The sequence below is a fragment of the Pinus tabuliformis genome, chromosome 9 (assembly GCF_031772625.1).
Source record: "Pinus tabuliformis cultivar Carrire ecotype Pingquan chromosome 9, CPIR1, whole genome shotgun sequence".
NCBI lineage: Eukaryota > Viridiplantae > Streptophyta > Pinopsida > Pinales > Pinaceae > Pinus > Pinus tabuliformis.
The window spans coordinates 1,610,495,491-1,610,639,669 of NC_142307.1; the positions used below are offsets into that span (position 1 = coordinate 1,610,495,491).

Genomic DNA, 144,179 nt, shown 5'->3' on the forward strand with positions numbered 1-144,179 from the left:
ATTTAGCGAGGGATTTGTCAAGAAGCTGGGAGCATTTATTGTGAAGCTTCACACAAAAAGGGTTGATTACAACAAGCAAATGAAGAAGCAATCTGTCCCATAGGATATCTTTAGCCTAGCAGACGTTAAAATAATTTCTTTTTTTCTTTTTAACTAAATTCAACATAAAAAACCGGGGCACTTGAATTCTACAAATTAAACTTAATTTTTTAAAATTCTCTACTATTTTGATTAAAATTATAAAAAAATTGCAAAAAAACCATTTAGTATAGTTAAACTATACCATTAATATAATAAGTGCCAAATAATTTTGTAGTGATTTATGTAGAATTCCAAAAATAAACAATATTAACACTCTTAATACCAACCATTCAAACTACTCGTAGTAAATAAAATATTTTTTTATTATTATTTTAATAAATTAAGAATATCAATAATGAACCGACTATCTTTTTGTTTTAAATTTTCAATTAAATTTAACTCATAAATAAATTGATATATTGATAAATATTTTAAGATAATTCAAATCATTTAAAAGTCCCAAAAAATAACCAAACTATCTACTAACAGTTTAATAAATATTAATGTGAGATGTGCAAATCAAAACAATAATACCGGATCTCACGGGAGGATTTCTTTCAGATTTGTTTTGACAACTCATTCTAGGTGGGTGGACCCATGTAACAACCCTCAAAATTCAAAATTCAAATCTCAAAAAAATAATTCAATGAAAATCCCCCAGAAATTCAAATCTAAAAAAATAAAAAAATTTCCATGAAAATCAACAAATAAATGCAGTAAACCCCGCCTCCATTAATAGCGGATGAGTTCTTAATAAAGGGAGGATTATTGTCCACAATCCATAAACTGTATAAATGACCTTGCACGCTTCCCACAACCAGCATCTGAATTGTTGTAAATAACCCCACTACTTTTGCTGGCATTCTCCAATGACATCCAGCGATCACGCTTTTTTTGTTTGTTGATCTCGAACCTTTGCTAGCTAGGGTTTTACCTCAATTGCTAGGGTTTTGGTTGATTTATTTCTATATATAGCCACCCGCTAGGGGTATCTTGTGCATGCATACCATGCAGGGCTGAATTGGATAGGCGATTCGCACTAGGTAAAGCCCATTTCTCCTCTGCTCTTGTACTGTCCTGTGATTTTGTTTTTATAGCTACATTTCTTTTTGGCCGTTAGTGCGAAAGACTTTGTAGGCTTTAAAATTCTGTGTCGTTAAATTGTTTATATGCTTATTTTCGCTGTTTTTTACTGTTGCGATCACGGGATTGTGGTTGTTTTGTTGCTTTTGCATGGATAATGGGACTGCAGTATTGTCATTTGGTTGTTTTGTTCGCTTTGCATGCCGCGAATTTGTGAGGACATATTTTGGGTAGGCTAAATTTTGCATGCCAATGCATGCTCCTCATTTTTCATGGGAACGATGGGAGCGTATGCTGAGTTCAGAGCATTTTAGTTTCCAGTTAATCGGCGTAGAAATTGTGTTAATGTAATATTTCAGGTCGAATATTAGTGCAAGTTAAATAAAATGAGAGGAGAGCAGGGCTTTTGGCTATGCATTAGGTAATTCACGATATAACCGTTGGATTTACGGGAGTTTAATTTTATAGGATACGCCTGATTGATTCCGGTCAGAGCTAGCATCCGTCTATTTTAAGCCCATCTCCATCAAACACCCAGAGACATATCCTCCTCTGTGTGCATAAAAGATCATTTTAAGCCCATCTCCATCAAACACCCAGAAACACATCCTCCTCTGGGTGCATAAAAGATCTAGGGTGAGATGGATCTATGCCACTTGGTGCGAGTTGGATTGTAGGGTGCACCTTCACCTCTAGGTATCAACTACAGGATTATAATGTAATTTTTGTAGTTTTACATAAGGCCCTCAATTTGTAATGGAGCACAATGTAATTTTCGTTGGACTTCTAAGCGAGCATAGTGTAGTTTTTGTAGTTTTACATATTGGGTTTCAACCTTTTTTCATAGTTTTTTTTGTTGATTTTCTTGTTAAACCTAAGGATTATGGATAAAGTATGGTTTTAGGATACATAGCTTTTTTTTCTTGTAACTTTTAACTTATATTTGCAGCCCTTAAATTGTAGTAGCTAATGATGTGTAGGCCTCAAGCTTAGAGGTTTTAGTTATCTGATTTAGGTTTACAATTAGTTTTATCCAACATATGTTTTGAGAAGCATGCCTTTGAGAGATTTTCAGTAACATCATTGTGTTAACATGAGTGTTTTTTTTTGTTAAATCTGTTTTCTTTATTAATTTTTAGTTTACCATTTAGAGAGACTATAAATGTCAAGCAACTTAGTTGTATTCTCAATGAAATTTTAGAGGAGCTTGCTTTAAAGTTGAGTGGCTTTTATTTGGGGTGAAATATGGTGGTGTTCTAGGGATGTCTACATGCATGTTGTTCACCTTTATTTCAAATTATGGGGTAATATAGGGTAATTATTGTTAAGTGCCTTGATGTTTTGTCTTGTTTGTGCTAGTAGGTTCTTATGCTTGTTTGAGTAGGCATCACGATGATTGCCAATGGAGAAAGTCATGAAAGTTTCTTTTCAATGAAGAAGTTTAATTAGTGATGTAAAATGAGTTTGGTCATGAAAATTGTGATTAGGTGGTTGTCAATGCAATTATTGCTTAGGTGTTAACTTGATGTCAACTTGGTTCTTATTGGGATAGGATTGAGGGGGCATCTTCTTATGAAAGTAGATGTATTTGGAAGTGAGGGATGAGATTTGCAACTTGGAAGGGAGCATGTGACAAAGATGAGAAGTAAAGATGTTAGGGTCACCTTCATCACAAAAAAAAGGTTGTTTGAGTTGGGTTGGAAGCAGGGGGTTGTGAGGGGACAAAGGGTTAGCTTGGAGTAAAAAAGATAAAAGAACATGGTTGGTTGAGAACTTGAGAGGAGAGGTGGGTAAAGGGAAAAAGAGCTTTAATAGACAAGACATAATCTATTGCTTTTGCATCTATGTTGGGAGGTTCACAAGTGAAGGATTGAGACTTTGTGGAGTAGGTAAGGCCATTTAGGATGAGTAACTCATGGAATTCACAAAGTTCTGGATGTGCCTATTGTAACTTGTAAGAGGGCCAATGCCATCATTAGATAATGGAATTCACAAAGTTTAGGAGGTGCTTATTGTAACTTGTAAGAGGCCCAATGACATCATTAGATAATTGTTGGAGGCCTATTAAAGGTGGATTTATTTCCTAAATGCAAAACATGTCATATGAGCATTTATGTGGAGGAATTTGAAAAAAAATTGTGCAAGTAGTGAACTTACCGAGTAGAATATCACTGCCTCTGCCTGTGGGCAAGCATGCTCGGTTGTGGGTGTGCCCACCCACAGCACAGTGGGCGTGCAACGCTTGTGGGCAGGCACGCTCGTGGCCGCTCACAAACACAATTGCTTGTGCTTGTGGGCGGGTGCGCCAAGTTGTGGGCATGCCCACTCGCAGCACAGGAAGTGTGTTGTGCTGTGGGTGGGTACACATACAGCTCAACCCCCCTACGGCTCGACCGACCTAAGGCACAGTGGCCCTCTATCAAGTAGGGGGTTGATTCTGGGAATCAACGCCTTGGCCTGCGAGGTGCTGATTCTGGTAGGCTAGGGGGCGATTTCGGGAATCAACCCCCAACAGGTTTGGGAGGTAGGAATTGCGCACCGCATAGATTTAAGGGCCAAGGTCACTGTTAGAGGATTGGGACTGTGCAATGTACAGTGCAGACAAGCCAGGTTAAGTCAAGCTGAAGGGTCGGGGAGCCTCTTTGGAAATGACTAAGTGTTTGACTAGGGACTTGTGACTAATCTTATAGCACTCAGAGAGATCTTTCCAACAAGGTATTATACGTGCCAAACATAGATAATATGACCAGAGTTGTGAGATCTTGACATAACCATCAACGAAAGTTGAAGTGCCTTGATTTCGTGAAATGTCCTAGAACTTTCAAAGATTGTAAAATCACATTTCGAAGATTGAACCATATCATGCATGGTGTGAGGATATGACTATTAATCGGGGTTTGGGGCAGTGCCATGGGATTTTTTGTTTATGCAGACTAAATAATTTCGGTTTTGTAGCGAATAAGAAGCTATAAGGACTTTAAAAATTCCATTGCCAGGGCACCAAAGGTATTGATTGGCGCATGTGGTAGATCAATGTACCATTGCATCCATGGAGTATTTAGGAGGAGGAAGTTGATCCACCAAAATAACAAAAAATTTAAGAAGATTTGAGACCCATGCAAATCAACATTTGATGTGACAATGAGGGCGACATAGGGCAGTGAACTCTGATGAGCAATAGGCTAGGTATGGATATCGACTTTGACTTTTTGCTAAATTGGTGAAACTTTGAATGTGGTGCAAAAGTGAAACCAAGCGAAAAACATTCTTGAGTCGAAAGGGAGTGAGCATCAAGCTTTGCATGGATGATCTATTGTAGCACTTTGCATTAGATAATTTGTTGAAGGAGAAGGGTTTTTACTCTCTTAAAGGAAGTTTAATGTGCCTCTAATATTAGAACATAGAGGATTGTGGGTTAAGAAATGGAATCCACAAGAGACATTTTGGTTGGAATGTTGAGAAAACAACGATAGAAACACTCTCAAGAGCAGTTAGGAATCTATACTCTTTGTTACATGAGGTTTCTAAGCATTTTGAAGATTGAAGCAAGGCTTGAAAAATTGTACCCCCTAATAAGTGTTGGTGACTTTAGTCTCCTCTTCCTTGAAGAAGAAAATGGTCTAATAGTCTTCCTTGATGGATTGAAGATCATCACCTTGGTTTTACTTAGGTTGGTTGTCAAATGTAGAATATCACAAAATTGCCAAAGTATCTAAGCTATCTTTATAGCTTGTCCAAGGATGATGCCAATAGTAACCCATGAATGAGAGGAATAGATCAAAGTTGGTTGTGCCATTATTAAGGTATGAGTGGAGTCAGGAGACTTAAAATATGAAAACTTTTGTTATAATTAGCATGAGAAATTAGAAAAAGGGTAATGCTTATTGGAGTTGTTGACATGTAAATCTACATAGGTTGAAGATGGATTCGTTGTAGGATATAGCGATGTGAGAATTTGAGTTGCTAGTGTGAAGAGGTGTAGTTGTCAAGGCAAGGTCTTTGTCAAGTAAAGGGAGAAAACATGAATTGAAGAATATAAACACAATGAAAATATGGTTTTTGCTTGAGATGATGTTAGTATGAGGTATTGATAGATAAGATAAAAGATGTATGTTGATGCCCAATAAATGACCATAAAGTAAGTTAGTGGGGTTGTTGGCTATAATAAAGTTGATACAAAGTAGGAGTACTAAAAGTAAGAAATTAAACAAAAGCTTGAAATGCTAAAGCATGGAAAATGCTTGACTTTGAGAGCTATATAGTTAATGTGGGACTTATGAAGAGTTGCCAAGATTTAGGAAACAACCAACATACTCATGCATAGAGGAGAGCTAGTTGGGAAGAGATAACACCTTGCATGTGAAAATATTAGAAATTTTAGAACCATTTGAGTATACCCTTGACATTGCTTCATAAGTCATTGATTGGAACTACTACATGCATGAGGAATTGTTTGTAGTGTGAAAACAACCATATTACACACTATTGCATGATTTTTGCCAAGGGACAAAACAGATAGCGTGTGAGACAAATGAAGAGGAAATTTGAAAGGTATGTATTGTTAAAATATATATATATATATATATATATTTTTTGGAATATTTGAAGTTTATGTTTTTCTAGAATGGATTTTAGTTTTGGGAGATAGAAATATTGTCTAGGTGCTAGTGTTTGTTGGCATCATTATTGTAGTGATTTATGAATATAAGGTATAAGGGTGATAGATAGTGTTAGAGTAAATTCAAAGAGATATTGGAGGGTTTGATGCCATTGTACTGTGTCATTGAAGATACAGACATTTGTGTTCTCCATATCCTTTCCATCTAAGAAGGTTTGAGATGGTTGATGGCTTGCTTGATATGGGAAAGACAAAAGGGAGATGTAAGTCGTGCTTAGATGGAAAAGAAAACATAGAAGCTATTGATATTGGAAAAATGAAAGAGTTGGAGTTGGTTCATGTTGAAGTTCACACTATGTCAAGAATACCGTTGTTATTTGGTGCAGGGTATTTTATGCTTCTTGTTGATGATTTTTTGCAAAATCATGAGCCTTCTTTATTTATAAGGAGATAAATACAATAAATGTTGTTATGGAGTATAAGGTAAAGGTGATTTATGAATATAAGGGTGATAGATAGTGTTAGAGTAAATTCAAAGAGATATTGGAGGGTTTGATGCCATTGTACTGTGTCATTGAAGATACAGACATTTGTGTTCTCCATATCCTTTCCATCTAAGAAGGTTTGAGATAGTTGATGGCTTGCTTGATATGGGAAAGACAAAAGGGAGATGTAAGTCGTGCTTAGATGGAAAAGAAAACATAGAAGCTATTGATATTGGAAAAATGAAAGAGTTGGAGTTGGTTCATGTTGAAGTTCACACTATGTCAAGAATACTGTTGTTATTTGGTGCAGGGTATTTTATGCTTCTTATTGATGATTTTTTGCAAAATCATGAGCCTTCTTTATTTATAAGGAGATAAATACAATAAATGTTGTTATGGAGTATAAGGTAAAGGTAGAGGGAGAATATGGCAAGAAAATGTGTTTTCCAATTCTATTGTGGAAATTAGTTTGTTATGTTAGCTAATAAATGTGAGAAGGAATTTAGAGGTAGAGAGGTGATGGCGTAAGGTGGAGTTATAGAATTAGACATGATAAGGAAAATATTGTGAGATGGTTTTAGATGGATATTTTGTTGAAGTGATAAAAATGACAATATATTTGGTGAATATGAGTCCCAACAAATTGTTGATAGAAGTCACACTTGAGGAGCTTGAGGAGGCTTGGACTAGTGTGAACATGTAGAAAATTGCTCTTTGTTGGGTATGCTGATGAAAGGAAAGATTTACATGCTTGTTGTGTATTCTTGTAAAGATGAGGTTGTTGTGAGTAGGGATGCCAAAATCTTTGAGAATTTTGATCTAAATTAGGTTGATAATGACCAATTTAAGATTGACAAATCAACAAACTTTTAATGAAATGAAGTGTAGAAGTTTTAGTTGTCATTCAATGTCGTAGATAGCACTAGTGGTAATGCAATGTCGTAGATAGCACTAGTGGTAATGCAATTCCTATAATCTAGTGATGAGGGAGGTTGAAGTCTTTAAGATGCAATGAAGGTAGAGTTCCCACATTGTAGTGATATAGGAAAAGTTGCAAGGCTTGAAGATGTAAACAATGAAAAGTTGTTGCAACTCAGTCATGGGAGAGGTGAAAAACTTAAAGGCATGAAGGAAAGCAAAATGCTAGATAGAGAAGTGGAAGTAAAGGTGCTATATGCATCACAGTAAATTCCAATGGGAGCAATACAATATGTTTGGTGGATGGATGTAAAGAGACCACATGATCAAACATAGGTAGTTGTAGATGGGCCACAATAAGTGGTGTTTGTAGGTGTGGATGGGGCTTATTTACAGATTATTGTATGCTTTAGAGGGTAAGTTTGTGAGGCCTTAGCGGTTGTTGTAAGACTTTGTAACAATTTGTTCTTGAAGTTGATTTTACCTTTTCATTTGTTCTATATTGGTTGGAATACTCAACCAACATTGTTTGTTATTTCTTTGAAGAGTTGGTTCTTGATGAATTGGTTGGTGTGGTGCTTTATGATTTATCAAGCATGTGTTATACATCATATAATTAATGTTTTTGTTCATTTGGAGACAACTCAAACGTTGCCTTTTTGAGTTGTGGTTGACATCTTTGACATGCTTGCTCCAAAGACGTGTAGTGTTGTGAAAGATGTTTGCTTTGTGCTTTTATAGTTTATGTTGTATTTTTCTCGAGAGTGGGCTTAACCTTTTCTTAACAAGTTATGGTGCACCATGGTGATTGGTTTTCAGATGACTAAAAGGAAACTATAATGGGATCTCTTCTTGACACCCTTCTTTTGGGGAGTGTTTAGGTAATATGGGATAAGTCTTTCCTCGTCCCCATGCACATGTTTTTGGAAAGAAAAACATTCATAACTCCCTAGAGATAGGGAAGTGCACTAGATATAGAAGCAAGGGTGTGGATGGGTTTTTATGCTATGTTGATACAAATATTTTGTTCAAGAGACAATTCAAGTAAGTTTTGTATTATGGCTAACTATTGACCTTAATTGTACTTGTGAGTAATGTTTAGGTTGGATTATACTTTGATTTATCTTTATTTTCTTGATATGTTTGTTTGCAAGGATATTATACCCTAAACCTAAGTCGAGATAGTTTGAAGTATATATTTGCATCTTTGAACTAGGAGAACAGTATTAGCTACATTGATTATTGTTGCATGTTATTTTTGAGAAAAATGTGACCTTAGAGCTTGTTTTGTAATTATAATTGTTATTGATGGTGTGAATCACTAAAAGAGGAAATTAAGTTCATTATTTTACACATGCTAACTTTGTTGTCTAAGTTCCTCATTTTTTTGTTTTGTTTATAATGATTATAGCTAAATTAATTAAATGCCATCAGTCGACATACGATATTTGATTCATACTATGGGTATAAATTAATATCATTGTGCTTACAAATTTCAGGTTTGCTTAATCAAGGATAAGAATGGTGTTGATGGATTTGAATAAGGTCCCCGAAGAAGGTAGGTGTGTTATATATGCATTAGTTGTATGATTTTAAGGCAAATAACATGTAGAATACTAATTGCGTTATTCATTTTTAAACTTGTAATCTTCCTCATATGGTATGGAAACTATATAAATATATAAATATAAAAAAGAGGGCCATTAGTTGAGTTTTCCATTATATTTTATGTAAGTTGGATGATTTTAAAATGTTTGACATTGGCATGTGTTGCTAGAAGCAGATGAGTCAACTGCCTTTATTATGTTGTACAAAGATGGAAAGCCAATCAGCCAAGTTTCATGCTCCAATTCTCCAGTGAAGATGTAAGATCTTATTGACCAATTTTGCTTTTAAGAGATCTATATAAAATATTTAGATGTTTAATTTTGTTATTCTTTGTATTTTATGGTGACTATGTTTAAATCATACTTGTATCAAATGTATATTTGTTCAATGAAAATTATATGGAATTATTTTCCCAAGAAAAAGTTAGGCAAAAATATATTTGAAAGAAATATTGTAGACATGATCAAATGTTTTTGCAAGTTTGAGAGTGTTTTTGGTTCTCAATGTCAAGTTGTGGTGATTTGTAATTGTAACACTTGATTTGAGTTTGCTTGGTTAATCTTTTACAAGGGTTAAGTTGGTCATTAAAAATTCTATAAATATGATGTATTCGAGTTTTATGTAGGTAAGATGTTTAGTAGGTAAGAAAGATTTTCATTTGCCTTTTGATAAGGAATAATCTTACTTGCCCAATTATAATTAAAGAATGTCATTATGAAAATGTGACATATGGGAAGGTTTTTATTGAATACTATTGTTTAGCCCCTACATCCTTTTTTCAAAAAAAGAATCGGGTAGCATTTTCATTATAAAAACTGGAAAAGGGCCAGGTCCCGTACAATCTTAAAGAGCATGCTGTCAAAAATATTCATTGTTTTAAACTGAAGAAGGACCTTCTTGCTACCAGCTTTATTTACATATAAGCTTTGTACATAGCTAATACTATAAACTCTCCAAAAAACTCCACTGTATTCTATAATTCGACATTGCATAAATATAACATTAAAATGAACTATCCGTTGCTACCAGGGTCAATTTCTTCTCCTGAAGGTTCATTCGCTATCGTTATCAATTCTTCAGCACCATCCGCTCTAGTTTCCGAGTCCCAATCAACATCATCATTCGTAGCACCAATAGTGTTGGGAACCATACCTTCCCCAAATCCGAAGACTTCCTTTAGCATGTCGATCGTTGCCGTTTCCATTTTAATTTCAATGTTTTCCACCTTTTGTTGCACACTCATCATGTCAATGCACAAACTCTCCATATTATTTTGCATAAGCTCCATATCTTTGCCAAGTCTTGATAATTGGACATAAAGAACTACCATGTTTTCATTTATCTCCTTCACTATTTCCTTAACCACCTGCTTACACGAACTGTCAACCAAATCCTCGATGTTCCCAGAGCATCTCGAACCTGTTTCACCACCATTGCCATTGCTTGTAGAGGCCATCTTTGTGGCAATTCTGCTTTGAATTATCACAATCCTTTGGTTTATCGTTTGCAGTCAATTGCAATATATAATGGTCTGGTTAAACCCAACATTCTTCCCTGTCTTGTCCTTCATAAATGCTAAGCGATTCAGAATCATGTCAAAGCAGCTACCCTCCATTTCCTCCACTGCCAAAATTAACTAGCAACGAATTGCGATGGTACCAACCTCCCCTGCGATTGTAACTATATTGCAATTCCTGGTGAATAACCAAGACTGCGACGCCCACCTGTCCTCGTGCATGAACTTCATACTAACGCTGCCACACTTGTGCCATAACTCCTTACCAACCACTCCAGCTCCCAACGCGCTGCAAGGAGGCATTGGGGAAATAAGTTAATAACCTTATTAATTTCCAACTTGATATTATGAAGACTCGTACCCCAAAAATATAGCGTTGATCTGGAGCAATTAATACAATTCAAGGAATGTGACATATCTTAATGGTTTGGTTGATACTTAATACGCCTTGCTCCAGGGCCACCTTGATGTTGGCTTGACCATCCGCTAGCTGGTTGTTGGCCGGCAACACTTGGTACATATCCACCTTTTTGAATTTTTTTAATAAATAAATGATCCTGATCATGATTGAGGAGGTTTCATCTTCGAGGAGGTTCTCGTTCTCCGAGAGCTTCAAACATTTTTGAATAACAACATGGAGTCACCAACTATAATCAAGTTTTTGATACTGTTAGTCACACTAATATTCAGACCTTGCTAAAGAGAGAGGGCTTCGGCTTGGTTATTTGTCATGGTGCTTAATCCCCATGCAAACTTTATTTTTGTTTTTCCTTTGAGGTTAACTATTACCCCTCCCACTCCAGCCTCCCCGTGTTTAGCCCCTCCATCTTAATGATCATTTTTATAATCCATTTCACCTTGAAACATGACATTTGGGCATTTACTTGCTATAATTTATCAGGATGCAAATTTATACATACAATAATAGTTAATGTATATAGTTAAGAATTGAATAAAGTGGCACACTAATCGTGACTATATTAGTTGACATAAGGATGTGGAAAGAGATTAGAAATCCATTGTAAATTGCGTGTTAAAATTCTTATGTAAAGAACTCATGTGAGCAACAATTTGTTCAAAACAACACTCAATTAATATGCAATCTTAAATTTTTGGTATATGTCCCAAACCTTTTTTGATGAACATCAACTAGAATGCCTCTCTCACTACAAGAAGCTACGTTGCAATTCATGTTTATGACTTATCTTGTAGTGTTTATATTATGCCATAAGGTTTGGTAGATAAAAAGATGTCATGTATATAATTTTTAAGGGGCATTACACTAAGGTACAAAATTCTAATAATAATAATAATAATAGGCAACTAGTTTTAGGACATGCCCTAGTTAGACGCTAAATGTGATATATGAGGTCCCCTTTGTGGGATAAAGTGCCCCCTTTGCACAATGATCTAACTGCATGTTTTAGGGAGGTGTATATACCCTCCTTGCCAATGGTCTTGAACATGTGAACTTTAAGAACTATGGTCTTGAACTTAGGACCTCCAAGGAAGAAAAACATAAAATTAAGTGTCTATCCATCCCAGGTCTGTTTTATTTGAAAAATATTTGTTGACAAGTTTTTTTAGTTATACCTATTAAAACTCCAAAGTATACATCACTATACCTATTATGTTATATGGGTATAATATAACTTATATATTCATATGATATAACTTTTAAGCTTTGTGGGCAAGCTTGATGGTTGAGTGCTTTGAATTTCATGGATGAGGTGTTAAGGTGTTGTATTAACATTGGCTGCTATCTATAAATGTGGGAGAGTGCCCGAAAATCCTCCTTGAAATGTCTCTTGGAAAAAATAACTTAGTCAACATGCACATGTACAAGTTGAAATAACTCGAGGGACATAAAACTTGAAAAACCGTTGTTGCATCATCCTAACATTTTTGAAGGATGAGGTTGGTACTAAGTTAGAGCAAATTACACGTTAAATTATCGAAGGGAACAACAATGATTGGGAGAAAGCTCAAAGAAGGCACTAATTTGACTACATCTACTATAACACAAGCTTGAAAAGGAGGCCTAGTCAAAAGTGACAATTGATAGAACCCATGTAGGGTAGGAGCTAGCTTGTTAGGATTTGAACTTGCCATATTCACAACAATCACTCCAAGTTGTAGCTAGATCACATCTTGATAGCTCAAACACACACACATATCAGATGTATGTTTCTTTTTTGTATGTGTATATTATTTGGAATTGTAAAGTATTATTAATCCTCCCTTGATGTCTCTTCATATATATATATATATGTATGTATATATGTCTATTTCTGCGTATGTATGTATTTTTGTACATGTATATATTTGTTTGTGTATAATTTATATGTAAATTATTATTACAATTATTTTATATTATTTGGAATTGTAAAGTATTATAAGTTCTCCCTTTATGTTTCTTTATAAGCATTGTTTTTATGGAAGGAGGCAACTTTTTTAAGTTAGAGTGATTAATCAATGTGATTTTATACTTGTTAAAACTCCTTCCTATCTAATAATGTCATTGTCAAATATATAATTTTACAATGTTGCAAGGAGTTGTACTTTGGCAGTGATATTCTTTTGTAAGTGGTTTTGAGTAGTGGCAGTTGCTCTTCAAGATTCATGATGACTTTGTTGATGAGTAAATGCTCTTGGTGGGGTGAAAAATAATGATGGGAAGCAATTGCTTACACTTAATGTTGAAAATTGTAGCTGCTGAAAGTCTTGTAGCTTGGTGTCTTAGCTTGGTAGATCTTGATTTGCCTCTTTAGGAGCTTGCATGTGACATGTGAGGTATGCATGAAGGATGTAATGTTGCATGCGACATGCAAGGCATGCATGAGGGTTGCATGAGACGCGTATAACATGGTAGCTATTTATAGCTTCTTTCTTATGTTTAGAAAAAGAAAGCCTAAGAAAAGTAAGTTAATTTTGGCGACTTTAGTAATTTGACGATTGAATCTTAGCTATCAAGGTAGGCCTTAATGAAGTTATAAATTGGGCCTAAGGGAAGAGGCTAAACACACAATCATTGATGAGTGCTTGAGCAAGTAACTTGTTGAGTGATAAGGCTTGACTTGATCAAGGAGATTCAGGAGGAAATATAGAGGCCGAATTTCTCAAGCAATGATGGGTTTTCTCATGTTGAATTTTGTTGTTGTACCTGTCATTGATTTCTCACTTATTTCTGTTACAAATTTACCTGTTAATTATCAACGTATTTAGTTTTCAGTAGTTTTGAAATTTAATTGGTAAAATATTTTTTTGAGTGTTGTTAGATTGTTGGATGAAATTAAATCCGGGTTGATATGAGTTTAAATTAACATGTTATTAGAGCTCTAAAACTTTGACTGGAGAGAGATCATAGATTTGACATAAGAGTTTTTGGACAATAACTTTAAAATTATTCACTGTTTTTTGTGGCTAAGTCGATTTGTTATAGTATCGCATCATCGGGTTTGAGGTATGGAGACAGGTTGGAGTGGGCTAGTAATTTCAGTCCATGGAAGGAACAAATCTCCATTGTATTAAAGGTGAATGGCTTTTGGGAATTTGCAAGCACATAGATCCAGGTTCCTACAGACCTTGTGCAAGTAGCTAAGCACAACTTGAGGGATGTGCAAGGCGAGGGGAATTATTTTGGATGTTGTGAAGGATCACGTGATCCCTCACATAATAGGGAAGGACACAATACACAAGATGTGGATGGCCTTGATCAATTAATACTAGACTACTAATAAGAATAGGAAGATGGTGCCGTGAGATAAGTTAAACAACATTCGCAAGAACAGAGATCTAAGATTGTGACCTCATGTCGCACTAGGATTCAACAGGCTCATGATGAGTTATCATCTACGAATGCTTATGAGCTTGTAAAAGTAGCGTTGAAGGGTTGAGATAAGCAGTGGGCCACCTTTTAGAGGGGATCCTTGCTAGACAATAACTTCCAGATTGGAGCTAGTTGTGGGACGACATTACCCAAAAGGAGATTTGAGAAAGTTCTATCATTGGTGGATAGGACAAGGGTGGAGATGTGGGGGACCTTACTCTTGTTGGGCACGTAAAAAAGGGCAAGGGAAAAGTAGGGTAAGAAGGAGAAGTACATGAGTAAAGTCAAGTGCTTTGCATGTCACAAGTTTGGTCACTATGCTGGACAATGTCCAAACAAGAAGGCAAAGGGAAAACTTCTACAACAATAATGCAGATGGTTGAGCTTTTTGAGAAGTTTGATAAGGATTTGCCTGGTTTTTTGCTTTTATGGTACCATATCTCGTGGTGTGTGGTTTGTGGACAATGGAGCTTCTCATCATATGACAAGATCTCGAGACCTCTTGGCGAAGAATCATCGAGATCCATGTAGAGCTTGGAGATAATGCGAGATATGCAGTGGAGGGTGTTGGTAGTATACAGTTCTAGCTAGACTTAGGGAGTTCTATGGAGGTTAAGGAGGTGTTATATGTAATGGGGTTGACGAAGAACTTGCTCTTCGTTTTAGCCATGGTGGATAGGGGACTTGAGGTCAACTTCATGGGAGATGAAGTTTTTATGAGGTTGAGAGCAACAAATCTCAACTTGAGGTGTGTGATAGGGATTAGGGAGAACAACCAATATTTGTTGAGAGGATAGCTTATGAAGGCTAGAGTGAACTTTGGCACAAGAGGATGGGACGTCTATAGTACAGGGCTTTAACATTGTTGCGGGTGATGATCAACGGTTTTTCAGAGATTAGTGTGGAGCAAGAAGGTTTGTGTAAAGGATGTATGCTTGGCAAGCATGCCAAGGCAACCTTTCTTCACAATGAGACCAAGTCCAAGGGAGTGTTGGATTTGATGCATTCAAATGTATGTGGTCCTATGTCAAGTGGAGTCGATCATGGGGTTTAACTATTTTATGACCTTCATAGACTGTTCTAAGAGGGATTGGATCTACTTCTTGAATACAAAGAATGAGGTCTTCAATGGGTTCCAAGAGTTCAAAGCTCTTGTGGAGAAGTAGATTGAGGAGAAGATCAAGGTGTTGAGATTAGATAATGAGGGTGAGTATACCCTGAATGAGTCAAGGATTTTTGTAGCGAGGCAAGAATAAAGAGAGAACTCATAGTGCCATACAACCCTTAGTAGACTGGGGTTGCAGAAAGGAAGAATAGGACCATAGTTGGAGCAACAAAGGCAATGATCCATGATTAGGATATGCCTATGTTCTTGTGAGCAGAGGCTTGCAATACAACTATTTACTTGTAGAATAGGAGTCCTCACAGGGTAGTGGAGGACAAGTCTTTTGAGGAGGCTTTTGTAGGAGTGAGATCGGAGGTGAGCCACTTTCATATATTTGGTAGTCTAGTTTTTGTCCATATTTCTTTAGAGAAGAGGACTAAATTGGTGCCCTCTTTTGCTGAGAGGGATGTTTATGTGCTACAAGGTCTACATTGTTAGGATATTCCGACACATAGGATATAGTTAAGTTCAACTTGGTCTAGTATAGAGTTAGGTAAAGTGTGTTTCTTTACCGTTGTACATTTTGTAACTTACAATCCGACGGTCACGATATGTAGTGATCCGACGGTTCACTCTCACCTCGGTATTACCGACACTTGATCCGTGGCTTGACACCCGATTGGTCCATGAGTTCTATTTAAAGCGCATGGAGGGTCATTGTTCGGGTAATCCATGCATGAGAGAAGCTTATGTAAATTTTCATTCTTTGATTAATAAATTGCCTGTAGTACCCATGTTGGGACAGGCCGTGGACTGTTTCCCTCCTTGCACTCTGAGGGTTTTAACCACGTCAAAAATACTGGTGTATTGATTTGAGATCTGGTTGTGAGCGGTGTCCTTTTGGTATTCTTTCTGTGGAACTTACCCTGTAAATTCCTACATGGTATCAGAGCTATTTGAGGGCCGCGTCCGTTGGTGATCCAAATCTGAAGCCGGTAGAACTGCATGCGGCTGTCGTTTCCTAGATCTGCTGTTTCTGACTGCTTTCGGGCCGAGAGGACTGCTCTGTTGCGTTCGGAGCATCTGTTCCAGTGAGGAACCCCTTTCGTTTCACGCGAAAAGGTTTCCGGTAGCCCTAGCTGCGTCATTTTTCAGATCGGGAGGTATATAGAGTTTTTTTTGCAGTTTACTGTTATTTTCTCTCTGCTTATTTCGGTCTCAGTTTATTTAGTCTTTTTTTTAACCGGATCTATACCTTTCATTTCTGCGTATGCTCTTTGCCCTGCGACTCTGTGCGATCTGGGCAAATCAGAAACAGAAAGGAAGGATTTTTCTCATGCGTATGCTCTTTTCCCTGCACCTTAGTGTGATCTTGGAAAATCAGAAACATTGAGAAAAATATTTAGTTTTTCGGCTAAAACTAACTTTGAGAATTTTTTTTAAAATTTCTAGTTTTTTGGCTAAAGCTAACTTCGAGCCGCAAGGTTCGTTTTTCTTTGCATATTCGTGTTGGGTTTTGTGTTTTGTGTTTTGTAGGGAAAAAGAGCTTTCTCAAGGCAAGCACGCAAACCAAGGCCCCCCCCCCCCCCCCCCCTCTCTCTCTCTCTCTCTCTTTCAAATTTTTTGTATAGATCAATTGGTTCAAAGCTATTTTAAGAGAGTAGAGGTCTTGGGTTCAAGTCTCCATTTTGTGGGGGCGGATTTTTTCATTCCCGCACATTCGCGCACTTTGCCGGCAACGTCAACAATTTTTTTTCAAAAAGCCATAACTTCTTCATCCGGAAGCCTTTTTCAGAGCCGTTTTTTTTTAAACCGCCTATTTTTTCGAGATCTATCCATTGGAACACTTACTTTCAGCATCTTCAGCTTCAGTTTTTTAAAAAAAATGGAAAGTCCATGCCAAGTCATTCTTGACAGCACTAACTACTTCCAATGGGTAGACTACATGGAAGATTTACTTAGAAGTAAAGGTCTCTTCAGAATAGCCACAGACCAAGAGAAGAAACCAAAAGATGAAGACAAGGCGGCAAAATGGGAAAATAGACAAGATCAAGCACGTGGTTTGATAGGGATGTCTATTTCTCCTGATCTTAGATTCCACATTGCAGGACTTGAGACTCCTCATGAAGCATTAGAAAAACTTGCTAAAGTTTTTGGGATTAAAAATGAAATTAGAGCCCATCAACTTGAAAATGAGCTGCTTACTTTGGATCCTAATAATTTTTCTTGCATTGAAGATTTCTTGTCCAAATTCAAGACCCTTAGATATCTCTTGGAAGGTGTTAAAGTTAAGAAAGAAGATGGTAACCTTATTTATTCCATCCTTACTAAGTTGGGACCAGCCTACTCTGTATTTGTTTCCACTTTCCATTCTACAAGGGAAGCTTTCATTTGTCAAGGACAAGACTACAAGGCCCCTTCCTTTGACTCCTTTTGTGATTCCTTAATAAGAGAACAAGAAAAACTCTTACACCTTGGTCTTCTTAATCTTGGAAACTCTTCCACGAAAGCGTTAGCCGCCCAGCAGCAACCAAATTCAAAGAATCCTAAGAAGTCATATCCTCAAAAGAATGGTCCTAAACCATCTCAGCCTCAAAATGAAAGATCATTTCAGCAAAATGATAAGACCAATAAAAACAAATGGAAGAAGACTGATAGACATTGTAACTTTTGTAATCGAGATGGCCACTTAGAATCTAAATGCTTTAAGAAGATGGAAGCCTTGGAAGCCGCAATGAAGAAACATAACATCCATGTGGAGCCTACTTCAACTTCAACTTCCGGAATGGCACTTTCTGCATGTCATTGTCAATCATCTCAGTCTGGTTATGCATTAAATGTATCTTCTTCTTCTTCTCATTCTCATGAGTGGCTCATTGATTCTGGAGCCTCTTGTCACATGGCCAAAAACCAAGCCATGTTTTCTTCTTTAAATGATTGTAACACCAAAAATATATATATTGGTGATGATAGATCTCTTAATGTTGTAGGGACTGGAACTGTTCATCTAGACAATGGTCAGTTTAATGATGTATTATGTGTTCCAACCTTATCCTGCAACCTTCTATCTGTCTATCAGATAACTCATTCAGGTGAAGGTAAAATTGTTGAATTTTCACCTCATGATGTTGTAATCAAGGATCTAAAAGATCCTAAACAGATTCTAGCTACTGGTCTTGCTGATGATTCCAAAAGGTTGTATAAGTTTCACAACTTTGGGTCATCCAATCTTCCCTCAGTATTTGTTGCTCATAATGATGAAGTGAGCAAACTTTGGCATGAGCGATTTGGTCACTTAAACTATCGCTCCCTTCAGCATCTATGTAAAGAAAATATGGTGACAGGTCTTCCTATGGTATCTTGCAGAGATGGTGTTTGTTCCGGATGTGTACTCGGAAAACATCATCGGGACAGTTTTGACAAACGTGCCTCTTGGCACGCCTCAGCCCCTTTACAGCTTGTGCACAGTGATTTATGTGGTCCTCTTCCTGTTGCTTCATTCTCTGGCTGCAAGTACTTCTTAACTTTCATTGATGATTTCTCCAGACGCACTTGGGTATACTTCTTAAAACTCAAGAGCGAAGTATTTAACACTTTTTTGGCCTTCAAAGCCTTTGTTGAAAAACAATCTGGACATCAAATTCTTAAGCTAAGAACTGATAATGGTGGAGAATATGTTAAAAACACATTCATCAACTTTTGCACCGAAAATGGAATTCAAATGCAACATACTGTTCCATACACTCCACAACAAAATGGTGTAGCTGAAAGGAAAAATCGCACCTTAAAGGAAATGGCTAATTGTATGCTGCAATCTAAAGGACTCAGTCTTAGTTTTTGGGCCGAAGCAATTAATTGTGCAAATTATATAATCAATCGCACTCCTACTAAGGTTCTAGAGAATATCACTCCAGAAGAAGCTTGGAGTTCCATTAAACCAGATGTAAGTCACTTTCGTGTGTTTGGAAGTGAAGCATGGGCCCATATTCCAGATGAAAAGCATAAAGCTTTAGAACCTAAGAGTGAGAAATGTACTTTTGTTGGATATTCTGAAGATGTAAAAGGTTATAGACTTATTCCATTTAAGTCCAAAAATGTTATCATTAGAAGAGATGTAAAATTTGATGAAAATAAATCGGCCTGCGAGCCTAGTCCGGCGGATGTGCCACCTCTTCCTATCTCTTCTATTTTTGAAAACATTTCTTCTTCAGATGATGAAAGCGAGGATGATAATCCTCCCCCACCTTCTCAGGATCCTCAACTTCCAAGATGGGTCCGTGCTACTCGGGATGCAGCAGGTGATCTTGCCGGTGATCCTACAGATCAGCGACGTACACGTTCTCAGTTTGAAAGAGCCTCTTCTTTACTGGCTCAAGCTCCAGTAAATCATGATCCTGACACTTTTGCAGAAGCTTCAGGCCATCCACATTGGGAAGCAGCTATGAATGAAGAATATCATTCATTGATGACAAATGATACATGGGATCTTGTTCCTCTACCAAAGGGACGCAAACTTGTTAGATGTAAATGGGTTTACAGAACCAAGTATGGACCAGATGGGAAAGTTGATAAACATAAAGCTCGTCTCGTTGCTAAGGGCTTTTCACAGGTTGAAGGCATTGACTACACTGAAACCTTCTCCCCTGTTGCCAAAATGAACTCTATCCGCCTTGTTCTTTCCCTTGCTGCCTCTTTAAAATGGGAAGTCCATCAAATGGATGTTAAATCTGCCTTCTTGCATGGGGACTTGCAGGAAGAAATCTATATGGAACAACCCATTGGCTTCATACAAACAGACTCCAGCCTTGTTTGTCGACTTAAGAAATCCCTTTATGGCCTCAAGCAAGCTCCTCGGGCTTGGTATGCCAAAATGGATAGCTTTCTTTTAGAATCTGGCTTTTCTAGGTGTCATTCTGACAATACTGTCTACACCAAGAAAGTGGGCAACTCTCTTATCATCCTTGTTCTTTATGTTGATGATCTTATTCTTACTGGTAGTGATCCCAACCTTATAAACCATGTGAAGTCCAGCCTTAAAAAGAAATTTGAAATGACAGACTTAGGACACTTACACTATTTTCTCGGTCTTCAAGTCTTGCAATCCCAAGAGGGTATTTTCCTTTCCCAGTCCAAGTATGCTTGTGATATTCTTCGTCATTTTCACATGGAAGACTGTAAGCCAGCCCCTTCTCCCTTTCAGTCTGGAGTCAAACTTTCAGTCTCTTGTACTTCTCCTGAAGTTGATGCTACCTTATACCGTCAACTTGTCGGAAAACTCTTGTATTTAACCCATACTCGTCCTGATCTTTCCTTTGCTGTTGGCCTTGTTGCTCGTTTTATGCAAAACCCCCGTGAAAGTCATTGGAAAGCAGCTAAAAGAATACTTCGTTATGTTCGAGGTACAGTACAGTTTGGGATTCATTACAGTGCCAAAGCAGCTCCTCTGTTAGTTGGTTTCACTGATTCTGATTGGGCTGGTGACCCTGATGATCGGAAGTCTACTGCCGGTTATGTCTTCACTCTTGGTTCAGGACCTATTACATGGGCTTGTAAGAAACAGGCTGCCATTTCTCTTTCGTCAGCAGAAGCAGAGTATCGTGGTGCCGTGGAAGCTAGTAAGGAAGCCTTGTGGCTTCGTCAGATCCTATCAGAGTTTGGCTTTGAGCAGCAGCATCCAACCACACTTTGGTGTGATAATCAAAGTGCCATTCAGCTATGCAAAGATCCAGTCCAGCATCAGCGCAGCAAACACATTGAACTACACATGCACTTCATCAGAAAGCTCATTCATGACCATGTTCTTGAAGTGCAATATTGTCCAACAGATGATCAGGTTGCAGACATCTTCACAAAGGCTCTCACAGAGGCGAAGTTCACTAAACTTCGATATATGCTTGGAGTTCAGGAAGTTGTCACTAAGGGGGGATAGGCTCTAGTGCCTCCTTCCTTCTCCTATTGTGTCATATTTGTAAATCCTTCAATCCTATCCCAAGTTGTTCTTAAGGGGGGATGTTAGGATATTCCGACACATAGGATATAGTTAAGTTCAACTTGGTCTAGTATAGAGTTAGGTTAGAGTTAGGTAAAGTGTGTTTCTTTACCGTTGTACATTTTGTAACTTACAATCCGACGGTCACGATATGTAGTGATCCGACGGTTCACTCTCACCTCGGTATTACCGACACTTGATCCGTGGCTTGACACCCGATTGGTCCATGAGTTCTATTTAAAGCGCATGGAGGGTCATTGTTCGGGTAATCCGTGCATGAGAGAAGCTTATGTAAATTTTCATTCTTTGATTAATAAATTGCCTGTAGTACCCACGTTGGGACAGGCCGTGGACTGTTTCCCTCCTTGCACTCTGAGGGTTTTAACCACGTCAAAAATACTGGTGTATTGATTTGAGATCTGGTTGTGAGCAGTGTCCTTTTGGTATTCTTTCTGTGGAACTTACCCTGTAAATTCCTACATACATTCTATGATATAGGAGAGTCATTGTTAGTCAGGATGTTAGATTCAAGGGGGGCAAGACCTTTTGGAGGTCTCATGACATAGAGCTAGTGGTGGTAAAGGAGAGGGAGCGAGAGGTTTCAAAGGTGGAGGAGGATCCAATAACATCAACAATAGGGACACAACCTTTAGTTCGGGAGGGAGATGTTCTGTCTAGCTCTACTAAGCGGAGGTTGAGATGGGTTGAGCAGACATTTAGAGACATAGAGGAGTGGTGGAGGCTCTTGTTGAAATTTCTAAGTCTAACACGTTAGAAATTCTTCCTGCATTATCTGGTTTTTTTCACCTACTTGTTTATTCCTTAACAAGTTATTTAACCATGTAAATACTGAAAATAAACACAAATGCAGTCTCAACTCATCTACAGATCATCAATTGAAATAATAGACAAACACACAAGGGACATTGTTATTTTTGGACAATCATCCCTGGAAAAACCCAACTTGGGAAATCGGTGCAGCAGTTCTGAGGGTTTTATTATTAAGCAACTTTCTTGAGTACAACTAGGGTGCCAAACTGGCTCACCCAATAGAGATTTCTATCTGGCAGTAATACCTCTCCTCGGAAGTAGATATTCAACAAGTCTACCCCACGAAAATCCTTCCAGTGCTTCTCCAAGGCTTTGCATCAGCCCTGCTAGCCTTTGCTTAGCTCTGGAACCCCCTGCCTCTCTGCGTCAGCTCTCTGGCCTTTTGCGTCACCCACGCAGGCCCCTCAGCCTCTGCGCAATCACTAGATGCCTTTGTGTGGCTCTTGCTGCCTCTGCGTAGCCTCCTCAATCACCGCGTTGGCCCTCTGGCACTATCTCTGCCTCTTTGCTATGTACTCATTGCCCCTCGTTGCAATTCAAATCACTTGTTCGAATTTTCTCAGCAAACCCCGCTCTGGAAAATCGAATTGACTGATCAATCTTAGTGTGTCTCGAACTGACCCTCAAGCCTCCTCTTATACTTTTTCTGTTGAGTCTTCAACGGTTGAGATTAACTCTCTAATCAACGACTAAGATTATATTTGGCTTGATCCATGTCATTTAGAACATTCTCTCCCAGTTTTATATTAATACCCATTAATATTTTAATTTTTCTAAGTTTAGACATAGGAACTCCATTAAAAATATTAATTATTTTAATATCTCTCTAACAGGGTGGAATTTCCCCAAACCATTTCCAGATCTTGGAGATCTTATGTGCTTTAGCGTCTCCACCAATTTTCATGGCTAGAGCACATCCGATGCTACCCCAAATCAACAACTCTTAATAAAGATGTTTAGTTAGAGTAGATCATGTGAAAATTTCACTATTGAAATTTTTATTGTAACAATTGGAATAAATACTTCTAACTGTAAATTAATTAACAGTTTATTTGCTACGCCAAATATCAAATAAATCACACTGTAATCTTCACAAATAAAATATTGCAGAAGATAAATTGGAAACTGAGAAAATACTGGCACACAATAACTTTTGACAATTATTTTTGGACAAAAGTCCTTGGAAAAACCCAACTTTGGAAAACCGGTGTAGCAGCTGAGTGTTTTAATTATGAAGCAACAACGAAATAATTTGAGTACAATATATGGATGCCCAAATGACTATCCAATCAAGAAGTATCTCACAAAAGTAATTAGAGAGAAAATTCTCACTCCACTAGCAATCTTGACACTAGCTCCTCTAGAAAATTTCGCTGTCCAAACTCTTGTGCAGTCCTTATGTTGCCTCTCGCATGTGTGGCTCTGTTTAGTCTCTGATCAAGCTGTCTTGCTTGTCTTTGTTGCTGGAAGTAACTCTCTGGGCCTTTCGAAGACTTTCCCAGTCTCTGAACGCTGAATCGACTTCCTCTCCAGCAAATCGAACTGCTCTGCTGAAGCTTTTGTGCAGCCCTTACATAGCTTTTGCGTGGAATACTTTTGCCACTTGTTGTTGCCTCTTTGGATTTGAATAACTTCCAACGGTTCATTGCCTCTGCCCCTCTTTGTCTCTGCTTCCCTTCTCTGGCTCCGACTCTTTCGACAATTGCCGTTGCTCTTTGGAAAATCGAACTGCCCAAGGAAAATCGTTCTCAAGTCGGTGTTCTCTATCTGCCCATTGACTCCTCTTATAATTTCCAGTTGGGACTACAACTACCAAGATTAAAACATAATTGATGGTTGAGATCATTTCTGGATCGATTCGTGTGAGTTTCTAGTTGATTCAGACCTTTCACAATCATTACTGATTAATTAACCCCTATTCCTAAGTTTAGGCTTAGGAAATATTTAAAAATAGGCTAATAATCTATTTGAGACATTTCTAGGTGAAATTTCCAGAAATGATTTCTGGGTTATGGAGAACTCGTATGTTTTAGCCTGTCCACAGAGTTTCGAGACTAGAAAGCCTTCGATGCTACAAAAACTAACACTCTCTCTTAGTGAGGAAGGTGTTCTAGTGCTGCACCACTACTACAACACCACTCCTGCTACAACACCCTGTTTTTGTATCACCCTCTATCATGCTGTTGATGTCTGGCTACTGTCACTGCCTGCCAACCATTGTGCAACTTTGATGCTACATTTGTGTTGCTGTTGACACTGTTGTACTACTGCCAACTCTACATCTGCACTGCAACTCCCTCTCATTTGTTGTTGCTGCAACTGCAACTCTACTGCAATTGAGAAGCATCCAAAATACTGAATCAACTATGTCTCTACATCTGTCTCTTGAGCATCTGACTGTTACAAGCACCTGCACTGCCCACTGAAGAATCTGCGCTGCTGCCAACTTTGCATTTGTGCTCCCTAGCACTTGAATGCAACTGGTCTGCAACTGTCACTCAGGAATTTTGACTACATCATTGACATTGTTCCATCATGCTATTGAATACTGTGGGCCCCTATAGCAAGGTAATGATCCATGAGGACAACTCAATGGGCCCTGCCCAACCTTTGCACAACATATGGGACTATAGCTCCATATTGCCCCACCTCACTCCTGGAGTTATAGTTGCAAACATGACAGTCTTCCTCCAACCTGGAGGACAACTTGTCTATTTTTGTGGACGCTGCCTCCTGGTGTTGCTTCTCTTGTTTGTCCTTCTTCTTGAGAGGACACTAAGTCTTTTAGTGGCCAAACTTGCCACACTTGAAGCACTTGACCTTAGATAGGTCCTTCTTCTTCTTCTTCTTCCCCTGTCCTTGACTGAGACCCTTTGATGCTAGGGCCTCATTCTCCTCTCCTTTCTCACCCTTTGTGCCTTGTTGCTTTCGCTGATGGTGCTCTTTAAAAGAGCTCGCTTCATCTCCTCCTGCTGTAGGTCTGACCACATCCTGGCCCATCTAGGCAATGTGTCTCGGCTCAAGATACTTTGGACAAAGATTTGCCACTCCTTTGAGACACTGCTCAGTGACAACCGTACAAGCTTTGTCGGTTGAGGCGCCTCCCCAACAGTTGCAAGCTGTTCGCGGACTTGCTGAATCCCGGTGAGGAAGGGATCTATGCCTTCACCCTTTTACATCTTGATGCTACTCAACTTCTCTTGTAGGGACATCTTCTGCTGCTTGGAAGTATTTTGATATCACTGGTTGATAGCATCCCACATCTCCTTAGCAGTTGTCTTGCCAGATATATGTGAGACTATATGGTCTCAGACTCCATCCAAGATCAACTGCTTCGCCTTTGCCATCTTTTTCTTGTACTCCTTTAGTTGATTTGCTTCTTGAGGTACTGCCACTACATTATGTACATAGGTTTTCAGGCCATATTCATCCAGAAGGAAGGACGTCCTAGCCTTATAGATGACAAAGTTGGAGGCTCCCTCCAACCTATCCTGATCTCTAAGCCCAGTTGTGGCCATCTCTGAATGTGATTGAAAATCTGCCTCTTCTTATACTTGGTTGCTGAATTTGCTATTCACACTCCCTTTTGGAGTGAGAAAAACTGCATGCAACAACTGTCGATTGCAATCGGGAAAATTAGATTTCTAGGCTAGAAACTCTCTGAGAGAAATTCTCTTTGTGTGCCTTTCTCTTCCACCTGGTGCTTATTTTGCTGCTGTAAACCTACTGCAAAACCCTTTTGTGCCCAAACAAGGAATTTGCTTTGCGAAATTCTTAGCGAAATTTTGACCTACAATTGCCCCTCTACTTGCTGGAATCACTCGAATTGGAAAGCCGAATTTTTCTGCTAACTTGCACTAAAAAATCGAACTGCCCAACAATTTGCACTGCCTGGCTTAGGCTTTGGACAACTCCCAAAAATTCGTCCTGTTGCTCCCTCTAAACAACAAATTTTTGTTGATTTGGGGTAGCATTGGATGTTCGCTAAGCCTCAAATTTTGCAGGGAGGCTTGGGCATAGGTAATCCAAAGAACCCAGAAAGTGTTAAGGGAAATTCCACCCAGAGACTATTTTATTAAAATAATTAATATTTTTAATGGAGTTCCTAAGTCTAAACTTAGGAAAATTAAAATATTAATGGGTATTAGTCTAATTGTGGGTGTAACTTCTAGAAGAAGACAAAGATCAGGCCAAAACGATCTGAGCCTTTGATTAGGAGTTAATCTAGGTTGTTGGTTGTCCAACAGAAAGATATAAGAAGGGGTTTGAGGGTCATTTGGAAAACACACAGAGAGATTTTGAAAATCAATTTTCTGAAGTGAAAAGTTCTCAGAAGGAAAATCAGTTGAGGAGATCTTGTAGCCGAGCGGTAGTGAGAATTTGGGAGAAGGAATTTTCAGAGAGTACTAGGCAGAGTGAGAACAAAAAGACGTCTAGAGGAAGGTTGATGCTGGCCCATGTAGAGGCATCGCAGTCCTTGAGGGGAAGTCGAGTTCCTGTTAAGGGAAGTCAAAATTCAGTTGTTGGAAGCCAGGGTGTGAGTTTGGGAGGCAGAAAGTCGATTTCTTAGCTAGCAGAGGATCCAGAGGAGAGCCAACATAATGCCTAGGAGGGGTGATGCAGAAACTGCTCAGGTTGACGCAATTTTGCACAGAGGCCATGCAGAGGGTGATGTAGAGCCCCCAGAGCAGCAGGATCAGTCACTGATTCTCTAGTGATAGGGTGAGATCATTTCACCAGTCTTTTTGTTTAGTATTCTCTTTGTATCGGATTGCTAGTTGAGCATCCTAGAATTGTACTCATAATTTTTCGTGCATAATAAAACCCTCATAGCTGCTGCACCGGTATTCCCGCATTGGGTTTTTCTGGGGACTATTCGTCCAAAAATAATTGTGTCCTATGTGTTGTATTTTTCTTTCTTGCTTAGTATTTTGTTTCTGCATATATTTTAATTAAGTGAAGGTTGTAGATGTATTTGCTTCGATATTTACTGTAGAACACAGTAAATAACTTGCATGAATTAACAAGTAGGAGAAGTAAATCAGTTTGCTGCAGTAGGAATTTCGACTTAGGATTTTTCACAATTTCTGCGTTCGCTTTTGAGCTTCCCTTCCTGATCAAAATCGCTTTGATACCATGTGAAAGCTTCACTATTGAAATTTTTATTGCAGCAACTAGAATAAATTCTTCTAATTGTAAATTAATTAACAATTTATTTTCTACAACAAATATCTAATAAATCACTGTGCAATCTTCACAAATAAAATATTGCGGAAGATAAATTGGAAGCTGAGAAAATACTGGCACACACACAATAAATTTGACACAGTTATTTTTGGGCAAAAGCCCGGGGAAAACCCCAACTTGGGAAAACCGATGCAACAATTGAGGTTTTTAGTAATTAAGCAGTAGTGAAATAATTTGAGTACAATCTATGGATGCCGAACTGGCTATCTAGTCAACAAGTATCCAACAAAAGTAATTAGAGAGAAAATTCTCACTCCACTAGCAATCCCGACACTAGCTCCTCCAGAAAATTTAGCCATCCAAACCCTTGTGTAGGCCCTTTGCGTAGTACTTGCGTTGCCTCTCACACGTGTGGCTCTATTTAGCCTCTGAGTAAGTCATCCTGCCTGCCTCTGCTATTGGAAGTGACTCTCTGGGCCTCTAGAAGACTTTACTGGTAGCCTCCGATCAAGCCATCCTGCTTGTCTTTGTTGCTGGAAGTGACTCTTCGGGCCTCTAGAAGACTTTCGTGGCCTCTGGAAGCTGAATCGACTTCCTCTCTAGCAAATCAAACTACTTCGTTGAAGCTTCTGCGCAACCCTTGCACAACTTTTGCGTGGAATACTTTTGCCACTTGTTACTGCCTCTCTCGATCTGGAAAACTTCCTCTAGTTCATTGTCCCTGCCCCTCTTTGTCTCTACTTGCCTTCTTTAGCTCAAACTCTTTCGGCAACTGTTGCTTCTGTCTCGAAAATCGAATTGCCCAAGGAAAATCGATCTCAAGTGTGTGTTCTCCATCTACCCTTCAACTTCCTCTATAATCTCTGGTTGGGACTCCAACGACCAAGATTAAAACATAATTGATGGATGGAATCATTTTTGGATCGATCCATGTGAGTTTCGAGATGATTCACACCTTTCTCAATTAATAATGATTAATTAACCCCTTTTTTTTAGTTTAGGCTTAGGAAATATTTAAAAATAGGCTAATAATCTAATTGAGACATTTCTAGGTGGAATTTACATAAATGATTTTTGGGTTATGGAGAACTCCTGTGTTTTAGCCCACAAAGTTCCGAGACTAGAACACCTTCGATGCTACAAAAACTAATAGACCACTAGCTAGATTTTCCATCTATATGGCCTTTATGAGCAACATAAATGATTTTTACCCTTCCTACTTTTGAGGAGGCAACAAATTAGTAGGTCTGGAGGGATGCCATGGTGGAAGAGTATCGTTCCATCATGAGGAACAAAGTGTGGGACATAGTGTTGAGGTAAGTGGGAAAAACTTTGGTCAACTTCTCAATGCATTTAGAAGATCAAACATGCAATTGATGGCAACATCTAGAAGTACAAGGCAAGGTTTGCGATGAGAGGGTTCTCTCTGAAGGAGGGAGTGGACTATGAGGAGATCTCTATTCCTGTTACTAGATATACAATTATAAGGGCGGCTGTATCTATTACTTGAGAGATAGGGTGGAGTATACATCAGATGTATGTGAAGATTGCCTTACTTAATGGCATGATTGAGGAGGATGTGTATGTTGAGCAACCTTAGTGATTTGAGGTGCATGGGAGAGGCTCCTATGTATGTAGATTGAAGAAGGCCCTTTATGGGTTGAAGCAAGCTTTGAAGGCATGGTACCCCAGGATTGATGGGTACCTTCTTGGTTTAGGCTTCACCAAGAGTCAGGCGAACTCCAACATGTACTATGTATGTGTTGAGGACAAGCTAGTGTTACTTGGGAGCAGGAGCGACATTTTCAGAAGCTCTCGATTTGGGAGCGAATCCCGGAGCGTTTTTTATATAATATATATATTTTTTTATATTTTGATACATATATGTCAACAAAAAAATGTAGAATAATGAATTAGATATAAAAAACATAAAAAAACATAGATTGAACCATATAACAACAATCACCTAGAAGTTATAATCTTTATCAACCATGTCCACAAGTTAGTAGCATAGTAACATACAACATATTGAGTCTCGTGATTTATCAATCTTAAAGTTTGAAGCTTTCAAAATTCAATATATAACATTTATCGTCATTGATCACCAAAGTTGTGCTTGTAATCTAAGTGTAACCATTACAACAAATAATATCTAACATGAAATGAAATGTTATAAAATGAAATGAAATGAAACAACTTTCAACTTTCATGAAGCATCATATTCATAATTCATTACTAACAAGTTATAATTGCCAACTTCAAACTTAAATTGTCATATATTGTTTAAAAAAAATATCATAATAAATATGAAAGAGTCAATAGTTATAAAAGCTACTAGAAACTAGAAAAGAGAAGTAAATCTATTATCTATTTCTTATGCTTGGGCCTCTTGCCACCATGAGAAATGTCTAATTTTTTAGTCTTGTTGGAAAATTAGGATCTTTGTCATTAATATCACCCTCGAAGCATTAATATCCAGAGGTATCTTTGTCATTAATATCACCCTCGAAGCATTAATATCCAGAGGTATCTTTGTCATTACCTCTGTATTTGTATAGGGATCTTTGTCATTAATATCACCCTCTAAGCATTAACATAAGATAGAACAAGCATAGCATGTCAAGTCAAGAATTTGTTTAAGTGATGTGTACATTTTTAGGAGGGTCATGATAGAGGAGTTCGACAACCAATGTCACTAACATCAAGGTACATAGAGGGATTGGTGCTCTTGATTAAATACGAGTTCCAAACCCTAATACATGACAAAATTCAATGGAAACATTGCAATCCCCCAATCCTGAAATCCTGAAAAACTGAGAAGTTTGCTAGATTTTGAATGAAATCTAAAATTCTACTTTCTCCATATGAAATCCAATGAGGTTGGAACCACTCTCAAACTTCCTGAGTCATTTCATGGTAATGTTAAAAAATTTAAGTAAAAGTGACATTCTCCTTAATCTTCATTTTCATCCTTTTACTTTAAGAATTTAACATTACCATGAATAGCATATCAATACTATGGTCTAGACTTGATCATTAAGCTGCCCCACTCAAAAATTATTTGTTTCTTTCAAAAAAAATTGCGTTTCGAACATTACTACAAAAAAAATTTGCAAAAAAGGCAAAATGCTCCCGAAAAGGTAGGGAGCGAATTTTTTTTAGGGAGCGCGCTCCCGAAATCGCTCCCTTTTTGGGAGCGATTTTGGGAGTGATTTTGGGAGCGTGCTCCTGACCTGCTCCCGAGTCGCTCTCACCCGGAGCGTGGATTGGGAGCGAGATCGAAGGGGGGGGGGGGACGCTCCCCCGCAACGCTGGGACAAGCTGCTTATCTTGGTGTTGTATGTGAATGACCTATTATTGACAAGTTCAAAGAGACTCATTGGGATGTGCAAGGAGGACCTTGCTTCCTAGTATGAGATGAAGGACATTAGGTTTGTGCATTAGTTTTTGGGATTGGAGGTGTGGCCGCGGCCAAGAGAGATCTTCCTTGGGCAAGGCAAGTATGCAATTGAGATTTTGAGGAGATTTAGGATGGAGGATTGTAGACCTATTTCTACACCTATGATCACCAACACGAGGAAGATTGATGCTTTTGAGAGTGAGTTTGTGGCTCCCACTTCGTATGAACAAATTATTGGGTCCTTGATGTATGTGGTCAACACTAAGTTAGATATTAGTTTGCATTGAACGCATTCAACTAGTTTATGGTGGAGTCAAGGCAGGTTCATTGCGTGGTAGCGAAGCATGTGTTGAGGTACCTTCGTGGTATAGTTGATTTTGGATTGAGGTATGTTAGAGTTGGTGGAGTACAATTGCAAGGTTACACTGATTTTGATTTGGCAGGGAGCGCGGTGCATAGAAAATCCACTTTTGGATGTTATTTCAGCTTGGGGTCAGTGATGATCTCATGGTTCAGCAAGAAGCAAAACTTGATGGCAGCTTAGCAGAGACAGAGTACATGGGAGCAAGTCTGGCGAGTTGTGAGGCCATTTGGCTTTGCAAGATGCTTTTAGGTTTAGGTTTATTTGATCTTGAGATGGGACTGACTGTGATACATTGTGATAACCAAAGTCGCATTAAGCTTTCGGAGAATCTAATGTTTCATGATAAGTCCAAGCACATAGAGATCTGGTACCACTTCATCAGAGACATGGTCTAGAGAGGTGCTGTGAGATTGCAGTACATAACCACAAGGGAGCAGGTTGAAGAATTTCTTACCAAGTCTCTAGTGAAGGGGAGGTCTGTGTTTTACAGGGACAAGTTGGGGGTGGTGGAGAATCCCTTCTTGGGAAGGAGGGAGTGTTGAAGGTCTTCTAGCTTGGTGTCTTAGATAGGAAGATCTTGTTTTTCCTTTTTAAGAGTTTGCATGTGACATGTGAGGTAAGCATGAGGGTTGCATTGCGACATGCATTAGGGTTGCATGAGGCATGCATGACATGCAAGCTATTTACTTTATTATGTTTAGGAAAAGAATGTTTAAGAAAAGTAAGTTAGAGCCTAAGGGAAGAGGCTAAGGCGCAAAATCATTGTTAAGTGCTTGAGCAAGTGCTTTTGTTATGAAACCAGCTCAAGAAAAGATAGAAAAGAAAGATCAACGCCTTAGAATTCAGCCTCTTCGAGGGGGCAACCTCCTTTACATTACATAAATGAACAATTCTTGGATGATACAAATGACAAAACCTCCTTTCTATATATAGGAGTCTAAGGAGTCACAATATAATCCAGCCGACCTAACAATAATAATATAAAGCCACAAAAATAACAATAGAGGGATTCTATGGGGCACAGAAATAACAATATGGGGTAATAGGGGCACAACAATATAAATAAGGGGTATAACTACAATAGTAATGGGGTAATCACTAGTATTATAGGGACCCAACATGCCCCTCTCCTTCAAAAAAGTGTTGTCCTCAACGCTTGAGTAGTTCTGGATACTTCTGCATAAAATTCTCATCCTCCCATGTGGAATCTTCAGCGGATAAGTTCTTCCACTTGATAAGATACTCTGAAATTGATCGATTTCGTAGCTGTCGAGTTCTTGTTTCTGTGACTGCTTCCGGTTCCAATATAATTTTTCCTTCCTCGTCAAGTTCTGGCAATATTGTTTGAACTGGGAGCTTGTCGCCTATAACCTTCTTTAAACATGAAACATGGAAAACTGGGTGCAATCGAGAAGCTGCAGGAAGCTCCAATTTGTATGCCATAGTACCAATCTTTTGCAACACCTTGTACGGACCATAATACTTTGGTGATAATTTATTATCCTTCTTAGCTTGCTTTAGGGACATTTGCTTATATGGTTGTAGCCGTAGGAATACCCAATCACCTACATCAAAACTTCTTTCACTGCGATGTTGATCTGCCTGTTGTTTCATTCTATTTTGTGCCAACACGAGGTTATCCTTTAAGAGTTGGAGGACTTGTTGTTGATGTTCGATGTGATGTTCCACTGCCTGAACCTTAGAATTTTCTCTTAAATATGATGTGATGGATGGTGGTTGATACCCATAAAGTGCCATAAATGGGGTCATTTTTGTTGCTGTATGGAAGGAAGTGTTATACCACCATTCAGCCAGAGGCAACCATTTGACCCATTGTGTCTGTTTATCAGATACAAAGCAACGAAGATATCCTTCCAAACATTTGTTTACTATCTCAGTTTGCCCATCAGATTGAGGATGATAAGATGAGCTATGAGCTAACTGAGTACCAAGACAAGAAAATAATTCTGTCCAAAAATTTCCAGTGAAAATGGGATCTCTGTCACTTACAATAATCTTTGGGTTTCCATGTAGCTTTTGAACTGTTTCCATAAATGCAGTAGAAACTGTACTGGCTTTAAATGGATGTGATAATGCACAAAAGTGTGCATACTTGGTAAGTCTGTCAACTACCACCATGATGACACTCTTTCCCTCAGACTTGGGTAAACCTGTGATAAAATCCATTGAAACCTCCTCCCAACGTTGGCTTGGAATGGATAAAGGTTGTAATAGACCCGGTGTCTTAATTGTTTCAACTTTATTTTGTTGGCAAACCAAACATTCCGCCACAAACTTTTGAATATCTGATTTAAGGCCATCCCAAAAAAATTCCTTCTTAACCCTGTGGTAAGTTTTTAAAAATCCTGAGTGCCCTCCTAAGGGAGAAGTGTGCAATTCCATAAGAATCTTTTGTTTTAGCTGGGAATTCTTACAGAGGTATAAGCGATCTTTGTACCATAACGAATCATTTTTCCAGCTAAATGTATCAGAAGTACTGGAATCTTGTTGTAGCTTTCGAATAAGTGCCCACACTTCTTCGTCATTCTTCCATTCCTCCCTTGCTTCGTTTATCCAATCTGGTTGGATAATAGAAATGGCACACAACAATGCTTCCACATCCTCATCCTTTCTTGAGAGTGCATCTGCCACCACATTTTGCTTCCCTTTTTTGTAGATGATTTCAAAGTCATAACCCAACATCTTTGTGACCCACTTTTGTTGCTCTTCAGAGGATAATCTTTGTTCTAAAAAGTATTTAAGGCTATCATGATCCGTTTTTACCTTGAAGTGTCTTCCCATTAGGTAGGGTCGCCATTTCTTAAGTGCATGGAGTATTGCCAACATTTCCTTCTCATAAATAGCTTTGCTTAAAAACTTTCCCTTGATTGGACGACTTTCAAAAGCAATGGGTCTTTCATCTTGCATTAGAACAGCACCAATTCCATTTCCTGAAGCATCACATTCCACAATAAAGGTTTTTGTGAAGTCCGGTGTAGCTAAGACCGGTGCTTGGCACATTGCCTCTTTAAGATGTTCAAAGGCCTTTGTTGCTTCCGGAGTCCATGAAAATGAATCTTTCTTCAATAATGTTGTTAGAGGTGCTGCTATTCTCCCATAATTCTTAACAAACTTGCGATAATACCCTGTCAACCCAAGAAATCCTCGCAGATGCTTTATGGATGTGGGGATTTTCCATTCCTTAATGGCTTTAATTTTGCTAGGGTCTACCTTAACTCCTTCATGAGATACAATATGACCCAAATATTCCACCTCCTGGACTCCAAAGAAACATTTGGATCTTTTTGCATATAATTGTTTCTCCTCCAATAGTTGTAGCACCCTGTCAACATGTTCAACATGATCCTTCCAAGACTTGCTGTAGATTAGTATATCATCAAAAAATACTAACACAAATTTTCTAAGGAATGGTTTGAAAATTGAATTCATCAAACCTTGAAATGTTGAAGGTGCATTGGTAAGGCCAAAAGGCATGACCAAAAATTCATAATGACCCTCATGAGTTCTAAATGCCGTTTTCGGAATGTCTTCAATCTTCATTCTGATTTGATGATATCCCGAACGAAGATCCAACTTGGTGAAGTAAATTGATCCATGCAATTCATCCAGTAATTCATCAATGACAGGAATGGGGAACTTATCTTTAATAGTGAGCTTGTTGAGCTCCCTATAATCTGGACACATGCGCCATGATCCATCCTTCTTGTGCACCAATACTACTGGAGCTGAGAAAGAACTTTGACTCGGTTGAATTATACCAGCCTCTAGCATTTCTGCAACCATACGTTCAATTTCACTTTTTTGGACATAGGGATATCTGTACGGCCTGATGTTTGGAGGAACACTTCCTGGAATCAGATGAATAGCATGATCATGATCACGCATAGGTGGGAGACCTTTGGGAGTCTCAAATACCTTGGAATGATTGTCCAGGACTTTTTGGAGATCTGGAGAAATAGATGATTCCAATGTGGAAACATCTAGCGAACATAATTGTGCAATTACACCTCTTTGCTCCTTTTTTAGAAGCTTTGTCATGCCATTAGAGCTGATTATCTTTCCTGGTTTCCCTGCAATACCCCTTAATTCAACTTCCTTTCCTTCCACAGAAAATTTCATGAAAAGTTCTTGAAAATTAAAAGCTATTGTACCCAAGGATTGTAGCCATTGGACTCCTAGTACAACATCAGCACCTCCCATTGGAATGGAAAGCATTGGGCTAGTCAATACATATTCTCCCATGGATAGCTTGATATTATGGCACTTTCCAGAACAATTTATTGTTCCTCCATTTGCAATCATCACTTGACACTCTGGTGCTGGATATAGGAAGCAATTCAATTCTTTTGCTACCCTACAATGAATAAAATTGTGGGTGCTTCCTGAATCAATCAACACTATTACCTTTTTCTTCTTGATTTGTCCTTCTATCTTGATGGTTTGAGGAGTGGTAATTCCCGCCAATGCATTACAAGATATGGTCGGATTTATTTGTTCTTCATCTAGGCTTTGTTCCTGGAATATATCCTCTTCTTTTGACCTTTCTTGCTCCTTTTCTTCTTCCTCTTCACAATCTATGTAGAATAATTTCTTCTCAGCACACTTATGACCTTTTGTGTATTTGCTATCACAATTGTAACAAAGCCCTTTTGCTCTTTTTTCTTCCAATTGTTGTGGTGTCAACCTTGTAGGTTGTGGAAGACTATGGGCAACAACACTTCCGTCTTTATAGTTGTGAATGGTATGCTTCCTAGTTGCCATAATTTTGCTTTCCATTTTTCTTGCTAACCTGAATGCCTTCTCTAATGAATCAGGTTCCCAAAGGCGCACATCATGTTGGATATTATCCTTTAAAGACCCTATGAACACATCAATCCTATGCTCCTCTGGAATATCTTTTACCCTTATGTTCAATTTTTGGAACTCCTCAATGTGCTCCATTATTGAACCCTTTTGTTTGAGACTTATCAATTGGCTAAAAAAAGTGTTGCTTTTTGTATCCTCATAATGTGCTATCAATTCTTCCGTAAAAATTGCCCAAGTGATAAATTGTTTACGAGAACAAAGCCATTGATACCATACAAACTGATTTGGTTCCAAATATAAAGTTGCCATACGTACCTTTTGTGTGTTTTGCACATTATTGAGATCGAAGAATTGCTCCATCTGTAATATCCATGTGGCGGGATCCTTGCCATCAAACTTCCTCATATCGATTTTTGGAACATGGTGAGTCTTCGATCCAACATTAGAGTCTATGGAATCATGATTAACATTTCTTTTGTTCTCATCATGAGTTTCCTTTACTACTCTTTCACCATTAGTGACCATTTCTTGTAGCAACTTATCCATCTTATCATCCATGCCATCAATTTTAGCGTCCATGCCATTCACCTTAGCTTCCATGCCATCCATCTTAGCTTCTACACCTTTCTTTAAACCGTCCATCTTAGCTTCTACATCTTTCCTTAAAACATCCATTTTAGATTCTGTTGCTTTTTGTGCAAGTGACATTTGTTGCACTTGTTCTTGTAATTTTGATATATCATGTAGCATTTCTTCCTCTTCTTCATGAGTCATGCTAGAGCTTTCAGGTTCCTTACTAGGTGTTTGCATTTTCTTTCCTCGGGGCATCAGTTACCGATAATAATGCTCTACTATGCCCTTTGAATTCCTTCAAAATAAATTTTCAAACCAAGCTTAAGCAAAAATTAAAAAAATCTACACACTTTTTTCACTTTGTAGGAGCTCGATATTGCCTCTGATGTATCTCTGTACTTTCTGATCATCTAGTTCTGAATTTGTGACCTGTAGTAGCCCTCTGTGTCCTCTTTCCAATGCCACAAGTCTGACCCAAATTGGATTCTCCAAGGAAGAGTTATGCGAAATCTCCCACAGTGACTTGATTATAGACTAGTTCAGTAGAGCGAACTTGTACGACGTGCCACGTGTCACTGTTTCAACCTTTGACTCTGAAAAATATATAAAAGAAAACTACAGTCCGTCCTCTTTCTGTACCTTCTTACGAAATTTCAATCCGATGCTCAGAGAGAAAGTTATGACGATTTTCCCCAGGTCACCTGTTTTGAATGTAATTCAGGAGTCTGCAAAAAGACCAACTTCCTCAGATCATATCTCCGAAAATATTGCGCGAAAAACTCTGAAATTCGGACCCAAGGTTCAGCGCGATTTCTTCTCAAATGGGTTTTTTTTGCGACTTCTGAAACGTCACAGAAAAAAAGTTATAGCGAAAATGCCACGATGACCTGTTTGGAGCAGCGAAACCCTAGAATCCAAAGCTCTGATACCAAATGTTATGAAACCAGCTCAAGAAAAGATAGAAAAGAAAGATCAACGCCTTAGAATTCAGCCTCTTCGAGGGGGCAACCTCCTTTACATTACATAAATGAACAATTCTTGGATGATACAAATGACAAAACCTCCTTTCTATATATAGGAGTCTAAGGAGTCACAATATAATCCAGCCGACCTAACAATAATAATATAAAGCCACAAAAATAACAATAGAGGGATTCTATGGGGCACAGAAATAACAATATGTGGGTAATAGGGGCACAACAATATAAATAAGGGGTATAACTACAATAGTAATGGGGTAATCACTAGTATTATAGGGACCCAACAGCTTTGCCGATTGAGAAGGCTCGACTTGACCAAGGAGATTCAGGAGGACGCTGAGGATATTTTGGGAGGAAATTTAGAGGTTGAATTTCTTGGTCCACGAGGGGTTTTCTCAGGCCTAATTCTCAGTAAAAGACTGAGTTACAGGTCTTCTTATCAGCTATAATTTCCTGTGTATTTCTCTGCGGGTCTGACCCATATTTTCTGAGTTAATAAAATTTTCAGAACAGTTTTGTGGGTCAGTTTTTCTGCTGTCTGTCATTGATTTCTCACTTATTTCTGCTGCAAATTTACCTGTTATTTATCAGTGTATTTAGTTTTCAGCAGTTCTGAAATTTATTTGGTACTGGGTATTTTTAAATTATTGAGTGAAATTAAATCAGGGGTGATAAGAGTTTAAATTAACAATGAAAGATAGATACATAGTTGGGAATGGTGGTTGCAAATTTCTAAGTTTTGTCAATCTCCAGCTCTCTTCAGTGAACAAAGAATGTCTTTCTCGAGTACATGATCATGCCTTTTTATTTGAGCAATGAGCACAACACCATATTTTACTGACTATGCTTAAATTTTCTTATGTGGTTTTATAATGGGTGGAATACTTAATATTTAGTTTTATTGTTTAAATTTGAATTGAATCAATGGCTATCCTTATTGTGTGTGGTAGATTTGCAACAATGATAAATGGCAATGTATGATAATGACAATGTCAATGGGAGTAGCGTAGTCTCTATTATTGAGAATAATAGAGCTGTAATTAAATTGCCCCCTACATGGCGACTCTTATTAGAGAGATTTTTAACTTTTATCTGTCAAAAGAAAATGGAAACTGATTATAGTCACTATATACCATAATTTTGTTCAAGTGTAGCATGAAAAAGAGTACATATTGATCATCCCCATTGGGTGAGAGAGACAAGAGGCTAGACCCATGAGGAATGGCCACAAGTTCGAATTAGAGTTGCTGTGATATAGCTTTTGAGATACCTTGCTGTAGTCATAGTGTGTGTTGAGGATTTATACTTGCTTGAATACCACTTGTGACATATCTTATAGTAGTCATGATGCGTGCCAAGTAATCAGGTTTGGTTTGATACTAGTTATATTGTACTTTGTGATAATGAAGGCGTGCCCCATGCACTCATAAGCAAAGAAACAGGCCCTTACAGCCCAAGGGGCAAGAAATTGTGATATGATTTTTATTCATGAAGTCAATGTCATTTATATGATACCTACTGGACATGATTGTCCTAATGGACTTAAGTCTACATTTTTTTCGTGGGAAATCGTCCTCTATCTCAGCCCAAGAGTGAGAGTTAGGGTTGATACAACAATATTCATAGGCTAGTAGCCATTACACCAATATTTCTCATTATCTTGTCACTCAGGGAATTGAATTTTGGTGGGGAAGATAACAACCATTTTATCCAACCACCAAAGATAACCCCAGTTGACAGACTTAACTCTACATTGTAATTATGTTCAATTAAAAAATAATTAATTAGATGACAATAAGACCAAAGTGTGGGATGCAAAATAAGTTAAATCAATATGCAAATTTTTAATTAGAAAAATAAATTTAAAAACATTATAAATCACCTATAACAGAAATAAATGTAAAAGAAATTAGTTTTAAATTTGTATATATAAATTATTATTGTAGGATACATGAAGGAGCTCCAGTTTTGAAAATTGTTGATATATGGCTGGGGATATGTGGTGGTTTGTGATGAACCTCTGGATATCTTCATTTTCTCATGAGTCTTGTTGTTGATGCACTTAATGTTCACCATCATAGCAAGTGCCTTCTTAGCAAGCTTAAGGTTTGAGAAATATGTATCATATCTTGTCCAATTGATTTGATCATATTGTTTGTCATGATGCAGACATCTTTATGTGAATTCATTAATACAATTGCATTGACAAGAATGTTATGTTGTATCTTTCTGCTTTGTTTTGTGTTGAACATTTTACAAAACTATTGCTCCTTGGGGGTAAATTGCATTGACTTTAAAAAATGGGTAGCTTTTTTGTTCTTTCCAAATTTATTGTTGTTGTTGTTCCATTTATTGTCTCTTCTGTTAATAGTGTGCCAATAGTTACACAAAGTTCTCTTCACAACTAGGGCCTATGATTTCATAGGCAGGGTCCCCAGCCTTGGAGATTCCTTGGACAAGATCTCCTGGCATTGCATCAGTCCTTCATGGTGATTGATTACTTGGATTGGAAGCTATCATGCCATGTTCTTCATTTTACTTCTCACTCCATTGTGCCTTGATAGCCTTAGTCACCATGTTTGAAGAATTCCAATCTTGAATTTTTTTGTTGAAATTTAATCGAATTAGTATTGGAAGGTGAACTTCAAGACAAATTTATTCAACCTTCATCAAATTCAATTTTTAAAAGGAAAAAGCAAGAACCATAATTTATAAAACCTAACCTAAACCCCAAAATTTGTAACAAGATATTGTCTTTTTGAAATGTATGTTTAATGAGCATGTGGAATATATATATATATATATATATATATATATATATATATATATATGAGGAATATATGTTTACTGTTAACATCCATCATCACTTGTGGGAATTGAACCTAGGTGGTGTGGATTTCATTCCTTTCTCCAAAACACTTAGGATAACCCTTCATGACAATTTTATATATATATATAATGGTTATTTATTCAACTTTTGAATTTTATAGTTCTTAAACTTGATGTCATATTATTACGTTGTTTGGCACTGCTGGATTTTGTCCAAGCTCATTGTTGTCGAGTTTGAATCGGGTGACTAAGTTGACAGCAGCATTGCATGCTTGACATAGTTTTGATCTTGTTTTGTATATGCATTACTTGTGTTTAATTTGTTTTCCGTTGAAGTTTTATTTGTTTTTATTGACTTGTTAGTTAGCTCTTTTTATGCTTTTAGTAAAGAAGTGAAGGAGTTGCTTTCACATTCTCATTGTACATTCAGATTCATTGTACTTTGTGGTCGAGCCCCTTTGATCAACTTTGTGGTCAGTTACTATTAAGACCCTTTGATCAACTTTGTGGTCAGTTGTTGGCCATTAATATATTTATTTTATCTTCTTAGTTTGGGCTCAGGTAACCCTTTTGGTGCTTCTTTAACTGCCCTAGTCATTTCCCACCAATAAGGTGTTCACATTAGGCTTCATTTGTATAAACATATTATGAATGGAAATAAATAAATAATTTGTATTAACATTACTAATGACCAGAATATGTGCATTGCCCAGTGCATCTTCTTCGGTGAAAAAGGAAATGCCATAGTAACATATACACTAATCTTACAAAATGATGCAACTATCATTCCGAGCAATATATTCTCCAGTTATGGGGAGAATCTTATTGGAAATATTGGGAAAGTTATAGGAAAGCATCGGCAAAGCATAAACTCTTGGACCTGCAAAACTCAGAAAAACTTGCAATGTGAAAAAATTGAAAATCTTGGGTGAAATCAGAGATATTTGCAATACTGTTGTCATAAGAAATGTAATTATTGATTGTTCTAGACCATACTCGTGAAATTTAAAACACCTAATCTCTGTATTTTTCCACCTGTTGGGATATTTACATTCTCAAATAGGTTGGGTGTTGTGTGCTTTATAGATTCTAACAACAGGGCTGTTGTGAATTTTGGTAAGAATGTGTTTCACAAAATGGCTTACATGCTTGGAACAAAAGACGAGAGATCTTATCAACTCCCATGCATGATTGGTTTGCTATTTGTAGCCTAAGCTTCTTTTCTTTCTACCAGGATGACTTGAGCATGCTTTTTCATACATGGCTTATTTATCTGTTATTTTAGCTTAATTTATGCCTTTGGAGTAGCCTTAGGCACATCTGCAGGTGTTTATTTCTGATTGTAGTTTTTTCAGTTCCTTTGACCTACCTTTATGGGCATTTGTTGGGAATCAATATATTTATCTTGTCTTTTCTCTCTTGCCATTGTTTGCTTGAATGTATTATTCTAGGGTTTGTAGGAAATATTGAAAATTTTGGCATTTTCAACTAAGTATTTAAGAATCATCCATGGTGAGTGTCTAACATTCAGTTTCCTTTACAGACCTGTAGCCTTGCATGTTAAGGAGATGACTCCAGCGGCAATTCTTCCACTGTCAAAGTTGCCTCGGGTTTATTTTCATGCAGCTGGCCAGAATCGGCAACAATCATTAGAATTTGAGACATTTCTTGGTTATCTCCTCAAAAGAGACAAGGTGAGCATTCAATGTTGCTGCCTCTTACACTTTCAAAGGGCATAGGAATGCTTGCTGGCTTTTCCTTGCATAAAATTATAATGGCAGGGTTTTAAAGAGCGGATAATTCTGCAATAAGTATATATTTCTTTTTTAGTTATTGCTTTAGTGGAATAAGCTGTAGTTTAGTTAATTATAGCAATATTCATTCAGCATGTTTCTTCCTAAATTAAGTGACGCATGCTGCAATAATCTAGATCTGATGATATTTGGATTTAAGATTACAAGGTGGTGCATTTCCATAAATTGTTGGTTTGGTTTCATTGTTTCTTTTCAAATAAGGAGGCCTGAATATTGTGTTTCTGGTATATCATCTATGTTAAAGGTTGCTGTGTGTCATTTTGGATGGTATGAATTCCTTATAACACCACCATCTGGAAGTTTTGATCGTGTTGGTGTTGCTTATCGTCTCATGAAGTCGTGTAGGGATGGTGAAGTTCTAGGTGGTGCTGCATCTAATGGTAAATGGTCATTACTAATCAGATTTGTTTTCTCTGCTTTGCCAGTTTATTTTCATTATTTCATTGTCTTTTATTGGTAAATATCCTTTGCTGATAACATGGGTTTGCTAATCAGATAACAGAATTAGAGAACCAATGGCAGCTCAAGTGGATGCTGTGATTGGGCCCCAGAATCCTACTTTATACACCAGGGTATCACAGGATGATATAAAACGTGAAGACTCTCGGTCTAAGATGGTTGTAGAGGATGCTTACTTGCAGCCACAAAATTTTCAAGCATTACACACAAGGCTGGTGAAGGGAAATGCAACTCGGGGGATTTCTAATGACTATCAACAAGGTGGACCATACCCAAATGTGTCAGCTCCATATGAACACATGATTCCTTTGCACAGGGCATCTGAAAATGTCAACAGGTGTATTCAGAGTGGTTCACCTCGAGTAGAAAACAACACTTCACCTCGAGTGGAAAGCAACACTCCACCTCTGGCTGAGAATGCTTCACGTCAAACGGAACATGGCACTATACATAGATTCCAAACGAGGGAAGTCAAACAAGAAAGTTCAGAGACAAATGTGGTTAGGCGCAAGTTTTCCCGAACACACCCTGAATACTTGGAGACATTGAGTCACAATCACGCACAATGGATTTTTGGTGCCCTTGCAGAACTTATTGATAATTCTAGGGATGCCAATGCCTCTCGGTAAGCTAGGATTTAATTTGAACATGGATCAAATAGGTGAATCCCAGTCAGATGTTATGCAACCATTTTTGTAACTTTTGATGCTCAGGCTAATTACATGAAGTGCTTTGAACAGGCTAGACATATCAATTCAAATGGAGTATTATAAGAAGGCTGGAAAAAAGATACCTGTCCTTGCCATTGTAGACAATGGATGTGGCATGACACATTCAGATATTGAAAGAATGCTCTCATTTGGGCATAAACGCCCTTCTAAAGAGAACAAGGATCTTATTGGTAGATTTGGCGTAGGATTCAAGGTAGCATTTGCAATTGAATAATTAATATTTAGATGAACTGCATTGTTCTTTTCTCTTGATGCATTTGCTTTTATTGTATTCTTTGCATTTTCCATTTAGTGTTTTTAAATGCTTTTCTTATTGGATTGGTCTTGTTGGTCAATCATTTGCACTTGGCGTTGGATTTTCATTTTTGACTATTTGTAATTTTGTTCTGAATCCTGATCACATTTTTTTTGGGGGTTTTAAATGCTGTAGTACTATTGGATTTTAAATACATGGCAGGCATTCAATAGTAATAAGATATTTGTGTTTAATTACCAGAGGCAACTTTCTCTACATTTCTTTAAGGAAGAATGTAGATGAGCATTATGGCTGTGGTCACACCATTATTTTAGAGTTTGTGAGTTAGTTCAGTCATCTTTAAATTTTTAATAGAGGCATCATATTTTATTTGAATGCTCCCTGGGAAAGAGAGGAGTTTTTATATATCACAACTTACAACCTGCACCAAAGTTTCCCAAAACGACATAACTAACTTGTAACTTTGAGGTTGACAGCTTTTTCGTGTATCTCTAGGTTGCACTTCCTGCAATTAGTCACTATTGAAGTGAGAGTTCTTCATGATGTAGTTAGTGAATTTTAGGCCTTTGTTGCAACCTGTATATTCTAAACCTTTTTTTGGACAATTTTACACAACTTCTACTGTGTCGACACTAGAGAATAAGTTGTGACATGATTCTGTCTTGCTATGATGCATGTACAAATCTTTCTTTTTGAATTCTTTTTTGTTTTATATACTTCACATAGATTGGAGTTAAAGGCTTCTTTTTAGACAATGTACATGTGCATGCCTTGTTCAAGGTAAGAGATTTTGACATGTTGGTTGCACGTCATGATCTTTTTGACTTTTTGGTACTGTCATGGGAGCAGACAGGATCCATGCGACTTGGAAAGGATGTAGTTGTTTTTACACAAAGCAGTGAAACACGATCAATAGCTTTTTTGTCACAGTCATTTAATGAAGACAAGGATGTAAGCTTTCTATTCACTGGTGCAATGTTGCCATGGTGTTTGGATGTACATGAGTTTCTCAATTCTGTGACCTTATGTTGTTTTACATTTTATTCTTCTCATATTAAGTTTCATTGCTGTCAATTTATCAGGATGTGGAGATTCCTATTATAACATATCGAAAAGAAGGAGGATATATGGATTTTGACCTTACAGTACATACTGAACAAGAAGCAGAAGCCTATTTGAAAGCCATGAAAGAATACTCTCCATTTAATGAATATGTTATAGGAAACAAGTTTGCAAGGTTCAGAGAAGATGGCACTGGGACACACATTTATGTATACAATCTGGATATGTGGGGATCAGATTATAGTCTTGAATGGGATGACCAAACTGGTGAAAGTAAGAATTCTAGAAAGAAACGGGATATATGGATAAGATCAAGACGCGTACGCTCACGTCCTGGTCAAATGAGTCAGGAGGTAAGCAAGGACAGGAATGACTTTTTTTGTGTTTCTTGTTCTTGTTATTTTATTGTTCTTGTATGATCTGATTTTATAGTACCATGCTCCTATGAAATTGAACATTAAATAGATAGACAAGTCTGAAGATGAAATGTAGCAAGATTGATATTTTTTTGGCTAATATCAGAATGCAATGCTCATGATTTGTGAGTTTCTTTTGGTTGTCCAACCATTTTTTTGTTATATATTATGCTGGCATTCTTTCAATGTTCTATTGTTCTGCAAAGGAAGGGAATTGATTATGATGATGAGATGCAAGCGAAATTGTGGATAAAGTAGGGATGTGGCCTGTGGAAGACAATAGTATTTAAAACTTGAGTGAGGATGCTTGTTAATAATAAACGGGTAGAGGTGGTCCAAGGGCTAATAAATTATAGATGTAATCTGATGTTATACTTTATTGCTTAATAAAGTAGGTCATCAGTTGAGCCACAGGGTCATTTTAGAGACTTTGCCAAGAATTTCTAGTATAGAAAATCTTAATCGGTTAGATGGGCAATTATGCTCCCCATCCTTTTTACAATGACCTTTATAAGAAATTAGAATAGGTCTTTATTCAATTGAATTTTCATCATAATTGCAGGCGTTCAAATTGGATATTATGTCAACTCCATATTTCTTGGTCAGTTATGCATAACTGTGTATTTGACTAAGTTGCATTGAAATAGATACGGGGTTTGAAATGGATATGGCAAATTTATCAAAAAATCTTGATATGATATGACAAGGAAACAATACACACACAGATATACATATACATATACATATACATATACATATATATATATATATATAACTGTTAAAATTGGCATTTAGGGCCAAACTCCATATGGGTCACCATATTTATGGCAGCTGATATTTTTCTTGTATTTCTCTCTCCGAGAGGTGTAGGACTGATCTAAAGATCATCCGATTCCGAGCAATATTTATGGAGATATGAATTTATTTGTATTCTTGACAAATTGTCAAGGTTGGCCAGCAAGCAAAACATGCATTTTCATTCCCAGCTCAACCTCAACGTTGCATATAAAAGGAGACCTAAACTCATTATTCCATCATCTCATCTATCTCTCCTCACTTGATTGGGTACGCAGATTGGGGCAGCATCTCTCACACGTGTGAATGAAGGAGACAGATTTCTGTTTAGGGCTGCATTGACCAGGTTTGACTGAAGCAGCAGGGAGACTATTTTGGACAGCGTTGACCTCTCCTTGACTGCGGATTGGGTGAGGCTGCTTCTCCTTGCCAGGCCGCAGATTTGGGCATGCAAACCGAGGTGATCTGACCTCTGGTTCGACCAGTGTTGACTGCCCTAGTTGCTGGCTGCAGGTTGACTTTTGTTGACCAGCGTTTGACTGATTTTTCGGACTGTTTTGTGCTGTTTCATCCTGCTGTTGGAGGCCGAGTTTACTGAGCTTTGATTGAGCTGATCTGGAGGTCAAATCTGACCTGTTTGACCAGCGTTGACTTTGTTGTCATAAAATATCAGATTTGTATATTTGTACTATCTCTCTCTCTCTGCTGAACTATTGAAGAATATATGAAGAATTGATCAAGGGTTTCCCCACATTGGGGTTTATCCCTAGCTAGTGCCACATCTCGTGTCCTCTTGTCTTCGCGTGTCTTCTACTGTTTATGTTTATGTTCTATCTGCATTTTACTATCATGCTGATGTGATTGCTAAACTGGATACTGATATTGGGCTAGTTAAGAAATTGAAGTAAATTGCACTTATAGAACATCCCAAAAATTAACATGGGTATCAGAGCTCTTGGCTGAAACCCCGGAAAACCTTTCAGGCAGCTCCTTAGCACAAAACTGCTCTTGCAACCCCAGCGTCTGCCCAATCTCGACTGTGTCAGTCCCTTTGTGTTAGCCTTTCTTGGCCTGTGTCAGCGCCAGGAGGCCCTACATTAGCTCTAGGAGCCTCTACGTCAGCACGTTGGCCTCTCTGGTGCTCTGCACAGCACTTGGCTGCCTTTGCGTGGCCTTGCTAGCTCTGCGTCACCCTCCTTCGCTGTTGTGCTGCTGTCTCGACACAATCTCTGCCTTCTCTGTTTCTCTGTACTCAATGTCCCTTAGCTGTTCTCTCGATCATTGATTCTATCTCTCTTAGCAAACTCCACTCTAGAGAATAGAATGACTGATCATCTAGTGTGTTCTCCAAGTGACCCTCAAGCCTCCTCTTATACTCTTTCTGTTGACATGTCAACGGCCAATATTAAGTCCCTAATCGACGGCTAAGATTAGATCTGGCTTGATCCATGTCTTTTGGACCATTCTAACACAATTTTATATCAATTCACATTAATATTTTAATTTCCCTAAGTTTAGACTGAGGGACTCGATTAAAAATATTAATTATTTTAATATCTCCCAAATTGTTTAGAATTTGCCCAAACCCTTTTTGGGTATTAGAGATCTCATGTGCCCCAACCTCTCTACCAAATTTCGTGGCTAGAGCACATCCAATGGTACCCCAAATCAACACCCCTAGTGGTTTTTTGTGTATAGGGTGAGTGGTTCAGCCTTCCCCTGTGATACCCCGTGGCAACATGTAGGCAGGAAGAATGGTTCATCCTTCTCCTGCCGAGACATCCTATCCATGTAGTCTAGGACTCATGGAAAGCACTTCTCATCTAGCCAATGAGTAGGGAAATGAGGATAGGGACCATAGTACTACTGATGGACGCATTGTGTACTACCATACTCCCTATGCTAGGTTGATATTGATCTGTGATCAATTGGAACTGAGTTCGGGTCAGTAAGAGTGGTATGACACACTCTTTTCATTGGAACTGAGTTCGGGTCACTAAGAGTGGTATGGGACACTCTCTTTTATTTGGAACTGACTTCGCGTCAGTAGAGAATGGTATGATACATTCTCGATCACTTCTTCTTCTTCATGGTTCAGCAGAGCAGAGCAGTGCAAAGTAGCGCATTGATGGCAAAGGTAGTATCGATTGGCAGATCGATTAGTAGATGGAGTTCTCCCTAGTTGAGAGGGGGTGTTAAAATTGGCAATTAGAGCCAAACTCCATATGGGTCAACCTTATTTATGGCAGTTGATATTTTTCTTGGAAATATCTCTCCAAGAGGTGTAAGATTGATCTAAAGATCATTCGATTCCGACTTGTATATACTATATATGGAGATATGAATTTATTTGTATTATTGACAAATTGTCAAGATCGATTAGCAAGCAAAACATGAATTTCCACCCCCATCTCAAGTTGCATATAAAAGGAGGAGACCTAAACTCATTATTCCATCATCTCATCTTCACTCATCTATCTCTCCTCACTTGATTGGGTATGCAGATTGGGGCAACATCTCTCACACCTTCGAAGGAAGGAGACAAATTTTTGTTTGGGGCTTCGTTGACCAGGGTTGACCAAAGCTGCAGGGAGTCTATTTTGGACAGCGTTGACCTCTTCTTGACTGCGGATTGGGTGAGGCTGCTTCTCTTTAGCAGGACACAGATTTGGGCACGCAAATCGAGGTGATCTGACCTCTAGTTTGACCAACGTTGGCTGCCCTAGTTGCTGGCTGCATGTTGACTTTTGTTGACCAACATTTGATTGATATTTGGGACTATTTTGGGATGTTTCATCTTGTTGTTGGAGGCCGAGTTTACTGAGCTTTGATCGTGCTGATTTGGAGGTCAAATCTGACCTGTTTGACCAACATTGACTTTACTGGTTAGGGTGGTTGTTGCGCTCATAAAATATCAGATTTGTATATTTGTACTATCTCTCTCTCTGCTGAACTATTGAAGAATATAAGAAGAATTGATCAAGGGTTTCCCCACATTGGGGTTTGTCCCTAGCTGGTGCCACATCTTGTGTCCTCTTGTTTTGGCTTGTCTTCTACTGTTTATGTATATGTTCTATCTGTGTTTTACTATCATGCTGATGTGATTGCTAAATTGGATATTGATATTGGGCTAATTAAGAAATTGAAGTAAATTGCTCTTAAGCATAGAACATACCAAAAATTAACAATAACAAAATAAGAATTTAATATTACCATTCATCTTTTAGAATCTAGATTCTATATCTAAAAATACATAATCAAAATATCATCATCATCAATTCAACATATGCGATAAACAAATCATCATCATCATGATTCAAGTTTCAACATATCATCAACTTTTTGTTTCAATTTTCAAATTTTAATCATGATAACATCATTACCAAAATTAATAATGCACATTACATAGTACAAAGTACAAAATGAACTATGACTAGCAGTGTACTATCATTATTCATATGGCATATTATGATATTCAATGTTATTGTTCAAAAGTTTAAAAACATCATCATAACTTACATTTACATATCATCAAATATGTATTCATCCACGTCATTAAGAACCCCATCCTTTCTAGAAGTGGGAGCATTGCTGCCATGTCCACTTGAAGATCCAACTATTGGTGCCTCCTCATCAAAGAAAGTCATATGAGACATGGCATTCAACGTCATATCCAAGTTAGACAACTCTGGTTCCACATCCCATAGTTTGGTGGGCCCAAATTTGTATTCATTGCTCTTGTGTGATAGAAGGCGAAGGTTTGAATGAAAATACACTAGTTCCTCAACCTTTTTGGAGCCTAATCTGTTTTGCTTCACCGAATGGATGAAGCCATATGTACTTTAGTTCCTCTCTACTGAAGAGGAACTACCAACTTGTAAAAAGATCTTGGTGGCCAATTTTTGGATATGTGGAAGTTCCCCATCATAGTAGTTCCACCAATCAATTGGACTTAATTTAGTCTTGTCCCACATACAATCAATATCAACACCCCAAACCTATGATCTCACAAAATGAGCAAACTCTGAACAAATCTGAATCCCAATTTTAGGATCTACAAAAAGCTTTCTGAAAACTTTTTAAAATCCTTGTGAGACTTTTGGGTCTTTGTTTGGTGTGGTTTTTTTTGGATCACTTAGAAACTCTATAGAATAATATTTTGGATTCACTGCATAAGCCAAAAGGTGCAATGGGGTGGTCATCTTGTTGCACCTTTTGGTCAATATATCTTTTACTTCTCTGTAAAAGAATTCATTTGAGTCCTTCTCCTTGATATTTATAACCACCCTTATCTTCTCTATCATGGAATCAATTCCGTTGTACACCTCTCCCAAAATAAGCATATGTGTGTCAAATAGGCAGAACAAATCCACAATTGGCTTAATAAATGCGAAGAAGTACTCCACCTTATCCCACAATTCATTATCAACAACCAATCTTTTCACTACTTGTGCTTTTTCAGATTGGGATTTCCTCCATTGATTCCAAAGAGAACTGCATACCATTGATTCTAATGCTTCTTTCACCTGCACAAGCCTTGTTAAGACTATGATGTGAGAAACAAAACTAGTCTTGACAACCTGTAAGTGCCAAATTGCCAATGTTTCAATAAATTAAAAATCATAATTTGATTGAATAACTATTGTGATTCATGAATCATGACATTTGAGAATCCAAGCTACATATTTGAATTTAGAGTCACAGAAATTAGAATTTATGAAATAAACTTTAAAGTTTAGGTACTTTAAGGAGCTCCAACTTTGCAAATTCCCTGTAAATGCCTTGGGACATGTGGTGGTTTGTGATGAAGGCTTGAATTTCTTTTACCTCTTCAAAATAATTTGAATCCACTCTATTTGCTTCCTTGTCTTGCTCAACATGAGGTTCAATGAATGTACAACACAAGGGGTCCAAAAGATGTACTAATATTTGCCTTCAATAATTAGGCATGTTGCTCTACACACCGTTGCATTGTCAGTTATTACTTGGACAAATTTTTTTGGCGCCACCATTTCAGTTTTTTCAATCAAGATGTCAACAATGAATTGGGAGTCTTTTAGCTGCCTCTGACAATCCACTGCCTTCAAAAACATTGGCCCCTTTGGGCTCTGAGCAATCACATTGATCAAAGGCCTATTCCTTTGATCTTTCCATCCATCTGAAATGGACACCCTGGAAATGATGAATGAGGCTTAATTTAGCCGCCAAATCTAACTTCTCAGCACTCAACATTGTAGCGTGGACCTTCTCATATCCAGGGCTCTTGTACCCTTTTAGGGCTTCATTCATTTTTGATCATCTTTGACCTATAACTGCATCTGCCTTCTCTCGAGCAACATTATTAAATTTAGTTTCAAGTAGTCCTAAATTAGACCTCTTTGAACGAGGGTTGCCAATTCCATAAGAGGGAAGTGGAGGTTTTGATGAAGATGCTCCCAATTTTGTTGCTTGCTTGAATTGAGAGGCAAGATTTGCTTTAGCATCTGTCTCGTATTGTTCTTTATGATATTTTGCCAGTTTTTCCTTGCTTAAACCTTTTCCATCATCTATCCCATCCGCTTTAGGTGGGCCAGTGCATATTCAAATCCCGTTTCCTTTTAACCCAAGTAAATGTGCTTTAACCTGGGTGTATGATCCCTTTAACTCCTTTTTACATTCATTGCAAACCCATGCCAATGACCCACCTCTTTGGATCTTCCCAATAATAGTTACATATTTCCAAAGTGGTGACTTTGGATCAACTTTAGGGGCAGATTCAATTTCGTTTTCATGTATTTGTGCCTCACGAATGACTCAACTTGAAGTAGCCATGACGAGGACGTAAATGAAACTGCAAAATAAAATTGACAAATATGTAATTCAAAACAAGCCTTGAAAGAAAACAATCATTATCAAAATACATTAAAGATATTATTAAACAAACTTATACTATAAAGTAGTTGGAAAATCAATTTACGATTCCATGTAGAAGATTCACTTTTAACACACAATAATTTATAACTATTGAGGAATTTGTGTCAAATTTAAATGGAAAATTTCAATCAACTGAGAAATAACTTGTGGGTACTTCTTTCAATCTTATTCCAGAGGAAATGTTTAATGCACTAGTATGTAAATTCACAATAAAAAAGGTTTAGGCAAGGGCTTTAAGTCTCATTGCTCCAACCCAATTTCAGTTTCATTATTATTCCATTTCACAAAATATAAACTAGCTAGGTTAACTTTGGTGTTTAAAAGGACATTTCTTTTGTTATAGGAAAGTCATCATTCAGGCCACACAAATAGCACTTTTGACAGCAAGAGCACAACTCAACAACATACAAACAATTACCAAATCTGAGGTTTGAGTAGTGAGTTCCACTGTACAAGTAATTGGGCAATGGGTAGATGGTCCAAAACAAAACAATGAAGATGTAATCTTAGGACAAGAATCTTGTCAAGATGATAACGATTTTCCAAGTTCATTGCCTGATCAAATTCATACGCATAAATCTGTGTTTGCAAAGAAATCTATGCCTTTCTGTGCTTTTTGCCAGCATTGTATAAAGTGGAATCTGGATACACGAGGGCTTGATACTTTAGTTATTGGGTGAAATAGAAGTTCTCGATGCCAAGGGCTTAGGCAAAACAGATAGGGATGACATGGATTTGTCATAATGCGTGTCCAGTGGCTCTCTTGTTCAGAAAGTCATCGATTTTGACCTTAATATACGTTGATTTCTTCTCTCAACAATGTTTCTCTGCCGAATCAAATAGGTTTGCTAGGGCTTGAGATGAGGGGGAGGATATTTAGCCTTTAGGTGGTCATGAAATCTCGTGGATAGGTTTCACAGTATCAATGATTTTCAATGCCTCATGATTTGGAGTGGACTCATTTGCAACTTTGGTTGTAGACGTTAAGCTTTAGGTGGTGAATCTCAAATTTGAGTTATGAATTTGAGTTATACTACTCACTTGGGCATTAGCTCCAATTGGCGGTGGTGACTCACGATGAACAGTCTTGAATGACGCACTCGCAAACAGTCCCAAGTCGGCTTCTCCTACTTGGCATCGACTCCTCCAACTCCATTTGGTTGTGATGGGTCACGGTGGTAGCAATGGTGCACTCACATTCACAGTCGGCTCGACGACTCCTCCGGTTGGAAATGAAATGTAAAATGTGACCGACTTCCAAAAAATATTAAAACTTGAAAACAATACCAAAAATCCGAAATCTAAAATTCGTTCCCGTCAATGCATAAAGGGATTTGAATGTCTAAATCCGTTCCCGACAACGCATAAAGGGATCTGAATGCCTAAATCCATTCCCAACGACCAAATCAAGGGATTTGTTTCCAAATTGTGAAACATTTTGTTTTTTTGCCAGATTCGTTTCCAAAAACAATGATACGTGTCAGGTTTTCTATGAAACGAATTGTTTTTCCAAAAACCTTAGCTGAAATGTTTTAAATTTTTTGATTGGTCGTTTCCGAAAACTGAAGTCGGGATGAAACGTATCAAGGGCATTTCAAAGCCATTTTGTACCCGTTGCTGGATCTGAAATGCTGAATGATGTATTTGGGCGATTGGGGCAGCATTTTTGGTAATTTAGGTTTTTGAGTGTGAGGATGGCATAAGAAGTCTGTGATAGTTCAAATCACGTCAATAGTTTATGGTAGCTCATCGTATGTAAACATTGTTAGGATTCTTTCTCCCTGCTCATACTTTCTTTTGCTAGTGAAAGGAAAATATTTTATATTAAAATTGCAATTTTATGATTGCCAAAAGTATATTTCTGTTACTGTCAGAACTAGAATAATGAGAGTTTAAAGTTAATACCAAGATAAAATTAAAACTTGAAAAATGTTTCCTAATGCTTTTCTAACACCCCAAAAATTTGTTTATAAAGAGTTACAATACAATATATGAGACATACCAAGTGTTCAGGTCTCTCCACCCATACCCTTAAACCAACTTGGATGAAAGTTTAGGTCTCTCCACCTGACCCTATCCCCTGTTGGGTTGACCCTCTAGCTGTCCCTCCTCACTCAGTTGTTGCAGCATGGAACTGTTACCAGAATGTGACTGCTTATGGGTTGGTTCCTCCCATGAAAATACCAAATTTTTGTGTTGCAGTCGTTTCCTCACCTGAGCACAGGCTTTGGGTAGGAAATCAACTGGTGTTGCATGAGACAACCAACAAGACAACTCTCTAATTGAAGGAAGACTTAATCAACCCTTCTTAGACTTGATTACATCTTTTGATTAATAAGTTGACATGCTTCTTTTGATGGAAAGTTTGTGGTGATCCCATGGTTTTTCCTCTCATATAATTGTTTAGCTCCATCCTTTTGAAGGTTGCATCAATCATCTATGGATAGTTGCATTTGTTTTAGGTTGCTTGTTATGAGCCTCACGCAGTCTTTAAGTAACATATATTGTTGTAGTTATTTTGCCTTGGTGTCCCAAAAAATTTATTCCTAATTTCTACGAGCTTCTTGATGTAGTACTTTGTAGTCTTGCCTTTGTTTTTAATGTTCATTGAGTTGGCATGCTCATTTTTATAGAAATTTAGTGAGGACCCTGTGTTTTTCCTCTCATAATTGTTTAGTTGCATGCATTTGGAAGACATATATATGCTTGAAAAACTTAAAAATACATCAATCATCGTGACATTAAATCAAGCTTCCATCATGTTAAATTTATCTTTTATTGGAATATCATGATGGAGGGTGGTTTAACAACCAACCATGATAACTACTAGTAACCAATCAAGACTGAGTTGGACTCAAACCTCAATGGCACTAGAACTAAGGACCTCATTGAAATCTACCTTGAAATATTGTTTCTTTTCAGATGTGGGGTATGGTATGTACCACTTTATTCACTAAGTGGTGAGATTGCTGCTCAAAGGTGGTGCCTTCTCCTATAAACAAAGGGTTCTTGTACATGAATTTGGTGTTTGCTTACTTTATGACCTTAAATATTATTATTATTATTTTTTTCTCAAAGTAAACTTGTCAGCATAGATTATTGCACCTAACATGGAGGGATTTAAACTAGGCACTTGTTGTTATTGTACTAGCCAAATGATAGACACGAGGGGAAGTACTTGGGGCTTTTCAACAAATATATATGTGTTTTATGTTAGAAAGCTTGGGGAAGAGCCTCAAGTACTTAAGCTTCATTTTGAGGATGTTACCCGAGTTTAACCCTAGAATCTTCAGGGGGCAAGGTCAATCAACAATAGGGCTCAAAGCCATTACAACCAACCATGATAACTACTAGTAACCAATCAAGACTGAGTTGGACTCAAACCTCAATGGCACTAGAACTAAGGATCTCATTGAAATCTACCTTGAAATAGTGGTTCTTTTCAGATGTGGGGTAGGGTATGTACCACTCTATTCACTAAGTGGTGAGATTGCTACTCAAAGGTGGTGCCTTCTCATATAAACAAAGGGTCCTTGTACATGAATTTGGTGTTTGCTTACTCTGTGACCTTAAATTAGATTATTATTTTTTTTCCCAAAGTAAACTTGTCGGCATAGATTATTGCACCTAACATGGAGGGATTTGAACTGGGCACTTGTTGGTATTGTACTAGCCAAATGCTAGACATGAGGGGAAGTACTTGGGGCTTTTCAACAAATATATATTTGTTTTATGTTAGAAAGCTCAGGGAAAAGCCTCAAGTACTTAAGCTTCATTTTGAGGATGTTACCTGAGTTTAACCCTAGAATCTTTAGGTGGCAAGGTCAATCAACAATAGGGCTCAAAGCCATTACAACAATATGCTCATTGGGAGCTTGACATGCCACTTGTGGGAATTGAACTTGGGTGGGGAGGGTAACAATCATTCCTCCCATCCAGCTGAGTTAAAACTAATTGACATATTTCCAAAGAAAACCTCATGGGATTTCACTGATGGAATATCCCTGGAGGGTGGCTCAATCGCCAGCCACAATAGCATTTAGAAACCTTCAGGGATTACATTGGATTTGAACTTCTGATGTGCGGTTTCTCCATTGACAACCTAGTGAGGAAGGTAATGTCTCTACACACACACACACAAAGTCACAGGACACACCCCTTAAGGGCTGTGTCTCATATGCTATGTGTCACCCATAGATTTGATGTGACACGTGTCTGACAAGTGCCTTTGGCATGTCCTGGTTTTAGTACACATGTCCCTCCAGAAAAGTTGACATGCCCCTCTTTTTTTCTCATTTAATTCAGGAGGTTGAACCTCTGAGGTGTTGTGGCGTGCATCTGAGGATTATATTGAAGCTTTGAAGCGATTTTAAGTGCTGGGTAAGTGAATATGTCAACCAGACCTCAAGTTTTTTCCCTACAGCAGTCTGTTTTCTTCCTCATTTCACAGAAATCATGGCTCAATTGGCAAGGGGAACTGGGAGAGGTCAAAGGAAAGGCAGGGATGACCCTATTGATGTTGCCCCCCTTTCCTCAGTTTCATCAGCATCTACTAGTGATGGTTATTATGATGATTCTAACATGGAGGACTACTGCCAATCATGAGCTCTGAGATACTTCCATCTGTGGTTATAGTATCTACTCTATGTTGTATTTTCCATTGGCATTTCCACCTATAGGTAGTAGTGACTCAGTATCTATATAATGCAATTTGGTTTTGAAAATTTGATAACTTGAAAACTGCAGTTTATGGTTGTAATTCTTGTGTGGTGTTGCTGTTTCTTGTGTCTGACACTTTTATTTCCATGTCATTGTGTCTTTGGACTTTCTGTGTGTGTGTAAACACACGTGTGCTGGTGGTCACAGACTTGCACTTACAGTCATGCATACATGTTTGCGCACATAGACTTGCGCTTACACATGTGTGCATGCTGCACACAATCTGAAGTTAATTTATAATAGTGGTTAAATCAAAGATCAGTAGATTTATATGAATGTGATAGGTCTTAAGTATTTATTTAGTTTACCTTCATGGTTCAATGATTTTACTGTTTTACCCTTACAGTTTACCACAGCAACTCACAGTACAAATGTTGAATTTAACAATGAAAGTGACAATCACGATGAATGTTCATAATGCACAATACTATTTTATGTGTTTTTTTATTGTACCTTTATCTCATATAAACAATGCATAAGGTAATATCCAACTATCCTTTACTTTTAGCTGGTGTTGAAGTCATACTACACTTTTTCAGCCTGCCTTGACACAGGCCCCAAAACTCTAGATCTGAGTAGTTTGTAAGCAATTTTCTATTGCAAGTAGATTTTTATCCAGGCAAGTTGCTTGCATATATCTCTTGTGCAAGTATCCCTCTATTTAAATTCCCTTTCTTTGTTGCGTTCCGTGCAATTTAACATTACAAATGTTCAAGATCATTTAGTGTAACACCCCTCCTACTGACCCTGGCCCAAATCAAGGGTAGAAAGGAGGTAGTTACTAGGTTGAACCAACTCCCATAGTCACATCATGGAAATGATTTCTAAATTTTTGGACCTTCTAAGACTTCCTCAAAACTTGAAATGGATAATGCCATTGCGTTCGTCTCAATCCGACTCTCAAATTGAAAGATATGGCCACTTAAAGTCTTGGCCAATCCTATTGAGCCATGTCATTGGTATTTCCATGTGGTGCCTAGATGGTCCCCATGTAGTGCCCACGTGGTTGTCCATGTCATGGGCTACAAGGCAGTTGTCGATTTGCTCATACTTAGGTCACAGATTGACCCTTCCTGACGGCCCACAAGACCCAAGCTATATCACTCTGTGTATATATATATATATATGTATATGCTGGTGCAGGTCCTTCATGGCCACGTCACCCCGTTGTTTAGAACCCCGACAAGTTCCCAAATTGCTTCTCGTTGAAATCATCCGGGATCATTCCCTCCGAGCTACGTGGTTGTGCCACCTCCGTATTAGGATTCAACCCCTCCCTTAACTTAAGCGCAAACCCATTTACACCACGCAATGCTTGCCCTCACCAAATGGGCTCCACATGTCGTATCATCTTGGGGAGTGTATCTCGACAGGTTCCGCCATGCCCTACGTCCTAATCTCCTCTAGGGTTTGGGATCCGGAGTGACCTCACCCGACCTAAGTGTCGAGGTGACATCAACCTCCGTCAGCTTCTCCACGTGGACTGGGTCCCACGTAACCTTGGGGTCTTTTTCTTTCTCTGCCAAAGTGTACAAGGCACATTTGATTTTTGACCCTGCTATACCATGCTACCTCGACATTTCAATCCTGGCGGGGCTTGCCTATGCCAAACCCTCTTGGTAGGAGCTCTGGGGTCATCTAACGACCATTGATGCTCGTCCATTGACGACCCAGATCTCCCATGCTTATGCACTTGATTATTGCGCATGGTCACTTAGTTTGAGGTTCAAACCTCTTGGCCCTAATCTCCAGCTCGTGGAAAAGGTGAAATGTGAATGGTTTAGAAGTAACACCCAACCCTCGGCCTTGACCATGGCTGTCTATGATTCATAAATCATTGCGGTGTAGCACTTGGGTCATGAGAAGACTGTGGCTTGGATCCCACTCGATCTATAAGCACAAGACTTGAACACGATGGTTTTCAAGGGACTCTTCCATCAACGGCTGCTATATATACATGTATATACATATACAACCATCACAATCCCTCCAGAGCTTGCAAGAACTTGGCCTAACTGGCTTGCAATATATATATATAAGAATGCTATCCTCCTGAGACTAAAACTTATCAGCCAAAACCCACTGGTCTTTTCATTTCATTCAGTCAACCAATTAATTAGCAGAGGTCATCCACCTCTTCACACACGTCACATAGACCAACCCATAGAGTTGGTATAATTACAAGAATAACCATTCCTGAAGGAAGACATTCAAAAGCTTTTTTTACTCTGGAATTCTGCATTCCTTACTGTCAATTTACACCAGTCATTAACTGAAAAACCAAATATACCAACAGGTCAGTACAAATAGTTTACCCATTAACACAGATTTCAATCTCTTCATGCACAGGCAGCCTTAAGTTATTTCAAGACCAACACATTTTCAAGCAGTGAACCATTTCACATGGTCTTTACACAATTGTTTACATTCTTCATTTATGCAAGGACAACACTCCTCAACACTGACATAACATTATTTCAATTCAATAAACAGGGACATAATAACAACCACAAGTACAAAATATAAGAGTGAACTTAGCTTGTAAGAGATCTGGCATCTGAGAGTGGGACTCTAACCCTCCACCCAACCATAGACAAGCTACATCCATATTTACTTGTCGCTGTCACCTCTGAGCCAAATTCCAGTGTTTGAGGTGGAGTGCTTTTGAGGGGGGGCTTCACCAATATTAATAACTGAAACAGGATGTCAAAAGGCCACTATCTTCATCCACCAGCTACCTAAGCGTTCACTCAGTGTTTTCAAACATAAATAACATCCATGCCAGGATACCATAGTACAAAGAGCCTCAACTCACTTTCAGGAGAAGAGATTCCACATCATGGGAAGGTTCATCAGTGGATAAGCTACTGATGGGTAAAGGGATCACCTCTCTAGGTGGTTCATTAGTGAGATAAGCACCGGAGCTTCAACCCCAAGGCAACTCCTGGTGGTTCAATACATCCCACAAACACCTGAGTGACTCTTCACAACTAGTAGGTTCATCAGTCCAAAAGCATCTAGTGGGTTCTTCAGCCTTATAGGCAAGCCACTGCTCTCTATAATGCTTTTACCCAGCAAGCCTCTATGAGGTTCCTTGACTGGTTCACTTTCTCCAGAGTTTCAATGTTGTCATATTGATTGCTACTCTCTTTGTGTTTGCACCTCTGTCCTTGGAGGAATTTTTTCCTGTAGTGCTCTTTTCGGTGTATTCTTTTCCACTGCCTGTGCGTGTGCATGAGAGTGTGTTCTCTTCCATTGTCTCCTTGTGTGTGTATTGAGAGTGTCCCCTCCTCTATAATGCACATGCCTTTTTCCAACTGACATTTGTCTGTCGTTTTCCAGGGGTGCACATAATCAACTGCCTGGACAATGCAACCCATGCCTGTCTTTAATTTTGTGTCCTTTTGTTGCTTATTGTTGGAGCTAGATGACACCTGGGATTGTACATACACCTTTTAGTTAATTTATGGCTCAGTCAACCCATTTAAAACCACTGAACCCACCAGTACTGATATTTAAAACAAGCCATTCCTCAATCAATCTCCCTCCTCAAGCAATCTGAAATCTGTGTCCCTTTCTCCCAGCCTTTAATTGAATACAATTTATTTACAATAGGTAAAATATTAACCAGGGGATGTCACAATCCCCTCCCCCTTGGGGGGAACATTGTCCGCAGTGTTCAATAACCATATACAACCAAAACATGCTTTAAACCGAGCATTGCTGATATGGAGCTTTATATACACAACTCTTGTACAACATTTACATCATATTTTCATTTTTTTTTTTACTCAACAAATAGAGGTGTTGAAGCAACTATAGCTTCATCCACAGTGTCAAAAGAAATTGCCTCAATGAAAACTGGGCAGAAAGCTTGGTTTATGTACACTACAACTTGAAGTTGTTGACACATTATAGTGAGCGGGCTCGATATGATAGAGCATATGTCACTTGGGACAACAACTTGGAGATCAATTTGGAGGATGGAGCCTTACATTTGGAACAGTTGGAAGCAAAACTTATGAAAGATAATGATGAAGTAGCAACAACAACATCAACAGCCATGCCACCCTGATCATCCACTAATAATGTTCGAGTTGCACCAGCTTTTCCGCCACCTCCATCTGCAGCCTCATGTGGAAGTCATTTGCCTTCTAGTTTTGGACGTGGCTGTCTGACTATGCAGGAGGAGATTTCCAATAGAGCTTGAGAAAAGAAATTAGAATTTTTTCGTGGCAAGAGGGTCAAGCAGTTGATGCTAGATTTACTTGTCTTTTATAGTTTCTAGTATTTTTTATAACTATTGACTCTCTCATATTTATTATGGTATTTTTTGTAAACAATATATGGAAATTTAAGTTTGAAGTTTGAAGTTGGCAATTATAACTCATTAGTAATGAATTATGAATATGATGCTTTGTGAAAGTTGAAACATTTCATTTTATGTTTGATATTCTTTATTATAGTTTGGTAATGGTTACAAGTAGAGCTTTAGTGATGACAAATGTTATATGTTAAATTTTGAAAGTTCAAAACTTTAAGTTTGATGAATCACGAGACTCAATATGTTGTAACATGTAACTTGTGGACATGTGGTTGATGAAGATTATAACTTCTGCTGTCGCTACCTGCTCACGCTTCCATGCAGCCTTGTTTAAACCACTCAACCAACCGCGACTGATATTTAAAACAATCCATTCCTCAAGCAATCTGGAATCTGTGTCCCTTTCTCTGTCTTTTAATTAATTACAATTTATTTACAATGGGAAAAATATTAACCAGGTGATGTCACATTTAGATTGTAGTTTGGGTGCGAAACAAATCCTCAAGCTGTCTTCCTACAGGACTGAAGCTGTAAAAATGGCTGTGAAGTTAACCTTTATGTCATGAACACTGATGTATCTAATACTGATTTATTGGATGAGGAAAAAAGGCTATCTTCTCTCTTGATTTAGCATATTTGTACTTTGGAGTAAATATTTTAAACATTTCTTAACTTTATTTTTGGATTGGTCACTATTTCTGGTTGCATGTTATGCTATTTCTGACTTTGGTTTTATGCCTTTATATGAAATTATTACAGGTGCCCCTTGACTATTCTCTTCATGCCTACTTGGAAGTAATCTTCCTCGATCCTCGTATGAAAATATATGTGCAAGGATCAATGGTATGCCTTGTACCACTTGTCTGTGCTTGAGAAAACTGTGGTATCTAAGTCATGTATGTTTTTGCTTCTAATTCTACTTGCTGTTTAATGGGATACTGACATGAAGAATATCCACAGGTTAAAATTCGTCCACTTGCAAAATCACTTAACAAGACCAGGGTTGTGAAGGATGTGCTCTTGGGTAAAACTGTGGAATTAACTTTAGGGAGAAGTCAAGAGGAAAGGGAACGTGGCAACTGTGGTGTATTTTTGTATTGGCATGGGCGTCTTATAGAGGTAACTATTATGTTTTGAAATCTTGTTAACATAGTTTTGAGCTGGAAAAATTCACTCCCACTGATTTTGCTATGTTGCTTTTAGTATGGAGGCTTATGCCATTTTCTGACAAGTATGGGACTTTTGTTTGTTATGCTTGCAATTTCGTTAAATTCACATGCCCATACAACTAAAGCTTCTGAACTCTGGAAATATTGAAACAAGCATGAGTGGAAGCATTTGTATGGCACTTGAGGGAAATCAATAAAGATGCAGTTTTCTCATGAAGATACTTGGAACTAGAATTTTGCATTTTGAATAAAATATTGTCCTTTGATCCAACTCCTTTATAGGCCTTCAGGTATAATTTTTAGCAAATTTTTGTAAGATCTAATGCTTCAATCTGGTAGTATTACTATCACAGTTTTCCCTCTTTAACATGCAGATTAAATTCCAGAGGATGCTCATCTGAAAGTGAGAGAGATGGTAGTGATACTAGACGTTATTATTTGGTAGCCTCATTTGTCCCATAGAGGCGGCAGATATGCTTTAAAAGGTTGAAATGAGCTTTCATTTCAAGTACCTAACTTGAGCTTTCAACTTCCTAACTCAACTATTTAATTTCACACCTCATATTTCTACTTGTCAAAAAACTAATATATGACATCATTTATGTTTAATAAACTCTATCCTACATTTGACCATTATGTCTTTGTTCCTAGCAAACACCCTTAATTGTCACCATGTCTTGTACGTGTTGTCACTGCCCAGGTAGAAACAAACAACAATCACAGCACTGGAAATCTCTGCTTCCAATCAAATGTATCTCCTGACAACGAGTCATCAAGTTGTCATCATGTCCACATATCCACATGCTGAAAGGCAGCATCAACCTAGGCGACTATTCTTTTGTATTATGCAATTTTTCTTGGTGATTTGTGGATGTTAATAAAATGGTTTTACTTTCTCTTAACAACTTAAACAACTTTCTGTTACAACTTTCCATTTTACTTTCTCCTAAACAATTTATGATACAATCAATTCATACATGACACACAATTAGTTGTCTTTTTTCTTTTCCTCATATTAATTGCAAACACATCTAAGAATATTTATTATTGACATGTCTCAGACTCTCAACTAAGACTGCTAGGACAGAAACCCACTGAGAACACAATTAACTCCTATAATATTACAGCATTTAGATATTTTTAGCCATGTGAACATCAAAATGGTCATCATCTCCAACAACCCCCCTGATGGTTATTTTGAAGAGTACTTTCAGTTATGTTGATGTTGCAAGTTATTCTCATCCAGTTCTATTGCCTTCTGCAGTCCTAAAATGTAATGTCCTCTTCGAATTGATTGCCCAATCAAGGACATAGTAGCCTATTTAACCCCATAGGCTATAGTCATTTAAAAAGGTGGAAATTGAAGTGTTCCAAGGGGTCGCGTCCCCTCACCTAGGGGTTGAGTTTCCTAGCTCCCTCGCGCTTTGGGGACTTGGGGACGATTAGGGGTTGTTTCCCCATGCTCCCAAAAGGCAGGGTACACGCGGAAACTCGAAAAGGGTCATTTCCTCCAAATTTGGGGTCGAATCCGCAAAAGGGGGTCATTTGGGGTCGTAAGGGGCCGTTGGGGGTTGTTTCCTTTGACAAATTTCGAAATTTTTTTAATGGATTTTTTGTTGTTGTTATTCTATTTTTAAATCATAATTTTATTATGTTTATTATTTTAGGACGCCAGGGTTTAGTTTTATTTCATTGTGCAAGTTTAAAGTTTGTTTCCATCGCCTTCGATCTAACGCTGCCATCGCTGCTGGACGCCGAGGCTGCCATCGTTGGTGGACGTCGTTGACTGTTGAACCGCTGCCAGTGCTGGACGCAACCTCACCCATCGACTTTGTAAGTTTGCAACCTTGCCTCACTGTGCTTCATTATGCCATCGCAGACTTGTCACTTTGCCTCATTGTGCTTGCGTTGGCACGCAGACTTGCCTCATTGTGCCTACAGCCTTGCAGCCCTCGCCCATCGACTTTGGAGTTTGTGGCCCATCGACTTTACCACAATGCACACTGCACAATAAGTAACATTGCAGCCTGTCACTGCGTATTTTGGTTTTTCATTTTTTTTTGTAAGTTTTTAATTTTTTTTGTAAGTTTTTAATTTTTTTAATTTTCAGTGTTGACTATGTATTAATTTTTTCTTGTAAATTAAATTTTTTTTTTTCAGTGTTGAATGTGTATAGTGTTAGTATTAGTTAACCTGTGTAATTTTTTCAAAATTCTTTTATTTTCAAAATGTATCAATAATCAGTGTGCATATGCCATAAAAGCCTAAAGGTTCTATTAAAAATAAAATTTAAATTTAAATGGTAAACCCTTGTTGCAGACTGCAACCTACAAGTTACATTCAACTTACAACTATGAGTCAGAGTTATTCTGGGAATAGTGACAACAATGACAGTGGTAGTGAGTCACATGATATACAAGAAGAAATTGAAAGTAGTCACATGAGGGCAAGAAATCAGAATAGGCCTTTGCATGGTGTAGATTCTGAAGGCCCACCAAGAGATCTAGAAAAATTTGCAAAAGGGACATTTAATCTTCTAAAACCGCTTCTAATCTATGTAATTAGACTTCCGAAAAAAATCTAGAAGTTGGTGGTGGCTCACGTGATTGGGTCTGCAATATTTGTGGTCATCACTTTGTTGGCAGTTATACCAGGTTGAAGCAACTTATTTTGGCTATTACATGTAAAGGAGTCAATATGTGTCCCTCAAAGAGCCTGAATTAAGCTCAAATAGAGCAGCTTTGGAGGCTAGAAAGGGCAGCCACTGGAAAAGGATTGTTTTCTAGCATAAATGTTGATCCATCCACAAATATGCCTCCATCCAGTGCTTCATCAAAAAAGACAGGGTTCTACTGGTGCATCTCGTTTTTGTGCAATGGGTGCTACATTGTCTGGGATGTACAATGTTCTAGATTGAGATGACACAGATGATGCAATTGGCAAATTCTTTTTTGCCAATGGAATTCTTTTCCATGTTGTTCGTTCTCCTTATTACAAGGAAATGGTCTAAGCAATTGCAAGAATAGGGGCTTCATATGTACCACGCGGAGAACATAAGCTAAGAACAACAATTTTAGATAGACAAGTGTACAAAATTAATGTGCAAAAAAAGAGAATGAGACAAACATGGTTGAGGTTTGGTTGCTCTATTGTTATGGATGGATGGACTCACATTCGAAAATGCCCACTAATCAATATCGTAGTGACATCTTTAGAAGGTCCATTCTTTCTTAAAGTTGTTGACGGTTCTGGAAAGTGCAAGGATGCATCTTTTCAATTTGAGCTTCTTCGAGAAGCTATAGAGGATGTTGGGCTTGATAGTGTGGTGCAGGTTGTGACAAATGCAACAACAATTTTTAGATTAGCTGAGTTATTGATTCAAAGCAGATATCAACATATTTTTTGGACTCCTTGTTGTGTGCATGCACTCAATAATGCATTGAAGGACATTGGTAAGATTCAGTGGATATCAGACTTGGTGACAACTGCTAGAGATTTGCAATGTTTATCTGCAACCACCACACCTCGTTGGCCATGTACAGGGTTCACACAAAGAAGGAATTCCTCAAGCCCATTGATACTAGATGTGCTAGCTATTTTCTCTTATTGGAGAGGATGCTAGAGGTACAAGCACCTCTACAATCCTTGGTTGTGAGTTTAGAGTGGGGAAGCTGGTAATCAAAGACAGACACGGGGAAGAAGGTCAGGCTTCAGGTGTTGGACAATGATTGGTGGGCAGATTGTTCTTATTTGGTGCAGGTTGTGACAGATGCAACAACAATTTGTAGATTAGATGAGTTATTGATTCAAAGCAGATATCAACATATTTTTGGACTCTTTGTGTGCATGCACTCAATAATGCACTGGAGGACATTGGTAAGATTCAATGGATATCAGACTTGGTGACAACTGCCAGAGATTTGCAATGTTTATCTGCAACCACCACACCTCGTTGGCCATGTATAGGGTTCACACAAGGAAGGAATTCCTCAAGCCCACTGATACTAGATGTGCTAGCTATTTTCTCTTATTGGAGAGGATGCTAGAGGTACAAGCACCTCTACAATCCTTGGTTGAGTCTAGAGTGGGGAAGCTAGTAATCAAAGACAGACATGGGGAAGAAGGTCAGGCTTCAGGTGTTGGACAATGATTGGTGGACAGATTGTTTTTATTTGGTGTCATTCTTGTTGAAATTTCTAAATCTAACACATAAAAAATCCCTAGTGCATTATCTGGTGTATTATCTCCTACTTGTTCTTTCCATTAACAAGTTATTTATAAATATAAATATCGAAATAAACACAAATGCAACCTTAACAAATATACAGATCAACAACTCAAATAACTAAGACAATCACACAAGGGACACCGTTGTTTTTGGACAATCGTCCCTGGAAAAACCCAATGTGGGAAAACCGGTGCAATAGATAAGAGGGTTTTAACATTATGCAGTTTCTGAATACAACTAGGGTGATTTTCCTTGGCAGAAGTACCTCTCCTAGGAGACAAATATTCTGGTTGATCAACAACTGGATGACAAATCCCACAACAACTTCGACAGTTCCTTAGTTGGACAATGAAAGCTGCTCCAAACTCTCTGGAACTACGTCACCCTCTTCTACACTGTGTCTGCCTCTCAGCTCTCAGTCTGCCCCACGAAAATTCCTCAACGCTGCCTGTTCAGCTCAGCGTCAACTTTGTTGCTGTTGCGTCAGCCTCTTGGCCCTCTGTGTCACCTGCGCTGGCCTCCATAGCCTGTGCGTTAGTCTTGTTTGCCTCTGCGCCAGCCTTCCAAGGCTCTGCGCTGTCTCTCCGACACTTCCTCTGCCTCTTTGATATGTATTCTCGGCCTTTGCCGAACTGCCCCTCGCTGCAATAGATCACTAATTCGATTTCTCAGCAAACCCTGCCCCAAAAAATTGAATTCTTGATCAACTTGGTGTATCTCCAACTGGCCCTCAAGCCTCCTCTTATACTTTTCTTGTTGACGATTCAACAGCCGAGATTAAGTCCCTAATCAACGACTAAGATTAGATTTGGCTTGATTCTCATCTTTTAGAACTTTCTCACCCATTTTATATTAATACACAGTAATATCTTAATTTTCCTAAATTTAGATTTAGGATCTCCATTAAAAATATTAATTATTTTAATATCTCTCCATCCGGGTGGAATTTCCCAAGCAATTTTTGGGTCTTGGAGATCTCATGTGCTTTAGCCTCTCCACCAATTTTCATGGCTAGAGCACATCCGATGCTACCACAAATCAAGACTCCCTCTTAGCGAGGAATGTGCTCTAGTAATGCTCCATCACTGAAACAACACACTGATCCTCCGCACCGGTACCTGTGCTGATGCTTGGCCTACTGCCTTGCATCCTCCGCATTGCTGCTCCCTGTATTGCTGCCCATGACACTGCCATTGCCACTACTACATTTGTACTGCAGCTCCCTCTCAATATGCTGCCCCTAACACTGCCACTACTATCTGCTGCACTGCAACTCAGTTACCGAGAAGTAGATAATTGACTTCCCCCAAATACTGACATCCCAGTCAGTCTGGAAGCCTTGTGATGCTGAAGCTGCGTCTGCTGCTATCTTGTGCTCCCACTGCGCTGTTGCATACACCTATGTGCCTCTCGCATCGCTGCAACCTCCACTGCTCTGCCTCAGATTTCTGCACTCAAGCACTGCCTTGCTGCTCCACTACACGTTGCTCCACCCGACACCTATCATCATGCTACTGTCGTTAAGGGCTCCCGTCGCCGGATGTGATCCAAGAGTTTGGGCACCTCAAGGATTTGACCCCTAGTATGTAGTCATCTCGACTACATCTTGATGTTTCCCCACCTCTTCTCTAGAGGTGCATGAGCACTCATGGCACAATCGTCATCAATCTCGACCTCTTTCTCCGCCTTAACTGGGGCTGCCTTTGAATTAGAAGCCTCTCCCTTGTTTTTTTTCCTGGGACACTGGGATGCGTAATGTCCCAGCTCTCCACAATGGAAGCATTTAACCTTGGAGATGTCCTTCTTTTTCCTCTTCCCATAGATGTTAGAGCCGCATCCTCCTCCTCCTCCTCTTTCTTGACTCGAGCTCCCTTACCACTACTCCTCGCCTTGGTCATCCTCTTGATCTCTTGTCGAAGAGCTACCCACATTTCTTCCCAACCAGGAAGAGTGGCCCCCCCCAAAATACCTTGGACAAATCTCTCCCACTCCTCAGAGACTGCATTCAGGGCAGTCCTGACCATAAACTCTGGATCCGGTGTAGACCCCATGGAAGTAAGTTGGTTGTGAATCTCCTGCAACCTGAGAAGGAATGGAACTATTTGCTCTCCCTTATTCATCTGATATGACTGCAGTTGATTCTCCTAGAGCATCTTCAGCTGCACGAAAGTGCCCTGATACAAGGTTGTCAAAGTGTCCCAGATCTCCTTTGCTGTGTTCTTCTCAGCTATATGTGGTATGACATGATCTTTGACCTTGTCAAGGATCATGCATTTCGCCATCGCCATTGCATCCTCATACTTCTCGTTCTCAGCTGGGTCAACTGGGTGTAGAAATTTCTGTTTTCCCACCCTGGTTTTCAGTTTCTCCTTATTTCTCCCATGTAGTTAAATGCCCATTCCCATAACCATACATTTAACAGACTGAAAAAAATAAATATTGCTGAAAACACAAATTCTGGAAATTTTTCAGAATGCTGGAAATTGTAGAATTAAAAATCAGCAATCAAAAACAGCCATTAAAACACATTAAAACACTGATATTTTTGGTCAACTTGACCCTGGAAAAACCCCCTACAACTCTTGGGGAAAACCAGTTTGAGAGCTTTTCTTTATTTCTGAAAATTGCCTTTTTACAGTGAGAATTATTCAGCAAAAAATCAGCAAACAAATTTACAACTTATCTCCTTTCCCGTGCCTCACAGCAATCTGGAAATTACAGCAAACATGACAGCAATAAACGCTGTACGGCCTCCGTTTTGTGTGCAGAAAAATCAGCAAACTGCTCCTCGATTTTTGTGCAAAAATCTGCCTTTTACTATGTGCTGAATCAATTGTACAAATCTGCTCAACTGCTGCCTTGGAATGTGTGCCAAGCTGCGGTCTCCTTCTCCTCCCTGCTCAGAAATCTCTCTTGCTCTCCTTTTCCCAATCTGCTCATGAAAGAATGAATGACCTTTTCCTTCTTTTCCTCCTTTAATATAACTCCGAGTGACTTTTGGGTGATCCAAGTGACTTTTGGGTGATCTCTAAATCCAATGGCTGAAATAGATTTAGATTAATGGCTGAGATTAAATGCTCATTTAAATCTCACTTTCTATTTTTTAATTCACCCCACTTTAATAAAGACCCACTTAGTCATTTATTTCCAAAGTCATTTTTCCTTTCTAATTTTTCATTGACTTTATAAAAGTTACTTTAAAATTAGACTTAGTAACTTTATCACTTAAAGTCACTTTTAAATTAGATTTAACTTTATAAAATTATAAAGTCACTTTAGGAGAAAAATTAAATTCTTTTGGACACTTTTCCCTAGGCCAAAGATCAAAGCCTAAGGGAACCACCTGTCCTCCGGTACCAAATTTCAACACTCCCTCTTACCGAGGAAGGTGTTCCTCATCACACCCATCTTGTCCCTGAAGTAGACATGCTTGCCCCGTGGTAAGGCTTTGGTAAGGATATCTGCAACCTGCTCATCAGTGGAAATATACTCAAGCTTCACAACTCCCTTCTGAACATAGTCTCTGATGAAATGATATCTGATCCCAATATGCTTTGACCTATCATGAAATACTGGATTCTCCATGAGTTTAATGCAACTCTGATTATCACAGTGAATCACTGAAGGTCTCAACGGCTGACCAAATAAGCCAAACAACATCTTGCGAAGCCAGATGGCCTCACAACTAGCTAGACTGGCTGCCATATACTCTGCTTCCGCTGAACTCAGTGCTACTGACTGCTGCTTTCGGCTGAACCATGACACTACTGCTGAACCCAACCCAAAACAACACCCTGAAGTGCTCTTCCTATCAGAAGCACAACCTGCCCAATCAGAATCAGTGTATCCTGCCAATCTCACTCCATCTCCCTGCCTGTAGTCCAAACCATAATCCATTGTCCCCTGCAAGTATCGCAAAATGTGTTTTGCAGCCACCCAGTGAACCTTCCTAGGCTCACACATAAACTGACTCATCGTGTTGACTGCAAAACAGATATCTGGTCTAGTGTTGACCAAATACATCAAGGAACAAATCAGCTGCCTGTACAATGTGGGATCCACCAACTCAGAATCCGAAGCATGAAGCTTCTTCCAATTGTTGATCATCGGTGTCGACATGGGTCTACAATCCTCCATGTGGAATCTGCTAAGGATGTCCACAATATACTTCCCCTGCCCCACTTAGTCATTTATTTCCAAAGTCACTTTTCCTTTCTAATTTTTCATTGACTTTATAAAAGTTACTTTAAAATTAGACTTAGTAACTTTATCACTTAAAGTCACTTTTAAATTAGATTTAACTTTATATAATTATAAAGTCACTTTAGGAGAAAAATTAAATTCTTTTGGACACTTTTCCCTAGGCCAAAGATCAAAGCCTAAGGGAGAACCACCTGTCCTCCGGTACCAAATTTCAACACTAGGATAGCCATTGTTTTCAAGGCAAAGTCCTTGATGCAATGTCGATCCAAGACTGCCAGGATCTTGGCCTTTTAGATGACGAAGTTGGAAGCGTCGTCCAACTTGTCTTGATCCCTCAGTTCGTTCACTGCTATTTTAGCTTCTCTTGTGGACTCCCTCTGAGTCTCGACTCCCCTCTTGGAAATCTCCCTCTAAGTCTTGATTTCCCTCTAGGAAATCCTCTGGCCAGCTGTTGAACCGCTCCTCTCCAATCCTCCTTGCAGTTGCAACTTGGATCTGGATTCCTTGGCTAGAAATCCGTCGAGGTAGTGATCCCCTCTACCTTGGCTCCGTCTCCTTAGACATTATTCTGCGTCGACAGAAACAACGTCCCACCAGCTCCTCAAATCACAATTTGCCCACAACTCACCAAGCTCCGACAACTGAAGAAACTGAGCCCTTCATGCCTTGCGCAATCTCGACAAAGGCTGAATCTACTCCTCCTGGCCACAACGTTAATCCTTCCTGGCTGAGAAAGATGATCGGGCATCGTGTAGGTCTGATCTGCCCCTCTTTGCCTCTGCACTTACTCTCCTCCTCGCTCGAAATGCTGACGCAAGCTTTGTGTCACTTCTTTTCTAGAACAATGATGTCTCTCGGGACGTCTGCTACTGCTGCAAATTTCTGATTACTACTGGTGCCTTCAGTCCCCTTGTGATCTGCAATGCTCTAATACCATGTTTAAATTTCTGAATCTAACACATCAAAAATCCCTACTGCATTATCTGGTTTATTATCTCCTACTTGTTCTTTCCATTAACAAGTTATTGATAAATATAAATACCGAAATAAACACAAATGTAGCCTTAACACATACAAATCAACAACTAAAATAACTGAGACAATCACATAAGGGACATCGTTATTTTTGGATGATCGTCCCCGATAAAATCCAATGCGGGAAAATGAGTGCAACGGATATGAGGGTTTTATTATTATGCAGTTTCTGAATACAACTAGGGTGCCAGAAATGGCTCACCCTTCAGAGATTTTCCTTGGCAGAAGTACCTCTCCTTGGAGCTATATATTTCAGCTGATCAACAACCAGATGATAGATCCCACAACAGCTTCGACAGTTCCTTAGCTGGACATCGAAAGCTACTCCAAGATTCTCTCGGGAACTGTGTCACTCTCTAGGGACTGTGTCACCCTCTTTTGCTCTACGTTTGCCTCTCAACTCCCAGTTTGCGCCACAAAATTTCCTCAGCGCTGCCTCTTCAGCCCAGTGTCAACTCTGCTAGCCTCTGGGTAGCCTCCACAACCTCTGCGTCAGCCTTCCAAGGCTCTGTGCCGTCTCTTTGACACTTTCTTTGCCTCTCTGATATGTATTCTTTGCCTTCTGCTGAACTGCCCCTCACTGCAACGGATCACTAACTCGATTTCTCAGCAAACCCTGCCCCAAAAAATCAAATTCTTGATCAACTTGATGCATCTCCAACTGATCCTCGAGCCTCCTCTTATACTTTTCCTGTTGATGATTCAATGGTCGAGATTAAGTCCCTAATCAATGTCTCTTGATTAGATTTGGCTTGATCCTCATCTTTCAGAACTTTTTCACCCATTTTATATTATTACACATTAATATTTTAATTTTCCTAAGTTTAGATTTAGGAACCCCATTAAAAATATTAATTATTTTAATATCTCTCCATCTGGGTGATATTTCCCCATATGATTTCTGGGTCTTGGAGATCTCATGTGCCTTACCTCTCCACCAATTTTCATGGCTAGAGCACATCCGATGCTACCACAAATCAACAATTCTTGGGCCATATTGTGGAGGTCATTCGTTACAGTGATTCAGATGCTCCTAGTGTTGGATAAATCTATGAAACCATTGATGGCATGTTGGGTCATGTGAAGGCAACCATTTAGCAGAGGGAGCCCTCATTAGAGTTCTATACATCTCAGATTCGACCCATCATTCAACGTAGGTGGGATTCTCCAAAATGGTATGTTGAAAGGCTTGGGAGGGTGCCTCTTATTGATGATCTTGAGGTGAAGAATGGCTTCCTAGATGCAATTGCAAAGATGTACAATGAGGAGGAAGGGGCAAGATTTTGAAACAGTTTGTTCAGTTTGCATCTCTTAGTGGCCCCTTCAACACACGTGGTGCTCGGGGAGATCGCATAGATCTAGCCCAAGATGACCCGATTGGTTTGCGGAGGATGCATGGGGATGGTGCTCCAGAGCTCAAACATCTAGCTATGTGTTTGTTGTCTCAGATTACTAGTTCCTCTACAACAAAGAGGAATTGGTCCACATATAGCTTCATTCACTCTATCAAGAGGAACAATCTTACCTCTAAAAGAGCTGAGAAGTTAGTTGTTGTGCACAGTGCCCTATGTCTTGAGCATAGGAAGACACTTGAGTATTTGAAGGGACCAACAACACGATGGGATGTTGATCCAGAGGATGATGCACAAGTAGATATGGAGGAGAGACTTGATGAGACACAGATGGGGTTGGTTGGTGTGCCACTTAGCATGTTTGAGAATGCAAGTGATTTTGATTCAGATGGTGATATGGTTGATCCTGATTTATTCATGCAGCAGCTGGATGCAGAGACTAGCAGGGCATTACCTTGAGCAATTATGCTCATTTATCTTTTGATATGTTCTTATGCTATTTTGACTCTATAATTTTTTTTTTTTGACTCTTGATGTCTCAAACTTGACTTTTATAATTTTATTTCAATATTCAGCATTCAATGTTCATAGTTGGAAGTGGAACATCAATATGGTTTAAAGTTTAAAGTTTAAAATTCTAAACATTTATAATTTTATAATTTATTTTCATTGTGCATTGTTAGTAAGTTAGTAGACTAGCAGTTACTAGTTACATTGTACAGTTACGAACTTACATGTATGATGTATGATTATAATTTATATGATAATGATATCAATGATCATGCTTTTCGTTTTAAATTTGTTTCAGTTATATGATTCATTGATTTATATTTTATATTTATAAGTTTTTTAAGACCTTGATGTCCCCCCTACATTTCCTAAAAATTGGTGGGGAGCTTTTCCATAGGCCACTCTTGTGTATCCTCGCTCCCTCGCCTCCTTGTCCTAGAAACTTGGTGGAACATTGGGAAATTGTCATTAGGTAACATTAGATAATAAAAGTTAAATTTGGGGCAAATGGAAGGAAACTTGCTAGTTACTTGAAATTGAATTTAGGAGGGAAAAGCCCAAAGAGAATCTATAAAAGCGAGGGAGGAGAGTCATTATGATCATCATGATTGTTATTCTTTTTGATTTTGGGCTGATGCTCTTGGTGGGTTTTATGTCCCCTTTTCTTTGATTGGTTTTGGTGGTGAAAGATTCCACCCTAGCCAATCCTTCCACTTTGTCTTGTTGAAGGATCGAATTTTGGCTGAGTTATAACTTCGGAGGCAGCGAATGGCTGGTAAAGTACTTTTTGAGGCAGTGAGGAGTTGAAGATCCCCTTTTCTGTGGCTGGGAAGTGACGAGATCCATTTTTCTGAGGCAACAAGGAGCTAAAGGTCCCTTTTTTGTGGCAGCAAAGGGTTGGGACCCATTTTCTGACGCAGCAAGGGTGTGAGTCTGCCTTTCTAAGACAGCGAGGAGCTCATAACAAGGTATGGGTATTGAGTTGACGCTTAAGGTTGAGTCACATAGAGTAGGGACCCTATGAAGGAAGGGGACAAGTGTGAAGATTGCCTCATGGAATAGAGGATGTGCCTTGAACCCCACTTGGACGATGGGTCAAGGGATCATCTTCTTACATTGGATGATGTAGTGCAGTAGCAGGTTTTGCACTCTCTTTGTTCAAGCACAATCATCATCAAGCATATTGTGGCTCTATCACTAATTAGAAGTATGTACCCTACATCTTTGGCAATAGTATTTGCTCATTGCTTAATGCCTCTAATCTTTGAAATAATTTGGAAAAAGAAGATGATCAACTTGGTGTCATCGGTCTTGGATAAATTGTTAGTTTATCTTTTCTTAAACTACATTATTAATATCCTTTGTTGGAGGGAGGATATTGGTAGGAATGTTTAAAGATTCCTAAGAGGGGATAGGTGTTCAATAGAGAATTAAGATATCAATGAACTAAGGTAATGGGAAGCCTCTGAGAACTAGCATTAGGCTACTCATTGGGATCTTCATGGTGGTTTTCATCTACAAGAAAGAAAGGACCAAGTTGGTATTTCTCTAGTTCCCTATCAAAGAATCTCCCATGATACATACATTGGGAAGAAAAAAGACTACCTTGAAAATTCACGAGGGATTGGGGACTTTGTAGTTGTAGTCACGCCTACTTGAACAATCATCATGAAGCATGTTGTGACTATATCACCAATTAGAAGTTTCCTACATCTTTGGCTTTTGTATTTGCTCAATGCTTAGTGCCTCCAATCCTCGAATTTATTTGGAAAAATTAAATGATCAGCTTGGTGTCATCAGTCTTGGATAAATTGTTCCTTTGTTGGAGGGAGGATGTTGCTAGGAGTGTTTAAAGATTAATTCCTAAAAGAGGATGTGTTCAATAGAGAATCTAGATATCGATGAACTAGCCAAGGCTACTTACTGGGAGGTTGTTAAAATTGGCAACTAGGGCCAAACTCCATATGGGTCACCTTTTTTATGGTAGCTGATATTTTTCTTGGAGTCCTCTCTCCGAGAGGTGTAGGATTGATCTAAAGATCATCCGATTCCGACATGTATTTATGGAGATATGAATTAAGGTCGGCCAGCAAGCAAAACAATCACTTTTACCCCCAACTTAACCTCAACGTTGCATATAAAATGAGGAGACCTTGTGGTATTGTTTCATTATCTCATCAATTCATCCTTCTCTCTCCTCTCTTGTTTGGGCACGCATTTCTGGAGCTGCTTCTCTCACATGTGCGAGAAGGAAGTTTGATTTTCTATTTAGGGCAGCGTTGACCGAAGCTGCAGGAGGGTTTTGGACAACATCTTGACCAATGTTGACTCTTCTTGAGTGCGGATTGGGTTAGGCTGCCTATCCTTCGCAGGTCACAGTTTTGGACAACCTTCTTGACCTCTCTTGGAACCTTCGTTGACCAGCGTTGACTGTGCTAGGGTTAACTGCATGCTTGACTGTTGTTGACCGAAGTTTGACTGGGATTTTCGGATTGTTTTGGGTTGCTTCTCCTTGTTGTTGGAGGCCGAGTTGACTGGGCTATTGACCGAGCTGATTGGAGGTCAAATCTGACCTGTTTGACCAGCTTTGACTTTGTTGGTTAGGGTTTGTTGTTGCTGTCATAAAATATCAGTTTTGTATATTTTTACTATCTCTCTTTCTCTTTGTTGAACTATTGAAGATTATAAGAAGAATTGATCAAGGGTTTCTCCACATTAGGGTTTGTCCCTGGCTAGTGCCACATCTTATGTCCTCTTGTCTTGGCTTGTCTTCTACTGTTTATGTTTATGTTCTATTTGCATTTTACTATCATGCTGATGTGATTGCTAATTTGGAAATTAATATTAGGCTAATAAGAAATTTGAAGTAAATTGCTCTTAAGCATAGAACATACCAAAATTAACATGAAATCAGAGCTGAGGTGAAGACAAAGCCCAAGCAAGAGTGAAAGAGCAATCACCGAAGACAGGTGGAAAGGACAAAAGGCTCAATGGGTTCCTCATCCCACTTTTCGACTGAAGACAAGCTCCATGAAAAGTATGACTATCACGGATGGAAGATGTCTCTTGACCTGACATTGGAATAACAAGAAGTGTTGGACTATGTGAAGGGTAAAATCCCTGAGCTTCCATCAAATGCACTCACTGCTACAAAGAACAAGTACACTAAGGGTGAAGTCAAAGCGAAGAAGATTATCAGAGACTCCATTGGCAAGCGTATAGTGGCCTACATCTCCGACTTGAACACCTCCATGGAGATCTACGACAGATTGGTAAGCATGTTCAAGGTTAGTTATGCAAATCAAGTTTTGTTCCTCAAAAATAAGTTGAAGGATATTAAGAAGGGTAAGGACGAGGATATTCAATCCTACTTCTTAAGGATCACTGAGATCAAGAATAATCTTCTATCGATTGGAGAAGTCTTTCTTGACAGGGAACTTACTATCACTACTCTTGGAGGGCTCCCACACTCGAGTGGTATATACTTAGAAGTTAGAACCACTATTCTCAATAATGGTCGAATTCTGGGATTTGAAGAATTGATGTCGAGATGCATTCAAGAAGACACAAGAGTGGTGGAGCAAGAAATGCCTTCAAATAGAGGCAGCCCCACTGCTTTCTCCGCTCATGCCAAAAGGAGAAATAATTTTGGGTCTAAAGGACATTTGAAAGGTAAGTCCAAATCTAAGGGTGGAAGGAAGGGCAGATGCTTTGTTTGCAATAAGTTTGGCCACTATGTGAGGGAGTGTCCAAATAGAAAGGACACATCACATGATGATGATCACAATCACTCCAGGGCCAACTTCAACAACAACAATCAAAGGAATGGTTGGTTCAATGACAAAGGAAAAAGGAATGCGGGAAATCATGGAAATGCTCAACCCTCCAAGAAAGCAAGGAACTCCAGGTATGAAGAATCAAATGTTGTTGACAATAAGCAAAATGAGTATTATCTTATATCGGCCCTCTCCACTACCTCTCCTTCGGACACTTTGGGGAAATGGCTTATTGATAGTGGTGCCTCAAGGCACTTCACCGGAGACAAGGAATCTCTCTCTAATTTGATAGAGAAAGAAACAAACTTGGAGATTGTTCATTGGAGACAATGCCACCTATCCCGTAAAGGGTGTAGGGAATGTTACCTTTCAATTGAATCAGGGTAACACGATTCATTTACAAGAAGTTCTATATGTACCTGATTTCAAGAAGAACCTGGTGTCCATTTTTGGAAATGGAAGACAAAGGCTACAAGGTGGCATTCATCGATGGAAAGGTACCTGTTTGGAAAAGGAATTTTAAAGATGCTTTTACTCTTGGGTTCCGGGTTGACTCTTTGTATCAAGTTGGAGGAAGTCCATTGGGTGCCATGTCTTGCAACACATCTCTACAATTTGAACTATGGCACCGAAGGTTTGCCCACCTTCATTATAGGGCCCTACCCGATGTGAGACAGATGGTGACAGGGATGCCTGAGTTCAAATTAGAGCATGAAGGTGTATCTCCGGGTTGCGTCGAAGGAAAACTTAAAAGGGGACCATTCCCCTCAAGTAATAGCAAGACCATAGATATATTGCAGCTGGTCCACTTCGACATATTTGGTATGATGCCCGTAAACTCTTTGGGAGGATATTTATATTATCTTACTTTTACAAATGATCATTCTCGCAAGACTTGGATCTACTTCTTGAAAAATAAGGATGAAGTGTTCACTTGGTTCTGTGACCTGTCACTTCAAATCCATGTTCGAAAATCACTCCGAGAAGAGGATCAAGATATTGAGGATTGATAATGAGACTGAATATGAATCCATTGAATTCCATGACTATTGCAGAGAAGTTGGCATTAAGAGGGAGACCACAATATCATACACTCCTGAGTAGAATGGTGTGGCTGAAAGGAAGAACCGTACTATTATGGAAGTTCTTCATGCTATGCTTCATGATCAAAAGCTTCTAAAGTTTCTATGGGCTGAAGCTGCAAATACCACCTTATATGGCTGTCAAAGTTTCTATGGGCTGAAGCTGCAAATACCACCTTACATGGCTGTCAAAGTTTCTATGGGCCGAAGCTGTAAATAACAGCGTATATATTCAAAACCGATGCCTTCATCAAGCATTGGACTCCAAGACTCCCGAAGAAATATTCACTGGTAAGAAACCTAATGTCTCTCATTTTAGAATTTTGAAAGTCCCGTATACTTTCATGTGCCAAAAGAGAAAAGAAGCAAATTGGGAGCATCTGGAAAGAAAGGAATCTTTGTGGGCTATAGCGAAAATTCTAAGGGCTATCGAATTTATGTGGTTGGTCAAAGGGAGGTTGAGATAAGTCATGATGCCACCTTTGACGAAGATATGGCTCTTAGCAAGGTTGACAACCTCCCTATACCAAGGAAGGATAAAGACGCTGACACCAGAAAGCAGGGTGAAAAAGAAGATGAAATGATGCCGGATGTTGATGAACCTATGGATCCTATTGATTCTCCTCCTCAAGAGCCCTCCTCCTCTAAGAAGAGGCCCTCATGGCTTAGGGAGACTCTCGAAGATGTCGAGAGACATATTGCACCAAGGGGGGCTTTCCGTGAAAGTAAGACATCGACTAGGTATCGGGGATACTTGACCATTATGAGCACTATCATTCAGCATGAGCCTACATCATTTGAAGAAGCCGTGAAGCATCAAGTATGGAAGGATGCTATGAATGAAGAATATGAGTCCATTATGAAGAATGATGTTTGGGATGTGGTCCCTTGACCCCAGGACAAATTGGTTGTCACTTCTAAATGGCTTTACAAAATCAAGCATGGAGTTGATGGGAGTGTAGAAAAGTACAAAGCTCGCTTTGTTGCTCGAGGCTTCTCTCAAAAGGAAGGTGTAGATTATGATGATATATTTGCACCTGTTCTTTGATACACCACCATCTGCTCGATCATAGCTCTTGCTGCTTCGCAAGGGTGGAACCTATATCAGATGGATGTCAAGACCACTTTCTTGCATGGTTCGATTAAAGAGGAAGTCTATGTGGAACAACCCGAGGGGTTTGAGATTCATGATCGAGAATCTCATGTATGCAGGTTGAAGAAAGCTCTCTATGGGTTGAAGCAAGCACCCCGAGCTTGGTATGAGAGGATCGATAGCTTTTTGATGAAGCTGGGATTCACTAGGAGTGAAGCCGATCCGAACCTTTACTTCAAGGTTGAAGATGATAGATCTCTCATACTGATGCTTTATGTGGATGACCTCTTTCTGACTGGTGTGGACCCTCTCATTCACAAATGTAAGAGGGAGTTGGCTTCCGAATTTGAGATGAAGGACCTAGGATTGATGCACTACTTCCTAGTGTTGGAGGTCTGGCAAAACCCAGGAGAAATTTTCCTATCTCACGGAAAATATGTTGTGAAGATATTGGAAAGATTTGGGATGGTGGACTGCAAGCCCATGACTACCCCGATGGATCTTAACTTTAATAAGTTATGCGGTAGTGATGTCGGACCTAAATTCTGAAATGCTTCTTAGTATCATCAACTCATAGGAGCACTAATGTTCTTGGGGAACTCCTATCCGGATATATGTTTTGCCGTTAACACATTGAGCCAATATATGATTGAGCCTCATCACACACTGGATTGGTGCCAAGAATCTTCTGAGATATCTTCGGGGCACAATCACTGATGGTTTGAGATACACTGCCAGAGATGTGAGGCTGCATGGTTATTCCGATGCTGATTGGGTAGGCAATGTGGTGGATTGCAAGGGCACTTTTGGGTGTTGCTTCTCTTTGGGTTTTGCTTTGATATCCTGGATGAGCAGGAAGCAAAAGTTGGTTGCTTTAAGCACCGTTGAGGCCGAATACATAGTTGCGAGTATGGCCTCCTGTGAAGCTGTTTAGGTGAGGAAGCTCTTCAGTGAGCTGTTTGGACGTGTGTTAGATACCATCGTGATCCTCTGCGACAACTAGAGTGGGGTCCAATTATTAGAGAATGTCGTATTTCATGATTGCTCCAAGCACATCGATATCAGGGACCACTTTATTTGGGATATGGTACAACGAGGAGCAATAAGGCCCCATCACATTGGGACTAATGAGCAAGTCGATGACATTTTGATGAAGCCCCTGGGAAAGGTCAAATTCTTGACTTTTCGAGAACGACTAGGAGTCGTGGAGAGACCCTCCTATGAGGGTCCTGTATGATATGGACATTGAGCTTTGGGAACTCCGGGGGGCTTGGGGTACTTCTTGGAGCGATGAGCAACCATAGGGTGAGTGGTTCAGCCTTCCCCTAGTGGTTTGCTGTGTACAGGGTGAGTGGTTCAGCCTTCCCCTAGTGGTTTGTTTTGTACAGGGTGAGTGGTTCAACCTTCCCCTGTGATACCCCGTAGCGACATGTAGGTAGGATGAGTGGTTCATCCTTCTTCCGCTGAGACATCCTACCCATGCAGTCTGGGACTCATGGGAAGTATCTCTCATCTGGCCAATGAGTAGAGAAATGAGGATAGGGACCATAGTATTACCGATGGACGCATTGTGTACTACCGTACTCCCTATGCTAGGATGACATTGATCTGGGATCAATTGGAACTGTCTCCGGGTCAGTAAAAGTGGTACGACACACTTTCTTTATTGGCACTGACTTCGGGTCAGTAAGAGTGGTATGACACACTCTTTTATTTGGAACTGATTTCGGATTAGTAAGAGTGGTATGAGACACTCTCTTTATATGGGACTGACTTTGGGTCAGTAGAGAATGATATGATACATTCTCGACCACTTCTTCTTCATAGTTCAACACAGCAGAGCAGTGCAGGGCAGTTCATTGATGGCAGAGATAGTACAGACTGACAGATGGATTAGCAGATGGAGTTCTTCCTAGTTGAGACTCGAGAGGTAGTGTTAAAATTGGCAACTAGGGTAAAACTCCATATGGGTCACTTTATATATGGCAGCTGATATTTTTCTTGGATTCCTCTCTTCGAGAGGTGTAGGATTGATCTAAAGATCATCCGATTCCAACATTTATTTATGGAGATATGAATTTATTTATATTATTGACAATTTGTCAAGGTCGGCTAGCAAGCAAAATAGTGACTTTTACCCTCAACTTAACCTCAATGTTGCATATAAAAGGAGGAGACCTTGTGGCATTATTTCATCATCTCATCCATTCATCCTTCTGTCTCCTCTTGTTTGGGTACGCATTTCTGGAGCTGCTTCTCTCACACGTGCGAGGAAGGAAGTCTGATTTTCTGTTTAGAACAGCGTTGACCGAGTTTGACCGAAGCTGCAGCAGGGTTTTGGACATCGTCTTGCCCAGCGTTGACTCTTCTTGAGTGCGGATTGGGTTAGGCTGTCTCTCCTTGCGAGGCCACAGTTCTGGACAGCCTTCTTGACCTCTCTTTGACCCTGCGTTGACCAGCGTTGACTGTGCTAGGGCTGGTTGCATGCTTGACTGCTGTTGACCAAAGTTGACTGGGATTTTCGGACTGTTTTGGGCTGCTTCTCCTGCTGTTGGAGGCCGAGTTGACTGGGCTGTTGATCGAGCTGATTGGAGGTCAAATCTGACTTGTTTGACCAGCTTTGACTTTGCTGATTAGGGTTTGCTGTTGCTGTCATAAAAGATCAGTTTTGCATATTTGTACTATCTCTCTCTCTCTGCTGAACTATTGAAGATTATAAGAACAATTGATCAAGGGGGATCAGTTTTGCATATTTGTACTATCTCTCTCTCCCTGCGGAACTATTGAAGATTATAAGAACAATTGATCAAGGGTTTCCCCACATTGGGGTTTGCCCCTCGCTGGTGCGACATCTTGTGTCCTCTTGTCTTGGCTTGTCTTCTACTGTTTATGTTTATGTTCTATATGCATTTTACTATCATGCTGATGTGATTGCTAATCTAGAAATTGATATTGGGCTAATAAGAAATTTGAAGTAAATTGCTCTTAAGCATAGAACATACCAAAATTAACAGAGGTTCATGGTGTTGATCTTCTATAAGAAACAAAGGGCTAAGTTGGTATTTCTCTACTTCCCTATTGATGAATCCCCTATTTATGTACTTTGCGAAGAAAAAAAAACTAACTTGAAAATGCTTTAAAGGATGGGCTTCAAACTTGACCAAAGGAACAATTTGTTTGCAGTAGACCATATCCTTAAGCATGAGGGATTAGGGACTTTGTAATCATGCCCAAATGAACAACATTAGATTAGGTCCCCAAATCTCTCAACCATATTCTACTATTGGTTTTATAATTCTTGAACACACATTGAAACATTGCCCCTCAAGCATGGAAAGAGATGTACACCCCTTTTGAGTTTGAGTAGGGAAGCCAACCTCACACTCAGTCACATGACTTTATGGGTAGACTAATGGAAAGTTGAGTGTACTAACCTGCCACTGTAGGGGAGTAAGTTTGACACAGATTGGATGAGTGACTTGGAATCAGGTTTCTTTGCCCAAAACTGGCAAAAATGCTCAAAATCCATTGAGTTTTGTAGGGACTGTTGAGTCAACATAAAATCGACTCATATGATTTCATATTGACATGGAGTCTTCACCATTGACATTGAAGATTTCACTGTTTAGAACCTTTCTTCTTTTTCATCCTTGAATCATAATTTTATGCTATTTTCCATGGAGATATTAAATATTGTTGAATTAAGGACGCTATGATGATGATTGATTGTCATTGTATTGTATAATTGGTTATGCTTGGATATGCTAGTTTTGCAAAATCATTAGTGTATTTGTATCACATTTAGTGCAATCTCTTGTATATAACTGTAATCTAAAAAATGAATTTTTGTTGAAAAGTTTTTTTTTTGTATATTTCATGGCGTCAAGATATTGTTGGTTTGTCTCTTCAGCCAAGCTAAGTCATCTGTTGGCTCAAGTTTGGTGACTTGTTTCATGTCAGATCGAGGATGTGTGAATTGGATCCTTAAGTAGATATAGGTCATTGCCTTAATTTTGGAAAGGTTCACCACTGTTTGTCTATAGTAACAAAAGTGAGGACATTGAGTTGCCTTTGTAAACCTTTTGGATAGGATGGCAATAGGGCCATATCATTATAGGGACTGTTAAGTCAACATAAAATCAGGTTGGTTTGCTCAAAACTGGCAAAAACGCCCAAAACCCATTGAGTTTTGTAGGGACTGTTGAGTCAACATAAAATCAACTCATATGATTTCATATTGACATGGAGTCTTCACCATTGACATTGAAGATTTCACTGTTTAGAACCTTTGTTCTTTTTCATCCTTGAATCATAATTTTATGCTATTTTCCATGGAGATATTAAATATTGTTGAATTAAGGATGCTATGATGATGATTGATTGTGATTGTATTGTATAATTGGTTATGCTTGGATATGCTAGTTTTGCAAAATCATTAGTGTATTTGTATCACATTTAGTGCAATCTCTTGTATATAACTGTAATCTAAAAAATGAATTTTTGTTGAAAAGTTTTTTTTTGTATATTTCATGGCGTCAAGATATTGTTGATTTGTCTCTTCAGCCAAGCTAAGTCATCTGTTGGCTCAAGTTTGGTGACTTGCTTCATGTCAGATCGAGGATGTGTGAATTGGATCCTTAAGTAGATATAGGTCATTGCCTTAATTTTGGAAAGGTTCACCACTGTTTGTCTATAGTAACAAAAGTGAGGACATTGAGTTGCCTTTGTAAACCTTTTGGATAGGATGACAATAGGGCCATATCATTTGTGTACATGAGCAAGTCAATCAAGACATGATGTAGAACACAACCATCTTAATGTATGTTCACCCCACTCTCCCTTGCCATAAGGTGATTCTCCAACTAATCAATGTAGATCCTGGACGATTTCCAACTTGTCTATGTAAATCCTGGATAAAGTTGGTGACAAGGGGCATCCTTCTTGCCCTCCAATAACATTGATGAAATCTGAAAGCCCCTTAGCTGTGTGAAGTTAACCTATAACTGTCTCATAGAGCACCATTATGGCAACAATAAGGTGCTTGACTAAATCTCTGCAATAAAAATTGTGGAGCATTGTCTACCACTTCAATTATAGCCAGGAGAGTTAGGATGTGATAGACACTATACAAGATTATTGCATAAAGTTTGGAAAAAAATATGTAATACTTCAATATTAGCACAATTGTAAAGTGCTCTGGATCCAAAGCTTGTTTGTTTCATTGCATAGGATTTGATATGTTTTAGTATTTGTTGTAAATTCTTAAAGGTAATCAATTGCTTTGTAATTAAATGGCCATGGAGATGATATGTGCTTTGTTCTGTAATTGATGTTCTGGGGTCAACTTTTTCCTAGAAAATGATATTCTATAAAGGCCATCGTAAGTTTTTGTCTTTGGTTTTTTTTTATCAGCATCAATGAGATGTTGAGAAGTTAATTATTATTTTTGTTTTGCATCTCTATAAGTGATTCAGGTGGGACTTTTGTTAATAAACATTTTTCAATTTTAGTCTGCGTGTCTGTTGAAGTGCATTTAGATGGTGTTGAATTGTCTTTTCAGATAAAATAGAACAAATCTGCTTCCATATGAAAAGCAAAATATTCAGAGGATGAGGATATTCATGTGATTCTTATGTCTTTCCTTTGTAACTCTAATGTCCATCTGTTTTAATTCTGGTGTTTATTTGAACTTTGAAGTAGTAATATAAACTGCATTTAAATAAAAAAATATCTTACCTTTTGTTTAGTGATTGGCAAGACTCGTTATTTTTTTCTTATCTTTGTAAGCTGTAGGATTGTAACTCCTTTAATTGTAGATGGAGAGATATAAGGAATGCCTGTAGGTTTGGAACTCTGTTAATGTTGTAGAAGGAGAGACCTCTGTCGATGTAGTAGTTGCGACAGATTCGTTTTCTTTTTCGTAGATCAGTGTAGTAGCACATTGCTATAATTTTTATTTATAATATTCTTTTGATCTCTAGTTTGTTTGGCTCTCAATGCCAATTTCTGGTGGTTATTTCTTTTAAACGGGAGTGAGGAATAATAGTGAATGTATCTTGTTTAATAATTTGTGAAGTGGGTTTGACCTTTTATTTTTGTGACTTGCCATACAAAGTTTATTCTGTCAAACTCTCACTAATTAGTGTACAGTTTATCTTTATGTAGGCATACAAAAGAGTTGGGGGCATGATTCATAGTGCAGATATGGGTCGTGGAGTAATTGGGGTGATAGACGTCACTGAAATTATGGTAAGATATTAAATGCATGACACAAGTTGTGCTAGTTATTCACGAGTTCCTTTTGTTGTGGTCAAATCTTCAATTATTAGGTGAAGTTCTACAATTTTGAACATAGTTTACACAGTAATGCTTTTTTTTGATAGTAAGAGTATTAGATATTTAGCTTACCTAATTTCTGTTCCATGTCTAGCTTGAAAGGGGACACTGTTACACAGTAATGCTTGTTTTTGATATTAAGAGTATTAGATATTTAGCTTACCTAATTTCTGTTCCATGTCTAGCTTGAAAGGGGACACTGTTCATTCTCTGCTTTTGGTGAATGGATGTTGTGGCATAAAAGTTGATAGCACACGTTCTTTGTATATGATGCAGACAAATGGGGATAAGGGAACTTTGGTTCTTAATCACAAGCAAGGATTCCAGGATTGTGCAGCTTATGCTAAATTGGAGCAGTGGTTAGGAAGCAAGGCCGATGAATATTGGGATGAAAATTTCGACACTCTTGAACTGGTAATATTTTGAATACGTTTTAATTGACTGGGACATGTTAAATTTTTTTGTTGTTGTCTGTCTGATGCTTGGAAATTATTTATAATTGTTTGTGAATTGCAGGACAGCTATCTCAGCTTGATGTTTGTTCTGTTTGGATAAATTAAATGAAACACACATAAATGTACAACATGCTGCACAAAGTTAAAACGTGGAGTGAATGCAAAAGAGTAAATGAACTTTGTGAATAGTAGCCCCTATTCTAGTCAGCATATCATTTTGAAAATTTTAATAGATTTTGCATGAATTCTTGTGTGGGGAAAATTAGGCATCAAGTCTTCCTATAGGGTTGACTGTATCTACCAAAGGATTCACACAGAGGAAATGCCATTGTGAAACATATAGAACCTGAAATAGTATGTTGTATGCAATTCGATTTTGTGCCTTTGAGATGCTTCACATACAGTGGGTTGGCTAATCAATCTGCAACCTGTCAATCATGTGATGCCATTCTTTTGTATGTGTTGAGTCTGTCATGTTGTACCTTTTGTTTATATCATGCCTCTTGATGAATTAGCAAAGCATTTATTGTTAGGTTGTAGGGTTTTCCGGAGAATTCACCAAAGTGTTCATCTTCCAGAATGGTTGATGTTTTGAATGCTCAACTGGATTCATCTTCAGGATGAACACTGGTAAATTCTCCAGGAAACCTACAACCATATATACCATCCCACAGGAATCTTAAACCTATCATATATTGTTAATTAATCAAAATTATTGTGCTGTTTTGTGGTTCCAGTAATCAAAGAAATTGATGTGCTGTCTTTTGGGTTCCATTATTTGGATACGAGTCAAAAATATTGAACTCCCAAGAAAAGTTTATCGGTCAATTTCATGAATGTTAATGCATCAGTGATTGTGATCCAATGGGGTGTTAAATTCCTAATATACATGTATATTAACTTGGCAACATTGAAGTACAGAATATTTAGCAAGAGTGCCTTTCAATATTTAGCACATTAAAAAAGTTTATGTGCTGTCTTTTGGGTTCCATTGTTGCTGACGGTATAGGAGTCAAAAATATTGAACTCCCAAGAAATGTTTATTGGCCAGTGTAAGTCCCTTTGATGACAGAGGGAAGCCAACTCTGGAATGTTTGAATTTGAGCTCTTTGCATGGTGGTGCACTGCCCTAACCACTGTTCCAAAGCCTGACAGATAAACTGAGCTAACTGTTTTGCATCCCGTTTGTAAGCGGTTGTAGGGTATCTCTTTTGTTGTGCTAAAAAATCTTTTCTTTTTCCTATTTGTGAGGGAAGGGGGTCTCCTTCCCTCTTCCTATGCAATTGAATAACCTTTCAATCCTTTGCCTATGTGGACAATGCTTGCCTTCCCTATATGTATAAAGGGATAATCTTCCTTTTCCTGCAAACACCCCAGGGGTTTACCTTTTCTCCTCAGTACCAGCTCCATTTTTAGAATCCGTATTCTCACACTTCTTCAAGTTTTGGAATCATTTTCATGTTCATATCTCAAGTCAGTGGACTTGATTGAGATGGCATTGCATTAGCTGTCTCTTATCGTGTCCATAGCAGACTTAGAATATGTTAGAAGGAAAACTAGCTTACTGTTTCTGTACTCTATTCTCTGATTTGAGAATGATATATTTAGTGAGGGACACCATCTGTTTTTCATTTAGTATGCTGCTTTGCTTGATACAGTGTATTTTTGGGCTTTTATAGTAAACTTCCTGTTTGTGCTTATAATACAATGCAGAGAGACAACAGCAAAGGGTACAAACCTGACCATGAATGGGTTCAGTGCAATAAATGTTGGAAATGGCGACTTCTGGATCCAAGTTACAACAGTGAAAATCTACCAGATGAATGGTACTACTGTATATTTGATTATGGTTTCTGTCATCCTTGTAGATTTGCATTAGATATATATATATATGTAGATATATATGATTGATTACTAAATATTTTCATCTGATATTTCAGGTTTTGTTATATGGCGCCTTTTAAAGGTTCCTGTAGTATCCTTGAACAAGCAGTTGAACCTGGTGTAATTACAGTTGGTGCAAAACGGTCGAATGGTGGATTTATAACTACTAGACAGTTACGACCTGTGAAGGAGGAAGGGAATGTAACACCTATTCACGATTCTGTCATTACTAACAACAAGGGTAAGATTTTTGAGTATCTGATCAAATGCTCTCTGAATGCCATTACAGTGTAATCAAATTCACGAGCCAGAATTCTTAATGTTTCTGCTTCTGATATTATTTTAGGGTTTGGATTTGTTTTTATTGTTCGGAGTTTCCTATATTTTTGTACCTGCCATATTGTTTTTGGTTTCAGTCAAAAAGCATTGACTTTTATTAAAACAAATTTTTGAAAATAAAAAAAATATTTTTAAATCTTTTTATTAATAATTTTTTTGATTTCTGATTGATTATGGATACAGATTTAACAATTTTAATGGGGTTTGCAATATATTTGTCAGAAAAAAATATTAATTTAAAAAAACAGGTAAAAAAACGTAATAATTCCACATAGCATCTTATGCATTATTACATGTCAACTTTCAAATCATATTAGCATCCTACATTTATTCACATTAAAGTTGTATTCTTACCCATCACTTAAAATATATTAAGCAACCATAGCCCAGGCAAATCGAATCAAGGAATTAAATTTTCTCGAAGAATGAACTGATGGAGACACATGCACGGCAATGCGATCTCCGAAATCTGTACAGTTATTGTCATTTCTCCGATCGAATCTCGTGGTCACTTTACAGTTATAGTATCACACAATCACTCCTTTTACTCAACGCTCCACCTGTAATGTGGTTGCTCGAGTCATATCTCTGTTGGGCTCCATGTATATGTAATGCCAAAAAAATATTAATTTTAAAAAAAAGGTAAAAAAACGTAATAATTCCACATAGCATCTTATGCATTCTTACGTCAACTTTCAAATCACATTAGCATCCTACATTTATTCACATTAAAGTTGTATTGGAGGTCACCTGCATTTGTGTAGGTGACCTTACCCATCCCTTAAAATATATTAGGCAACCATTGCCCAGGTAAATCCAGTCAAGGAATTAAATTTTTTCGAAGAACGAACTGATGGAGACACATGCACGGCAATGCGATCTCCGAAATCTCTACAGTTATTGTCATTTCTCCGATCGAATCTCGTGGTGACTTTACACTGTTATAGTATCACAGTATCACTCCTTTTACTAAACTCTCCACCTGTAATGTGGTTGCTCGAATCATATCTCTGTTGGGCTCCATTTTTAAGGGATCGCATCATGATGTATATGTAAAGCCAAAAAGGACGTGGGATGGGTATCATTAATTACATCACTTCTGTTTTTTTTGAGAGGAGTTTGTTTATGAAATTTTAAGTAATTATTGATTGTAATTTTGTTTATAATAAATATAATTTTAAAATTTTATTAATTCATGAATTTCTCTTTGGTAAGTTACTAAGTTTTACTATTGCATTTTAATAAGTGTTTTATCTATAATTTTTTTTTTTAAATAGTATATGTTTTTCCTTTTCAATATTCTCTTTTTTTTCCTTTTATTTTTCTCTTTAAATGGTATATGTTTAAGCATTGATTGCCACATACAATATGCACACACAATCTTCTGTGATATATATACATAAACAGCAAAAGAAATACTCATCAGCATGACATCCCAAATATCGCCCTTACATCAAGGTGCCACACGCTTCCTTAACCCATCAAGAGATTGCTCTAGTTTCTCAATTAAGGATATCGGTGTTAAGGATGTCTTTGTGCTTTCTTCCTGTGAAGGTTTCAATATAGGCTCATGTTTTGTGGGCTGTTCAACATATTTCTCTACAGGGTTTTGTATTCCCCAATCCCAGGGAACGCCAGAACTACAAAAAAAAAATAGTCTTCAAAGCTCCCAGAACTTTTCCCAACTCCCATTGCAGCTCCCACTGAAAAAGTAACATTCCCATACAGTTCCGATGCTCCCGGGAGCGTGGGAACCATTGGAACGGGTTTCCCACCTCTCGGGAGCGGTTCCGATGTAACAAAGATTTTTTCCTCTTTAATATTCTTTAGAGTGTTGTTAGGTAAGGGATTTATCATCTTACAAAGGGAGCATCTCCATTGCGGGTCATGATCATCATCAATTTTCTCTAGGGATGGAGCAAGGTCATTTATACTAACAATTAGTTAAGAGTAATTTTTATCTCTGATTAGTTTCACTCAACAATGATGAGTCATTAAGTCATTTAATGATTTGAATATATGATTTGGAGTGATGCCATTTATAATGACAACTAGTTAAGAGGAGTCTTTATCATTGATTAGTTCCACCCAACAATGATGAATTATATAATGATTTGGAGTAATGTCATATGTAGTGATAACTAGCTAAGGATAACTATGATTCTTAATTATTTCAACCCAACGATGATGAATCATTGGGTCCTTTCACCATCTAGATATATGATTCTGTCACTCTTTTTTCCCTCAGAAGATTTTCCTTTCAAAAAAGTAGCAACCAAGTGTTTATGCTCAGCATATACACTACACCAAAAACGGATATGTTTGGAGTCTGATACTTGTATCTAGTTTCAATGATTCCACCCTATGCAAGTTTGAACAATTAAACTAGATAGAAAATCCCCTATCTTTAGGGCCAAGGTAGTAAACTTGTCCACACACATTAATGCAAGTTTGAACAACGACACTGGGTAGAAAATCCCATATCTTGCCAACGTAATAAACTGGTTCATTATTGAAAGCATTTGTCTATATGCAATTTTAGTTTTTATTTTTTACTTTAATTTAGTTATTAATTACTTTTTGCATAATAAACTTGTTCATCATTGAAAGCATTTGTCTATATGCAATTTTAGTTGGTTATTTTTTTACTTTAATTTAGCTATTAATTACTTTTTGCGTAATAGGCAGGTACTAAGCAGCAACACTGCATATTACACTTGTTTATTTTGTTATCATTAAATTGATAAATAATTTGGTCTCTCCTGTCCTCTACTTCTATAAAATACTTAGATTATTGACAAACTGGAAAAGCTATGGCTAGTTAAATCAATACAGTCTTGCTCTAGTTTTGCTTTGTATACGCAATTGTTCAAGAAAATCAGGTTGGGAGTGAGCTTATGTAATAGTTACCACCTCCGTTCTCGCCACCACTGAATTGTGTCAGTGGGCCTGTTTAGAGTTACTAGCTGACAAGTTTCTTAAATAAATTCTTTTCAAAATAAATCATAAGAGGAAAGGGTGATCTGAAATTCAAAAGCACTTTCTGGAATTTTACATGGAAAATGAAGTTAACAAAAACTGTTGGTCTATTTTACGTATGAAGTCTTAAACTGACAATTCTGTGTCCACTATTAGTCTATTACATATGCTTCAATCTCTTCTGCACATAGTTTTAAAAGTCAGACCGGTTTGACTCCGAAATGGTCATACTGGCCGAGTTGATAGGCCAAGGAGTCCAATTAGTGCATTTATTTTTCCACTAGTTTTTCGCTGTTGTGGCTCTTTGTATACCATGGATCTCTCCCCCTCTTTCTTTACTTTCTCTTGGCAGTAGAATGGAAACTATGTTGTGATCTTCTTTCGTATAAAAAAGTTTGGAAGACGACTGATTGCCTAACAGTTGACTTGGATCTTCTATGTAGGTGAGAGTGAAACTTCCACGGACACTGAAGTTGAGACGAATTTACCAGTTATACAGCCTCCTTTAAAAAGGCTCAGGCGAGGTCCACCACGTGCTAGTGCCCAAAGAAGAGCAAGATAAGAAGATGCAAAAAAAGGGCCAGCGATCTGGAGGCGTGTCTAATGCTGGACTTCTATCATCATTTTGTGAAGGACAAGAACGTCTGTAATATGATTTTGTATCCTAAAGTGGACATTCGGATCTTGTTGAGTCAATTTGCAGGTTGAGTCAACTTTTGTACCATTGTAAACAAGCTGAGCTGATTCGGGCAGCTATTGTATAAAGAAACTCGGCTAACCTTCTTAATGTAAAGATATAGCTTATCAGAGCGAGTTACATATCATTACTGAAAATGACGAGTATCTTTTTTCATTTTGGCATGGAGTTTTGACCTATACACTTTAAATTTGTGGCATGTATATTGGCTTGTATGCACTTTTAAATTGGCTCGTATATTGGTTCATTTATTGCACCAGTTATACATCCGAGTTAAAAAATAATATTTTTTTCTGTACTTATCGTGGCCCGTCACACCACTCGAGTTAAAGACTTTGATGTGACGAGGTACGACAGTTTTTAGCTTTAAAATTGAGAAGTTTTTCAAGCGTTTTATATCACATAATTGCGGAACTTCAGCTTTTATTTTGGCTTGATTTTTAGTGGAGGTTTTTACAGGTTTCGCAGTCTTATACGGATGTTGAATTCCTTCCTCTCTTGTATTTTTCCACTGCTTCGGGATTAATTGTGAATGTTATCTTAACTGTGCAGAGAGTGTTGCTTTGCTCGCAAAAGCTAGAAAGTTAGAAGCTGTAATGTTTCGAGTAAAATGTGTGCACAAGTATATAATATATCTAAATAGATGTATTGTATTCGGTTCTCTGTTTTTGTTTTCGTAAAAATGCTTAGTAACAGTTTATATAGTCAAATAAGTACATGGCCTTTTTTATAACCAGAAAAAGAACCATATGAGTGGCCACCACAAGCACCATAAAATTTGGCTTAAATTCTACAATAATTAGCAAAAGTGCAGAGACATGGATTAGATCTGAATTGGGTGGTGAATTGACCTCTTCATTCTTGGACGGCCTTCCATACCCTTTGTTTTGTGGCTCCATATTTCTATAAACTTCGTAGCCGTCATTCTATGGTCACCTCTTCATTCTCTAAGGTAGAGTAGGGAGCTTATTGTTTAATGGCCACGTTGAGGGTTTCATCTATTCTCAGCAGTCAGAAGTTGATGAAGGTTGAGGAATTCCCTTGATAACCCTGTTTTGTAATCAGGTTTCGAAGCGCATTATGTATCCATAACAGAGTATATGTGAGAGGAAGCCTTGGCAGATTGAGCGAATTAAAGTAGAGGAAATGTAAGTAGAGGCTTCATGAAAGAGAGTTTCAACTATGCTTATAAAGAAAAGCTCGAAACGAAGGACCTTGTGTATGTACATCCCCAATCTTGATACAGATGCTAGAACGCCTAGCCCATTCCATGCATCCATTCGTTCCACCGCGGCTATGATATTATCCGATGTGAAATGCCTTTGATGACTCTTGTTTATTAGAGATAAACGATCTTGGGCAGGATATGATTAGAGATTTACTAGACATTCCTTTGGTTGATGGCCTCCAATTGGTGACAATGGCTTCCAATGATTGTTCTTGACAACTTTTTGGTATACTTGCAGAAACTGTAGGTTGACATTTCCAAATTGCTTTTGTAGAATTCGGATGGGCACCTTTCAATCCAAGTGACTTGTCATCAACCATATCGAATGGAGTGTTGGTGAGCGCATTCAGAATTGAGGATTGGTCTCACAACGTCGTTTGAGCGTGGAAAAGTTTTTGCGGAACCATGTCAATGTTGCATGGGCACTTGTGTGAGTCTGAAAATTTATTTGGTAAGCATGATTCAGTTTTAAGGCCTTGAAACTTGGCTCACAATTGAGCCTCAACAGTGTAATAAGCCTCCCCATGTTTTGAGCGGTGCCTAGTTTAACCACACCCCAGGGTATTATACTGCTTCACTGAAGGGGCAATTTTTAAGGTGTTGACTCACTTGATCTAAGACTACAATTCGATTTTTTCTGATCATCGCACTTTGTATTCTAAACAATCCACGCATCGTCACCTCGTGGTGAAAGAATGAGATTGTTGAATTTTTTTTTATGCAAAGGAGATTTTTGTATTATCCTAACTTTTCAGGAGAAATAGGTAGGCAATAGGTTCAGAGATGCAATGCATTTTTGACAGATTATGCACAAACAAATTGTTGGATTTTTGTGGGGATTTCTTATGGTGAGAAACAAGGTATTACCAAGGTATTACGCTCTTCTAGTGTAGGCTCGTTTGAGGATTGTCTTATTTCCTACAAAATTGGATAGAGTAAATTAGCGTTTTAGAAAACAATTTTGCTTGAACTTGTTCAGTTGTATAACCTAACCTAATAAGGTTTAAGACGTATTTTTAATGTCTTTTCCTTGTAGAGGTATTTTTATTGCCCTCTTGAGCATAATCATATCAAAGTATTTGTGAGCAAGCTAGTGTGTTTATCAACTATCCAATGCCATAATCTTTACCATCTTGTCATTGTTTGTTGCATGGTTATTTGCCATGGTGATTACCATCTTGTCATTATTTGTTGCATGGATTTTGGCCACAGTGGTTAATGTTGAACATAATCCACAATAGAGCTTATAACAATGACTTTATGATAAGAGGTGTGAAACTCCCTTAACATTCTATGGTGGTAATTATGTTGGATAGTAGTACCGATCCTGTTCATATTATAATTGATAATGTTTTTCACAAGCTTAACTAGGGCATCCAATGAATATGAGGTTAAGGGTCAGAGAATACAAGCATAATATAATCATATATGGTGGAGGGGTTCTAATTGGAGGCGTTTTGAAGTCAAAGGATTTTGGGATTTCCAAACAAAGAGGGACGTGGAAAGTGAATCAACCCGCTAGTTAACACCATGAGAGAATGTCTTGGGGAGGCAACATAGGGTCTTTTATCATGTCTTGAGTTTACTACTTGTTATTGGATGATTTAGTTGAGGTTAAGGATATAGTAGCTTGAAAAGTTTGGAGACCTTTATTAGCTAATGAGGTTTTACAAACAAATTGAACTCAAGCATCATCGTCACTATTAAATTGAGGTGCTCACATCATTGTCATTGTTACATTATGGTCATCGCATATTGTTAAGCAATTGAGATCCCTGATCAACTTAGGATTGAGTTGGGTCAAGTTGGGCCATTAGAGGGTAATTCTTTATATGATGGTTTCAAGCTTGATATATTAAGCAAATTTGGTGGATAGCCTAAATTACTTGAGATGATTGGACAAATTGCTTTAAAGATGAGCATAGTCATATATCTTTTAGATTGCCTAAACCACATAAGTGTATAGAAATGTGGAAAAATTTGTCATTGATGTTAAAGGGTGAATGGGTCAGCATTTGTTTGATGTTTTTGCGTGCACAAATTAGTGAAATTGGATGTAAGGACCTTCTAGATTGGTAGTTCTTGTCATGCCATTTCATTTTATAGGTGGCATGCCTCGCGGGGCTTGTTGGTTGGAGAGATAAAGATATTTGAAGTTTGATGCGCCAAATGGATGGGTTTAGTACCAGTGTTTGCCCCAAAAGTTTATGGCCTTAGTACTTCATTGTTGCTCTAGAAGGTTTGAAAATGAAAATCAATTTGCTCCAAGTCCATTTGTCCAATTAGTCTTGAAAGAAGATTTCATAGAAGACAAAAAAAATCATTTCTAAAGAAGCCTAACCTGCCTTTGTTGGCAAGCCTAAGTGCAAATCCATATGTTGGCTCCAACATTTAGTTGTGACTTTTCATAAACAATTCCTTATTCTAAGTATAGGTTGGCCCTAATATAGGCCCCCCTCTGAATGTGTATATATGGTAGTTGCTGAGCATTAAGGGCAAGAATTCAAGCATCAATCTGAGGCATAAAAGCATCTTTTGATCATGTTAGATCCTTATACTACTACTGTAACCCCTTATTGTTATTAGTGCAACCCTCTTATTGTATTATTGTGCCCATATAGTCCCCATGTTGTTACTATTATGCTCCATAGAAGCCCACTATTGTTATTGTTGTGCCCCTACAATATTATTGTTATGTAGGCTCTGATTGTATTTGGACCCCTTAGACTCCTATATGTAAAAAGGAGGTCTTGTCATTTGTATCATCCAAGAATTGTTAATTTGTGTAATGTAAAGGAGGTTGCCCCCTCGAAGAGGCTTATTTCTAAGTAGTTGATCTATCTTTTCTATCTTTTTGTGAGCTGGTTACATAACAGATCATCGAGTTGGTTTGAGGCCTTGAGCTTGTTGAATATCCAAAGAGGAAGAAGGCAGAGTTGCTAAAGTGTTTGTGGATAATTGTTTCATCTTTTTGTGGGACCCTTGCTGAGCAAAATTTGAAGCTCTTGAGGCAACTCGTATGTGAGGTTTGTTTGAGATTTAAGGCCATTTTTCTAGGCAAACAGAGCTCTGATCGAAAGACTTTTTGGTCACAAAATTCAGCCTACAAGAGGCGTCATTTGAGGCTCTTTTCCGCCTCTATGGCAACAAATTCGGCCTCCTTGAGTCTCCATATGAGGCACATCTTGGCTTGTCCTAGGTTGATCTGAATCATATCCTAATTTTGAGACAGACCATCCGAAATTTTAGTGAGTCAAATCCGAAGTTTTGCTAAGGAAATCCAAGGTCTGTGGCAGAGTTAAATCTGAGGTGACAAAAGCTATTCCAAGAAATTGTTTTGAGGCTAATCTGAAGTTTCCTTTGTGGTTGATTTGAGCTTCTCATTAGGGGCAGTTTGAGGCACTTTCTTGATCTGGCCAGAGACATGTTTGAGATGTGTTGAAGATCTATATGAGGCATGATTGGAGGCCTATGTTCACCTTCTTTGATGTTGTTCCTAGTCCATTTATGAAGAAGATTGAACTTTGTTTTGGAGCACATCTTGAAGAAACTTGTTAGCCTGGTTGAGGAGCTAGTTGAGGAGATTTGAATGAAGCATTAAAGGTATGATCAATAATCCTTTTTAGATTGTATGTTTTGAGGATTACTACAAGTCAGAGGTACAATAACAAAAATATCAATGTTCAAGGAGTAGACCTGAAGTAGGATATAGTAGAGGCAACAATGTTTATGAGTTATTGTATTTGGGTCATTTTCCTTGGTGAGCTATTGAGGGTGGTAGGGTGGTGCTAGGTAAGGAAGTTGTAGCTTCATACAAGAGGTTGTCACCTCCTTTTAGTTGACGTTAGTAAACCTGGGTTTGTATACCTTCAAGTTGTAGCTGGTAAATTTGGAAGTTGTAACTTCCCTTGTAATATAAATAAGTTGTTTATATATATCTTGTGTTCCTTTGATGTGATGTTATTGGTTAAAGCTTTTGATACTAAATTGTAAGAAAAATTGAGACGTTGATTCACTCCCCCTTAGTATTGCTAACAAAAAACCTCTTGAGTGGTTAGAGTAAAGAATTGTTAGTTTAGATAATAAAACTATCTAAATGTTTAGAAATACACTTTTAAAGAAAATGACTGGATCTAAACATGTCAAATATAAAATATCCCCAAGAAGGACTATAGGTAGGGCAAGAAACTCACAATCAAGGTGAGTAATCTCATTAATTAAAAAATAAAACATCAATGAAAAATCTTTTATGACACTTGCAATTTGGGGTGATGTGGGAATCAATTTCCTCACACACAAACACTCTAATGAAACTTGAAAAAAATCTTTCTAGATTGCCTTCCTCTCAATTAGGAAGATAATTCCAAGTTTGGTGACATTTAGTTAGAGGTTAACTTGAAAGAGAGGTGTTGATTTCCTCTTGCACTTGATCTCATTTTCATAGCTTCACAATACAAGCTTTGGTATAACACTTCTTTTCAAAAGAAAACCTTTGCTAGGAAACTTGTAAGTACCTTTTTGCATTTTGTGGATGGTATCTATAGTAGACTTGTCAATGCACCTCTTGAGTTAGGTGGGGACAATGAGTGGGGTAGGCAATGGACATAGCCGACATGGAGGATTGACCTTATGCATGAAGCTTGAAGCATTCAAGTAGTTAAGCTAGCCCATTGTAGTAACATGGCATCTTATGTTAAAAAACTACATTCAATGGCTTGACTTGTGTAGGGACCATGTATCCTAGAGACTATTCTTGGCTAGGGAATAAATGCCTAGGGATCAATATGATAGATTATCTTGTAAAGAATATTGTTTGGAAGTAGAATTAATTGGTAATATGTCTTAAACTCCCGAAACTCCTTTTTATGGATTCAATAGGCCAATCGTCAATTTTACAGACTGAATACTTTTTAAAGGAATGGCATAAGATATTAAGCAATATAATTTATTTTCTTGGGCAGTGAAAAATCCAAGGAATTAAACTAGAGAAATGGTGTTAATGCCCGCAGGTTTTATGAAATGGTAGATATGTCTTTTCAAGCCTTGAAACTATACTACTTTAATGAACAAAAAATTTATAGGTGTACTCAAAACACATTGGATCTCATACAAATCCGTAAATTTTGTATAAATTCAAGCATACTCTATTCTAGAGACCCCCTGTACATTTTTCTAGATTTTATAATTTGTGTCAGATTCTTAAGAACATAAACTGGAAGAAAAACAATATGATTGAAACAACACACACATACAAATAGATTGTAAATAGTCTAGAATCTGGAATTTTATTGATAATCTTCAAAGTGGTTCCAGTACATCCCAGTGAAATATGCCAATTTTTTTTGAAACTTCCAAACCCTTGTTTCGAGTTCCATTCTTCTTTTTAAACACAACGAGATTACAACTGCAACAATTAATTATGGTAACTGTCAAACTAATTGTAATTGAAACCTAAAAATAACATCGTAAATCCTGTAATAATTAACATCAAAAACTTTAATCCTTGGTATTTTTGAGCAAGCCATGAAGTCTTTGTGAATTTGTCTGAAACATATTTCTCGTTAACTTGTTGCATTGTTCTTCATTCACAAGTAAACTATGCTTTTTCTTTCCCTTTGTTTGCTTACCGAGTGATGTGTGATTGCCACGTTGTCTGTCCAGTTCAGATGACATGTCAGCCTTCAGTGTTCTTCAACTTTATGTGTTTGTTGTGGCTACTTGGTTTGTCTTTGAGATCCTTTGCTACGTCACATGGCTAGGCCGATGACAAAATTTCTTGAGTCCTCCCGTGGTAGTGCAGACCCCCCCCCAATGGCTTTGGGTTTCAGAGTAGGGGGCTCCACATTAAATTTGGGTGATCTTCGATGGGCCGGATTTTATTACCACCCACTGCAACCTCCCTCTCTCTACTGAACTTCGACATTGGGGGGGGGGACGGGGTGAGGATCTATGCTTGTTTCTCCACCATCAAATTAAGCACTCTGTAGATCAACAATAGCGCTAAAGCTTAAGTTGCACACCTTCACCTCATGCTTGGAGTCTTCGTAGTAACATCTGCACTAAAAAATATATGTTGGAAATCTTGAAACATGTTGGTATATATAGTGGTGTGATGTTAAATCTTCAATCTTAAATGAAATGCTTGAGGTACTACCCATTAATAGGTAGATTTGGATATCTGCGTTCAAGAATTTGTAGAATGAATGTATTATTGCCTTGAATTATTGCAATATTAAATCACTCAAACTATAGATGGTCAAACTTCCCATGTTTGTTTTTGTCTTCTCTTCTACTATTTTATTTGAGAAACAAGTCACTAGGTACGAAATCCATGTCCCTTGCTCTTTGAAAAAAATTTGTTTAAAATTTTCCTGATTTTTTTGCAATTTTTCTTTAACTTGTTCTTTGTTTTCTTACAATTCTACACCATCAAATTAAGCGCTCCGTAGATCAACAATAGCGCTAAAGCTTAAGTTGCATGCCTTCACCTCATGGTTGGAGTCTTTATAGTAACATCTACACTAAAAATATATATGTTGGAAATCTTGAAACATGTTGGTATATACAATGGTGCGATGTTAAATCTTCAATGCTAAATGAAATGCTTGAGGTACTACCCATTAACAGGGAGATCTAGATATATGCCTTCAAGAATTTGTAGAATGAATGTATTATTGCCTTGAATTATTGCAATATTAAATCACTCAAACTACAAATAGTCAAACTTCCCATGTTTTCCTGTGTCTTCTCTTCTGCTATTTTATTTGAGAAACAAGTCACTGGGTACAAAATCCCTGTTGCTTGCTCTTAGATAAAAAAATTGTTTAAAATTTCCCTGATTTTTTTGCAATTTTTCTTTAACTTGTTTTTTGTTTTCTTACAATTCTACCAATTGGTTGTGTTTTAAAATGTAACTAGTTTTTGTCTTCATAATTGTCATTGTACTCATGTCATTATGTATATCTTATGTATCAAGCAAAAGAAGAAAGAAAAATATTATTTTCAAGCACGGGTTTCATGTTTCTCGTGATTGGTCAACTAGGTTAATGTTCTTCATGTTTCTAGGGTTTGTCATGTCATAAAAATAGTTGTCATGAGTCAAGAGAGTCATTATAAATTGTGTAATACCCTATTGGGCAAGTTGTAATATGTAAAAGAGTTTATTTTTTTATCTAGAAAGTCAAGAAGACCTCCAAAACCAAGTCGGCCTTGCCATAGTGAAGTTGGCCTATAAGAGGCCTATTAAACTCCTCAAGGAGACTATAAATAAGAGGGACTTCAACTCATTTGGATCACTCACTCACACAAGTTTGATATGCAACAAGATAGGAAGAAAGAGGAGTGAGAGCCTAGAAGAAGGAGAAGTCTAAGTGAAGAAAGAAGTATTGGAAAACATTTTTTTGTCCACACGTGCAAAGTTGCCTAGGGCTTCTATGCAAATTGCAGGGGTCAAAGTTGTAGTTTGAAATTGCAGACCTAAAATTGCAGGGCCAATATTTTTTACTGAAGTTGCATTGACAAAGTTTGACCTTCGTAATCTTTGGAAGACTTTGACTTGTTTGGAAGAGATTTCGTTGGAGGGATGACTTGGCGCATGGAGGAGCTTTTGACTTTTGCCTTGGAGTCTTGGATTTCCCATTTGCATTGATTCTATAAGGAGAGAAAAGATTATATTTTGGGTTTTCCTCTTAGAGGGTTTTTTCCCTAGCTTGGAGCATATATTTTGTGTCTACTGTCTTTTATGATCTTCATGGTTTATGCTCTTGATAATTATTTGATGAAAACAATCTAACTAATAACAATAAGAAGATAACATAAGTTCACAAGATTTTATTGAGGATAAGGAGAATTTTTTTTAATAGCTTCCCTAGTATATTCTCCAATAGGTTGATCCTCCTGGTCATCTCATTTGGATCCTCATATGAATCCTGTGACAGCGTAACAACAGGTAGACCTAACTGGCTAGGATAGACAACACTTATTGCATAAACTAATTCAAAAGGTGACTTACCAGTGTACCTTTTGGATGAAACTTGATTTTCCCATAGTGCACATTTTAGTTGAGAGTCCTAATTGTTTTTATTCCTAGATAAAGTTTTTTTAATAATTCTCATGATGCTCTTGTTTGAAGACTTAGCAAGACCATTCCTTGAAGATAGTATGTTGTAGAATGACTTAATATGATATTATACTTCTGAAAAAAGTTGACCATATTCATAGATTTAAAAGTTTGAGTGTTATCAATGATGATATTTCTTCGACAAGCAAATCTCAACAACATATTTTCTTCCAAAAACCTTATAACCATGACATTAGTAGCTACTATAGTTGGCTCGATGGCTTCTACCCATTTAGTAAAATAATTAGTAGCCGTCAATATCCATATGTGATGACCACTAGAAGTAGGATAAATCTCTGTGCAAAAGGTTCTTCAATTAAAACAGTAATGAGAGGAAGAGAGTAACTTTTGTTTATCTGCAAATATCTAGCACTGAGTACATGCACAAAATTTGTTATTTACTTCAATGAACAATTTAGGTCAATAGTACCCAACTCTTAAAATCTTATACGCGGTAGTTGTTGAGAAATCTAGGGGCAACTCAATTAGATGATTTCTCTAACCTTGATAATTGTTTGTGATGTATTTTTACTTAACTTGATTAGCTTGATCTTTCACTTAATTATTATTGTGTCTTCTATCATTAAAAACTATCAAACAATGAAGAATAATAAGACAAGAGGACACAAAATGCAGCTATAAGCAAGGGCCAAAACCTCTTCTCTTGAGAGGAAGACCCACAAGAACTTTTTTTATAGAACTTCAAATGGCGAATTCCAAGACCTATGACCCTTGACAAAGATCCCTCCAAGACCAAGTTGAACAACTTCCAACAACTTTTCTAACAACTTCGACCCCACCAACTTCTCCAGCAACTTCAACCCCAACAACTTCTCCAACAACTTCTTGACTGCAATTTTCACCTACTGCAGAAATCCTAGCTCTTGCACGTGTGAAAAGATGGTGATTTCTTCCTTCCTTTTCCTTTGCTTGACTTGGTTCTTCCTTCTTTGGAACCCGACTTGCAAAGTAGACCTTTTGGTACCCTAAACTCTAGTCCTTTCTGCAATTTGATCTTGTTGTATTGATGTAGCCCTAATCTTCACACGTGTGAGGAGCTGATAGCCCAAAAGCAACTTTCAAAGTCTTCTTTCCTTTCCTTGTTCTAGTCCTCCTCTTATTCACTCTTTTAGGTCTCTTTTTCTTCCTTTATCGAACTTCTTGTGAGATTATTAGATGACATTCAAGTGAGATGGATGTCTCTTATATATAGGCTTCTTAGGAGGTCAAATTTCTGTCCACGAGGTCGACTTGATCCTTCTAGTAGGCTGACTTGCTTGACAAGGTCTTGGAGGGTCTTTATGACACTTTTGACTTTAGAAAAAGTTTCTTTACATACAACATGTCCAAATGGGTCTTACATGTATGACACTGACTCTTTTAACTTCATAATTCTTTGACAAGCCTAGAAGAAGCACTCATTGGGTGTTTGACCTATAAATAAATTTATCTTGAGCATGAAACCCATGCATCAAGAATGACAATAATAAAAAATATTTTTCTTTAATATCAAATATATAAAATCATGATTACAATAGACATTATGAATACCGAATCTAGTTACACATTTCAACACTCTCTCTTAATGAGGGAGGTATTCATAATCCATACACGGTACCCAACCATTCTCATACTAAAGAATTCTCATAAGAAGAGTCGGATTGGTAAGCCATCTCATAAGTTATTTTCTTAGCTAATACCAGTGCATCTCATAATATTAACCAACATTTTCACATAGCAACACCTTGACTAACAACTCTATCTCTTCACAAGGTTAGAGCACAATGTCGACACCATCATCATTGTCTCTTAAGGAAAATACCTTGTTCGGAAGTTCACAAGATATGTCCTTTTAGGACTATTCCTGTCTTGAAATAACACATCCTCAAGGAATTTCCTCTTCGACTACTCTTTCCTATTGGATGCCCTACCAAATCATCAAATAGTATCATAAGCAGTGTTAGATTCTTACCCAATCCTCCATTCTTTCTTCATAACATTAAGACAAGAATGATGTGTCTATCTCTCCCTTTCAACTAGAGAGGATATACTCGTTCCTATAAGAGGAATATAGCCAATCTCCCTCTTAACCATGGACTTTCCCAAGCTCCCTCTTAATTAGAGACTTGTTTGCAATATCAATTATCTGCTTCTTTGGTGGAGATCATCATACTATCAGTTGCTCGTAGGGATCCTCATTTTGGTATGTCATGAACTTCAACTTCTTTATCATGGAGCCCTCATCTTCTAGATATGCTTCATAGGGCATTGACCATCTTCTTCATCACTTTCCTTCAACGAACCATAGCGTTGAACCAATAGTCATGTCATCCTTCTCTTCATCGAAAAGTGATCTTATAATTCACATCTAGATTTTCTTCATACAACTACCACTATCTAGTCATGTTTCTTTCAGGATCTTTCATCCATTTTCATGAGTACTAGTTGTAGGTGACATCTACAACTCTCTTTCAATAGCATAGTTTTAACCCAACCAAATGTTTTCAAAAATCAAATGAACATCAAATCAAAGTTACATTTTTATGACGGTCTTTCGTCATGACATTAGCTTCTTGCAACATCAACATCCTGAACATATATGAATCAATCTCCAATATATTCATTTCCAATATTCTTTCTTTTGCAGTGTACATATCTAGCTCTTCATACCTTCTTCTTCCATGGAGATGTCATAGCTAATTATTCTAGTTATTAGATGTTGATCACTTATCTTATCTTACGTGACTATAGTTGCATCTTTCATGAACTCTTCTTCCTTTCTTCACATATTGCTTCCCCAAGAACTTATATACATAGTTCCTTCATCATAGGAACCATATTTTCCAACCACCTCATATTCTTCATGAGGTCATATTATGTTGATTTCATTTTGTCAATATGTAGAAGAGTTCAAGGCACATTGTCTACATGCCTTCATGCATCATATTAATGGAATAGTTTCTTCTTCTTCAATCATGCTCATGAGATAGAGAATTCAACCATTATTTCTGCAACTATATGATGACATGACTTTATCAATCAAATATATACATACCTTTTCCTCCTTTTGATCATCTAAACTTCCTTCTAGTAGCTTCCTTTCCTTGCTTGAAGACGGAATTACTTCAACCAACTTGACATGTTGCATATATTGGTCATCATACCTTACTAGTGGATCCCACACAAGGTGTAATGTGGATTATCTACAAGGCACTTGCTTCTTCTTGAACCTTCTAATGAAGATTCTAATGCATGATCTTGATGATCCTCATTCCGAAAATGCTCCTTCCTAATGATGATGATGTATGATGATTTCTTTATCTTCTATTTTGCTAGATGAATTTCCTCAACCATATATACTGCTACTTCGGTGGTCTATATGCTTCCAATGGAGATGCCATTTCTATCATGATGACTATTATAACCATGTAGGCTTTCTACTTCAACTATCCTTCCATGCTTCTACGATGATGTCATCTCTATCTTTCTATAATGCATCCTATCATACTTGTGATGCTTTCTATCATCTTCTATAATTGAAAAAAACTAAGTGAAGGAGGTTATCTTAGTCATAGTAGAGATATTTCACTTCCTCCTCCTTTTATTTCTTCTTTTCTTATTCTTCCACTTCTTCGGTAACATGAGCTTCATTTCTTTCATTTCTCTTCTTGTTGTCATTCTTGTGTTTAGGCCAATTCCTTTTAAAGTGATCTAGGAGGATCTCGTAAGATCAGTTACACAGGTTCAATTTCGTCATCAGCATTTAGTGTCTAGTGTCGTCAGCTTCGACAGTGTTGTTTATGGTTCAGGTTGTCCGGTAATGTATATGGTTTTCATGGTGATATGGTTTGGAACCTGGTTGTTGACATGTGGTTGTCGTTAGTTCTGCTAGGATTTGATCGTCGATATGTGATTGTCATCCATCTCGCATGATTTGGTATTGATGTGGTTTTGTCGTCCATTTTACAAGGTTTGGTTGTCGTCTCATGTGACGAATGTCAAAAATGTCACTTTGTGACAATTTGATGTAAATGGTCATGTTAGAACAAAATGATGAATGAAAAATCCTAACCTAAAGACCTAAAACCCTAATACATTAACCTAAGTCCTACACCTAAATCCATGCATTCAAACACCTAAACCTAAGTTCTAAACCATTAAAAAAACGTTACCCTAAGTCTACAACTCTCGAACCATAATAAAACACATTACAATGTATTAAAACAATACATAAACCAAAGTTTAATAACCCCCGACCTTTATAAACATTGTAATACATTACAAATAATATATATCAGTCCCTAACCGCGAAGGAGATCGTAGCGAGATTGTAGGACATGTGAACAGGCATCAGAGTCTAACTGTAGAGGAGTTTGATCGCTGTCAGGGTTAGCATCGGAGATTAACCGCAGCGGAGACTATGCCATGTGAATGACCAGAGGTAAGCCATCGGGGTTATGTTAAGCACCGGGCTTGGAAACCGCACGGGGAGTCAACCCTGGCAGCGGGCATGTGAATAGGAGTATGGAGACCACAATCGTGCTGGAACCGTCGGGGTTTAGACTGTCAGGTAAGCCGCAACGATCGGAGGTAACATGTTAACATACAAAACTATCGTAGCACTGTTAGCCGGAATCACCGGAGGATGACTGCGGAGGTGGCAGCCTGCGGTTAGATTGCGACAGTCACATGTAACAGCGTCCCTCCTCTGCCCGGTTAGTAAGCCGCCAACGGTTTTGATTTATTATATGGTTTTATTTTGGGTCTTTTGTTGGAGATTCGACCTATATTAATTCAACCACCATACAAGTTAACCCTAAGGTGTTCAAACATGGTTAGACTGAGACTCATAAACCCAAATTCCAGCCATTCATGCCTATCTTAGCCATGATAGTCTCAAATGAAACTTTTTCACTATAAAGTCACCCTTTTGTTCATAGTGAAGGGATGGAGTGGTTTCGAAGTTTTGTGTGCAGATTCTGGAGGTTAAAGGTTGTTTTGTTTTAGTGTAACAAGAGCATTGAGAGTTGGAATTGGGAACTGTGACAAGTGTTTGAAAGTTGGTTCAGAAAGCTTTCTTATGACAGTGACTAGAAGTGCCTGCGTGCACATTCAGTTTGGTCAAGTTTCTGTGTAATCAACCTCCTCGGTTTCAATCCTAATAAAGACGTCGCCCATCTTGAAAGCAAACCCAAAGGTGTATTCCATTAGGGATGAACTCCGTAATCAATCTTGTTGTTTGGTATCGCTATGAATTTACCGTTTTCACTTTTGTTTTGTATATTACTTATGTTTTATCAGTTGTCGTAAAGTCTTTCTTCTCAAGCAGTTCTCTCTGTTTCAGCACTTTAAGTTAACATTCATTTCACTGTTGGCATAATCAATTCTACTTCAGTTTTAACATATGATCATTTCAGATCATATAATTTGGTATCAGAGCAGGTTGCGTTTGTAGAATTTGCCATTGAATGTTAACCAGGTCAAAGTCGCAATGTGGAGAAGGAATCCTCGAGCAGATTGATCCAGAGATTGGAAAGCGAAGAGTCGTTCATAAGTCAACCATGACAGGATCTGATGCAGGTGAAACGCCAGAAACTAAGATGAGCGATGAACAATTTCAACAAGCATTCTTGACTATGCAACAGACGTTGGGAGAACTCTACGAATATAGGAAGGCGAGAGATGAAGCTTTTTCTTCAAAGACATCAAATAAGGAAAAAGGTAAAGGCAAGGATAATAAACTACCTTCACCTCCATCATCTCCATCATCATCATCATCATCTTCTTCTTCCAGTGCAGAATCTGAAACAAAAAAGAAACCTAAGAAAACATCTCTTTTAAAACTTGATGTAAAATTTGAATTACCTATTTATGATGGTGAAATGAATCCTGAAAAGTTAGGTAATTGGATTAAGCAGTTAGAAGTGTATTGTTGTATTCAAAACATTTCTTATGATAAAACGAAAATTCAGTTAGCTACACTTAGAATGGGGGGAACAACGTTAATCTGGTGGGAAAGTAAAACTCAAATAGATGTAAAGTGCAAGGGAAAAGTCATCTCTTCATGGTCTAAGTTTTTAAAAGCTCTTAGGAAACAATTCTATCCTTTAGGATACATGCAACACGTTGTTATTGATTGGAAACATTTGAGGCAAGGTAAAGGGCATAGTGTTCATGAGTTTACTCAGGAGTTCAAAAAGAAAGCATTGACGCTTGGTATTTCATTGGATACACATGAAACTTTATTAAAATACGTCAGCAATTTGCATTCATATTTGCAGCATACATTATTGATGTTTAATCCTGATGATTTTGATGAAGTGCGTGTTCAAGCCATACATATTGAATCAGGTGGCAAACCATTCAAGTTTTCATCGCAAGCATCCAAAGAGTTGGAAATCAAAGATTCCAATGACAGTAAGGGGAAGAACAATTCGAAGAGAAAGAAATCAGTGATAGCTAAGAAGGAAAGACCTACTTGTTCCCATTGCCAGAGAATCGGTCATGATGAATCTAAGTGTTGGAAACTTCATCCAAAACTTAAGCCCAAAAAGTTCCTTAAAGAGAAGGATGAAAAGAAAGCAATTGCAACAGTCCAACAAGATCTAGGTTCAGATTCAGGTGATAAAAGGAGGCTAACTGCCATTGTTTCGACAGGTAAAACTTCTGAAACTGGTTCAAGTTGAATACTATTGCATCTTCATCAAACATAAATCCTTCAAATGAGGATAAAAGAGTTGAATTATTTAACATAAGGATAACTTCTAAGCACACAAAGATAGATACAATGTTTGACAATGGATCACATGCAAATTTAATATCTGAATATTTAGTTAAGAATTTGGGTTTGAAAACATGGAATCATCCAAGACCTTGACCATTAGGATGGATAAATAAATCAACTCAGATAAAAGTAACAAAACAGAGTCGATTAATATTTTCCATTACAGCTAATTACATTGATAAAGTGGAATTAGATGTGGTTCTAGTAGACATATGTGGAGTTGTCTTAGGAAGTCCTTATCTTTATGATTATGATGCAGTGTTTTACAGGAAAGAGCATAAATATCACCTTAAGAAAGATGGGGTTGAATTTATTTTCAGGGCACATCAAAGTAAAAATCACTTGAGTTTAGTTGTTGCTAATCAGACGAAGCGATTAATAAGTTCAAATAAGAGATTTATAATCATGTGTATAAAGGAATAACATAAGAATCAACATGATGTTTGTTCAGGTTATGAGTCTTAGCTTAAATATAGTTTGATCAAAGAGGTAGAAACTTTTCCAGTTCTATTTAAAGAAACCAAACATCTTACTCATAAGTAGGGAATACAACATGAATTACAATTGATGCCTAAAGCTCCTCTTCCTAATGTCAGAATGAATCAATTCAGTCCAAGTTTGGAAGTTATAAGTTACAGGGATGCAGGTCAGTATTGGGGAAAGTCAGTGTTACATTTCTCTTGTATTGTGTCACCAATTCATGTTTCAAACAGTTTGGAAGCCTCTTTTCAAGTGGAGAGGAAACCTATTTGTTTTCATATCAAAGCCTTTTCTAAAGCAGTGTCAAAGTATCTAAGGGAAACTTATGCATCAGGGGAAAGTTCTAATCAATGGAAACATCATTTAATAAATGAAGAAACAGTGATTCAAACAAATCAACATCCATTTCAATACTTTCAAAATCAAACTAAGTTGCAACAGTTTCCATATAACAGTTTGATGGGTTTATTGCAGCAAGTTCACTTAGTATTAGGACGCAGGAAAGTATATCAAGTCAAATAGCTGGTATGATGTCAAGAATATCTTTGATTATCTCTGTCATTCCGCAATATAGATTGTTAATACATGTCAAAAGTATTGAACAATATCCTTTAGAGATTGTTTTCAAAGATGATTATGCATCACTAACTCATGATATTTCATGGAAAGAAATCAATTGCCATGTTCATAACAGGTTGTTTGACCATCTTCGCAAGTTGTGTATACTGCAAATGGAGGGAACAGGTCACCGATTCAAAATGTGCCATGGTCAGCATCATTAGGGTCATCACTTGCAGGTGGTTGATCGAATGTATTGGTACATCATCAGGGCAAGGTGGAAAGTAAGGGAGCTCTACCCTCATTTATTATCTGTTTAAGTCAAAATTTCGTGGTCCAAAAGCTTTCAAGTGGAGAGGATTGATCCAGGAGGATCTCGTTAGATCAGTTACACAGGTTCAGTTTCGTCGTCAACATTCAGTGTCCGGTGTCGTCAACTTTGACAATGATGTTTATGGTTCAGGTTGTCCAGTAATGTATATGGTTTTCGTGGTGATATGGTTTGGAACCTGGTTGTCGACATGTGGTTGTCACCAGTTCCACTAGGATTTGGTTGTTGATATGTGATTGTCGTCTGTCTCGCAGGATTTGGTGTCGACGTGGGTTTTTCGTCCATTTTACTGGGTTTGGTTGTCGTCATCATGTGACGAATGTCAAAAATGTCACTTTGTGACAATTTGATGTAAATGGTTATGTTAGAACAAATGAATGAAAAATCCTAAACTAAAGACATAAAACCCTAATACATTAACCTAAGTCCTACACCTAAATCCATGCATTCAAACACCTAAACCTAAGTTTTAGACCATTGAAAAACTATTACCCTAAGTCTACAACCCTAGGACCATAATACAACACATTACAATGTATTAAAACAGTACATAAACCAAAGTTTAATAACCCTCGACCTTTATAAACATTGCAATACATTACAAATAATATATATCAGTCCCTAACTGCGGAGGAGACCGCAGGACATGTGATCAGGCATCAGAGTCTAACCATAGCTGAGTTTGATAGCCGTCGGGGTTAGCATCAGAGATTAACCGCAGTGGAGACTATGCCATGTGAACGGCGAGAGGTAAGCCGTCGGGGTTATGTTAACCACCAGGCTTGGAAACCGCGTGGGGAGTCAACTGTGGCAGTGGGCATGTGAACAGGAGTATGGAGACCGCGATCGCGCCGGAACAGTTGGGGGTAAGACCGTCTGGTAAGCCGCAATGGTTGGAGGTAATGTGTTCACATACAAAACCGTCAGAGCACTATTAGCCGAAACTGCCAGAGGATGACTGCGGAGGTGGCAGCATGCGGTTAGACCATGACGGTCACATGTAACAACGTCCCTCCTTCGCCCAATCAGTACGTCGCCAACGGTTTTGATTTATTATATGGTTATATTTTGGGTTTTTTGGTTGGAGATTCGATCTATATTAATTCAACCACCATACATGTTAACCTTAAGGTGTTCAAACATGGTTAGACCGAGACACATAAACCCAAATTTCAGCCATTCATGCCTATATTAGCCATGATAGCCTCAAATGAACCTTTTCACTATAAAGTCACCCTTTTGTTCATAGTGAAGGGATGGTTAGATGTTGTTTTGTTTTCAGTGTAACAGGAGCATCAGGAGTCGGAATTGGGAACCGTGATAGGTGTTGGAAAGCTGGTTCAGAGAGCTTTCTTATGACAATGACCAGAAGTGCCGCGTGCACATTTAGTTTGGTAAATTTTATGTGTAATTGACCTCCTCAGTTTCAATCCTAATAAAGCGGTCGCCCATCTTGAAAGTGGACCCAGAGACATAGTCCATCAGGGACGAACTCTGTAATCAATCTTGCTGTCTAGTATCGCTGTGAATTTTTTCTTTTCACTTTTGTTTTGCATCTTACTTATGTTTTATCAACTTTCGTAAAGTCTTTCTTCTCAAGAAGTTCTCTCGGTTTCCGCACTTTAAGTTAACATTCATTTCATTGTTGGCATAATCAATTCTATTTCAATTTTAACATATGATCATTTCAGATCATAAAGTTACCATATTCATTACACTCATAGCATTGTATCTTTAACATATCGATCTTCTTCTTTTTCTGAGGATCAAACTTTCCAAACTTCCCTTTCCTCCTAGCCATGGAACATATGCTTGAACTTGCTCATTTTTAAACTAGTTTATTCAATTTTGCATAGTGACCAAAGTTCATTGAAGGGAGTGGCTTCCTTCTTTCCATAAATTCTTGATACAAATTTGCCCCATTCATCAAGTAGTGCATTGAGCACGATAGCGGTCATCTCTTTATCAGACATTATTTCTCCTACTTCTTGTAGTTGATCTCTTATTTGTGATACCCTTACAAGGTATGAGGCTACCCCTTCATTCTTAAATACCTTCATTTTGTATCATTTTCTTCTCAATGATATAACTTCTCTTGCAGTGCTTACAAAAATAATTCTACCAACTTTTCATAGATATCTTTCGATTTCTCCAACTTTGCTACATAAGGGATGAAGGAATCCTTGATTGATTCTATGAGGATTATTTGAACCCTTATTTCCCCTTTAATATACTTCTATAGTGATTGAGCTTGCTCTTGAGATGCTTTGGAGATTAAACCGTTAACATATTCAATAACTTCATTCACTATGAGGATAAAATCTTTCCTCTTCTTCCATGCAAAGAAATTTGATGACACAACTTGTTTGTTGCTCTCCTTGTAGAATGAAGTCATGTTGATAACAAATTTAGACATAAATAAAAAATACTTATTTGTCAAGTGAAGATGTTTCTTTGAAGATGATATATTCAACTTGATGCCTTCTTGATGATGTTGATAATTGAAGATCCTTCTTGATGATGATTTCTTTCTTGAAGATGTCTTCCTTCTTCAAAGATGACAATGCTTCCTTTTCAAGAGAGGGAGATAGTCTTGATTCCTTTGATGATGATGGCAATGCTTCTTTTTGCTTCCTTGGATGATGATTGTAGAATGTGTGAGCTTCCCAAGAATGCTTCAAGTGTATAATCCTTCTTTGAATGAGCTAGGATTTTTGAGGTCTTCTTCTTCAAAATATTGATCCTTCTAGATGATATGATCCTTGAGATGAGATGGGTAGTCCTATTTGATGTTCCTTAATTCCTTCCTTCAAGATGATGTGTGGATTAGTCCCTTTTGATGATCTTATTGTACTTTTCCCTTAGGTATCCTTCTTTAATTTATGATATTCTTCAAGCTATCTTTCCTTGTTTTTGTCACCTTAGCTCTGATTCCATGTTTAGAAATCTAAGGTTAGTTCAATTAGATGATTTATCTAACCTTGATAACTGCTTATGATGTATTTTTACATAACTTGATTAGCTTCTTCTTTCACTTAATTATTATTTTGTCTTCTATCATCAAACAACTGTCAAACAATGAAGAACAATAAGACAAGAGGACACAAGATGTAGGCTTTGAGCTAGGGCCAAAACCTCTCCTCTTGAGAAAAAACCTCACAACAACTCCTCTTTTTATAGAACTTTAAATGATGAATTCCAAGACCTATGACCCTTGACAAAGACCCCTCGAAGACCAAGTCAACTTTCACAGCTTCCAACAACTTTCTAACAACTTCAACCCCAACAACTTCTATAACAACTTCGACCCAAACAACTTCTTGATTGCAATTTTTGGTTACTATAGAAACTCTAACTCTTGCATGTGTGAAAAATATGGTGATTTCTTCCTTTCTTTTCCTTTGCTTCACTTTTTCTTCCTTCTTTGGAACTCGGCTTGCAAAGTAGACATTTTGGAGCCCTAACTTTGCTCCTTTATGCAATTATATCTTGTTGTAGTGATGTAGCCCTAATCTTCACACGTGTGAGGAGATGATAGCCAAAAAACAACTTTCAAAGACTTCATTACTATCCTTCTTCTAGTCCTCCTATTCTTTGCTCTTTTAGGTCTCTTTTCTTCCTTTATCGAACTTTTTGTAAGTTGATTGGATGGCATTCAAGTGATGTCAATGTCTCTTATATATAGGCTTCTTAGGAATTTGAATTGTTTTCCATGAGGCCGACTTGTTTGATAGGGTCTTGAAGGGTCTTTGTGATAGTTTTGACTTTACAAAAAATTTCTTTACAAGATACAACATGCCCAAAGGGGTCTTACATGTATGACAATAAAAATTTGAACTTCATAATTCTATGACAAACCTAGAAGCACTCAATGGGTGCTTGACCTATAAATAAATTTATCTCGAGCATGAAACCCACACATCAAGAATGATAATAATAAATTTGTTAATTCATGAAAATTTTTGGAGAAAATCACATAGAGAATATTTGATCGATGTGTTTCGAACCAGTGAGTGTGGTTCATCTTCAGGACAAGATGAAGAGACAGATCTAAGATGAAGGTTAAATAAGAAAATAGTTCAACCTAACTGTTAGAGGAAAACAACTATATTTGATTGGGGAAGGAAAATTATAAATATCATATTATAAAACCATTGAAAGACTATATATGATTAGTGAAGGGGATTACTTTAAAATGTTCAAATAATAATAAATAATAATTTAATTTATTTAAAAAAGAATATAAATAAAATTTTATTCATTCCTTATTTATTAATTAATATTATTTGTTTATTTAATTGATTATTAATAATATATATAAAATTAAAAAGTGAGGGGTTCTAAAAAACAAAAAAAAATTAAAAAATATAACTACTTATTAAATAAACTAAAAATATATAAAAGTAAAAAAATATAAATAAATAATAAAAGGGGAAAATAAATAATAATACAATGAGAATTATTTAAAAAAATATAAAAATAAATAAATACACTAAATTTTTAAAAAATTATAAAAATAAAAAGCGAGGGGTTCTAAAAAACATTTTTTTTAAGAATATAAATAAATAGATGTAATAAAAATAAAAATATAACTACTTATTAAATAAACTAAAATCATATAAAAGTAAAAATAAATAAATAATAAAAGGGAAAATAAATAATAATACAATGGAAAAAATGTAAAAGAATATAAAAAAGAAGAACAAAAAACTAAGAAGAGAGGGTGGGAATCCAACAGCTACTAATTTTCTAGCTGTCTTCCCTATTAATGTTATTAGAAGACCTCTCAATTTCAATGGCTTCCCTAAACTTGCGGTGATGAAAATGAGAAATTTTTGCGATGACCTTAGCTTCCTCAATGCATATATGATGCTTGGTCTTCACTGCATGCTCCGCTAAAGCAGAGGATTTGGTCCTCCCATGTTTGATATCAGCCGCATGTTCTTTAATCCTTTGGTTAATAGACCGACCCATTTCGCCAATGTATGAGGTCCCACATGAACATGGGATGACATAAACACCTTTCAAATCCATAGGATTTACCTGGTCTTTAACCGACTTTAGGGAGCTTCTAATGGTGTTGAGGGGTCTAAAGGTTGAGGGAACATTATGTTTCTTCAGGATTCTCGCAATCTTGTCTGTCGTTCCTTGGATGAAGGGGAGGTGAACTCCTGAACGTCGATCAATCATGTCAGTCTTAACCCTAGGACCCTTACCAGCTTTGAGGAAAGCTTTAACACCCTGCTGCCTGCTATAACCATTCTGAACAAAGACATTAAGAAGATGGGACTTTTCTTTAGAAAGGTGGTCCTCATCTGAAATCCTTAAAGCACGGGTGGCTAACGTGCTGAGAACACCTATCTTCTGAGCAGGAAAATGATGGGAACTTGCATGAAGATATTGCTCAGTATGAGTCTTTTTTTGATACACCTGATGGGAGAAAGATCCATCAACCTTTCTAGAAATGAGGACATCAAGGAAAGGAAGACAACCATCAACTTCTCACTCCATGGTGAACTTTATGGAGTTAGACTGACTATTAAGATGCTCGAAAAAGCTATCTAACTTATCTGGCCCGTGTTGCCAAATGGAGCAGGTGTCATCAACAAATCTTTTCCAAAGCTTAGGTTTAAAGGTAGCTGAGGATAAGGCCTTGGATTCAAAGTCTTCCATGAACAGGTTTGCAACAATAGGGGACAATGGGGAACCCATGGCCACCCCACAAGTTTGTTCATAGAACTCACCTTCAAAACATAAAAAAGTAGAAGTGAGGCAAATCTCAACTAATCTAGCAGTGTCAGGATCAGTAAGGCGAAAGATGACATCAAGAGCTTCCTTGATGGGGATGTTAGTGTACAGGGAAACAACATCAAAACTGACAAGCCTGTCTCCAGGATCAAATTTCATATCTTGTAATTCACTAACAAATGATGCAGAGTCTTTGACAAAGGACTCAGTTCGACCTACCAAGGGCTTAAGCTTTGTGGCTAAGTATTTAGCTAAAAGATAGGTAGGCCCACCTATGGTGTTGACAATGGGTCTAAGGGGTGCTCCTTCTTTGTGAATTTTAGGGAGCCCATAGATCCTAGGGGTGATAGGGTTACTCTCAATAAGCTTATGGCTAAAGGAGCCAACAATGCTACTGGATTTAATGGCAAGAGCAACCGACCTAGAAATCTTTTTCAAGGGATTCTTGTCAAGCTTTCTGTAGCTTCTGCTGTTGTTCAGGTGATCCAACATTTTCTTCTGGTAATCATCCTTATCAAGGATGACAACAACCCCACCCTTATCTGCTTTTAGAATGACGATGTCTGAGTTCCTATTCAAGGATTTTAGGGCTTCAAACTCTTCCTTACTGAGGAGGACCAAATCCTCTGCTTTAGCGGAGCATGCAGTGAAGACCAAGCATCATATATGCATTGAGGAAGCTAAGGTCGTCACAAAAATTTCTCATTTTCATCACCGCAAGTTTAGGGAAGCCATTGAAATTGAGAGGTCTTCTAACAACATTAATAGGGAAGACGGCTGGAAAATTAGTAGTTGTTGGATTCTTGCCCTCTCTTCTTAGTTTTTCCTTTATATATATATATATTCTTTTACATTTTTTTCATTGTATTATTATTTATTTCCCTTTTATTATTTATTTATTTTTACTTTTATATGATTTTATTTTATTTAATAAGTAGTTATATTTTATTTTTATTACAGCTATTTATTTATATTCTAAAAAAAAAATTGTTTTCTAGAAGCCCTCGCTTTTTATTTTTATAAATTTTTTAAAATTTAGTGTATTTATTTATTTATTTTTATTTTTATTTTTTTTAAATAATTCTCATTGTATTATTATTTATTTTTCCCTTTTATTATTGATTTATATTTTTTTAGTTTATTTAATAAGTAGTTATATTTTTATTTTTATTTCATCTATTTATATATTTTTTATTTTTTTTGTTTTTGTTTTTAGAACCCCTCGCTTTTTAATTCTCTCTCTCTCTCTCTCTATATATATATAGTCTCATTTTTAATCACATAATAAATAAATAAATAATATTAATTATTAATAGTCAATTAAATAAACAAATAATATTAATTAATAAATAAGGAATGAATAAATTTTTATTTATATTCTTATTTAAATAAATTAAATTATTATTTATTATTATTTAAACATTTTAAAGTAATCCCCTTCACTAATCATATATAGCCGTTCAGTTGTTTTATAATATTATATTTATAATTTTCCCTCCCCAGTCAAATATAGTTGTTTTCCTCTAACAGTTAGGTTGACCTATTTTCTTATTTAACCTTCATCTTAGATCTGTCTCTTCATCTTGTCCTGAAGATGAACCACACTGGCTGGTTTGAAACGCGTTGACCAAATATTCTCTATGTGATTTTCTCCGAAAATTTTCATGAATTAACAAATTATGGATCACAGAAACTTGAATTCGAATAATAAATTTCTTTTCCCTTTAATATCAAATATATAAAATCATGATTACAATAAACATTATGAACACCGAACTTAGTTACACATTTCAACAATAGCTCTCCATGCATGGTGAACTCCACATATTCATGTGGGGAATTCATCAATGATGCCCTCTATTTCTTTTTCTATCAAACATAGTAGTAGAATTCCTAATGGGTCTCCCCGGTATAAATTTTCTTTCATAATACAATATTTACAGCCTGTAATTTTCAAGATCTTAGTTTTGATTTCTCTAATCCAAGTGGACAACTTAGATTTTACAAATAAAAAATTATATTTTTATACCATACCGACAATAAATATTTTTCCTGTAATTTTAGGAAGTTTCCTTGAATCAACCCTTCATCTATAAACTCTTAGCATTCTTTATTACTCAAGTATGCAACTAATAAAACTAGATTAATTCCTAGTACCTTATAGTTTGATTCAGCTAAGATTTTAGCTAATCCTTGGCTGTCCCTTAACTAATCTAGTGGGCTTTATTTCCAAATCAAATTCCTGAATCCTTGCAATCCATTTCCCCTTTTCCCATTGTTTTGTAATTGTGTAAGAATAGTTTTAACAAAGATGTTTGGAACATAGAAAATCACCTCAGAATGTAGTAGATAAGTTTTAGAAGCTCTCAAGGATTTTAATAGAGCATATGCCTATTTTACTAAAATATCATACTTCAATTCGACATCCCTCAAAACTTTGTTGAAGAAAGCGATGGGTTGTTTTTGACCTTCTTCATTCTTATGTAGCAACACTACTATAGCTGTATTTTCTAATGTGAAAGAAAATAGAAAGGTTTGGAATAATCTAGACTTACCAATACTAATTCTTCTCACAAGGCCTTCTTGATTCGATTAAATGAAGATCTTGCTTTAGGATTCCATTTTACCTGCTTGCCTTTCTTTAACCTGTTAGTCACCTTTTTAATAATTTCAACTTAATTTGGGATAATCTTAGAAGAAAATTGATTTACCTAGAGAAGATTGAATTTTATTTTTATTTTTGGGAAGGCCAATATTCCTTATAGCCAAAAATCTTCCAGAGTCAATTTTTACTCCATCTTTTGAAACAATATGTTCCAATAGCTTACCTTCTTCTAAAGAAAAATGTGACCTTTTAGGATTCAACGATAAGCTATACCTTTTGCGCTTTTGAAAAGTATGCTTAACATGCTTCAAATGTTCTTCATGAGACCTAGAAAGAAATAGTAATATCATCGGAATAAATCACCACAAATTTATCACACTCATTTGCAAAGGCTATGTCCATTGCATGTTGAAAGGTGACCCCTGCTTTCATCAGACCAAACGACATTTTTGCATACATGAATGTTCCCCATGGCATTGTGAATGTCATTTTGGTTTGATTATATGGATGTATAACAATATGGTTGTAACCAGAGAAGTTATCAATTGACATTTGTAGAAATTTCACCTGTAGATCAAACTGGTAATGCAATGTACTAAAGCAAAACACATGATCTACTTCTACAAAACATTAAGTGGAAGAAAAATCGATTTCATGAGCAACATCAACCATAAACACATATAATTGATCAAGAGAAATAATCACGCATAACACAAATATATCACTGAGGAAAGCACCAGCATAAAACCCCCAACACTGTATTATCAATCAAGTGGAAATCCTCTTTTGTTTACAAAAAATATCAGCTCAAGAGCTATCCTGTACTCTCTGCAATCAAAAGATGAAGATCATAGACTCACTATGCCTCAATATGTAGGCCTCAAGTCCACCAATCCCCTATTTCCTTGTGCAATTTTGATTGGGGTCCAATTCATAACATGTGAGCATTGGCCCCAAATCATACCTGCTGTCAACCATAGGTCCAACTACGCAATCCTTGAGGACACTAGTTCCTCCTGCATGCAAGGAATATTCCATGGGAAGATCCAAGCATCTGATAGTACACTGTCCCTCATCTGATCTCAACTGGGTCTCTGACAGAACTGACATGCAACAGTTATCCATGAGTGAATCCTCAGTTATCTAAAATAATAGTTGTCACATGCATGCAAGCATTAACAAACTATATTTTATTATTTTAACAACTTGTTAAAATAATCTAACTAGACTTGACTAGTTAGAACTAAGTCAACTGATTCTCTCATTATAGAACTCATACTTAATTCCTCAATCAGTGGAGAGAATAAAGGATAAATTCCTCAATCAGTGGGACAACTAATTTGCATGTTCTCACAAAGACTTCAAGTTTAATTTTTCCAACTAATTAACTCATGGAGATTAATCAGTTAATATTTTAAACTGTTGTTAAGACCAAATTCGATTTTACTTCCTATAGATAGACTAGGGACTGTTATAAATATGAAGGGACCCAGAAATGCTATTTTGAGCAGTTTCACCTCTCACCCAAGGTGGCCAATGACCTCACTGGCCAAACTGTTATTTTTAGACATGCTATTTTTAGACATTCTATTTTTAGCACATTCTAAATTTAGCATTTCTTGCTGCCCACTTTTCAACAACATTCGTTCTAATCTTTCCAATTTTTGTAATATACTATGCATTTTTCGCAACGAATAATTATCCTTGAGAGAAACTTTATTTAAAATTCTAAAATCAACACACAAACTTATCTCTTCATTTTTCCTCCTAACAGGGACTAGATTTGCAACCCATTTTGAGTATCTTAAAGGCACAATGATATTTGCATCTACAAATTTTTTACCTCTTTTTCAATCATAGGTAACAATAATGGGTTAACATGTCTAACCTTTTTCTAGAATGGTTTTACCCATGGTTTCAAAGGAATCCTGTGTTGAATGATAAAAGTATCATATGTTTTTAAATCTTTGTATCTCCATGCAAAAATATCTACGTATCGTTTAAACAATTCCACATACCTTATTTTATATTTCTTAGGCACTAATTTTGACAATTTAACCATTTTGTGTCCCTACTCAGTTCCCAAGTTGCCATCCTCCATATTTTCAAGCTTTATTTGTACACCTGCTTTCACGGGAACATCGTTTTGATCCAAAAAACTTTTCGAAATAAATCAAACACATAATAACGTTGTTAGTTTTACGTTGCAAAATTTTATGATTGGCAATGGAATCCTTCCACTTTGGTTCGATATCATCCATTTCTAGCCCCCCTTCTTCTAAAAATTGATCAACATGTTGGGTTGTGATTCATGAGGCTTCAAGTTGCCTCAAAATTCAATATTCCCAAAATTAGATGAAAAGGTCGCCATGAAAATAAGCTTGACAGAGCTTTCCAACACAACTTGAACGGGCTCAAATGGAATTCATATGAGAAATTTATTGTGTTAGGAAGTTTTGAAAAAACAAGCAAAAGGAAGGACAAAGGTGACACATGGAATCCCTTTAGGGTGAAATGTGGCAGGTCGTACGAAGGAAATTTTGCACTATATGATGCTGAAGTGGTAGAATGTATGATGATGTGGCATATTATATGATAATGTGGCATTTGAGTTAGCATGATAGTTGGTAGACATGTGGCAGGCTCTGGAAGAGACACATGGCATAGGAGCTGACTAGGCAGATGATATGGAAATTTGACTCAATAAGTTAATGTAGCAGGGCTGACAAGCTGGGGTGATTGTGTTCCAAGTAAGGCTAAGAAGGTTTGAAGGATGGTTGAGCAAATTGGAGGTCCAATGAATTGAAACCGTAACCTTCGAGTTCCAAGTGGATGGGTTAACCAACATGCCAACGATTTGTTGTTACGGTCACATACCAAATAAAATATTTAAGGTTTTAAAATAGTTACGGATGGAGCCAACGGGGCTTAACCCCGTGACCTACAATATGAGTCACAGTTTGTGAGACGGGGAGCTAAAAGAATCAACCATCTAAGGGGAAAATGGGGACCTCGCTCTTAACTATCAAATATCACTGAGTAGATTGCTTATGGAACATGGGATGGGAGGGTAACACATTAACTTACTCACCAACTCATAATGATCACTACTCTAGTGGATAACATACAAGGCTAGCCTAATGAACTACGAATGGGCGGTTGAAAAAAGGACTAAGGATCATCTATATAATATTTATTCATTATGATAGTTACCAAAAAAATATAGCAAGCCTTGGAGAGGGAAACCCTACAAGACAAGAGCTAGACAAAGTGTTGACAATGGGGTAGAGGCCCAATGTCACCTTAACCAAAAACCCCTACTCTTTATGGACTTTCACCAATGGGAGGAGTCTTGGTAGGAAGAAGGTTACTTGAATAGATATGTTAGGTATAAGGCATAAAGTGATCAAACTAGAGCTCATTCAAGATAGAGGCTCAACAATGGTTCAAGGCTTCAAAGAAACAAAAACACTCTTAAAGAAAAGTCCGAGAAAAGAAGGCTTGAGAGTTAGGGCTTTGATATTTTTCGATGGTAATAGGTAATATTCACAAAGTCAAGGTCGAGGATAAAAGGCTTCTTATTTTATACCTCAAAAAATACTAAGCTCATATAACCTTCAAGGAAGTCCTCAAGTTAAGGGGAAAAGAACTAGGGTTTCCTTCTTGGATCAACACCTAGGGAAAGCGATTTTACGGATGAAATTTGAGTGGATGCCTGCAAACTTAGAGAATAGGTAGCATACACCCTAAGCTTGATGTTTAGGCTCTTAGATCACCAAGAAGCCTCCTCAATAAAATTTTGTTGTAAGCCCTATATTTTCGCCCTAACCTTAAAAGCACTGATTTTGGGGGTGTTGTCTCACAAAATGTCTAGGTATCATGACAACAGCTAAAATCAGGGGTTGTTACACTGATCCCCAATCACTCTATTTGAGTTTTCTCCCAATAGCAGACTAAGGGGGTTAGACCCTATGGAAATGGAAGGAGAAAAGATTAGTTGGGAACCAACCAATCTGGGAGACACAATTAAGCAACCAATACCTGTTTAGATTGAGCAAGATTTTGAAGGATTCAATTTAATTTGAGGAAAATGATACCAATGTCTTGTGGAGTCAACTATCTTGTGAATGAAATAAAGTCCAAATAATGGATGAGAAACTGTTGTTGAATGATTCAACTATCTTATATGCAAATGCAAAACTTAGAGCTATGTGAAATGTAGGGACTTTGTTAATTTTAGTTAAATGAGGGCCTAAAATATGAATTATTCTGAGTTATGATGTGAGTTTTATTTAACTTAAGTCTCTGGAAATGGTGATCTTAATGTGAAAACAAGTATTTATACCAATAATGTAAAATGTAAAATCTGCACAAATAATTACCGAAATGTACAACATGACTGAAATGTAAAATGTTGGAAATAAAACACTTAACATTCAGGAATTCATTTGCATAACGTGCTCAATCAAAGACATTAGATGCATAAGTAAAACTAGATTAGTCCTACTTGCATAAACATGTAAAAACAAATTTATTTAAGAAATTAAACTAAGTTTTTAAACTCAGATTGCATCAATGAAATAACAGTCTAGTAATATGCTCTTAAATCAAATGTTAATGCCAGCAATATAGTCTAAACCAGCAGTCCTATAACCATGCAATATTCAGATTTTTTCTATATATGACAGTAGAAAATTCACATGACAAACTAATGACTAAAAATTCAGAAAAATTATGAGTTTAAATATTTCTGATCTACTGATGTATTTGGTCTAAAAACTCATAAATAAATTACTAAAAAGCAGTGAAACAATGTTAAGAAATTTGTCAATTAGCATGCAAAAATTTGCTAAAGATAACTTCTATTTTTGAAATGACAACAGTAAAAAATGTAAATTAAATTTGCTACTAATTTTAGCTAATTGAAAATCTATGCTAGTGTTAGCCTTGCTTTCAATTAGATAAGATAAATGAGGAAAGGTTAGAGGGTGTGCACTAGTCAGCCCCTAAGGGCTTGAATCTACTTGGAGATATGCTTCCCAAATCACTGAAAATCCTTCAATTCTAAATGCTAAATTCAAAAGAAGAAGAAAAAATTGAGAATTTTTTTTTGAGAAAATTTTGTTAAAAAAATTGTTAAATTTTGTTAAAAAAATTGTTAAATTTTTTGCTAATTTTATGGAGAAAATTCGTGAAAAATTTATGGTGAAAGAGGGAAGGCTGAAAATGGAGGGAGGCCGAGAATGAAGAGGGGAGGCTAAAAATGGAGGCTGGAGATGGCCAACGCAAGGCCTCAAGGCCCAAAAAAAATTTGCCCACGATCTTCTTGAAATCTCTCTTCAACCTGCAAACAAAATGGAGAGGTCCTCTGCGGCCTAGATTTATCTCCAAAATCCACAAAAATCGCCTGTAATCCTCAAATTTGTTCATGCACAAACAAAAGATAAAAACCCAAAGCATATATATACAAAAATATGAAATACCCAAAACCCCATTGAAAAAAAAAAAACTTGATATTTACAAATCTACAATAATATTCTACAGATCTATCAAATCTGCAGATATTAGCCAGATTTAAACTATTTTGCACAAATTTAGAAATAATTTGGAAATTTTAAAGAGACACAAGCCCAAGAAAAACCTTGCAAGTAAAATATTTTGTAAGATGACTTCATAAATTAAAAACAATGGGCTCTTTAGATTCTGTGATCTGAGAGTTAGTTGATCCAGCTAAGGATGTCCCCAAATGCCCAAATCCTGAATGATAACTTTTGCAAACTTAGACATGATTGTTAGATTAACAGAGATAAACATATAATCATAAAATCGTCAAGAAATAGAGATACCTGCTACTTCTATCAAATCAAAATGATATTTTAGAAAGTCAAAAAATATGTGCAAGATACTTGTGCACAGATCAATCCTCAAATACTATTAACCAACAAACGCAAATAAAAAGCAACAGAGTATTAAGAACAGTATTACCACATAAATCTGAAAGAGGAACACCACGGTCTGAAATCCCAAAGTCTTTGTGTTTATTAACTATACAAAGTTACAAGAGATTTCTTAGAGCAAGTACACAATTCAGAAATTGGATCCAAATAATGGAGAGAGACCTCTAATTTATAGAAAAAATTTCCAACAGCTAGTTAGCTTGATTCCCGTTAAAACAATCTCAACCATTGATGAAGATCAAATAATCTTTTAATCATCACTGTTGAAATAAAGTTACTTTTTGAAGAAATTCAAATTTCACTTTTAATTAACTCAAAAATGATTATTTTGAGTTAATTGCCGCAAAAAGTTGGCTTTGACTTAACTTCTATGGCCCAGGGGTTCAAAATATCTTGAAATTTTCAATATTCCCTTGGTCGGGGACCTCCAAAAATTAAAAACTTTAAAACCCACTAATTTTAAATGTTGGAGAATTTAATTTTTTCTTAGGACCTAAATTAATTAAATTTCTATTTAACATTTTAATTTATTTTAGCCAGAAATTTTAATTAATTGACTCATGAGGGGATTATTAATTTTTCCAACCCTCTAATATTTACCCATGGTGTCTAACTATGAGAGACCATGCACTAAATATTTTTTACATGAATATTACATTTCTAACCCATGAAGGGGGGACACCCATTCGTTATAGACTCTCAACATTTATCCATTTCTGCGACACAAAATATGATCTAGTAGGCTAAGTGACTTATAATAAAATAATCTAACCAAATAGTTAGAATTATTCCCAAATCATTTTTACAGAGACTCGATAAAAAACACTAGGACTCATTTAAAATCCTGACGACAAAATCTACCCTAGCTCTGGGGTGAGGCTGGAGGGAAAAACTATGTTGATCATCCGTGTTTAGAAACACACATGAATAAGTGAAACTAAAAACCTCCTAGGATAGAAATCATCATCAGAAAAATAAATTTACCTAGGTTGTTAAATACATTTGTCTTACTAGGATCATTTACATTACAAAATGCAGAATGAGTTTACAAAACTCCAGTATACATATAGCTGATAATGATGAATCTATGGATCATCTAAGTGCTCGGACATGATTGAAATCCATGCGCGAAAAAATGTACAACTATGGAGTAGTTGACATGGAGTGGTCAACATCTGGCTCTAATTGGGGACATGTTGCTTCATCGAAGGAATGTGAGAATCCAGAATCTGCACCCAAAGAAAACGCAGAATGACATAAGTAGCGTCCATTCAAATATAATCCAAAAATCATCATATAACATTAAGTACATGGAATAAAATCTCATCAACAATTTTATTAACATGAAAAGTAAATCTAATCCCAAAACAAAAATGAAATGTTGAAATGACAAAGTGGAAATAAATAACAAGGGGTAGGTTTAGAAATACAATACAGAGGATGCCTTATGGCATCAGATGTGTTCAACATATTGCATACTGAGCATTTGTTGACTTTCAGGCAGATCAATGGGTTGTTTCTCGGATGTGCCATGTGCAATCCTACATATCGAAGGACTTTGTCATATCCAAATATCAAGTTGTTCTCGACCATGAGATGTATCAAACCTCTTCGTTCTTCTCTTTCGCTTTGTATGTTTACTTTCGTTAGGATGTGATGTTGATGATGATGTGGTCAACGCACAACTTCCTTCTTGATTTGAAAAATGATCATATGGAAAATTTTGAATGTTCAAGTCTTTTGTGACCTGCGCTTCTTTATTTTCATGAACCTGATCTGTTATGACTGGTGGGTCAACTCGTAAGCATCAACCTAATTCTTATCAATTTCCCTTTTATCTGGGCCACCTTCAATTAGCCCCTTTTCAATGGAACAAATGACCTCCTCATAATTTGATGGAGCTTGTTGCAGCAGATAGAGAGGCTTATGATCTGTCGACATTTCCTTGTTTCTTTCATCCTTTGAACCATGTTGAAATTCCTGTATCTGTATCTTTTCCATTACTTGCAACTTATTCTGAAGAGTGATCTTTTTAATTGTTATGACATCCATCTAGTTAGAATGTTCAACCTTCATAGAACTGACTTCCTTGGCATGGTTTTCCTCCATGATCAATAACTTATTCTGAAGACATATTTGACCAACTTCCATATCTTTTATTATTTTGTCATTATCTGCTTTTATGGTCATCAAGCAATTTTGCATAGAACTCATTTCTCTATAAAGCTTAGCTTTCATGGTTTCCATTTCCTTATCATGTTTTTCTCTCATGACAAGTAAACAGTTTTGCATGGAAGTCATTTCTTTGTCATGATCTGCTTCGATGGCTTCTATCCTATTTTGAAGATTGATATGGTTAACTTCCATGTTCTGAACAATTTGTGTATAATTGAGTTGTATGTCCTTAATCGTCTGAGGATGTTCATGATATTCTATAGGCAAATGATATTTATTACCAAGAACATTATTTTTACTTCTCACCCCTTCCATTCTATTATCTATGATTTTTTTGACAACATGGCAAGTAGCCTCTTCATGAAGAACATTACAGGCCCTGCAATAAGGCGGAGCCTCATCCACAAGATTGGTAGATTCAAGTGGATTTGGTGGTCTTATGCTCATTAGATGGGCCTTTCTTATGCCATGAATTATTATTATTTCTAGGTTAGAAACTTTGTGCTTGAGATATTTCCATTTGGATCAACCGAGCCTACATGGCACTCATTTCCTTAGCATGATTAGATATTAACTTAGTTTGATTAAGTTCCATGCTTTCAAGTTTCTGCATCAGTATTTGCATAGGGTCATCATCAGATTCATTGGATCCTTTTGATTTACTTAGACCCTCATCAAAACCTAAAATTTCAATCTTCCCATATGCTTTCTTATCCTTTTCAATTTCCTTAGCTAAAACCTAGGCAACCTTATAATCATTAGTTTTAGCTCGCCTCAACTCATAAGAAGTATCAACATCAAAGGCATCAACATAAAAATCCAAAAGAGACCTGGTAGGAGGTCTATAATCTTGAGGTAATTCTTTAATAATACCATTAAACCTCTTATTAAATTCCTCTATAGTTTCATTTTCTATCTTCTCTATGACGTAGATAGCTTTAACCATATGTATTTCTTCTCTTTTGTCTCCATACTTGTCCTTAAAGGCATTAATAATTGATTGCAATGAATTAAACGAATTATCAAGGTTTTCTGAAAACCAATCCAGAGCATCTTCCTCTAAGGAAAGGACAAAGAGGCTCATTTTCACATCTTCATGATTATAGTCAGCCCCTCTAGTATATTTACCCAACCAAGAGCTAAAATATTTTAGATGAGTCATAGCACTAACCACATTATTTCCTTGGAAAGAAGGCAACTTGTCAAGGCCATTGTTAGGAAGGTCATTTGGATAACCTTGAATGTTAGCAAAGTTACAAGGGGCGAACAAGTCCATGATGTCTTGTTCAAAGGGAAAAGGAGGGGCCAAATGGATGCTAGAGAGATAGATCATTTCTCAAGAAATCAATAGATCCACAAGGAGCAAGATTCTAGGAAAAATTCTTGAAAAAAATGAAAGAAGTGGAGTCGCCACTTGAACATGAATCTATCTCCAAGATCCAAAAGGCAAAAACTAAAAGGCTAGTCATGGAGAAGCAGCTGGATATCGAGGAGGGCTTCTTGTATGAGAAATAATGGATGAATAAATGTAGTTGCCACCCAAACAAGAAACCAACCGAAATTTCCAGGTGCTAAAGGTGCAGATAGAGAAGATGAAAGGATTAGTGAGAGGAAAAAGATAAGGTGATGAAAAGATGAAGAAATATAATGGCACCAGAAAATGTGGAATTGATGGGATAAGAAATGATGAAAGATTGAGAAGATAAAGATGATTAAGATGAATGTCGCAAAGCCAAGGTCCAATAAATTGGTCTCCAGCAATGGCGCCAAAAAAGGTTGTGCCGCTTGATGGGCTAATGAATGGCAGAAGAGATTAGAATATTAGAAAACATGTTGTGAGGACCAAGGATTAAAAAACTCTCCCCAACAATGACGCCAAAAAATGTTGTCACACAGAATGTCTAGGCATCACGACAACAACTCAGATTGGGGGTTGTCACACTAATCCCTGATCACTCCATTTGAGTTGTCTCCCAATAGCATACTAAGGAGGTAGACCCTATGGAAATGAAATGATGGAAGATTAGTTGGGAACCAACCAATCTGGGAGACACAACTAAGCAACCAATACTTGTTTAGATTGCACAAGATTTTGAAGGATTCAATTTAATTTAAGGAAAATGATACCAGTGCCTTGTGGAGTCAACTATCTTGCGAAGGAAATAAAGTCCAAGTAATGGATGGGAAACTGTTGCTGAATGATTCAACTATCTTATATGAAAATGCAAAACTAAGAGCTATGTGTAATGCAGGGATTTGGTTAATTTTGAGGGCCTAAAATATGAATTATTATGAGTTATGATGTGAGTGTTATTTAACTTAAGTCTCACAAAAACGGTGATCTTAATGTGAAAACAAGTATTTATACTAGCAATGTAAAATGTAAAATCTGCACAAGTAATCACTAAATGTACGACAAGACTGAAATGTAAAATGTTGGAAATAAAACACTTAACATTCAAAAATTCATTTGCATGAGGTGTTCAATCAAAGACATTAGATGCATAAGTAAAACTAGATTAGTCCTACTTGCATGAGCATGTAAAAACAAATGTATTTCGGAAATTAAACTAAGTTTTTAAACTCAGATTGCATCAATGCAATATCAGTCTAGTAATATGCTCTTAAATCAAATGTTAATGCCAAAAATATATTCTAACCAGTAGTTCTTATAACCATGCAATATTCAGATTTTTCCTATATATGATAGCAGAAAATTCACATGACAAACTAATGACTAACAATTCAGAAAATTTATGAGTTTAAATATTTCTAATCTACTAAAGTATTTGATCTAGAAACTTAGAAATAAATCATTGAAAAGCAGTGAAACAATGTTTGGAAATTTGCCAATTAACATGCAAAAAGTTGTTGAAGATAACTTCTATTTTTGAAATGTATTGCAGTAAAAAATGTAAATTAAATTTGTTGCTAACTTCGGCTAATTGAAAATCTATGCAAGTGTTAACCTTGCTTTCAATCGGATAAATGAAATGACGAAAGGTTAGAGGGTGTGCACTAGTCAACCCTTAAGGGCTTGAACCTACTTGGAGATACATTGCCCAAATCATTGAAAATCCTCCAATTCCAAATGCTAGATTCAGAAGAAGAAGAAAATTTGAGAAATTTTGTTGAAATTTTGTTAAAATTTTTGGGAATTTTATGGAGAAAATTTGTGAAAAATTTATGGTGAAATAAGGAAGGTTTAAAATGGAGGGAGGCTGAGAATGAAGAAGGGAGGCCGAAAATGGAGGCTAGAGATGGCCAGTGCAGGGCCTCAAGGCCCCCAAAAAAATTTGCCCACAATCTTCTTGAAATCTCTCTTCAACTTGCAAACAAAATGGAGATGCCCTTCGGGGCCTAAATTTATCTCCAGAATCCACAAAAATCACCTGCAATCCTCAAATTTGTTCTTACACAAACAAAAGATAAAAAAAACCCAAAGCATGTATATACAAAAATATGAAATACCCAAAACCCCAATGAATTAAAAAAAACTTGATATTTACAAATCTACAATAATATTCTACATATCTATCAAATCTGAAGATCAAAGTCCTCTATTAGCCAGATTTAAACCATTTTGCACAAATTTAGAAATAAATTGGAAATTTTAAAGAGGCACGAGCCCAAGAAAAACCCTACAAGTAAAATGTTTTGTAGGATGACTTCATAAATTAAAGACAATGGGTTCTTTAGATTCTGTGATATGAGAGTCAATTGATCCAGCTGAAGATTTCCCCAATCGCCCAAATCCTGAATGATAACTTTTGCAAACTTAGATCTGATTGTTAGATTAATAGAGATAAAATAATAATCATAAAATCATCAAGAAATAGAGATACCTACTACTTTTATCAAATCAAAATGATATCATAAAAAACCCATAAATTTGTGCAAGATACCTATATCAATCCTCAAAGGATATTAACCAACAAATGCAAATAAAAAGCAGCAGAGTATTAAGAACAATATTACCACATAAATATGAAAGAGGAACACCATGGTCTGAAACCCCAAAGTGTTTGTGTTTTATTAACTAGAGAAAGTTACAACAACTTTCGTAGAGCAAGTACATGATTCAGAAATCGGATTCAAAGAATGGAGAGAGACCTCTAATTTATAGAAAAATTCTCTAATTGCTAGTTGGCTTGATCCCCGTCAAAGCAATCTCAACAGTTGATGAAGATCAAATAATATTTTAATCATCACCGTTGAAATAAAGTTATTTTTTTAGAAAATTTGAATTTCACTTTTCATTAATTCAATAATGATTATTTTGAGTTAATTGCCGCAAAAAGTTTACTTTTACTTAACTACTATTGCCCAAGGGTTCAAAATATCTTGAAATTTTCAATATTCCCTTGGTCGGGAACTTCCAAAATTTAAAAACTTTAAAACCCACGAATTTTAAATGTTCGAGAATTTAATTTTTTCCTATGACCTAAATTAATTAAATTTCTGGCTTTATAATTTTAATTTATTTTAGCGAGAATTTTAATTAATTGACTCATGAAGGGATTATTAATTTTTCCAACCCTCTAATATTTACCTATGGTGTCTAACTATGAGGGATGATTCACTAAATATTTTTTACATGAAATATTACATTTCCAGCCCATGAAGGGGGAACACCCGTTCGTTATAGACCCTCAACATTTACCCATTTCTGCGACAAAATATGATCTAGTAGACTAAGTGATTTGTAATAAAATAATTGAACCAAATAGTTATAATTATTCCCAAATCACTTTTATAGATACTCGATAAAAAACATTAGGACTCATTTAAAATCCTAACGATAAAATCCACCCTAGCTTTGGGGTGAGGCTGGAGGGAAAAACTTTGTGGAACATCCGTGTTTAGAAACACACATGAATCGGTGAGACTAAAAACCTCGTAGGATAGAAATCATCATCAGAAAAATAAATTTACCTAGGTTGTTAAATACATTTGTCATACTAGGATCATTTACATTACAAAATGCAGAATGGGTTTACAAAACTCTAGTGTACATATAGCTGATAATGATGAATTTGTGGATCATCTGAGTGCTCAGACATGATGGAAATCCATGCGCGAAAAAATGTACAACTATGGGGTAGTTGACATGGAGTGGTCAACAGGGGGAGAAAACTATGGAGAAAATTTAGGATTTATCAATAATGACTTGGACTAGTGCCTTGTCTTTTAGACGTGTGGAGTCAAGGATTAAATAGATAAGTTAGATCCTTTCTTTGAAGCTAAAAATTGATGCCCTAAGTATTAACTTTTAGCATTTACCCACCTCAAAAGAAAATGGAGTTTGATGGAGAGATACAAAAAATTCCTCCACTAGTAACATTCATTACATGTTGTACAATGAATAACATATGCAATACTCAACTATATAGCCTTTCAAAATTAATTTTCAAAAATTAGGGCACAAAACAACATAACCTAGAAGTAGAAATTATGTACATTAAATAATTTTAAGATAGAAAATATTCATAATCCAAAGATATAAATACATGTAGTAAATCCATCCATTATCCAAAGAATTAGCTCCAAAGACAATAAAAAATAACTTTCAAATATCAAAATGCATCCAATAGATCTCCAATAGCCAAGAAGGAACAAGTGTGAAAATCCTCTAAGAGGTAAAATTCCAAGTGTGATGATGATGATGAGAGACTCAAATGAGCTCTCATCTATATATACATGTCTAATTAAATTTAATACTAGCCTAAAGACCCTCTTAGTTATCAAATGATGGAAAAAAACTAGGCGTGGTGACAAGCCAACCACATAGCTAATGTGAAATAATAAATATAAACCCACAAGAGTGTTGAAATGTTGACATCATCACTTCATGGGCCTCTTGAAGGCATGCATTGAGATCTATTTGTGCTAAAGTGAGTCAAGAGGGCTCCAAAAGTCATCTACTAGGGGTTGATGCCTAAATATCCATGCAAATCATTGTGCGGACCCCAGTTTTGTGTTTGGGACACAAAATGGGTCTCATGGATCTCCTAGTGATAGAATAGCGTAGATCTACTCCAAGGTTGAGGGCTTGAGGAATGGTACTATCCATCCTATGTCTCAAAGGGCGAGACAAACCTCATCTGGGTTTCAAATTAGCTACCAAAACATAGGTGCACTGCTAAGTCGGTTGGGGGCATACTGATCTAAGTGAATCATCTCATGAATAATGTGGGGCAACTCATAGATGATTGCGGTGTTGTAGGTGCCCATGGAGTGGAATTATGATGCTCTGCAAGTAACATGAATCTCATGGATCTCAATGCTTCACCTGGAGGGTGTCATATGCTCCTCTAGTGGACTCAAGCCCCAGTTAAGTTTCCCATCCCATGATGAAACCATCTTCCAATCACACATAATGTAAAGTGATATGTCTTCACTATTAGGTACAATAATTCATTAATGCATCTAAGTGAACCAAGCTTGTTAGTTAAGGGCACATTAAGACTTCATATGGAGCTTATCTTCCACATTTAGGGCTTTGATCTCGAAGTAGTGTTACATCCCTAGGTAGGAGTGGTTAATAAATGATCTTATTAGGAATTCCCCACCTCTAAGGGGTAAGACATGTCCGTAGTACATCCTTCAATTAATAGGTTGCATGTGAATGATGATGAAATGAACGTGACACTGGGGTCACAAAGGCCAAATTCCATGGGTAAAAAGATATCAATGATGAGGGACGTCCACATATTGGGGATATAGATGTGAGGAGGGAGAAATCATGGTTACATGAATTACCTCGAACTTTGTTTTTCCACCCTTCTTTATTTTCCTTTTGCCTTTTCTTGATTTTTTTCTTTGTATTACTATGCAGGGCTCTTGGAAATGAGACCATGTTGTGAATGATGCATAACAATTACTACCCCCTTAAGGTGGGGAATTTCTTCATCCATCAGGAGTTGAGATGTGCATGGGTTCCTTTATGATGTGAAAAGGCACTCATGGACCCAAGGAACTAGGGTGATGGCCATAATGATAAGGGGTAGATCTCTTGTTTGGTTTTTTCCCACGTGCTATATTAAATGTCTCAGCCATCATTTGCATTTTTTGAACTTATTTTTCATTTGTTTCTTGTTTTTTGCCATGATATGTTTTTAACTTTCTTTTAGCAGCATCAACCTCAGGGGCAACATTTTCAGGCCCTGACCAAGATATGTGGACAAGGGAACAGGGTTGGGCCTATGCCTTGTGGACCCAATGGTCAGGTGGACCTAGAGAAGGAAAATGATGAAATAGGACTTGTAATGTGAAAATGAGAGTGAAAAATGTGAAACGGGAAAACGAGACCACACTACCAAAATCAAGTTTTCCAAAGTAGTTCCCTTCCTAACGCCATAAGCAAATAGGGGAGATCCCATGGGAATAGGATTGAAGATTAACCCCCCATTTTAGGTGAGTGAACAAAACCATGGTCAAAGTATTTCCTTCTTCCAAGTCACCCAATAATCCACGCCCAAAATGGCCAAATGAAAAATAAGCATAAGCACCCGATTTCACAAAGAAAAATATACCTTTTGGGTTGGATTTCCCACATCCTAACATATTCTCTTAACAAATGGGTGAGTAAGCATACAATTGATGTAAAGAGCAGAGATAAAGTGGCACATCACATGTGACGAGGTGACCCTTAAGGGTTGTTGGTTGTTGACTGGAAGAAGATGAGTTGGAGAAAATATATCCTAGGGGTCCCCACTTTTGGTGGGTAACATTTGGTGCCAACCGGGACATGAGCTCACCATAGAGCACATGATCCATGTACTTGAACAGGGAGGTCATAAAAATTTCAACAATCTCTTGGGACGTAGACCTGTATCCTGCACACCATAAAACAAATTATTGGAAGCATGTGCACTGGGCGTACTCTATCGCTTATGTTTTTCATCATACATAAAACTAAATCTATGCTAAGATGCAAGTCGAATTTAAATGAGAACATGATATGTTGATAGTGACTATGCAAAATGATATGAAATGAATCTACACTATCATGTAATGTTAGAATACTATGCATATGTTAAGTATACTCATATAACCAATGTAACCAACATATTATTAGATCCATATCATTCCTCTTATCCTTATGATCAATCATGAGATAAATCCAAGAGCAGGTATAACATTAATCATATGCAAGATCACAAGGGTGGGAGGTGGGAAAATAAGGTGACCCTATTTTATGAAAAGAAACCATGGATGCAAGGGAAAAAGGAGAATCATGCATGCACCATCGGATCATTCCCTCAAGTTTGAATATAGAGAAGTGAACAATTAAGCTCAAGCACTCCTTCTCAAAAACCTCCTTTGTGATGCAACACTTCATGGTGTCCTTAGGGACACGATAGGAGGGATGAGGGAATGGTTGGCCTGGAGGATTATGTTAGGTCCCTATACTACTAGTGTAACCCCTTATTGTTATTGGTACAACCCCCTTATTGTATTTTTGTGCCCATGTAGTCCCCATATTGTTATTATTGTGCCCCATATAAGCCCACTAGTGTTATTATTGTGCCCTTACATTATTATTGTTATGTCGGCTCTGATTATATTATGACCCCTTAGACTCCTATATATAGAAAGGAGGTCTTGTCATTTGTATCATGGAAGAATTGTTCATTTGTGTAATGTAAAGGAGGTTTCCCCCTCGAAGAGGCTTATTTCTAAGGTGTTCATCTATCTTTTCTATCTTTTTGTGAACTGGTTTCATAACATTTGGTATTAGAGCTTTGGATTCTAGGGTTTCGCTGCTCCAAACAGGTCATCGTGGCATTTGCGCTATAACTTTTTTCTGCGATGTTTCCGATGCTAAAAGAAAAACCCATTTGGGCTGAAATCATTCTGAACCTCGGGTCCAAATTTTAGAGCTTTTTGTGGAGATATAATATGAGGAAGTTGGCCTTTTTGCAGAGTCTCGAATTACATTGCAAACAGGTGACCTGGGGAAAATAGTCATAACTTTTGTTTTGAGCATTAGATTGAAATTTCATAAGAAGTTACAGAAAGAGGACGGATTGTAGTTTCCTGTGTATATTTTTCAGATCCTAAGGTCAAAACAGTGACACGTGGCACTTCATACAAGTTCGCTCTTTTGAAAAGGTATATAGTCAGGTCATCTTGGGAGATTGTGCATAACTCTTTCTCGGATAATCTAAATTCGATCCGACTGGTGGCATTGGAAAGAGGACGCAAAGGACTACTGCAGGTCACAATTTTAGAATTGGAAGATCCGAAATTAAAGAGATACATTAGATGCAATATCGAGCTCCTACAAAGTGAAAAAAGGTGTGTAGATTTTTTTTAAATTTTTGCATAAGCTTGGTTTGAAAAATTAGTTTGAAGGAATTCAAAGGGCATAGTGAAGCATTATTATCGGTAATTGATGCCCCGAAGAAAGAAAATGGAAACACCTAGTAAGAAACTTGAAAGCTCTAGCATGAATCATGAAGAAGAGGAAGAAATGCAACATGATATATCAAAATTATGAGACCAAGTGCAACAAATGTCACTCGCACAAAAAGTAACAGAATCTAAGATGGATGGTTTAAAGAAAGATGTAGAAGCTAAGATGTATGGCGTGGAAGCTAAGATGAATGGTTTACAGAAAGGCGTGGAAGCTAAGATGGATGGTTTAAAGAAAGGTGTAGAAGCTAAGATGAATGACGTGGAAGCTAAGATGGACGATTTGAAGATAGATTTGAAGACAGATTTGAAGACAGGCATGGAAGATTTGAAGATAGATTTGATAAAGTTTCTACAAGAAATTCTTACTAATGATGAAAGGGTAGTAAAGGAAACTCATGATGAAAACAAAATAAATGTTAATCATGATTTCATAGACTCTAACGTTGGATCGAAGAACCACCATGTTCCAAAGATCGATATGAGGAAGTTTGATGGCAAGGATCCCAGAACATGGATACTACAGATGGAGCAATATTTCGATCTCCATAATGTGCAAAACACACAAAAGGTATGTATTGCAACATTATATTTGAACCAAATTAGTTTATATGGTATCGATGGCTTTGTTCTCGTAAACAAATCGTCACTTGGGCAATTTTTACAGAAGAAATGACAGCACATTATGAGGATACAAAAAGCAACACTTTTTTTAGCCAATTGATAAATCTCAAACAAAATGGTTCAATGATGGAGCACATTGAGGACTTCCAAAAATTGAACATAAGGGTAAAATATATTCCAGAGGAGCATAGTATTGATGTGTTCTTAGGGACTTTAAAGGATAATATCCAACATGAGGTTCGCCTTTGGGAACCTGATTCATTGGAGAAGGCATTCAGGTTAGCAAGAAAAATGGAAAGCAAAATTATGGCAACCAGGAAGCCTACCACTCACGACTATAAATATGGAAGTGTTGTTTCCCCTAGCCTTCCACAACCTATAAGGTTGACACCACAACAATTGGAAGAAAAAAGAGCAAAAGGGCTTTGTTACAATTGTGATAGAAAATACACTAAATGTCATAAGTGTGTTGAGAATAAATTATTCTACATAGATTGTGAAGAGGAGGAAGAAAAGGAACAAGAAATTTCAAAAGAAGAGGATATACTCCAGAAACAAACCCTAGATAAAGAAGAAATGAATCCGGCCATATCTTGTAATGCATTCGCTAGAATTACCACTCCTCAAACTATCAAGATAGAAGGACATATCAAGAAGGAAAAGGTAATAGTGTTGATTGATTCAGGAAGTACCCACAATTTTATTCATTGTAGTATAGCAAAAGAATTGAATTGCTTCTTATATCCAACACCAGAGTGTCAAGTGATGGTTGCAAGTGGAGGAACCATAAATTGCTCTGGAAAGTGCCATAATATCAAGCTATCCATGGGAGAATATGTATTGAATAGCCTAATGCTTTCCATTCCAATGGGTGGTGCTGATGTTGTACTAGGAGTCCAATGGCTACAATCCTTGGGTACAATAACTTTTAATTTTCAAGAACTTTTCATGAAATTTTCTGCGGAAGGAAAGGAAGTTGAATTAACGGGTATTGCAGGGAAATCGGGAAAGATAATCATCTCTAACGGTATGACAAAGCTTCTAAAGAAGGAACAACGAGGTGTAATTGCACAATTATGTTCACTAGATGTTTCCACATCGAAATCATCTATTTCTCTGAATCTCCAAAAAGTATTGGACAATCATTCCAAGGTACTTGAGACTCCCAAAGGTCTCCCACCTATTCATGATCATGATCAGCTATTCAATTGATTCCAAGAAGTGTTCCTCCAAACATCAGGTTGTACAGTTATCCCTATGCCCAAAAGAGTGAAATTGAATGTATGGTTGCAAAAATGCTAGAGGCTGGTATAATTCAACCTAGTCAAAGTTCTTTCTCTACTCTAGTAGTATTGGTGCACAAGAAGGATGGATCTTGGCGCATGTGTCCAGATTATAGGGAGCTCAACAAGCTCACTATTAAAGATAAATTTCCCATTCATGTCATTGATGAATTATTGGATGAATTGCATGGATCAATTTACTTCACCAAGTTGGATCTTCGTTCAGGATATCATCAAATTAGAATGAAGACTGAAGACATTCCGAAAACAACATTTAGAACTCATGAGGATCATTATGAATTTTTGGTCATGCCTTTTGGCCTTACCAATGCACCTTCTACATTTCAAGGTTTGATGAATTCCATTTTCAAACCCTTCCTTAGAAAATTTGTGTTAGTATTTTTTGATGATATACTAATCTACAACAAATCTTGGAAGGATCATGTTGAACATGTTGACAGGGTGCTCAAACTATTGAAGGAGAAACAATTATATGAAAAAAGCTCCAAATGTTTCTTTGGAGTACAAGAGGTGGAATATCTAGGTCATATTGTATCTCATGAAGGTGTTAAGGTAGACCCTAGCAAAATTAAAGTCATTAAGGAATGGAAAATCCCCACATCCATAAAGCATCTGCGAGGATTTCTCGGGTTGACAGGGTATTATCGCAAGTTTGTTAAGAATTATGGGAGAATAACAGCACCTCTAACAACTTTATTGAAGAAATATGCATTTTCATGGACTACAGAAGCAATAAAGACCTTCGAACATCTTAAAGAGGCAATGTGCCAAGCACTGGTATTAGCTACACCAGAATTCAAAAAAACCTCTATTGTGGAATCTGATGCTTTAGGAAATGGAATTTGTGCTATTTTAATGCAATATGAAAGACCCATTTCTTTCGAAAGTCGTCCAATCAAGGGAAAGTATTTACACAAAGCTATTTATGAGAAGGAAATGTTGGCAATACTACATGCACTTAAGAAATGGCGACCTTACCTAATGGAAAGACAGTTCAAGGTAAAAACGTATCATGATAGTATTAAATACCTTTTAGAACAAAGATTATCCTCTGAAGAGAAACAAAAATGGGTCACAAAGATGTTGCGTTATGACTTTGAAATCATCTACAAAAGAGGGCAGTAAAATGTTGTGGCAGATGCACTCTCAAGAAAGGATGGGGATGTGGAAGAATTGTTGTGCACCATTTCTATTATCCAACTAGATTGGATAAATGAAGCAAGGTATGAATGGAAGAAGGACGAAGAAGTGTGGCCACTCATTCAAAAGTTGCAGAAGATCCCAGTTCAAACAATATTGCCAGAACTTGACGAGGAAGGAAAGATCATATTGGAGCCTGGAGCAGTCATAGAAACAAGGACCCTACAACTACAAAATCGATCAATTTCAGAGTATCTCAGCAAGTGGAAGAACTTACCCGCTGAAGATTCCACATGGGAGGAAAAGAATTTTATGCAGAAGCATCAAGAACTACTCAAGCGTTGAGGACAACACTTTTTGAAGGATAGGGGCATTTTAGGTCCCTATACTACTAGTGTAACCCCTTATTGTTATTAGTACAACCCCCTTATTGTATTTTTGTGCCCATGTAGTCCCCATATTGTTATTATTGTGCCCCATAGAAGCCCACTAGTGTTATTATTGTGCCCTTACATTATTATTGTTATGTCGGCTATGATTATATTATGACCCCTTAGACTCCTATATATAGAAAGGTGGTCTTGTCATTTGTATCAAGGAAGAATTATTCATTTGTGTAATGTAAAGGAGGTTTCCCCCTCGAAGAGGCTTATTTATAAGGCGTTCATCTATCTTTTCTATCTTTTTGTGAGCTGGTTTCATAACAGATTATAACAACTAGGTTTTTCATTACAAGGATCATATTGAAAAGATGCATCCAGCATAGGCTCATCATTCATAAGACTAGGGTGCAAGGATGGCTCAAAAATATCAAATATCATATCTTCTTGATGACATGGAACATGAGGAAAGACAAGGTGTGAAAATTATATTTGCAATTAATATGGTTATTATTCTCCTATCTTTAAACAAATTATTTACTGCAAACAATGAATAAAACACAATTGCAAATTTCACTAATTAAATAAATTGGAGAAATTGTGATAAGAAAACCAATCACAAAATGGACAAAATGTCCTTGGAAAAAACTCTGGAGGGAAAACCAATTCTTCAGATATGAGGGTTTTATTAATATTGTTCTACAAATTATGTAATTGATAAATATTACAATTGCTTATGAAACCATGACGAAGGTCCATCAAAATATTCCTTCACCTCCATAGTTTGATATGACCACTAGAGTGACGACCTCCCTTTGCAACTTGACACGACCTTTCCTGCAATACGCATTGTTATTCCTACAATCGACCTTTTCCTGCAACTGCATTGATTTCCTGCAATTAACTCTTCAACTTGAAATCTTGATATGCTAAACTGGAAACTCATACGACCTCTCCTGGAAATCTTGAACTTTCTGTATGCAGAATAACTCTAGGAGAATTCCTCCTCTGAATCTCATAAACTTGAAGAATATTGATGAAAGAAAACTATGCAAATATTTATTGCTTCAACTATCATTGAAACCCCCACTCGTGTCAAACTTCGTGCTATCACTGCACCCTCTTCACTTCAATCAATTGATCTCTAAGACTTCCCATCGATTTCCTTTATAATCTATCATTGAGAAATCAACAACCAAGATCTATATCTAAAATGATATATTCAATGACTAAGATCACTTAGAAACTTTACTAGAAGTATCTAGCAGAAAATCAACCATGTATCAATTATTTCTAATTAATTAATCTATTTCCCTAAGTAGAAACTTAGTAAAATAATTTAAAAAAAATGATTAATTAATTTAGTTAAGATGTTTCCATTCAAAATAATAACTTGGGCTTGGAGATATTTTCTTCTCTTGTGTTCCTAGCCTCATTGGCACCACTTGAGGTTGGAACACTTATCTGAGCTACATCAACCAACACTCCCTCTTAGCGAGGAAGGTGTTCTACATTCAACACCATCATGCTTCGTGCTCGCATCTGGAACACTTATCGCCTTGAGTACCCCATGGCCCATTTCACTATGCCACAACTCTCCCAGACTGCTACTACAAGCAATGAGTGAAAACTCATCCTCCATCCATCTAGAAAGATCTTATGTGATTGCCCTTGTCTGCTTCTCACCCTTCTTGTCACCTTTCTTCTTCTGCGGGAAATTGTTGCGGTAATGGCTAAACTTGTGACAACCATAGAACTTGATATTCAACATGTCCTTATTTTCCTCCTTGGAGTTGGATCCTTTGCTGGATCGCTTCTTCACTTTTCCCTTGTTCACTAGAGAAACATTTTTGTTTCCATCTCCCTTCCACTCAGAACTATTTCTAGTAATATTGTTGCCTTTCATAAGGCTTGGATGAAGCTCTTCCTGTGTGAATTTGTTCCACAAGTGTTCCCAACTAGGAAAATGAGATTCTCCAGTAACCACTTGCACAAAAACATCCCACTACTTCTGAAACCCATTCAGGGTTGTTCTCACAAGCTCTTTGTCCTCAGCCTTCTCTTCAATGGATTCTAGCTCATCTCTAGCTATCCTGATGCGAGTTAGATAATTGGCAATGTTTTATCCCTTATTTTGTCTAGTTCTTATGATCTCCTCTCTTAGGATAATCTTTTGATTCATATTCTTATCCTAGAAAAGTTTGTCAATGACATTTGACACCTTCTTGGTTGGTTGTATCTTCTTCCGCTAAATGTGCATATATAATAATACACTTGGCCTTGAACCCATGTATAATAATACACTTGGATTTGGAATCATCTTTCTGGTACTCATGCAACATTATAGAATCTGTTGGTACAACAATATGTGTTGTAGCAAACTCCTTTAGTCCATGCTCTTTTATATAAGAAGGCACTGGATTCTCGAGACACCAAAGTCAGATGCACCATGCAACCTATCTTGATCCCTCAATCCTACTAAATCCCTCGAGATAAAATAAAAATACTCTTCTTCCATCTAACAAAAGTAATTGGAAAACCTCCCGGTCTTCGTCTGTAAGCGATCTTGACCCTTTCCATCAATTCGCTTGGCTATCTTGCAAATCAATTTCCTATAAATTTGCACTTCCTGTAATTACATGAATTTTCCTTTTCCTGCAATTTTCGTTTCCTGTAATGCACCTACAGGAATTCACTCTTCCCTTAATCATGTGAACTTCTTGCAATTCGCACTATTTGCACTACCTCTAGAAATGGGCTATGGAAATTCACATTGTTGAACTCAACCTACCTTATGCAGAAAATAACACTGGTAAAATTCATTCAAGTAATTCTATAAATAGATCTGGATATTAAACCATTGGCTTCCTCTTCCAAACCCCTACGTTGATCTACTTTGGTAAACCCCTGCACTTCAAATCTTCTTTGGTACCATGTGAAAATTATATTTGCAGTTAAACTGGTTATTATTCTCCTATCTTTAAACATATTATTTGTCCCAACAAATTATTTACTACAATAACAAATAATACATAATTGCAAATTTCACGAGTTAAATGAACTGCGGAAACTTTGATAAGAAAACCAATCAAAAAATGGACACAATATTTTTGGACAAAACATCCCTGGAAAAAACCTTGAAGGGAAAACTAGTTCTTTAGATCTGAGGGTTTTATTATTTTTCTACAACAAATTCTACAATTAATAAATATTACAACTGCTTGACAAACCACAGCAAAGCTCTGGAAAAATAATTCTTCACCTTCGCAGGTCGATTTGACCACTAGAAGGCTCACAACCTCCCTCTACAACTTGACATTGCCTTTCTTGCAGTTCGCACTCCTATTCTCACAATCTACAATGAATTCCTGCAATCCCACTGATTCCCTACAATTCACTCTACAACTAGAAATATCGGTCTACTAAAATGGAAACTCGTACGAACTCTCCTGGAAATATCATATGGCCTCTCCTAGCAATCTCGGTCTCTCCATTTGCAAAATAACTGATCATTCCTCCTTTGAATCTCGAAAATTGGAAGAATATTGATGAAAGAAAACTCCGAAAAGTATTTACTACTTCAACTGGTGTTGAAACTCCCATTGGTGTCAAACTCCACACTATCATTGTGTCTTCTTCACTACAATGAATTGATCTCCAATATTTCCCATCGATTTCCTTTATAATCTCTCATTGAGAAATCAACGGCTAAGATCTATATCTAAAATGATCTAATCGATGGCTAAGATCACTTAGAAACTTTATTAGAAGTCTCTAGAGGAAAATTGACCATGTCTCGATTATTACTAATTAAATAATATATTTCCCTGAGTTAAAACTTAGGAAAGTAATTAAAAAACCGATTAATTAATTTAGTTAAGACATTTCCATTCAAAATAATAACTTGAGCTTGGAGATATTTTATACTCTTGTGTTCCTAGCCTCATTGACACCACCTGATGCTAGAACACATGTCTGAGCTACATCAACCAACACAAGGTTCCTATCAACATCATCATTGGTATCATAAATTGGATCCTTGTCGAAGGAATGGCCACTAACATCCCATTTCCCTTCTTCTACATGCAAGAACTCGGAAATGTCAACTTCCAGGGGATCAATGGGATCAACCTTTTCAAGGTCTTCAAGGGAGGGGCTACTCTCAACTTCATTCTCCAAAGAGACATCTTCATCAGGATCCTTATCATGCTTCTTCTCAAAATCACCCTCAATATCTTCACTAATGCTTTCATCCTGATGATCTAGAAAGGACTCTTTCTCATGGTGTTCTTCTTCAACTTCTTCACTATGGCAAAGAAGACCCTCTTCTTGGAGAGCAAAAATAAAAATCAATTAAAAATATAACATCCTCAACATGACTTCTTGGTCCCCAATACTTAAGGAATTCTTCAGCAAGAACCCTAATGGAAGGGATACTCTTTGGTCTACATTGTTTAAGCCAATCCCTCCAATCTTCCCCAAGGGAATCAATGAAAAGCCACATGAGAGCATCTTCATGAACCATGTTGATTTTAGAAGTGTACTTGAGGAACTTGACAACATGATCCACGACTGAAGAAGGATCTCCATTGAATTTGGGGGTATTTTTCCTACAATTTGCATCCCACCAATTTGGATATCCAGGAATTTCCTTGACATCCAAAGCAGGGAATATCTTATGCAAACCCCAAGGAACCATTGCCTTGAGTCTTGCATAATGTACAAAATGGGAGTCACCAGGGTGAAATCAAAATGCCTTGAGAGATGCTTGCTTCACCCTACAAGCATTGACTTTGACGTTCAATGAAGAATAAGGGCTTCATTCTTCTAATGGAGTCGCCAAATGATGATCTATATTTTCATATGGGGACAAGACGCATGTTTCGTGTCCCTAGAAATGGCACTGAAAATGTTACTAAAAAATCTAACAATCCTTGGAGATGGAAACCGTACAAGACAAGAGCTAGACAAAGTTCTGAAAATGGGTAGAGGCCCAATGTCACCTCATCCAAAAACCCCTGCTCTTTACGAATTTTCACCAATTGGAGGAGTCTTGGTAGGCAATATGTCACTTAAATAGATATGCTAGGTATAAGGCACAAATTAATCAAGTTACAACCCATTCAAGAGAGAGACTCAATAATGGTTCAAGGCTTCAAACAAGCAAAAACACTCTCAAAGAAAATCCCTAGAAAAGAAGGCTCAAGACCTAGGGTTTTGATATTTTTTTATGGTGATAGGTATTCACAAAGTCAGGGCCGGGGAGAAAATAATTCTTATGATTTACTTCAACAAGTAATAAGCTCATATAATCTTCAAGGAAGTCCTCAAGTTGAGGGGAAAAGAACCAAGGTTTCCCTCTTGGAGCAATGCCTAGGACAAGAGATTTTATGGATGAAATTCGAGTGGATGTCCACCAAACGTGGAGAATAGGTAGTCAAGACCATAAGCTTGATGTTTAGGCTCTCATATCACC

The 144,179-nt window shown here is 37.4% G+C and overlaps 1 protein-coding gene across 5 annotated transcripts; it reads left to right on the top strand.

The window, feature by feature from the left end:
- The first annotated feature begins 791 nt into the window (after positions 1–791).
- LOC149154946 (uncharacterized) lies at positions 792–92,029 on the top strand. Of its 5 annotated transcripts, none has more exons than XM_089441548.1 (16): positions 792–1,124; positions 8,685–8,743; positions 8,963–9,050; positions 41,767–41,917; positions 42,282–42,417; positions 42,533–43,121; positions 43,237–43,420; positions 44,333–44,434; positions 44,566–44,898; positions 61,472–61,555; positions 61,673–61,831; positions 85,326–85,409; positions 85,773–85,910; positions 87,665–87,777; positions 87,892–88,076; positions 91,597–92,029. In XM_089441548.1, exons 2-16 carry the CDS (start codon positions 8,707–8,709, stop codon positions 91,713–91,715), a joined length of 2,502 nt encoding a protein of 833 aa, XP_089297674.1. In that variant the 5' UTR covers positions 792–1,124; positions 8,685–8,706; the 3' UTR covers positions 91,716–92,029. The 5 variants fall into 5 exon arrangements, with proteins under 5 accessions (XP_089297674.1, XP_089297676.1, XP_089297677.1 ...); XM_089441550.1 differs by having other exon boundaries at positions 8,966–9,050; XM_089441551.1 differs by having other exon boundaries at positions 8,969–9,050.
- The last annotated feature ends 52,150 nt before the right edge of the window (positions 92,030–144,179 follow it).

Excerpts from the sequence above, each read along its gene's own strand:
- LOC149154946 (XM_089441548.1), top strand. The coding sequence starts at position 8,707 with ATGGTGTTGATGGATTTGAATAAGGTCCCCGAAGAAG. Across the intron at positions 8,744-8,962 it reads GAATAAGGTCCCCGAAGAAG|AAGCAGATGAGTCAACTGCC; the intron begins GTAGGTGTGTTA and ends ATGTGTTGCTAG. Across the intron at positions 44,435-44,565 it reads CATTTAATGAAGACAAGGAT|GATGTGGAGATTCCTATTAT; the intron begins GTAAGCTTTCTA and ends TCAATTTATCAG.